This window comes from Pholis gunnellus, assembly GCF_910591455.1.
Source record: "Pholis gunnellus genome assembly, chromosome: 13".
Taxonomy (NCBI): Eukaryota; Metazoa; Chordata; class Actinopteri; order Perciformes; family Pholidae; genus Pholis; species Pholis gunnellus.
In genome coordinates, this window is record NC_136540.1 from 16,363,047 (window position 1) to 16,491,555 (window position 128,509).

At 40.9% G+C, this 128,509-nt stretch overlaps 1 protein-coding gene across 1 annotated transcript; it reads left to right on the forward strand.

Annotated features, from left to right (window-relative positions):
• Window positions 1–47,652: 47,652 nt before the first annotated feature.
• Window positions 47,653–121,457, forward strand: LOC306705230 (roundabout homolog 2-like; the record flags this gene model as incomplete). The annotated part of the gene is made up of 27 exons (XM_079171935.1): window positions 47,653–47,756; window positions 51,462–51,788; window positions 89,341–89,498; window positions 89,656–89,776; window positions 89,929–90,067; window positions 92,781–92,917; window positions 94,741–94,752; window positions 95,266–95,390; window positions 96,729–96,900; window positions 100,585–100,790; window positions 102,312–102,393; window positions 102,525–102,690; window positions 103,204–103,370; window positions 103,460–103,581; window positions 105,083–105,314; window positions 109,733–109,857; window positions 109,961–110,132; window positions 111,200–111,376; window positions 112,456–112,482; window positions 112,617–112,656; window positions 114,220–114,347; window positions 114,988–115,260; window positions 116,099–116,261; window positions 117,499–117,756; window positions 118,574–118,782; window positions 120,912–121,073; window positions 121,201–121,457. The coding sequence occupies exons 1-27, from the start codon at window positions 47,702–47,704 to the stop codon at window positions 121,455–121,457; spliced, it is 4,212 nt and encodes a 1,403-aa protein (XP_079028061.1). The 5' UTR covers window positions 47,653–47,701.
• Window positions 121,458–128,509: the final 7,052 nt, after the last annotated feature.

A 128,509-nucleotide genomic window follows, 5' to 3' on the forward strand; every position in this document is an offset into this window, starting at 1 on the left:
CCATTAGGATATTATTTTGGCTACCAAGTCCAAGGGAAGAAATCTCAGTAATTAAACAGAGGGTTGGAGTCAAGACTTTAAAATATGACAAGAAACAAAGGCTCGGGTGCAAAAAGAAAAACTGCAACATAATGACAACTTTTGATACGTGCACTAATTCCTTGATCCCGGCGATCTTGTTGACTTGAGAATGAATTGAAGGAGACAAAAAGAGAAACTATACAATACATATAAATCATCTGACAGACCTATAGGACACTCTGAAGCTCCACATCTAACGGCTACAGCGCTCTTTAGTGAACTCATCTAGTCTGTTTAACTTTATTTACAATTCATCTGTGTATTTCAGTAACCGAGCTCGACTTCCTCACGAACCAGTCGGCAGTATAGTTTCTGGTTATAATAGCGTGCTGTTGCTCCAGCAATAAACAGATTATGGCCTGATTTTTTTGATTTTGTCCCTGTTGTTTCTATTCAGGGGCACCCTGCGATCCTTGCAGCAGATCTATAATAGGTCTAAGAGTCATTTGGTAAGATCAAGGGTGAGATCAGCCAGTGATCATTGGTTTGCTTTAACGCTTCACCAACGCAGTCTGATTGCCACTTAAATGCTGAGAGCCCATGGGTCCTCCTCTTTATTCTGGTACAGATGCAACAAAAAAAAAAAATATATATATCTACTGACTTTTTCATCTCATATAAAGCGACCATATTTATCAACGCATGATGAGCTGCTGATGCACTTGAATTCATTCCCTATTTGCTGGGTGAATTGGCATGTGGTTCCCATTGTGGCTAGCATTGCAGGAGTCTATACTGTGCACTACAATGCAGTGCATTGTGTTTTGCAGACTTCCATGTCTGATGCTGTATCCAGACGCTGCCTTCAGATATTGCCGCAGTCTGTGATGGAGCACGTCCATGCATTTTTTTTTTTTTTTTTTCCCACTAAGGGGCAGCTCCCGAGGTGATGAGGTCGGCGAATAGGGTCATCAAGCCACGGCTTAAGTGAGCAACCCCTGTCACCTCAGGATGGAATTAATGTGATGAAAAGTTGACAGCACACAGGTTTGGAGTTGCTAAATGTCAAACCTCGTGCTTACCGATATGATGTCTTTCCTTGAGCCGTATTCCCCAAGTGGTGGCAAACGACAACCCTCGCTCCAAGAAGTTCCATTTATAGATGCATATGCAACGGAGGAACATAATGCCACAATTTCTGCAGAGGAAATGTTTCAATGAACACGTCTGCCAAGTTGCAAACATGTTACTGAACATATTCAAACATATCCAGGAAGTTACGTTCCCCTTATAACAAACAGTATAAGGTAGAACAAATTAGCTCTCTATATATATATACACATATATATATATATATATATATCATTCTAAGATAAGCCTTAATTGATCCCCTAGAGGGGAAATTCAGGTTTTGGGAGAAAGGGTTGCATACAGAGCAGCACATTGAAGTCATTAGAGAAAGGTGCTGATTCAATTGGATTAGCAGGAGAATGAACAAGCTGGATGTATTTCATGTGGTTGAGATCTCCACACAGACATCTCGGACTGTAACATATTGTTTTGTTTTTCTTAATTTTCCTGTTAATTAGCAGCCTTCTTCATAATAATGAATACAATCGATACAATAACAATACAATCCGTCATTTGCGATGAGCCGCAATTATGTTGAAAAGCTCATGCGTAGTTATTGGCCCAATGATTTCAAATAAAACGGGTATGCACGAACAAAGGTTTCATCACCGACGTCGATAGCATATGATCACAATGCTGCGCTTCAGTTACCCAAACCCCACACAATGCAAGGTTTCAAGTGTGCAGTTTCTTTCCTCAACTTCAAACTTTGAAATATCTCAACCATATTAAAATGTAAAGATGTGATAAAAAAATGCCAACTGTGTGTTTTAGTCACTTAGACCTCATGAAATATTTCCCAGAGTGCAATGAAGCGACCAAATGAGGCGAGTGGATGACTTCTTCCAGGCCTGGCCACAGCTCTCACATTAGACAGCCCATCAACAGGCACATTTGCACAGCGGGAAAACACTGAAGGTGTGATTAGGCTGGAGGTGAATCTCAAGGCCTCAGTAGTTTACATCTTGGCATCCAATCACCTTAGAAAATGTACTATAGCATCCGGCTTACTAATACGCTATATTAGTTTTATCATGAACATACCGGCGGCAAGTCGTTATTTAATTAAACAAAGATGTCGGTAATTATATTATCTTCACGCCAACGTTAGAAACTCGTTTGAATATTTGCAACACGTGACGTAAACCTTGAATGTTGAAAGAAGGCCACATGGCAAATCTTTTAATCCTTCCCAATCTGGGCTGCGATGTGAACCAGGGACAAGAGGATGAATAAAGCTGTGTCCGTCCATCTGGGTTCAAAGATCCTGTACAGCTGTACCCTCTAAATCCACAACGTGTGCTTTATAGGATAGTGGAATGAGAGAAGCTCAGGCAAATGATCTTGACTTTCAGTACGAGGTAATATTGTTTTTATTGCAATGATTCAGCTATTCAGCTGGCCCACTCCAGGTCAGATTGGAGAACATTGCCAAGTATGTCCTCATTACCGAGTGAATAACCTGTGTTTCACAGTGAACCATAATGTCCTCAGTTTTTGTCAATTATGGTAGTTTCCAGTTTTATTTAATCCCCAAATACATTTCAAATATCAATGGAATCAGATTTTTTGAAAGGATTACTTTCATTCAAGTATATGTCATTTGCCAAGCAGACGTGCCAAACGTTCATTTGTTCCCGCTTCTCAAATCTGAAGCTCTGCTGCTTCTCTGTTTGGTATCATCGTGATATCTTTAAGTTTTGGACTGTTGGCAAGACAACACAAGCAATTTAAAGACGCCACTCTGGGCTCTGGTAACCTTTGATGGGCTTTCTTCACTTCTTTCTTTTTTCTTTCTCTTATTTACATGTTATGGTCACAATGCTTTAACGCATTTATCTATCACTCAATCCATCAATATAAAATATATATATATATATATATATATATATATATATATATATATATATATAAAATATTATAATTCCCAGCTCTAAAACTCCCATTTAACGTCACCAGATCATTCATCTATATAGACAGATTCTGCATTCATTTGCAAAAACCGGACGCGATTTTGGTATCTGATGCGTTGTTGTTGTTTCCGTTTGTAGTGTTCAAGTTCAAGCTGATTTTTGTTTATTGCAGGTAAAAAGTCCACGTGAAGAGCAAAAAAAGAGGCGGAAATGCAATCACGGTTTAAAATGCGCTCGTAAACATGAAACAATCCGGTCGTATACGTCATCTCTGAACTCCAACTCAAATCTCACATCTCAAGTTGCTAATCGGACCGTAAGCAATGCCGGGACTTCTGCTGAACGCACCAGAAATATGGCCCCGTGCCCCCAGAGGTTTAACCATCGTCAGATTGCCAATGGGTTTTGAGATTGCCAGATTACCAACATTGTCATGCAAAAGTTATCCCAATTTAATATGTCAGTGTTTTCATCTAGGATAACAATAATTTCCCTCGCGTGAGAAAATCATTGCCAATCACCAGACTGGACTGAATTCTATACTGTAGCCTAATTCTACCACCTTTGGGTCACAATTTACATCCGTTATGAAAATTTACTTGCAAAAAAAAGTGCTTGAAGATATAAGTAAACCATTACACAGTAGTGTGTGATCAATTGTTGTGATAAAAGAGAGTTTCAAGATCTGAGGGTATCTTTCTCTCCGAATCCTTGCTGATATGGATCTTTCCCTTTTTATTTTGGAGGCATCATTTCCATGTGCAAAAGGCAGGTAAGTTCCCTATTGTTTGAGAATGCACGGTGCGGTGCAAAAGCTGTCGACAGCACTTTCATACCATAATAGCTGCGAGGAAGAGAAGAAATGGATGTGAGGTGCCACACATGCCTTTGTCCATTGTACTCACTTTTCACTCCCCCACAGGCCCTCAACAGCCTCTGCCATGTGGCACACAGAAGGCTGGCTGCAGACGGAAGCTAACCGAAGGGGAGCACTTTGATGAGGGTCCAGAGATTCCGAGAGAGGGAGCACTTCTTGAATAATATTTTGCAAACATCTCTTTTCACATCAACATGTAATGGATGATGCTGCATATTGGGAGCAAGTTGTGTAAAAACAATGCAGCACTGTCAAAAGTGTCTATCAGTAGAAAAGAAGCTATTTTTCCAGCCATGCGTGGCGCAGCAGTGGGCAGTGTAAAGGAACAAGCTTGTGCTAAAGAAATAAAGAAATGGTGCTGCTTCAGCAGCAGCAAATCTGGTCGGGACACTGATGGAGAAGTGATCTCTCCTTTATCATCCACCATAGCTGAAATGCCCCTGAGCGGGGCATTAAACAAGGCATGGAGAAACCGCAGTAGTAGATCGGCTCTGAGGCCAACAAGACAAGGCTGTGGTGTTTGTACTTGTTAGCTCCCAGCTGTGTGTGGGTACACATAGCCTATAACTTCCCCCATAGCTATTGCTGTAAATAGGGATGTATTTTTAGCAAACATGCCTTGTCAAATCAGGAATAGGAATTCTAGTTCATTGAACACTGGCTCTGCAGTGACAGCAGAGTCAGTAAAGGACTAAAGTATGTTAAAAGGTGGATACCTCTGTGCTCTCCAGGCAGTATATATAATGGGTTTTTTTCTGTGTATGTAAGGCAGAAGCAAAAGGTTTAGTCAGCAGTCTTGTACATTTTGGCATAATAGAGAGTGTCGCCATCCCAACATCTTGTGCTCAGCAGGATGTAAGTTGGCTCCCTGGTGCTGGTCTTGTTTAGTTTCTATGTCGGCGTGCAATATAATGAATGATATGCTTGTAGTTTTTCCTCATGAGTTGGAATAAATGGCAAGCATATATTTGTGCAGCGAAATACTTCTACTGAGACCGTGTGGGAGGAAGAGACAGAGAGAGGAAGGGGAGAAGGGGTAATTGTTTGAGAGCTTGTTATATCATCACTGAGTAATAATTGCTGTAATTAGTGAGGATGTACATCCATCTCCTTCAGATCGGCTCATGGAAAGCAAAAAAAAAAAGAGATACATTTGACAATAGGGCAAACAGATTGTTTTGTTGCACAGATTAGTTGGAGTTTAAAATCATATCAGATGTGGAGCAAATCTCCTCTGTATTCAAGCAGTCAGTGATAAGAGCCTCTGGCGATCCGTAATGTTTGTCTGCAGTAATTAACTCGAGGTGAAGATTATGGGAGATTTCTTCTCTAGTGTGTACACGTCATGCAGAAATTCATATTCTGACCTCAGCCCAGAACAATGAGCCATCGTTTATAGCTTTGGCTCCAGCTGATAGAGGATGGGTTTTGACAGCGATCAAAACTGCACACTAATCTACCCGGCTGGCATTTGTCACTGATACGTATTTGTGGCAACCGCGCCATGCATTTTAATGTATTTCTACATTATAAGCAACAGAACAAGAGGATGTGCAAGAAACGGGTTGAAAGAAGGACTCCCCTTATATTTACTGCCTGTATTCAGGTAATCATACTGTGTCAAAGTGTCATAGCTGTCACTTTATCACACAGAAAATTGTCTGTATGTTGGCTCGCCTATAGAATCGTCTTTGCTTTGTCTTTGAAAGGTTTTACTGACTTATATTAGTAAAAAAAAAAAAGGTGAAATACACCTATACATTTCAACACAATACACAGCATTTGAGCAACAAACCAAACCCAATGAAAAGCCATCTAAAAGGCACATTTATTTATTTATTATTTATTTTACATGGCATTATAGTATAATTCAGAAAATACGCTTACTGGAGCTATGTTTTAGTAAATCGTGGAGTTCCCTGTGGTGTATTTCTACATGTGCTCAATTGGATCAAACCAGAATGAGTTAGTGTCTGCACTAGCTCAGGCTGTTCTCACACACGGTTTGTAGCCATACAAAGGTAATGCACTGTAATTTGTATCCCACAGAATTATTTTCTATGTAATCCATGTAATTATGAACCAGGAGGTATAATGAGCTTCAAACACCAGGTAGGGAGGAGGTCGGGGTGGATGAATGGGTCTAAAAGCTCTCACCTAGGAGACTGCTGTTTGTGTCCCGCGTGAAACCAGAATTCGACGTTGATTTATTCGTCATGTAACTTCCGTACTTCAGTAACGCTCACGTTAGCAGTTATATTAACCCATACTGCAAGTTTTCCCGAAAACCTAACCAGGTCTTTCCTGTGAAGACCGAAGTTGCTGGACATTTGTAGGAGAATGCACGAAAAGAGAGAAATAACTTTTCCTAAGATATATGAACCACTGTATGAAGATTTATAGAGACACAATGTTGTAGGAGGGGTCCCATCTTTGTCGGGGTTGAAAAAATGACATGAGGGCCAAAGGTCACAGCCATTTACAGAGCAGTTAATCTACGACTTCACGAGGACAATGAAGGTTAAACCTGATAATCTTGATTGTTTTTAGCTCTGTCTGCATTGATCTCAAATCCCATAAACAAGATATTATCAGTCACATTGCGAAATATCTTAGCCTGACTCTGAATCATGTTTTATTTCATTTGATTTGTTTTTTTAAGTGAATACATTTAGTTTCGCATCAGGCAATATTGCATATATTACGTATTCACACATTGTATTTTTATCCATTTTCCTGTCATAAATGAAACACGTGCGACGGGGTGATGAGAAAGATTAAAACACAGTTTGATCCTGTTTGAAACTCGCTTAAGCCTTCAAGATAACCGTCGGGAATCAATGCCATCATGCTGTCAGGGTGAAGAAACATCAATAGGGGGTATTGAAAGGGTTAACCATAGCGCTGATTGTATCCTCAGCCATCTGGGGAAGGGAATTTCTTTTAACACTTTGTGCTCATGAATGCAGGGTTCTGGGGAGATGTCCCTGTTTTCTGAAAGAGCACCGGCGTGTCGGGTAACTGTTGCTGATGATGGCTTATTAAACCTGTTGATACATTGTGTGTGATATACAAATAATCTTGACTCGTCAAAAAAGCGTCTGATGTTCATGGGGCTGGGCTGGGAGATATGCACTCAGTGCAGAAATGCACGGCGGCGTTTCCCCTCGCATGAATGGCACTCGGATTTAAATATGGAGCGCCAATTCCTTTTATGATTACACATTAGCGGCTTCAAGAACAATTGTAAACTGTATGTGCCACTTTCCAGTTAATCCATTATACATCCATCACCCGTCTAACAGAAGCCACCTCTCTTTTTTTTTGTTTCCTCTCTGAGCGTTGCCCAAGTCAGGGGAAAGGGTTAGTCTGTAGAAGCTCCTGCTATTAACAGAATTAACTCCAGCTAGGAGCACAGCACCGGGAGAACACACCAATTCCATTATCTCAGCTGGACGGCGGCCATTCTCTCCCTGCCAGTCTGCAGCCAAAGTGCTCCAAGCATGGAGCCCACCAAACCCATTGTACAGTGACACAACTCTCAAATGCACTCTATCAAAGCATTTCTGCTTGAAATATTCATCTAGCTGGAAGACCGCATGTGAATCTTTTGAAAAAAAATAAAAAGGTACAAATATTTAATTCGTTTTTTCCTTTTACTGAGGGAGTTAAGTGAACTACAGTGAACCCCGGGATATTTGGTACATATACATTTACATAAATACCCTTTCCGAGGACATTCTAACAAAAATATTATTTCTCGGCTGGCCTTACTGTTACCTAAGTATAAAGAGCAGCATAAAAAGACAGTAGTTTCAAGAATTATTATATAAAAGAGGAAATATTGAGGTAAATAATTAATGGCACTTAACATTATTGGTCATTAATAATGCAATACTTTGGGGATAAAATGTTAATTACAGGTTATATGATGAAACTAATAACAATGAGAATATTTATTTTGTAATAATGGGGAAGAGCATCAGGTAGATATTATTTATTATATAGTTATAATATAATGAGATAATAGTAATTACATATTAGTCATGTTTTAGCAATATATGCAAAGGGTAAAATATCAGATGACATACCTGGCACACATTGGTGGCTCTGCCTCTCCATTGTGTTTCGTACTTCGCCCAGTGAGTATAGCTCACACTGCTGATCATTTGTTTCCTGTGATCCTCAAGTCAAACTAGAACGCGTACACCGACAGATGATAAAACCAACGAGTGAAGTTCCTAGATGTGTTTTCTTTCAGCGTTATTCAGCCATGTATAAATATTACAGTAGAAAAACACCGCACTGAAAAGCAACTTGAACCCGAGGACGGGGGGGCAGGGTTTTCTCATGTTTCACAGTCAATTTGTCACTTACACAGTCACGATACAGACGATGACACAGGCACTGAAGAGTATAATTATTTTGATTACTACTTGAGACAAATTGAGCAGTTCATAGCATACAGTAATTCCCAAATGAAGACGTTCATCGTTGTCTGTGTTCATTGTCCTCCAGGTAGGTTTATGGAGGTGGTTCAATTTAATTGTACGAAGAAATTCTACGTGAGACCGAGGAACTGTTTTAACGCTGAAAGTTGACTGACTGACCTGACTGGGGTCGAGGAAGAAGCTGCTAACTCAAGCTGCCTGCACAGTCATTTTGTTGCAGTGAAAATATCTGGTCAGCTGTTTATGGAGGCAGTGGTAAGTGGCTCCTCCCGTTTAGAAACAAGAATTAATAGAATTATTGGATTTTGCCTTCACGCTGCATGTCGATCTAAAGGGACGTTACACCTTCCCACATTCGTCATGCTTGTGAGAGAGGACTCTGCGGGCCTGCACACTTGCACAGTTACATGTTGCGTTAGAAGTCACGAAACAACAACATCATTATTTGTGTGGTTCAATATGTGCTGATGCCACCCGGGTCAATAAACCAATCATTCTAGACTGTATATACTATTGCCTATACTGATAGGCTCATTGCAGGCGGCACAGCCGCTCTCCGCCGACTGCAAGGCATGATGGGAAACGAAGAGCTGATTTGCTCTTAGTTTTGATAACAAACACCACATTTTGCAGAAAATCCCAAATGTTCTGCGTAACTGTCCTGTTTTACACTCGATTGTAGATGATATGTCTCACGTTGTTTAATATGTTAACAACAAGCATACGTGTGGTTGACATTGTTATTATCTCCGCTAGCAGAATCAGGCGATCGAATGTGCGTTTGTGCGTCCTTGGGTGCGTGAGTGTACATCTCTGCGTCTGTCCACTGCTAATCTTGCATTCTGCTGCATGCGTGCATGTTTGTTGAGATTTACGAAAGGCTGTCTATGCACTTATCTTTTGTGGGGGATTTTTTGCCATCTGATCATAAAAGGTTATGAGGCTACGTATCTGGATGTTATCTGTAAACATGAGAATATTTGTTACATGCCTCTTGCTGGATTTATGGAGCGTGATTTATCATTTCTTTCTCATTTTGTATCCTGCACTTTATGAATATCCTTGAATGGGAATGTCACATTTAAAAGCAAAGTAAACTTGTCTTGTTGAGAGCAGATAATAAGAAAGTTTATGGACACTGCTGCAGTTACTCCTCTACAGTATGTTTGTAGTTGCTAATGGAACCCACCACCCGCCCACCTTTAAAGGTAAGCAATTTATCAGTCGAAGAGCTTACTTTTGCACTATAAATAAGCAGCCCATTGTGTCCTTGTGGGCACACAACCCACTATTAGCATAATTTAATAAGTGCTATTTCTATTCAATTTTAATGTTGAATTTATCACAAAGACGTGTTTGCTTTTCCTCCTGGCTGTTGGTAAAACCGTGTTAGAAAGAATGAGAGAGCCCGCGGGCAAGGAAGGAAGGGAGGAAGGAGAGAAGACCAAGTGAGGGATACGAGTCTGAGCTATATATATATATATATATAATATTACAGAGAGCATGTCATTAGTATTTGGGGATTGTTTTACACAAACTTGCCTCCTGGCTGTACAGGCTGTGTGATATTTTGTAGTTCTTTTTCCCAACATGGCCTCCTTCAACCATTAACCGTGTGCAAGAAGAAAAATCCTCTTGGTGTACAGAGGTAAAGCAGCAGAGACATTGGAATCAGCCCGACGTTGCTGTTGCACTGTGATTTGTTTACAATATTCAGCAATAAGACATACATTTATTACCATTTGTTTGACACATTCTGTAGCAACTGTTGTTCTTCTCAACACGGAGGGGAAAATAAGCATTCTGCGAGAGCCCCCCCCCCCCCCCCCACACACACACACACACAATTCCTTCTAAGCACAAAAACAGAACAAATTTATGTCTTAGCTTTTTTGCAATACAGGCATCAAAGAGAGAAGCAGACACAGCGAGAGGAAAGAACAGCAAAGACTGCACGCTTTGAACTGCATTGTTATTTCATACAGCACACTCCCGTGACATTTTCAGCAACATACATGGGTAACTCATAGCAAGCGCGAGATCAAAACAATAAAACACATTTGTCGGAGAATCCTATTGTGGGAGTCAATGCAGGCATCCCAGGGGAGGCAGAGAGAGAGAGAGCTTTACAGAGAAGGTAGGTGACCAGGTAGCTCATATTATCAAATAGAGCATGTCATTGGTGTTTAAACGTTATTCTCTGCAACTTCATCCCCCGGGCAATCTACTCTTGAGTGACAGAAAATGTTGTTAGTGATGCATACTAATGACAAAATGTATCACTTCCAAAGAAAACTAAAGTGTATTTAATAAGGCATACCTCTTAGGGATCCTCAGAGTCCAACAGTCTGCACATCGCAACTCTCCCTTCAAATCAGTAAAACGGCACGGTAGTCGTTCACTTAGGTTATGATGTAAACCTGCTTTTTCACGGTCCACTGATTTTAAAAAGTCCAAGGTTGAGAATTTAAACTGTAAAGAGTTACTTTTGAAACTTTGTCTGCCTGCAGCACTGAGCATGATTTATAGATCTAAGGAGAAAACACATAGATTTAAGGAGCTTGTATAGCTCACTGGCCAAGTGTGGAAATGAGATAATCAGTGTACTTTCGCTTTAATTTAACAATGTACGTCTGAAGAAATTGGACACAAGTCTACTGAATACACCCTCTTTGTGTATTGATTGATGATGACGATGAATGTTGCTTTCTTTTTGAAACCCTGGTGACTGGAATTAGAGTGGGAAGATGATTCTTTTAATTCTTGCAAGCTGTCCAACTTCAGTGAATACACTCAGGACCGGTTCATTTGATTCATGATTAATTCCTGTGAATGTGGCTGATCAACCACATTTCGTGGGGAGCAGCCAGCCATAATTGAAGTCATTCCCAATGGTAGGCAGAAAATAATTGTGTTTGTCCTGAACACTCGGTTTGTGTTCGCAACCTTGTCTGCACACTTAAAGTCTGTATAGGGTAGGCTAGAGTACAACCACCGGACATTGATCTATTTGCACTTACAGCTGAGTTGAGCTGAGCCATCCAATTTCATATATTATTCAATGACTCAGTGATGTCGGTGCTTGGAGTTGGAATATAATGTCATTCTTAAGTGACATGGACACCTAATACTGCCATACAGCAATCAAGGGGAATATAAGCTAAAAAAAGAAAGTACATGAATACAGCTCAAGATGTAAAGTATGTAGACATTGTTAAATGTAATATCTTTAAAAAGGGCAATGTGATTCAAAACGTAAACTCAATCACTCAGACACTGCTCTTGTGATTTTGATTAAAGCAGAAGGGATGATCATTTTTTGGCACGGAGTTCTGGCAACACCGTACACTTCTGTGCCTGGTGGGAACACAGCACTTCAAGGTCAAAATTTAAAACCTTGCGAATATTAGAACTGAAGTTTTACTGGTTTTGACTTTAACAAAAATAGGAAAGTTGGGGCAGTGAGCTATTGATGTTTCATTATTTTTTTTTCTATAGTTATACACTCTAGTTCTTCACACATTCTTGCACACGGTGACTCATTTTTTGGGCTGGCCCAAGAGTTTCTACAGGTATACCGGTGGCTCAATTCATCATGTTAAGGGATAATTTCAGCCTTTTATGTGTAAAATGTTGATTTCATTTTGCATTTTTTCCCCTGAAGCCTGTTGGAATCTTTATTTTAGAGGGAGAACAATTTAAAATAGTCCAATATAAATTAACCTTCAATTTATCAACACGCAGGTACAATCTTCAAAAAAGCCACAATCCCAATCTTGCAAATACTTTGAAAACGTAAGATGTCTTAAACTTGCATCAGAAAAAGATAAAACGGTTTCCGAACCAAACAAGAATAAAAAGGAAAATTTAGATGCCTTTGAAGCCTTTGCGTCACAGTCAAATCAAACATTAAGTATTAATGGTTTTTATTTGCTCAAACAACCAAAATAAATATTGGTAAATTGTGTGTGGATCAACACCATCTTTAAGTAGTAAGTAAGTAACCAATAATACAGGAAGGAGTGCATTAACAGGCAAAACATGTACACCAATCAATTAAACCTGACATTTACTAATAGTGCCTTGTAGTAGTTGGACACACTGCTTTCAAAAGCCATTCAGACAAAATACTAATGCTCGAGCTAACATTTGCAGAAAAAGTAGTTCGGCAATAATTACTAGATTTTCTACCTACTTCTTCTGACTGTACCTGCACACGCCCTTAATTAACATACACTACGGAGGTGTTATTACTCCTGACATAATCCTATTCTTTCACTGTTGAGCACATCACTTATTTCATTTCAATTGGTTTAAAATCATTCTTCGTGTCACACATTGAGATTGGGGGCATCTTGGTGGAAGAGAGGTTGGGGCGGATACTCTGTAGCTGCAATATCCCCAGTTCTCTCTACCCTCATTTCCTGTATACTATAAAACTGTCCAATAAAAAGGCAGAAAGCAAGACTGACTAGTTCAGGTTATAATATGAAATAAATATTAAGACCGATAACTGGAGCCCTTTTATATATTGCCACGCATATCATAAATGGAAAATGACCTCAATATATAGAGACTTGAGCGTTCAAAACACTGCGTCGGGGGTTGTTCGGTCTCTGATAGTCTGGTGCGCTATATCAAGAGAGCATTTCATCAAACTCATTAAAAACCTACTAATTAAATATGCCTTATATGCCATCCAAGCAAGTCATATGTGGTATCATGATGCACTCCAGCAACTACACGTTTAAACGGTGCTAATAAGTGTTACCCTGCTTTTCATAATTGTTACAGATTGCCTCTTCTTCGTGTTCAGTGTTTAAGTGAAATTCCCTCTCCACAGATGCATAAGGACACATCCCTGTTCTCTTAATCTCTACCAGAGTTTGGAAGCGGCTGTGCACAGTTTTTCGGTTGTATCTTCAGTGTATACAAGCTTTATAAATGAGCCCTCGGAGATCCGCGTCTATGATCTGTGATGTCACATTGATGTACAGCCTGAAGCTGTTCTTCTACTTCAATGGTTGGGAAACTGACTGGGTGGATTTTTTAACCATCATTTATCCAGGGAAACCTGGATAAGCACACATGCTACTGTTCGGCGTGATTGTACTCAATTCCCTCGGCTGTCTAGTACAACCACTGTGTGATGCTATTGATCAGTCAACCTCTGCACTTAGCCACTTTAGTGTTTTGACGGGACAATTTGTGATTCAGATGATAGCAAAAGGATTGACCCTCTGCTGAAAGTCAAAACCTCAGAACCTGATACTGCTGTTAGATTGATTGGCAGGTGTTTTTTTTTTTTTTATACCAACGCCAGACTGCATCTAAATTATTAATGCTTTATGGCAGGTAGTGATAGTGTTAGATGATTGTTTACATCAGTAATATTGTAAACACTGCACTTCATATTGCTGTATTAATGCAGTATAAGTCAAACACCTCAGTCATAATCAGCATATGAAAAATACACTTAGAAACAGCGGATTCTGCCCTTTAGTGCCTTGTTGTGTTATCTTGTTTGTTATGTAACATTGAACGCAGCCATCTGTATCATTTCCTCAAACATGTCAATCCACCAAGTACCATTTTACAGTGTGGATGACGGCATTATAACGCGAGAAATCATCCTTCTCATGCTTCTTTCAGCCAGGTTTTGGGATTCAAACCAGCAATGTTTACAGTCACTTGTATGCTTTTCCAACTGTTGCTTTTCTCAACCTCTTAAGACCGAGCCCTGAAAAAAACACCCCAAAATAACATCCCCCCCCAAATGCATCAGGGACTGCTCGGCTTAGTAAACCTATTTATATTACCATTCCAGAGTAAATGGAGGTGCAATAAATATTTGTATCTACATTTTAAAGGCAATATCACCGTTCCAACACAGATGCCATGGATAATGATGCAACTCGATGTCTTCTCCCACTCTTTGCTACAACTGTGACTGTAAATTTAATGAAAAACACTAAAATACAACATTTATGATACAATTTTTCTAGATGTACTCAGGTGGTCTCTGTGTTTTTCCCATGTTTACTGTATACATATTGACTCTTGTTACTTAATTAAAAACTATTTATTATCATATAGCCATGTTATAAATCTGATAAATCTCCTTCAAAACATTCACATAGTAATAAGCGCAATAAATATTGATCAATACTCATAAATGCATGAAGAGCTCCACGCCTAAATGCAGATGCATGCAGATAAATGGAGAATGCTCCTGAGTAATCCAAATGTGGTGCAAGCTGAATATAATGTCGTTGGTGTGAGTGCGTCCATACAGCCGTGCTCCCACCGTGGCTCTATAAAGAGAATAGTACAAGTCAGTCAAACTTGATTTTGATGACTGCTGACTCCCCCCTAAGGCCCACTCCTTCCTGTTGGCCCAAGCTTTACTGAAGAACCGCAACTGAAATCTGCATTTCTTTTTCTTTTGCAAAGATAGCCCAGAACTTAGATTTAAGCCAGTGTGACTGTAAAATGCAACGTTTGAATGCTTCCTCTCCCCGTTAACAGTGGACACTGTGTTTTGTTGTTTGAGTAAAGGTTTGTTTTGGTACATTGTGAAGCTCAGAATATCTAATTCCCAGCGATATCAAACGTTTTATTATAGACTGACGAGAAAATGATCCCGGATCTTATTTGTAAGAAGGATGTATTTGTACGACTTTATTGTTAGAATACATATTTAAATATGTGCAACATACAGTTGGTTTCGGAATTCTGTAAGCTGAAGACCCCATGTCATGAAAACCTGCATTTAATATGCATATATTCTATAAATGACCATCTTCCATCACATCCTCTTTGTAAATGTGCCACGGTGGACCCGTTGTGAACGCCAGTCTCAGGTCCAGGGCTCAAGGAGATTTAAGGCAGAATTTTAATGCTATTCTTACAAGCTACAACTTCCTTTCAGTATTATCTTTGTGTACCCTTCAACATCAAACTCTGTTCTGCTTATGTCACCGCTTCCTTTTCTGTCCTTTTCCAAATCAATTATGCATCAGTGTGGCATCACAGATTTGGGGCTGGAGCAAACTCTGTTCTGTCTTTTTATTATTATTTTATCTACACAGGAGGAGACAGTGGTGAGTGTTCACTAATGTTGAATAAACTGGGCAAAGGGACGGGGTCTAAAAAATTCACGGGTGCTCCCATGGAACATCGACAATTCGTTAAAGTTAGCCAGCATGGAGCTAGATTAAGAATGTTTAGTAGGCTGCTGGAATCCAACAGATAGTGCTGATTATACCAAACAAACTTGCAATTAAATATCTGGAAAGAAAAAGAGGAATATGAAAGTTAAATGTCACAGAACGATTCCTGCTCTTATGTAGACCAAAAGGTTAAAGGCTTTCCATCCATGAGGAAAAATGCTCTCCCCATGCATTTATTTATACTCCGGCTGTTATGGCTTTTTCAAGTGTCCCTACAGGGCTGTCTGCACTTCCAGCACCTCTCCACTCTTACGCAGTTTCCCTGGTGGGGCTTGACTGCACTAGCGAGCATGTAAAGCTCGTCTCAGAGCACTCTTCCCTCTGCCTGGGGAACGACACCCTCAGAAAACACCTACATGAAAATGCAATTAAAAGCTTCTTTCTCTGAATAGTACAGCCTGTTTTAGGGGACAGCGGCAGGAAATGTAGTGTGAGAGCAACATGGTGCCGAATGGACTGAGGATGAGGGGACTGAGGTGGTATGCCATCTGCATTCTCCGTCCCAGCCACTCATCTAACATCCGTCATTTCAGCACTTAACCGTTTTTTATCTGATGAAACACACTGACATCGTACACACCCTGCCTATTTATACCAGTGCTAAACACAGCCAATATTCTACCACGTCCACCAATCTAACATGTAGCAGGCCCTTTTTTTTATTTCAGTACGTGGGGATGAGGACATTTCTAACTAATTTCAAACAAAAAGCCTGACCAGTACAGTGCATGGTTTAACAACATATATCTTGTGAAGTAGATTACAAGTTGCAGTTTCTAATCCTTAGATTTGAGTCAGTATTTTAAGCCATCTGAAAGGTGTAGGTGCTCTGAGAATGTTCAGTGAGTGCAAAGTGGCAAGGGAAAGCAGAGTATGTGAGCCAAATGTTTAATTGGACAAATGTTTCTGGTAAGGATTAGTCTGCCTCTTATGAATTCTTGGAAGGACGTTTCAAGCATGTGTGTTACAACCTGTGCTGTGGTTATGGATTTCAAGCAGTGTCTTAACTCTTTCCCCAGAGCTCTTGGCTATATGATATAGAGTGCATCTCCATTAATCCTGATTTTAAGAAGCTGACCAATCAAAAGACCTCATAGCTATTACCCTGTAGCCCTTATAAGTAAAGGCAATGATTAAGTTCCCACCGTTATGTCCACTGTGGCTGTCTCTCATGTGTTTACATGTGATTGTGTGGATCTCTGCATAAAGAGCATAATCTGCCAAAAAAAAAAAAAAGGCTTATTTAGCGAAAAGGGACCAAGCTGAACATCCCTCTCCTTGCATTTATGGCTCCTTGTAATTGGATGTGGAGATGTGAAATACCTTTGTGGCATATGGAACTCCCCCAGATACAGTATAGCATTTGGTGGCGAAATGCTGTCATCTCTTCAGGAGAGGCTTGGCAGAGAGTGGTCCTAGTCCTTTATGCAAGCCACTCCAGGAGGAATCCTTTAATTGGCATTAAATAGGGCACATAGAGAAAACATACCCTTGCCAGCGGAAGTGTCTTTGGGCCAGTGATGCCTCAGTTACCCTTCCTCCTACAAAATAGCGTTCCCAAACAACTAAACTGCATTCTCGATAACATTTCAAGGGAAATGCATTTCCTCCCAGATTAAGGTTGCGTTCATTGAAAATTGAAAATTGAAACAAAACCAATTAAAATTACTTGGATACGTTTCGTAAAACATCACGGATGGGCTTCAAATATGTATGTTTGCTACATGATTTAAGTTATGTTAACTTTTGGTTTTACACAGGACACTAACAGCCGTCTCCTGGGTGAAAGTCATGTGTTTGTTTGACTCCCCCATCCACCCTGACCACCCCGACCATCCTTCCTACGCAGACTTGAAAATATGTTTCCTCTCACAATGTATTTCACAATGCCGTTTAGATGTATGGGAATGTAATTTTTAGTAGACGAGGCTAGATTCAGTTGCATGTTTTCTATCAATTGTCTGCAACAGATGTTAAAAAGGAATTAAAGATCTTAGCGTGCCTTCGATCTGGCCTTAAAGCGTTGGATTCAAACATTGATGCAGTGCTGTAAAGTTAGGCCCAAGACACGTGTCAGGAACTGTACCGGCATTTTAACGAGTGTTCTGATGCTGGATAAGAAAACGCAGCGTTGTTGTAGCATCTGCCTGGTAATTTATCAAGTGTTATCTGCTCTGTTGAAGAAAAGAACTGGGATTCACACGTACCTATCGTGGTTTTGTGAAATTTGTTTCTGTCATGTTGCTTGTTGAATCAAAATCAAAAACAAAGAAATCCATTTAGTTATTACATATCTTCAGTTGGGGTATTTGTGCTCCATTGGAAGGCTGTCAAAAAAGTAAATATCGTGAGACAACTGGAAATGTAGTTGTTTTTAAATTGCAGTGTGGGAAGCTATGAAGAAGGTTCTAATTATTTAGAGATTATCATTACTGAAATCTATCCCTCTTATGATTTTTTTTGTTTTTTCATTCAATGTCGCTGTATGACGCAGCTATTTGTTGCAGATGTGGATAACCATTATACATAACTAAATAAGCCTTCTTTGTTTTTTCTTTGCACTGTCCTGCTGAACCTTCCAACATAAAAGAAAATCTGCAACAGGATGATCTTTTGAGTTATTTAAGTGTGTTTAAGTGGGCGCTGCTTTTGTTGTGTTGTTTTCTCATCTTCTGCATGATTTTAAGAGCAAATCACATTCAGTACACCGAGTTTAATATTGTCTTATTTGCTGGGTGTGATTTGAGGGAAGGCAAAGTATACACTCTAAAACCCCATTATGCTTTGAAAACAATGTCAAAACAAATGACAATGAGCACAAAAAATTGCGGAATGATTAATACAACATTGTTGTCACACCACTATATGCCATTTGCTTCACCTCGCATATTTGGCTTTGAGGACACACACAGAGGAGAAGCATAAATAATATTTTTCAGTCACTCTCTTCTTCAGCACAAATGAGATTGCTGTGTGTTTGGCTGCATGCTTGCTCTTTTTCTATGCAAGAATTCCACTGCACAGTGTGCTCTAACCCTAGGTTCAAATTGCCTGCACTGAAAATGACCATGGGCTTTTTCTCTACTCTAATTGCACAAGATGCTAATTGGACTTTGGAAATGGCCTCCCGAGTTTCATTGGGGATTTCCACGATGTGAATTCAAAAGTAAGTGGAGAAGCAAAAAGGTTTTTCAATTGCCACAAGACATCTGGGTGGCCTTGCCCTGAAAGCATATTCATAATTAATACACAAAGTGTGGTGGAAGGTGGCTTTTTTGACCATATGAAAAGAAGATGTACACTTGGCATGTAAGAAAATGACATTTGAATTAGAGCATGCAGCATTCATTAAATTTAAAGCATGGAGGCCAGATGTAATTTCTCTGTGCACAGCCTTTCGCACTAAATGTAAAGGACTGCAAGTCCTTTAAGTGATCATAAAATCTCATTGCAGTTTTTCTTAGTGTCTGTGACCATACAGCTCACTCCACAAATGTCTCTAAACGCTGTTTAATCTATTACTTAAAATATATATAATCTAGGTTGGCCAACACATACCCATCTTTTCTGATGCCTTAATATTAAGTGCACTGGATTATCATACTGCTCTTAATTCTTAAATCAAGGCCAAGATTTGTTTTCCCTTGAAGTCAATGTCGCTTTGTAAATTTTCGATTTGTAAAGAATGAGGAGAGAAGGAAGGAATTGATCAGTGGTGTTGCCTTTCATACGTGGCGAGCGGTGTAGCGTCAGTCGTAAAGGTCACAGTGTTGTGCTGACATCATTACTGTAGGTTTTTTTTTTTTTTAAAACGTGGCAATCTGAAAGCCATGGCTGCCTTGAATGACTGTGTTACAGAAAGGCTGGTGGCAACTAATGGAGACAAGCTCTTTCCATTACAACGCCATCTGTTCCACTGAACAGTACTGCTGGCAGCTGCACACATGTTGGAGCGAGACCTAGAAACCAGACAGGAAAGGTCCGAGTCCCCGTGCTCTGAGAAGACCTGACAGAGCCAGTTATTTTATAACAAAGATCTAATTAGCTAAACTGATCAGTGGAAGTCTTTTGAATCCTCCGCTTGATGTGTTTTTCTGATGCACAAAGCGTGTTGATGTTGGCATTGAGCTGAATAAGGTGAGGTATCAAAGAAAAGCATTAATCATGTTGGGGCACTGACATTTGTTCTACTGCAAGGATGTGATTAATCAAACTAAATGGATGATTTGATTTAAATACATAATAAAGATGTGGTTTTTTTTTTTATGTGTTTATAATATGTGCTCAAGTGTGTTCCATGTAGTGTAATTGTGTCACTGCTAAAACACATGAAAGCAAAGAAATGTGGGTGTTGATTTGGTCCGAGGGATTCACCGTGAAGCCATCCTTCTACATGAAACATTTATTCCTCCTAATTCTCCTTGCAGAACCTTTGAGTGGTAATAACATGTTTCTTTCCGCTTGGCCGTGCCAGCCGAGCGACAGGAAGACTGTAGGCCATAATTATCCTGTTTGTTCAGAGGCTCAGTGCTTTTTATTATTTAAATCTCCTAGGGCTGTGAAAGTGCTGAGAGGCAATTCTTTCTCCCGTTTCTTTTCTCGCCATGCTGTGTTAGTCAGTGTTAATGCCACTCTGTAATTTTGTGATGTTCTGTTTGCTCAGTGTTCATCAAGAAAGTGAAAGATGCCTTAACCAAGGAAAAGAAGTGGCATGACAGTGTAAACAAATAACTTGAACAAATTGCTTTATACAGACATAAGTGCTGATGATAAAAGACATCAAATAGCTGTATTATTATGAGGCGTCAACTTTTGCACTGGATGCACAATGGAATGATTCCCTTCAACAGTGCAAACACTAGAGGCTTATAGAGGTGGGCGGCATGGTTCTGTTATCCAGACAGTCACCAATCTATGTGCCTGCGCAATATTCACTAATTCTGATGACTGTTGCAAATAGCTAAGCATCAATTGATCAAAATGTATTTGTATGGCACATTTTAAAATACAACAAAGGCTGCCCAAAGTGCTGCACATACAGTAGATAAGCAGTCATACAATCAAAGACTGGATTAATAACAGTAAGTGACATCAAAATCGACACAAACTGACACAAATCACACAAACGTGACAACCTAATATGAAGGGGAAGGTTGTTCCAGAGCTTAGGGGCAGCAACAGAGAAGGACCGGTCATTAATAAGCATGTAACAATATACACATTTCACATTTTGGCATCATGTCATAAAAATGAGAGCCAAACTTCTCATTATATATTTTTTTCCTTTCTTATTAAAGCAAGCAATTCAAACATTTTGAAGGACTCATTTCACCGTGTGGGCTGCCACACTGTCAACAATTTCAACACCTTTTTACTTTCTGTCCGTACAAGCACCGTAACGTATACTAAGAGCCAGCTTGTCTTACCCTGTAGAGAAAACTTGTTTCGATTAGCTGCCATTTCTTCACAGACTGCCATGATAGCAGGTTTCTTTCTGGCACCAAATTAAAGGCCCAACTGTTCCTCCGAGTTAAATAAGAGAATATGCTGTTCGTCCGTGCTCTCGGGACACATTGAAGCCTTTTCTGATCTGTCGCCTCTATCGGCCCACAGGACCACAGCAAAACAAATGAAAGGAGGGATTCTGCTGTTCTTGGGACAATCTCTAAAGGCAGATTGAGTGCAACCAAAGGGAATGGGATTAGTTGTCACTTGTCTTGTACATTTTTTTCGCAATAATGACGAATATTAGAATAAACCATTGTTATTGTTTTAAATCACAGTACATGATGTAGTCATAGTGTTTGCCTTTCTATGTCTCTCTCTGTGTTTCTGTCATTTAGCATGGGTAGTCTCAGAAAAGTAACTTCAGCCCTGCAGCAATGGTGGAGAGTAACTGAGTACATTTACTCGAGTAGCCTTCTGCTCTTAAGTGCAGATTTTAGGTTCTTAAAGCCTACTTGCCATTCCATGCTACTTTATAGCACCTACTTTTACTCCACCCCATTTCAGAGGGAAAGGTACTGGTGGAAGTAACACACTTACATTTACTCTGGTTACTGTAACAAAGTGGAACAAGTTTTTTGTGGACGTTTATTTTTTTTGTATCTGTCGGCTAATTTGACTTTTACGTATTGCTGCTTATCAAAACCATTGTACTCGCTAGATTTCAAGTTGCATCCGTTACAGAGTAAAATCAAAAGTCGCATGACATTTCCTGACAAACTGTGTGAAAATGAAACGGATGAACAGGAGATAAACCAGCGGTGATGAAGAAGCTGCAGGTGTGTCTGAGGCTGCAGGAGCTCTAGAGAGAAGACACTGCACTCCGGTTGTGATGTGTCAGTAATGTCTGCCTCTTCAAGCACAATCAAATTAAGGATTGCATATTGGGTGCGGTTAAAATTTGCATTATTGTTCATGCACAGTTTAAAAAGTACTACACAAGTATTAATGAGTAAAATGTATTTTCATGAACAGTACTTTCAGGTGCGTACAATATTCTAGTAATCTCCTCAACTCTGTTTGTTTCTACTCCGCTATATTCATTTGACAGCTGTAATTACTTGTCAGATTAAGATTTGACATTTAAGAAAGACATACGAGCATGTAAAATACAAAACATTGGTAACGATTAAACCAGTGGTTTCCAATCTTTTTGATACATGAAAGCTGTGTCTAACTGGGATCTCATGCCACAGGTTTAGGATGTCTATGGGTTGTTAGCAGGTCCACCAAGCACTTCCCCAAACCTTTCAGATGGATTCATTCAAACAGCCTGAACGTTCGAGGCCCAAACAGGTAAAATCATCCAATACATTACGAAAAAGATTGGGTGTAGCAGCACTTTGTTTTTTGTCCTTCTGCCCTCTCCCTTTAAACATCTCACAACCCTTCACACTGTATCTCGTGACCCGTTGAAGCGGCCCAACCCCTAGGCTGGGAACCCCTTGAATAAACCATACACCTGGATATACAGCTGTTTATAACCAGCTCCACCTGTACCAGCTACGGCTGCAAAGTCGCTGCATTAATATTGACAATCTGCCTGTGTGCATGAACACACGCTATACTGACACAGTGATATTACTGTGAGTCACTCTTGCTTTTTTGCATTTCCAATCGCATTATGAAAAATGTTTAATACAACCCCATTACAATATGTCCTTTCTAGGTGTAACCCTGCCCCCCCCCCCCCCCCCCCCCCCCCCAACTGACTTTCTATGATAATTACTTCAGAGCTGATAGTGGGAGTTGCTCTCAGTCAGCACATGAGCTCATACAACACATTTGTACGCAAGACAATAGGAAGAGAAAGAATCCGGAGCCTGGGAGAGCAGAGATATTTGAGCAAGCCTGAAGAACCCTTTGTTTTGCTTAACGCTGCTTGGAATGAGACCCCAGCAGGGCGGTACTGTATCCTCTGTTAACTCAAGTGTGTATCCGACAGTAAAGGAGTGGGCCATAAAATTCGGTGCTTTGGTTAATCTTTCTCCGTCATTTGAAGTCATGTGTGACTTCCTATCAGTCGGAGTGTAGTTTTAGTCTCCTCCAGATGACACTTTGCTTACGTTTTTCAACAAACTGATTTCAGGACTCGTTTGACCGTGAAAGGAATTTATGCTGTGTTGCCCCTCATTAAGGGCTACTCTACTGTCTCCCGCTATGTTTTGTATCAGGCTCTGACCAGTAATGGGCTTTTATTACACATCAATTATTTAGTGTTGCAGAGGCTCCACAAATAATAAAGGATCTCACTATAAAGCAAGGAATTTCTGTCTGTCTCTGTCTGTGGGTATTTATATCTCAAGATCTACGTGCACACATGGATGGGTTTTTATTGGGGGACCCAAGGACGTGCAGTGTCGAAGTTGGTGCAATTTAAAACATGCAAACTTTTAATAAACAAGGCGACTCATTGACATGTGGTTCATTTCTTTTTCTGCCGGATGTTGTGATGTACATTACAAGTACAACGAGACTCTTCTTCACTTCTCTGGAGTCAATGAGCGATGATGCAAGCAGCACTACTACCGGGGGGCCAAGCGGCATCCGGCCGGCTCCAAATGGGCACTCGCTCCAAGCAGCCTCGCGCGCCGAAAGCAGCAGCTTAGTTTCATTCTAACTGCACGAGGCAAAAGAAAGTCCTGCCAACACTACCACAGTAGAAGTGGCCATAAGTAATATAGTGGTGTGGGTTGGGTGCGGTATCCCGCTTTTGTCTTCAGCGTGATTAGATATTAATGGAATATTTTTCAGTCTAGACTTCAGGGTCGAGAACATGAGCTCAATTACTAAAGCAAACCAAAACCGAGAATCTGAACCTAATGACTGGACTGGCTTGGAAATCCTCATTTCATCACAGGCTGCCTTCCTGTCTTCTTGACCCCTTCTTCCCCCGCGCTATGAAGCTGTCTCCAAAATGATACCAGCCTGATATTTACGACCCTTAAAAGCCATTTGACAGCCCCACCGTAAATTAATGGCATGTTTACCAGCAGTACCAGGCCACACTCGCGATTTTAAAGAAACAATCCTCAGTAGATGCAGTGATCTTTCTCATAGCAGAGACTGCGCTTTGATAATTATCATTTCATGGGTTTAAATATGAATACAAAAAAAAAACCAATGACAATAGGGTGAACGATTCTTCCTTCTTGACACTGTGACATCCATGTATGGTAAAAATATGGTAAAATACAATTAAGCAAATTGTGGCATTGAACATTTCAAACAATGAAAGCATCATGACACAAAAGACAAAAATCTTGGTATCGTTCTGTTACCAGGATAACAGCAGGAGCATTTTTCTCTACTCCTGAGACACTAACTTACAGTATGACATTAAAGTATAGGACCTAAGGGTAGCACTGTCCTTTGGTAAATGCTGAGGCGGCACAATAGCATCTCTTCCCCTCTAATTCTGCCTGTTTACAGAAGGCTGGGTAGCAGAGTTTGGGATTTATAGGCAGTTGTGATATGAACGAGCACAAAGACATGAAAATGTCACAGTTTGTCAAATGGCTCGTGACCTGGAAAAAAAAAGAAAAAGAAAAAAGAGCACTCTTTGCAAAGCAGTGTGAGGCTGCACAGTGTACTGTGTGCCACAACATGTCTGACCACAACGTGTGATCACCCCGGCACTTGAGCGTGCTCAAACACATCTTGAACGCTCACATGAACAAAGTAAATGTTGGTCGATGTTGTTCATATTCTCTGACGTTGGTATCATTAAGAACGGGGGGAAAAATTGCTTGGCGGTTGATGATAAAATAATCACTACCCAGCCGCCCATCAGCCTCTCTTTCCAGCTTCTATGACCTAATTGTGGCTAAATATACGGCATAACTCTGCATTAAAACAGGAACACCATTGAATAAACCGCATTGGCCATGTGAACAGCCACTCGCATGTGCTCATTCACATGTAAATCACACCCTCTGTGCAAAGTACCATGATTGGATGTGTGTCATACATGCATTGAACTGTTTGCAGCATCTACATAAAAACACAATAAGGTTAAAGTTGGGCTGAGCAAGCCAATTGCCTGTGAGATAAGTAGTGTTTTATTCTGTTCTCTTTTGCTAAAGGCGTATCATGAGAGAGTTTAGCCTCTCAAACCCGATTAACAGGGAATGTAAAGAAGGCTGCTCATGGGTTCTGAAGTTTTTATATAAATGGAAGGCAATTGTGGATCTATAGGAAGGCTCTTTTCAACATGATTCACAGAAACCTAAAGCTGCCTGCTTAATACGTCATTGCATATAGGTGCATGGGGAATTACTTATTGTAAGAGGCAGTGTTCAGAGTCCTTACTGCAGATGGAAAGAAACTGCTTCTGAAGCAGGCTGCTTTTGTGCACAAAGAGACATTGAATACAATGAATTCCGCATTAAACCCGAGAGTTTACAAGCCATCTTTTTTTCCTCTCAACGCTGCTCACAACAAATACAAAAAAAAAAGAGAAGAGAAGATTGTAATACTAATGTGTCATGATTACTATCTTAATTTCAACACTGTGGCTGTAAAAACCCGTCATCAAGCAAACTTTCATTTAACTGATAACTTCACGTTTGGTGCCATCAATGTTTCTGCACATTTTTTAATTTGCTGCTTGTGATCCAATATGGTAAATGAATCTCGCTGAGTGGGACTTAATGGGAGCCAGCTGTGCATATCTTCAGTTTTAATAGCTGATTGTTCAGATGATGGTTTGCTTACTTTGATGCATGTTGTTATTATAATTATTATTGTTATAATAACAACAATAACAACAACAATAATAATAATGATTATTATTATTAGGTAATGTGAATACCTAGATTAACTATATCTTTAATTGTTTCAAAGTAATTGAGGATAATGAATTGTTGCACATGAAATCATGAAATAATGACACAGGGTCCAATTGGACCTCAATTATAGAGTAACAATTATTAGCACTATTAGGATAAATGCAAACTGGAAACATTATTCAACTGTAAAAGAGAACAGCCAAAGAGCCTTTTGATTTGCATGTTACAACAAAAAGACCTCCAAAAAAAGGACCACACCATCGATGGCCAACTGCAGGAGTGCTTTCCCACCTGTGGTGCTTTCCTGAAGTATTTACGTGATTTTGCCGAACTCTGTATAATAGTTGTCTAACATTTTTAATAGGGCGGAATTATTAGCTGTCAGTTCCAATTGCTTCCTTCCCCGATCCCCACGTCCTTACATCCAATTAGCTTCTGCGTCCCACATGGGTTTTAAGGCAATTAAACACCAGAAAATGTACACAAAATAAAAAACAACAACAATCAACCTCCTAGTTATGAATTCTGCCCTGATGTGAACTCCCCCCGGGCATTTTCTTCCCCCTGGAATCGTTCTTGCTCGTCAACAGCCTTTACCAAACTTGTCTCAGCAAACTTGACACAGCATTAAACGATATGAAAAGATCCGAGGCAAAAAGGTCAAGGCTGCATGACTGGGTCTAATGAGAATACAAATCCAAAGTCCCAATCACGCGCTGAAGATGCTGCAATATTCATAACACCCCCACAATACAAAAGATTTGGATGGAGGTTTTTGATGATTTTTTTTTTCTTTTTTTTTCCTTCCTAAACTGTCTAGAAATGATAAAAGGGTGCAAACATGCTGGCAGATGGCTTGGGCACAGAGTCGGTATCAACACTCATATTTAATTTATCTGCAGTGTATTGTTACATGTACAGTGTGCTCAAGATGAAGAATATGCACTAATATAGGGCTTATGCGTCTCTCGAAACTCACACACTCTCTTCATGTGTGAGAGCCTCTTGGTGAGCTTTAATCTCACTGGACACGCTTTGCAAGGTCAGTGCACAGCTAGAAGGGTTAAAGTTCAAACCATTTGAATTCTGTGGGCAGCAGACGTGTAAAATCAAAGATGTGTGCCAAGCTCAATGTAGCAATGCTGCACGGTTTGGCGTCATGGCGCTCCTCAGAGTTAGGCAAAGGCTCAAGCTACTGCACATCGATTCTGCTGCTGACTTAGACCGCCTGAGAGCGTTACTGTTGAAAATATGAGGTTGGAAGACGTGGTGTTGGTTGGTGGTGGGGATGAGATAGGGGGACATCTTATTCTGGATTTGGACATTCAAGTGCTGCTAATGAACAGGTGACGAAGCGTAGGTGTTCAGTAAAGGTTGTTTGTGCTTTCACAATGCAACCATTACCTTCGCTTAACACTAGACATGAGGCCAGACACTAGCTGGTGTTTCTATAGTAACTCGTTACAGCTCCTTGAGCATTGCACTATCGAAGACAATTGTGAGACGGGAGGGGAAACAAAAAGATTTTCAAAAAGACAGTAGAGAGAAGTAGAGTGTGAATTTGGACGGTTTGGTACAATTTAACAGCTTATATTTCGTATATGTTAAAGCTAAGTGAATTGTATTAAATGTGGAAATGAAGTTGCATGTACTGTATTGGCACCTTGTTACCAGAAGATGGCAGCAGAACTTAGTTTCAGTGACAAAATCATTTCCCCTCCATTTCTCAGACCGGTGTGGGTGTGTGATGGCAGATCAGTCTCGCCATTGCTTATCTATTCACTTTGTGATTTAAATCAAATGTCACAAGTCAGAGTTAAAGGCATTACACACACACGCAACATGTTGGATTACAGTAATATTATATAAATATCAATATATTTCCATATTCATTTTTAATTAAGTAAATTCAGAATGCCCCAGCTTTCATTCCTCAAAATTTGACCCAGGCCCCCCCTCCACTTTATTTCACTATATGCACGTATTTATGTGTTCATGAATTATCTCTTACTATCAAATACACTCGATAAAGACACAAATGAAGTACTATTCAAGCAAATCTCCTAAATACTTTTTTCTCCTCCTGTCCTGGTGGAATATTTCTACAGTTTTCGTAAACCCTCGAAGCAGGTTCAAGTTAAAGGCCTGGAATTATTCATCAGCTGTGTCTACTGGAAGAATAATAAGCTGGGGGGAAAAAACAAGACATGTTGTGAATCACATTTAGTGATTCTCATCCTAAACACCAGATTACTGCTTTTCCACCACTTGATGGCAGTGTAACTGTGGATATTTGCATTTGCCTAAAATGATAAAAGGAAACCTGTGTTGCTGTGGAAAATACCACCCATGGTACCTGATGGCAACCAGTTATTTATTTGGCAAAACATGTGAATAGGGACACACACGCACTACAGATGAGATAACGCCACAAAACTCATGAGAAAGGTAGAACAACAGAGAAACCCAATGGTAGTCGGGGGGTGGGCGGGTTCATAGGATCAGAAAAAGAGGAAAACACAACATTTCTATCTGTATGTTTGCCACCGAATGTGCATATGTGCCAAGTATTCATAGCTTATTTCAAGGCAAAACAAAAAGAGAAGCTAAATCATGTATATTCCTTGCTTTTCGAGCGCTCAGGGCACTGTAGCATATTCAGTTTGAGTGTCTTCCTTATCCAGTAGAGCAAGAGAAGTCCAGCAGACAGCCCTGTTTGAAATGGTAAACAGCAGTTTGTGAGACAGTCAACATCAGTGTCATGAAGACTCGAGGCAGCCTGCTGGCCAAGTTTCAATGTTAAACAGAGCACTGTGTACTGTGCTAAGATGAATATTTCATTATGAATGTCATCAGCATGCAGCGAGATGACCCGGGCACTGTATGAAATGACCAGCGTCCTGCTAGTATTTGTGCAGCGCTTTGGCAGGGATAATTGGATGAATCTCTGCCCTGAAGATGTCAGGCTGTTCTGGGTTCAGTGGGGTGTCCGGTCTGGTGCAAGATGAGTGTAATATAATGTAATTATGTACCTAGTTTACTAGCCAGGGAATGCTTTTTGCTGTTGATATCTCTAAGTGGGCAACCCGTGGGCATTTTAAGGCCACCAACTTTTGTCCTCGTGGCTAAATTGAGCTTCTCTGAGCTGTGGGCCCCGCGCTGTGCCAGAATACATGCCATTTCAGCCGGGGTTTTGTTCGCGAACAATTTGTTGAGCAACAAAAATAACAATAAGAAGACTAGGCATGAACGATCCTCCCCAAATGGTTATTTGAGACTTTCATAAATCAAAATATCCCATCGTTTTATACTCCAGTGATTCCTCGAGATCCCTGATTTTAGTTTTGTCAAAGTTCTCTGCAAATGAACTTTTCTCAAGCCCCGTGTGTCAGCCCACGTTAGGCCCTGTGGCAGTCATTCAGCGGGGGAACGTGGTGAAGTTGTACAAGGTGTGTCGGCGAGATACAGCAGAGTCAAAAGCCCGCGGCACAGTGTGTATTAAGGTTAATTCGAACTGATTAGATTAAGCAGTGGGGCTGTTGCTGTGGGGAGCAGGAGCATTGTGTCGTGTCCTGCCGTGAAGGGTGCGTGTTGTGCTTCATCTCCCGCTTCTACGTGCAATTGTAAGGGTGCTACTTCATCCTTAGGGGTAGCAGGTCACATGAGTTCAATTCTTTGATAGCATACATCCAGCAGCTTGTCACGCTTGATGGGAGAGTCAAATTGGCTGGGTCTGGAACAAGGGACGCACTCTGAAGGAGGTTGATGAATGCTGCTTTATATTAATGCTACATTCCTCCTGACCCTTTTCCGACTGCTTAATGTTCATCATATTGAGTTTTCTCTGTGTGGTGTCTCGATATTATGTGGTCTGTCCCCGGAGAGCTGAAGTCATTTCCCCTGTTATCCTTCCTTTTTTTTTTAATTCTATGTCCCTGTAATGCTGCCTGAGACGGAGCGCTATACGCTTTTGCCTATCTGCATGCACATTATATTACAGCCGCCTGGGTTTGTCTTTTCCTTTGTGTGATTTCTGCTCATCCAAAGTAAGGTTCTTTGTTGTTGCCTTTCCTTCAGTATTTGCACTTTTAAGAAGACTGTGTGCTAAAGCCTCACCTGAGCTATCACAATGCGAAAGATTATTTTTTTTATTATTATTTACCTTTATTCAACTAGATAAGTCAATTTAGAACCCGTTCTTATTTTCAGTGACGACCTGGCCAAAAAGGTAGCAACAGGAAGCAATTCTATACGAGCCAAAATAAAACAACAAAAACGACAACATCACAACATGTACAATTTATAAAACAGCTGTGCTCCCAGAGAAGCAAATTCAGAAGCAGGTGCAGTGATCAGAGACTGTCGTTTGTACTGAGTTCTTAAAGGAGGTTTACGGAACGAGGGTTTGGACTTTAGCTTCTTTTGGAACTCCAGTCGCTTTGAGCAGTAAACTAACGAGAAACGGCCGAAGGCGGTGCAGACTTTTGGAATGACCACGTGGTTGAGATATACAAAATGAAATGTGTTCATTCACACTAAGATAATACCGCTACACAAGAAAGCTCTATGAGGCTGCACTTACGCACTGTGATGCTTTTGAGCTCACACTGTGACAGTGTTCATTAATTGTTGACTCCTTCACTACTTTACATATTTTTATACATTTTCTGTGTGTGTGTAGCGTGGAAAGAGCTACAACGACATGTCGTTGTGCAATCCTGTTTTGTGCAACATGATGTCATAATAAATCCTTGAATCCATGTTCACAATCTTGGTTTAGCGCGTTAGCATGCTAGCATTCGCTTATCACACTACCGTAGTGAGGCTGAGGCGGATGGCGATGTCATTAGTTTTGCAGGTATTTGGTCATAAATCGAGATATTGAACAAAATAGAAATGTAGACCAATTAAAAGTCAGAGATCACCTAAGAATTACTGTTTACCCTGTGAAGAAACATTAATGTACGTATGCTCCCAATGTCATGGTAATCCATCCAACATTTGTCAAGACGTTTCACTTAAAAACCCGAAAGTCAACCTCGTGGTGGTGTTCGGTGGAAGTATGCTGCAAGCCTGGCTAAACATGTTCACTATTCCAAGATGAATGCAGTAAAACCAAGTGAAGAATTTCAATTTCCAGCTTAAAAATGAAAAATACATTTCATATATTCCAGCCATGCATCAGTGAACTAGTAAGTTTTGCATCCAGAGTGTTACCGCAGAATTGTCTGTTGGCAAAATACAGGTAAGACGGAGTGAAACAATGCAACACCTCTGATGAGCATCACCCATGAGTGCTTTTCATAAGATGTGCATGCTGGGACTTAACTCATTAAGAGATGAAAAATTGAAATCCTCATGTGCACAGTTATTACATCCAGACGCAAACTAGATACAAAATATAATAATAATACATAAGGAAATAGAAAATTAAAAATATATATATATATTGCAGAATTATATATATATATATTTAAAAAAAAAAAGAGGATTGGAGAGAGACACCTGGTTTACTCAGAGAAAACTAAGAGAACATTATGAGCAGCTTGGTTAAGCTGACAGGTCTTAAATCTGTCTGTGTTGTTGTTTAGATATGCAGATTCACTGGCTGTGAGGAAGTGACAAAATGCTGCAACCCAAGCTGATAAGAGAGATGTAAACAGCTGGTATTAGATAAAAGAGTGCCAATTAAGACACAGCCAGAAGTGATGAAATATAAGAAACATCAGACACAACCTACACGCAATTATCACATTTCAGCCCACTATTAATTTTGACAACATAACTAGAAATACTACTTTTTTTTTTTTGCTTTGGGTTCGAATGAGAAGATTAAGAATGTGCCCATTTGCTTTTTGCATTGCACAGTTTGTTTATATGGCATCATGCCATTACAGGCTTAAGTTGAATATGCATGGCCCACTTTTTAAAAAACATCTGGCTGAGAATGTTTTTAGATGCTGAAATGTATGCGACACGATGACTAGCAGCAGTGTGACTACCGAATCAACCAGTGATTTCAAGGTGATGAAAGCAACGTCACCGAGGTGCCCCGCACAGGACAGAATACGCCATTGATAGAGAACACTGTGTGAGAACAGCACATAAGTTCACACCCTCAATTCATTTCCTGTCACTTTGATTGGATTTCTATGCAAGTAGATTGCTCATCTGCAGATCTGTACTGAAGTGTGTGTTACTCAGAGCCAGCTTCCATCTGAATTCAAATATATTTCACCTGGAGAAAAATAAATCTCACAGACACGTCTGGATATGGATGGTACACTTGCATTAATGTTAACAATGTTTAAACACACACCGGCAAGGAATGAACGTGTCTACATCTCCTTTCCAATTAAGCTCCCGTTACTACATATTAAGTGCTCAACTTAAGCTGCGGGCAGCCGAGGATGCATTTCAACAGAGCTGGATATCCTTTCATTCTGTCTTGACACACAGTGTATGTGAAGAAATTACCAAGCCACAAGATTTAAAAAAAAAAAAAAAAAAAAGAACAAAATTACTGCAGCCAAATTGAGACTCTCTTCATCTGTAAGCTGCTTTAAGACTCACTAACGGCTTAGCTTTCCCTTATTAGTATTGGCTGCTGTGTAGATTCAGCACACTACCCCCGTTCCCTCTATTTGCCACCCATCTATTTACCTTTGATGCTGCCATGTGCATTGATCACTTCAAGCAGACCCCTCCCATCTTCTAGTTGCATGTTAACACCATAGCGTGGTGGTTTTTATGCAAATAGATCGTATTGATTGTCCAGCGTGTATTCTCTTCAAACACAGTTTTCATTCTCAAAGTCCACCCGGAGGTAACATTGAAACGGAATGTGTTTTATCCAAATGAAAACTATTTGAGCCGCCTACTCACGTAAGAATAATTGCAGATTTTGTCCATAGAATATTTTACCTTTAAAGGTTCAAGCAGCAGGTGAGAGTACCTCTTGTTCCCGAAGACATCACAACATTTTAGCTATGTGAGAGGCACATCATCTACTGAATAATCTATGAATAGGCTGATTTTCCAGCTAGATGTGCAGTGAGTATCTCCTGGGAATTAATGCAAATGCGTTGGATATATTCCTTTGTATCTTTGCAGTCTTGAGAGTGCCATCTATTGTATATTATGTATCAGCTTTTCTCCTGTCTGTTTGACACCCAAAACAACAGCACGGACTGAAAATGCGTCTAGAGGTTGCTGGAGGACTGCTTCTGTCATTCTTACTTTTGTACACTATTTGTAGTAGAATGGATGCTTTTTATGGAAATGGAAGAAGAAACGTCTGAAATCTTGCATATTTAAAAAACTGCAAACAAAGTCTACAAACTATTTTGTACAATTTAGTGAACATTGAGGTGGTAGGGGCAGCAGATGTGTTGCTTTTGAGAAACGGATGGCTTTCTCACCAACTGTATTCACAAAAAAGACTGTCATATTTCCCCAATATGGTTTGTTTACCGCAGCCCAGAAGTAGGGGGCAGCAGTGCAGTACAGACAGTTAGCTGCTGTTGTTAATTGCTGCATTGAAAAGATAATAAAAACAGCAGTGGCAGACGGGGCAGATGCTGGTGGCGGAGTTTGGATAAACAGTATGTGCTGTTCTGTGCGTCAGAAATGTGCAGCTACTGTACACTAACTGACTTACCGTCACATACAGAGGAAAATGTTTTGAGTTTGATTGTAAATATACGCCACTTTTGGAAATCTTGACGCAGATTGGTAGGAAATATGATTTGCTCTGAAGCTGAACACAAATATTTCAAATAAGTACTTCAACAGCTGCTCAGCCCCACAGCTGTGGCCCATTCTCTTTGATTACCTCCTAAAATCCTCTGTGCTTCACACAAACGTGCTTGCAGTGCTATAAACATACAGTAGGGCTTAGTTATGTCTTCACATATGCTGTCAGACAGACTGAGAGGAAATTCAGCTCTGTTCAAATGCATCTTCTGCTGCCCGGAGCTTAAGTTGAGCACTTAATATGTAGTAAAAGGAGCTTAATTGGAAAGAACATGTAGACACTTTCCATACCTACTGCATCCCCCAGTAGGTGTGATTGTAAGTAGGTACAAACCAACACATCGTCATACATAAACGACAGAGTAGGTCAGTTGCCAGTGACTCAAAAAACAATATATATGACTGCAATGTGGTGATGACGGCATGGTATAAACACACAGAAACACATTCTAACTTTCACCTACTGCAGCGTAAATTCAGCTGCTTTACATCAATGATGCAGAACAGCAAGCTGACCACGTGCTGACCGTTGACGGACCATGACGTGACCCATTGGTAAAGCTGAGTACAGCCGAACGCTGATGAGGACATTTTTAGGTGACCAAAATGTTACAATTAACTGAAAAAACAGTGATGAAAAATGAACACAGACTGGAAAGCAACGTGGTAGCCACCTGTCAATCACCAGGGAGCCACGCCTTACAGTACTCTAAATAGGACCATCATTTAGTAAATGAACATCGTGCTGTATTGAAGAAGACTTGAAGCTAGCGATTGAGACCATGAAGTCATGGTTACAATCTGTATTGCGATAATAATAATAGAAGTAGGGTCACTTTCTCATAGATTTCTATACAATTTGACTTATTTTTGCAACCACAGGAGAAAAATAATAATCTAGAATCTGAGCACAAGGGAACATCCAGTTTCTTGTAATCAAGCTATTGAGTTCTAAAACTGGAGAGTATAAAAAGTTGACACATGATTTTGTAGCGAAATACAACAATACAGTAAGTTTCTCCACTGTGGTGGCGTTGTTCAACACAAGGTCTGATACCTTGAACCTGCATGTTGTCGCTGAAGAATGGAAGCTTTTTTGCCAACAATGTTGACGATGGTGAAGGTGGAAGCTGAAGGAAACCTATACTAATCTCCTACCTGGGCTCAGGACGATGGCATCTGGCACTCTGTTGTTATATCTGCCAGAAGGTTCATGCGATCAGTTGCGTGTGTGCATCTGTGAGCGAGTGTGCACCTGTGTGTCTGTCCACAGTTCATCTCGCATTCCACTGCAGCAAACTGCATAATATTTTGCGTTTCCAATTATGGCTGCATGCTCAAGGACCCCTCGTGGTTGCGGTGATTCACAAGACACCTTTTATTACCTCTTTTTTACTACCATGGACTGCCTACTGTCTCCTCACTTCCTTCTTTTAACCTGCCCCTGGTTTGGGAGGGGTTAGTGATAAGATAACACAGCTGAGTGCGCTCACTTTTGGAGTTTTGGACAGTGTGGTTGGCTATCAACTAACAGCTAACGGAACTACCAGCACACGCTGAGTACATTGTTGCCACTCAGCCGTTGCTAAGCGGGACGACAAGTTGGTGAAGATGGTCTACAGACACACCTGACGGCGATCTGCACTCGACTGGGTGCATCTTTTTAGTTTTTTCTTCATCTCTATTTAACATTGAGTGTCCACCTACAGTAATAAGTGGATATTTTAAACACCCACTGGAAGGATGCACGGAGTATTAACAGTCAAGAGGCAGCCTCAACATACATACCCAACAGAGCCAATCCTTGATTAGCATTTTCAAGTCGTAATTATTTTTAGTAGCAAAAAGATTTGCTGGATCTAGGCTGCAGGTGGAAAAAGAGAGGACTTACTCAGACCCCAAATCATTGTCTGTACATGCACAATGAATACATTTCTTGCATTGTTTATATTGGAGGTCTCCAGCACAGGCTGATACACCACATGAGGTTGTCAAATGAAGCTTGACATTTGGGGTGTTTACTTTGCCCCTTTTTTCTTCAAAGAACTTGGAAATTGCTAACTTCCACCTTGGACTTGCCAGGGTCCACATGGGATCCTGTGGGTAACTCGTGTGGTCAGATGCCAAATGGACACAATTCAGACTCCACACATGAATCCATCTCCAAAGAGTTTGTGATATCTGTGGATCTTTCTGCTCCAGAGTAATGGTCCTGAAGCACATCCATGAAATGTGAGGCATCACACGTGCATCTTCCAAGTCTTCGGGGTTTCATGATGCCACAGTTTACACAGGGATTGTGACAAGGCAGGTAACGGGCAAGCAGAGCATTTACAGTCTAATACAGTAGGTTGTTGTAGTAAGCGGGATTAATTAATGTGTCTTTTATTTATTTGTCTTAACTGCAGAGAACAGGGTTTAGGGACACAAGAGATCTTGGGTACCATATGAGCTTTACAATCATATTTAAGGGGTATCAGTCAGTTGAAGTCCCTCTCCATTCAATACTGTGTTTTTGTTGTTCTTGTTCATTGACTTTGATGTTTGAGCTTTGGAGTGCAGGGTGGTGCATGTGCAGAGCTCGACACTTGAGGGCTTTTTAAATCCATTCTGAAGGAGGAAAGTTAATCTGTCACCTGAAGGTGCTCTGTTTAAGTTTTCATTAATTGTTATTCACCAAAACACAATATGTGTATCTCTGACTTCTGGCAAATCTATTGAAACCATTTCTTTCCTCATTAAACATTTGCAAAGCTGATTTAGTATTACAAATCCAGCATTGTTTACACCCATGTTACCTTGCTAGTGTTTTCCCTTCCTGTGGAATACTGTAGCCTGGTGAAACCATTGGCAGGACTGTGTAGTTCATGTATATACAATCTCATGCACACTGAAACAAATATGATTATTCAGAGCAGAGTATTGTTATGTAGCATAAAACACGCCGAGAGGGGAACTTTAAATGCGGCAAAACAATGAGCAAGGATTAACTAATGTACAAACAGTCACTTATTGACGCGTCTATTGGTACAGTAGACAATTGTAATAAAGCAGTTCATTTAAATACAGTTTAGTTTACAAAAACTCAACCCGCACAATTAGACTGAAGTTTAAAACGCCCATGAGGGTGCTTAGAAAGAAAAATAACATTTGCAGTTGACAACGGTTACTCTCTCTACTACTCATCAGACAGTGTTTGAGGGTCAACATCAGCACTGGCAATTCATTAGGGGTTCAATTCAAGTCTGAATATAAGATATATCCTTGACCACCTCCAAAGACAAGTGGGGGACATTTGGATTGGATATGTGGATGATTTATGGTTTGGCTTTTGAAAAAAAAGAATTACGGCTTCCAACAACACTATACATTTAAGCATTGAAGGCAGGAGTGTAAAGGTTTCATTGTGGGTCACAGAACAATTTTCCAAACAATAAATAGAAAGATGGCTCAGTAACACAAATCTCTGTACAGTAATGATAAACCTGCATAGAGGGACACATTTGCAGCTAATAGCCACAATCTTGTCAAGAAACCACACTTTCAGCGGCGTTTTAAAAAAATGACTTAGAAGTAGAATAAAAATACCTTTAACTGGTTACTTTTTAACCATGTTTCAAACTGAGGACTAAGGAATATAAAGTGTAATATGTTTTACATTGTCTGCTTTCTGTGCATATCTCTTGTGCTGCCATGTGTGTGTCATCAATCCCTGATTTCAAATGTAATTAAAATAGTAAGAGCATTCATCATGTTTAAAAGGAGTTTGACAATGTCATTTATACCACGCACTGAGATCACTCTGCTTTTCAAGTAGCTTATAACAGCAAAACAAAATGAGGCCTAATGACAGCAGCAGGAATAATCCATCCGCCTGTTCATATTATCGTCATCTCTCACAAACATAGCCTCCAAAAATATCACTCATCATACAAATCAACAGTCCTATGTTGGTGATAGGCTCTCAAAGGACTTCACTCAGCCAATATTTAATCGTGTCCACAGTGTTAGGGATGGCATGTTACATTAACAATACTTGACAACGTTCTCTATCACTAAGGCCAGCCGTAGAGGCTGCCTCTGCCATTCACTTCATGCTGCTTCTGACGTCTGTGGATAGTTGAGGAACTAATAGTTTGACTGATTTACTGCAGTGACACCTGGGGGCATCACTGTAGCCAAGTCTACTACTGGGGATGACAAATGAAGTTAGAACATTCACTAAGTTCAGGAACAAAGATACACATCACGGATACAGTTTCCCATGCCGTGTTTAAATGTCTCACGTCTATGGGCCTAACAACAAGTGCCTTGCCTTCTAAGCCTAATCGCTCACCTGTCAATATAAGTTTAATTCCCCATTTTGCCACAAATAATGTGCTTCTTTTTTGGACACTGATCTCTTTAATAAAGATCTGACAATACCTGTTTATTTCTTTTCAACTGTCCACCACCCTCAAGGCGTATCACAGCCTTCACTGTTGAGCTCCGTTTGTATACATTCACCCACACGGGAAAGAATCCCAGAGAAAGGAACAGGAGACCAATATAAAGCCCACTGTATGACTGTGTGCAGTTCACAACAATCGGACAAAATTAGTTGAAAACCATAACCATTTAATGGTTATTGTCCTTTGATAGCCACTCAAATTTCTGCTTTCTGCTGTTTCCCAAGTGGTGTAATTTAGTTTCATGAACATCTTGTCCAGCAAAATGAATCGGATGTTAATTACAGGCATTGAGCAAGTATAAACAATAAGGACTGATTGGGGATCCTGTAAGAAAGACATTCTGCAGTGTGGTCACTCACAGCATGATGTACTTCAGTCCATCAGCATTTCATATTAAGTGAACTGCTCTGCTTCCTCCTGTGGGTATACTTGTGCAAAACTTCAGGGAAGAAAAAAAAACCCTGACTTCTGATTCTGTGTTGGTGTTCAGGGTGACATAGTGATATTTATCGCAATGCTGCGTTCCAGACTACTCGGAGGTTGGAATTTTCCCAGTTGAAATTTCTAACCGACCTCCAAGTGTTCCAGATGACCATTAAACGTTCAGCAGGGCAGCCTCCACATTTTTTATGTTGAATTGAGTTTGTTGTTGAGTTTTTCCTGATTAACTTTTGTGCAGAGAAGATGACTTTCAGAGACCGTCACCAGCTACCGGATAACATGGCGACATATTCTGACACAAGTGTTACTCAACGACAGTGTGTATTATTTTAAATTAATACAGGGAAATATGAGTTGCCTTTTAGTTCATGGTTTACCATTTTACATTGTGTGATTCCATTGTTGTGTGATGTCAGAGAACTGCTTTTTTGTGAAATCGGGTTAAATGGATTTTCCCCGAGTTCTCAAGTAGGAACTCCGGCTTTTGAATGGTGTTCCATTCTACTTTCTACTTTCTTCTAGTAGGGAGTTGAAATGTATGGAGTTCTGAGTTGTCTGGAATGCAGCACAAGTGCTTAGCCCATTGACAGTTGAGATCCAAACATTAAACAAATAGTGTAAAGGTGAATCTTCCTCCCTGTATCCTCTCCTTGGATAATGTGAACATCTTTAAGTGACGTTTGCAACTGGTTTCTAGATTACTTCATTAATGGCAAAAGTATTCCTTCTGCAAACACTTTTGATTTCAATACTTGCTTTCGAGCAGACAAAAGAGTGCTGTCGTGTTGTACTTTCTGTTCCAAACGCTCATATCTGCTTCTTGGATTAATTCAGATTTCAATATCCACAGCAGCTGAATTGTGCTACTGGGCCTTTTTTTTTCATGGCACATGAATCCTTTTGTGTATGAAACAATGTCACAACTATGTGATCGCGAGTCATATATCACCCCCAATTCTGTTGGAACCCCATCAATCATTGTTGTCAAGACTGATGGGGGGGGATCAGAAATGACTGGGTTCAATGTTGTGTTGATGCAAGTGTCTGAGTAATGTTAGGGCAGCAGATGTAGAAGGCTTCACGTGAGTATAGGTCTGCTGCCATTTGTCTCACCGACAGCAACACTGTACAACACAGTGTCCTTGGCCGTGTCGTACATAATGTTTTTTCCAAGGTTGAGAGTCAGGAGTATTGGATTTTTTTTTCCACACATAGTGTGAGTCACCTGTTAGCTAAGCTCTATCTCATCTCCTATGTCCCTGTCATCACTGGGGATAAGATCGACTCTAATAATGTTAAGCTTCAACAACAGTTATGTCAGGTCTTACTGTCGCAACAATATGCTATCTCAAAGGCCAGTATGAACTCGAGATGTAAAACAAAACATTTGCTGAAAGGTCATTGGAGTTGAATAGGCTTAAGCCAAAGCCATCAATTACATATGGTGCCTTGTAAGCCTGTGTGTGGTGTAAGTGTGTATAATGAAAGACCATAACTTTAGCAATCATCCACATCTATCATGTAAATCCTATTAAGGATCCTCCGTGCCACTGATTTTCTCTAATACATCATATTTTGACACATTGTGCAAATCAGGTGAGGGTGACGACCAGTTATCCTTTTCTTCCTGCCACTGGATAATTGTCTCTGTGCTGTTCAGTTGAATTGGTCGAAAAATGATCATGGTTTGTTTTATCATTTATTTTTCCGTTATCAAATGCTCCCTCAAACCAATGACAATAAACGTGCATCAGAGTGTATAAATACACAATTAGTTCAAATCAGATTGATCTTTGATTATTAAACGAAAGGTTTGGAAGTGATTTCATTTTTCGTTTTATTATGGAGTGAAATGCTGCTGTATTCTGCGACGCCCCAGGGTTCACCCTGAACTACCTTAGCAGTTCCTGCCGACGTGAAGGAGCAGCAACGGCACTGAGGTCCTTTTGGATCACTAAGTCCCTCACCCTGTCACGCAGAGTGCCGGCCATGAACCCACGGTCACTTGTATCCGCAATCTCATTCTTTCGGTCACCGCCCACAACCTCATGACCATAGGTGAGGGACACACGGAAGACTGACCAGAAAACATAGAGTTGGTAGTGATGCGCAAAATCCAGCGGGCAAACTCACTGTCCCTCTTACTCCCGCTCCCTGACTCACCTGAACTCTTCTGCTTGGATCATTGGACCCCGCTAATGGAGCAGCCCAGCATTTATTCAGGAGAGAACCATGTCCTCATGAAAGGAGTTGCTGCCTGAGCCTGACTGTAGTCAAAAATTAATGTATTTTTCCTCACAGAAATGCAAATTTATGCGGCAAAGAGCCTTCCAAAATCTAATCAGATCATCGACTGTAGAGGAGCGCGTGACAGTTTTCCAGGAGAAACCTGTGGTGTACGTATTCAGTTTCTGGCATGTATTGTTCTTGAGTTATTATGTTCTCAATAGTGTGCCTACAAAGACAGATGCCATATAACGTCCCACACCACTCTAAAATGAGACACGTCTTTCATTACATTGTGCTCTGTTCTTCTTATGAATTGAACTCACCGAGCTGTATTTTTTTTATACAACTTTTACAGTTTCAGAACCACGCCGTTAGGATTTAATGAAAAACACTAACTTGAATTGGCTCACTGTACTAAAAAGAATCTGCACATTATAAATGCCATCGCTCACTTTAACTCTCATCAGATCATTTAGTTTTGTCTAAATGTGGAAAATAGATGATGGATAATATTGTTTATTGAAATCCAATAAAACCATACTTATTATCTTCACTTTTCTATCAACATGAAACAATTGAATAACATAAAACTTGATGATCGAAATATTATACTCCCTTAGCCTCAGTTGAACGATGTAGGTTTGGTTGATGTGCATTAAAACATATCTGATACCTGTATAAAAATGTCTGAAATGGCCAAATACTGAATTATCTATTTATACTGTTCATACCAAAGCAGGACAAGCCTCTTCTCAACATACTGTATATCCTGGGTCACATTCATAACGTTACACAACTATAACATTAGGTTTATTTGATTTTATGAATCCTACAAAGAAGAGTTAAATATTACTATTAATCAACTACTTCGAAACAAGGGAAGGTATTTTCTTAAGAGAATGAGAGGACAGATTTCTACATTTGCAACGATAAAGTTTGGCTCCCCATTTGTTAGAATCCTGTACAATTTAAATGTTGGGTTTAAATAATGAATATGTATAAGCTTAAGGTCAAACTTTTTATGACTTCATACTGTAAGGGACTTAGACACATTTCTAAAATGGAACACTAGCAAATATATTGAAATAAAATGAAGTAATTTAAAACAAGGCCTGTAGCCTGCTGTCGGATCAATCTTATTGATTAAAGTACAATACTGTGTGAAGCAGTATTCAAACTGCCAACACTGACACATGCTCTCCGTCTTACTGCATGTTTTTCTGTTTCCTTTTTTTTTAGCTAGAGTCCCACTGCTGCTTTAGAAACATCTAACAAGATTAAGAGGTGAGTGCTACATGACTCTCTCACCCATGAATACCTGTTTGAGGCACAGAAAGAGGCTATTTCTATGGAAATGCAATGTTTACACGCATGGGAGAAGACTATTATCTGCCATTTTGAAAATGTTAAGAGTACAGTGCTTTGGGTTTCTCCCTCATACTGCTCTCAGCGTTTCCCTTGATTTTCTATTTTTGTTTCCTGTGCTCATCCAGAGAAAAAACAAATGGCGTAAATGTCCTCGCGCCTGATTAAGCTGAAGCCCTTTCTTTCTCCTACATGTCTAAATCCACGAGAGAGTTACCTCACCTAGTGTCCCCCAAAGTACCGCTTCCACTTCCAGAAGCTGAATGGGGCCTTTTTCACCTTGAAAGCATTTAAATGGAGATGGTGGCATTGGGCCCTTCTCTTTCCACTCTGGCAAGGTATGTCAGGAGTTCAACGGTGTTTCGTGGAGCGTGAAGGTATACAGAGGAAGCACTGTGTCCAGTGCAAGAGAATAAAGTGATAGTAATGCATTGACAACACCACTCACCTCCAAGAAAGCAAACTGCATCTCCTGAGAAGAGACATCTTGTGACGCCTAGCTCTGATTTCAAGACTCCTCCGCACATTACTTCAAAAGTCCCCCGAGAGGCATGGTACAGTTTAACAGCCTAGATCCAGAACGGGAAAAATAAACAAACAGTTCGACAGCAAAAAGAAACATGCAGACAATTGTATTCTAGAATTCTATTATATGCTATGTAAATATTCTAGAATGCAGCGTTCTCTTAATATTCTTTTGCAAACTTAAACAACTTTCTCCGGTGTGAGGGAGCTATGTAACATCCGGTTTTCAATTGCATCGCGGAGGACGGCAACACGATACAATGTTTTACCTTTGGATGTCTACTGTGACACCCTCACCTAATTCTACCGTCCTGCTCTCATCCACTAACATGATGTCCGGTTTTGCCGTCTTCAGTCTGCCTGATTCCATGTGAATGCAGCATTAGTAGCATTAGTGCATGTGGCGCCGGTGCCAGTGGTCTCTTCCCAATTCTCTTTAAGCAGATCCTCCTTGAGAAACCTCTGACTCTAAACATAGTGTCAAATACATCCCTTTGTTTTAGCATTAATCAGGCCAATGGCCATTGATGCGTAATGCTAAAAACTCTTTCAGTTATTTATTAACTCACCATTTAACCTGTAAAGTTTGTGTTTGCTGGCTGCAGCAGCAGACAACCTAGAGGCATCTGCCATCTATTGTGAGAAAACTGGTCCATTCTTTGACTCAGCAACTTCTCTTGCACCAGTTGACAAGGCATTGGAGACAACTTGTGTTTATTTCACTCTATAAGGCGTTGCAGTACTACATACAGTGACACTGTCCAAGTACAACAGTCTGTAGTGTGACCATCAATTTTCATGGCTTGTTTCAGAGTTCACTGAGGGGTGCTGTGTCGGGACTGTTCGGGGACGTTCCCTATCGGGGATGAACAGTCAGCTACACCTTCCACTCTCTTCCAATCTTCAGCCCCCGACCACCTCACGTTGCAGTTTCCCTGACAGCCGTTAAACCAATTCCACATTATCTTCATTACTTGTGGAACTCAGCCAATCTGAACAATAGGGGGAGATGCTCAAAACAGAAATGAACCACAGGCACAAAAGGCCCAAGTCACTGCAACTGATGGATTGTAAACATAACAACATAATTGATCTCATATGGAGCCATTTCCAGTTCAATACAATACAACTTTATTCATCATGTTGAGAGACTCAGTGATCTGCAATCCAATAGGATTGGTAGCGCTACTGTATAAATGCCTTTGATCAACTGTTTTTAATGTGTATGTGTAAGTATTGGTCTTTGGAAGTTATTGACCACAGTGGAACAATGTAGATAGTTATTTCTTTGTCTTGTATTTGATGTCTTTTTTCCAATAAAACAAGAAATTGGAGCACAATAAAGGCAGGGGGAGCAGTTATATTAAAAAAGGTAGAGAAATGCACCTTCTCTTGACGGAAAGGGAAAAGGCCAGGGTACTTCACAGATTGATGGATTTATTGGATGTAACGCAATTGAAAATGCTGGGTAATAAAGTGTGAACGACAAAAAAAAAACAGTTTACTGTGGCTTTCTACATTTGTCAGTTTTACATAATATGAAAATACTCAAATAATTGGTGTATATTTCAAGATACTGTTTAAGGCATCCACTGGACTCAACACCCTAAGCTGTAAGACAGAGCTTTGTCACAGGTTTGGACTTTGTGGTCAGGACACATGTCTACTCCGTCTACTCTCACGAAGGCTGAGCTTGCCTTGTGTTGAACACACTGTCACACACACACACACACACACACACACACACACACACACACACACACACACACACACACCATCTGTTACCTTCAACACTCCTGGCTTGGACAAACATGGTTATGAGTAGGTAATGGTGCGGACAAAACTTGTGACCTTGACACTGTCTCCTATGTGTGATCAACAGAGAGAGAGAGAGGGAGAGAGAGAGAGAGAGAGAGAGAGAGAGAGAGAGAGGTAGATTGATGAGAGTCAGAAGCCCTTTTGAGTTTGTGTGAGAAAGGCAGCAGAGTCCCACGTTGCCTGGAAACATGACTGTCTGTGTGTGATGAGAGATGGAGTCTTTCTCTGCCTCTCTTATCTTATTCAACTTCAAAGATAAACATCAAATCAACTCCCTCAATACACGTACATTCTCTTTTTTTGACCTCATAGAAGGCATAAAATGCCATTACGCAGTTACTTATGCCACATGCCATTTTGTCCTGTATTTCTCCATTTTAATGGTATTTTCACACACGCACACACACACACACACACACACACACACACACATATATGTTCATAGCTTCTCAAAGTAGTTTCTGTAATATATAGTATTTATAAGAATATATGATGGACAAAAAAAAAGTAAAGCATGATAATATGTATCTTAGGTATTTACTTATTATAGCAGTTATCTTAATGAGAAATACTCTGGGCTTTCTCAGAAAGATAACAAGAACAAAGTCACCGACACGAGATTAGCACTATTGTGATTGCCTCTCAACGACTCTCAACGTGATGGCTGAGCCGGTGGCTCGCAGCGAACGGTGCTCACAGCGCTAACAGTGAAAACAGCAGCGAAGGTGCTGACAGCGCTAACGTTGTTTACCTGACAGGGAACCAGATGTCGGGTGCTGCACTTCCACGATGCCGCTGCTTGCAGCTGTATGTACGGTATAGAGCAGCGGCTGTGAGCTAGCCAGTAGAGCACACCAACTTGCATGAACATGCACTAAACGCACACGCAGCCGGCCCAGCTATGTCAACAGAGCAAGGACAAGCTGTCTGTTTTGCATACAGTACTAACGGTAACTACCAAAACACATGTCAGTGGTTTCATCTGATGTACACCCGACAGAGAAGTGTTCATATTGTCTCAAACTTCATGATAACTCCTAACTTTGTCCCGGGATGATGTTCATTAATCGTCACATTTACCAGCGTCTAGACAGAATATTTTAATATCTCTCTTGCATTTAAACACTGGCATTACCATTTTGGCTTCCATTATGTCTGTTACTTGCGCACCCAATTCTCTGTGGGAAGAGATATGAGATTGATAGCAACATTTTTTTCAACAGTAAGTGCTCATGATGAATAACAGCATCACTGTGTATTAAGTCATTTGGTGTAATTAGCACTAACGTGTTCTTGAAGTTTCCTTCTCAGATCATTAAAGTTCACCTTGATGGATTTTGTGAGGTTATTAATTTCTTCAAAAGCCTATTTATTATCTCCTTGCACTTCTGAAAGACAGGACGTGATTGTGCAATGTGTTAAGGTCACCCTCTGCATTGAATCTGAAAACAGTCTCTGACAAGTTATTAATGTTCTACACAGCATTGTGGATTTCCTTGAACCAAATAACTACTTTTTTTTTCTTCCAAAAATGGCACTTAAATATTGCAGCCCTCAGTTTTCTTGCAGGATTGAATCGAAAATACAAAGCGATTGAGGCAAGTCCTCACAACACCATAAACTGAGCTGCTATAAGAACAATCTGACAGGAAACCTTTGTTGACGACATTGTTCTCTGATGGATGAGATCTGTCCAATTCAAATGAATGTTGTCACTTTACACCCCCTTCATGCGGCCTTGATTTAGCCATCGTCCACAATAACTATTCAATATACTGCTGAGGACACAATACTAAAAATGGTTTAATTTCCCCCTCTGGATCAATAACACCTGATTCAGCCCGACTCATTCTCCTCTCACAGCGAGCCACTGCATTTATAATGCTATTGACGATATTGAGCAAAATAGGCACCTCTGGCTGTGGGCGTGAATGAAGTGACATTTCTTTACAGATATATACATCTTTTTTTGTGAAAGCTTTTTCAACCATGAACATGGAAATAAAATGGCACCTGGTAAAACTGGGGGGGGGGGGGGGGGGGTTAGATTATTTGACTTGACACATTGTGTTTGACAGGATGGTGGTGCACAACGGGTTATTGGTTAAAAGGAGAAAAGTACACAACAATTAAGCATAGATTATGTACGATGTTTGTTTGTTGGACAAACAAAAAGGCTCCAGTGACAAAACTGTGTTAAGGTACAGTTGCAATCTTACCAGAGCATTAGCTTGGGGATGATCCTGATTTAAGTGTGTAAAAGTAAACCTGGTAGACTGTCCTATGTGTGTGCACAGAACATGTGTCCTGATGCTGCATGATCATATGCAAGGAGCAGATTCAAAGAAACAAAACACTGAACCAATTTAGTATAAGTAAAGGACATTTAATTAGTTCTTTGGAGAGCAAGAAAATTAAATACGATAAAATAATTATTGCAATAAATCCGCCAATCTGTCCAACATCTAATCTGTCAAGAATAAAACAAAATGGCCAGAGTAGCATACTTTCATTTGAATACATATTGTTCATGCTGCATGTGAGAATCTCTGAGCTGTTTTATTGCCTCCCAGAAAAAAAAAAAGGGTGGTGGGGGTGGGACACACTAATGAGCATCATTATCAACATCTAATTGTCCAGAATGCAAAGTACAGCTGAGTTTTTTTGGTGTTCAGATCTATTGTGTGTGTTATATTTTGCCGGTTAGTTTCTCCCAGGGCAGCGGAGTGGAGAGGAGGGGCTGCTGCTGCTGTGCTGCACCGTGCAGCCACTCACCTCTGACTGAAAGCCCGTCTCCACCTTTCATCCCTCAACTTGTCCCGCGTGGGGATGGATGCGTTTCGCCGCGGTCGGACCCGGTAAAAAAAAGTGACAGAAGAATGCGGTCGGACTGGGGAACCGTCGGTCCCCGTAGTGTCTTTGGGCGTCGGTGATGATTGCGATTGGCGACTGCAGAAATTTCCAACGTGTCGGCGAGTCCACAGACCCCCGCTCACTGGCGCGCTCTCCGAGAGGGAGGAATGGTTTCTTTTCAGCGGCTGAAATAACCGATTTGGTTCTTTGAGTTCACGAACTTTAAACAGTTACTCGGCTCAACGTCGCACGAGTGGAAACGGCGTTGATTGATTCATTGACTTGTTTATTTTGCTTGAGGAGGAATTCATGCGCCGATAGCTTTACGGGGCCAATATGCCAGGATGGGTCCTCTACAGTATTTATTTCTCTGTGGACTTCTGTACACCCAAACCGACGGTAAGTTTATGTTTACGTCTATTATGATGTCTTCTCTCAACGTTTACCTCCAGGAAGACACTCTGTGACCTGAAGCGTATTATTCGATCCATGTTCTTGTCGGTGCAAGTGCGTGAAGAAGATAGTAGGCTATCCCACATGTTCTACAGTGAATGTTCTACAGTGAATGTGTTGTTCCTGTTAAATCCGTGTTTCAAATCATAAACGCGCCATGCCAATGCGCCATATCATATTTGGTTCCTTCAGTGTTGATTAAGGTGTTGTGCCGGGCCAACTGTTTAAATGTCTCACGCAGACGAAAGTTGCTCATTTATTCATAAGGACTGCCCTAATTGAACACATGTGTTACTCGTTGGCAGCTTTAAGAATGTCGTGTATTATCGTAAGTATTGTGATTTGAAAATGTGTGCTGGCATAATTATTTTTTTTTTAAACCCAAAGCTCATTCAACTTTGTATATTGTCGAAGAAAAAGGACCTTAATTCATTTTGTTTGAATCAATTTAATCTCCCTGGATCTCATCTGCGGCTTGCCTTGTATACTCCTTCAAAAGTGTTGCAAACGCATCGTTTATCAGACTGTGCTCACAGTTTGCTGTGGTGGGCTTACCGTGGGTCATATTCAGTGTGACCTACAATGCGAAAGGTTGCTCAGGCAGATGATGGAGCTGACTGTATGTCCTATAGCTGAAATGGCTAATGTGCCATAGAGAAGATGCTTACTCACACTGTATATTGTTGAAATTCACCCCCATGACTGTTTGTGTCTACACTACATGGACTGACTGTACATGTCCCGCTACAGCTCCACCTAATAGACACATCTAAGCATCTTGACAGGAAGTGTTTTCACAAAGTGTTTTGTAGCCTAGTTTGTGGTCCCCTGTTGCCCATATAACGTAAATCTGTGTCAGTGGAGTAAATGAATTGCAGGTGTGGATTTGGGTGGTTCCAGGACGCTGGAATTGCTATGTTGCCAGTTTATTTAAAACAGCCCATCTGTGCATTGTAAAGCCAAAGCACTGCAATGGCTCTGCAGTTCTTCCTACTACTTTGTGTAGCTGATCAGTTGTTGTGCTGTTGATAACATTTTAGGGACGTGTTGATTGTACTCTTTCGGTTTGGAGGCTTTGATTTGTATTATATCTGACAGGAGTTCAATAATAATACCCCGGTTTACATACATTTAAATAACTGACACAGTCTTAACAAAAACATTACAAGCTTCTCCGGAAAAGGATTAATTGCAGGGCTACTACAGCTTGTAATGTAATCTGCATATATATGCAATAAACAGGTAGGTGTACATTTCAGCCTTTCCGATGTAGTAGTTAAAATTCAACCATCTGTGAGAAGGAAGCACAAATACTCCCAATTGTTGGTGTCTGACTGACTATGCCTGTGGCAATATGTAATCTGTGATCTATTGGAGAGGATAATGCTGAGAGTGTACAGTCTGTGCACAATACAATTTATATTGCACAGATGTGTGTGCCCATTTTGACTATCTATCTATCTATCTATCTATATAAGGCTTTTATAAGATTTGCTGATTTTGACTTTGCTGAGCTTGGACTGACTTTTTTTGTTTGTGACATGTCAAACTCAATTTTCAATTGATAAAGAACCCGAAAGACATGTGCTCTGCACTCGACAATCAAATTAATCTTTTGGTTATATACTGGTGGACAGATGTCACCTCAAAGGGACTTTTATTAGAGTCGTCCCTGCTTACAAGCCCTTACATGTCCCTGACAAGCTTTTTCTGCCAGACCTTGGGTTTCAGCTTCAGCACCATGGACAGATCCCCATAAACAGACCCACTGGCAGAGAAAAAAAAAAAGACCTGGGTGTACACGGAGCTTGAGGCTTAACAGCTTTAGCCTGTCCTAGGCTAAAAGATAAGCCACATTTTGGACATTTTCTGACTGTAACCATACCAAGAAACTTAACTTTAAGACATGATTGAATTAAAAACCTGAAACGCAATGAATACAAGACTATTCAGCTATTAAAACTCCATTTATTTCAAGGAGTAACATAGAAAAAAATATCCATCTATTCATTTTCTGTCCCTATACTTATTTATATTCAGGGTCATGGGGTGCTGGAGCATGCGTTCTGCAGAAAGCAGGCAAACCCCCTGGTTGGGTTGCCAGTCCATCACAGGGCAAACAGTCTGACAGGACCTCGCAGGACCTTGTTGCTGTTAGATGACAGTACCAACCACTGAGCCACCGAGAGACCCACAATTTAAATGATCTCATTTCTATTCTGTTGTCTGACAGCACAAGTCAAACCGTACATTAGCCAAAGTGAAGACGGGGTAATGGGACAACCAATTAGAAGAAGTCAGTATCCCACGGACTGTGTGTTTGTGCGTCCTTGCGGATCCACACAAACGTTACTTACCCGGAGAGACATACATATACATAGGTTTTTAAAAGGCATGTTAAAAACATAATGTATCAACACGGTTTGTGTGTTGGCGACAGCTAATGGAATGCTTTCTGTCAACAAACCACTTAACATTATAGACCGTCACATCAATTTTATTCATATTTGCAGCTTTATTTCTGTGGCTGTGTAGCAGCCAATCATCACGGTTGCTCTTGCAATTTGTTTGATTTGTCACCATCAAAGGCAAAAAGACAAGAGAGCATGTAACGTAATTTTAATTTATTTATACCTGATTTATTTCTTTGCCTCATGGCCGTCCAAAAAGTCTGTTTTAGCGACTCGAAAAGCACTTGCCACGTTTGTTTGCATGCACACAACGGGGAAAAAAAGCAAGACCTTTTAACACGGATATTATAATGTGCTCATACACCATGAAACAGATGAGAGTCGTGGCGCTGTCGTGTCTGTAAACAAACACAGTGCGACTACATTTTAGTCATTCCTCTGACATTTCGAGGTAGAATTTAAGAACAGCTCTCAAGGTGTTCACATGGCCAAATAAATGGAAGGAATGTTGCAGTGTAAGGGTTGTTAACTGGGTCACTGTTACACAAATTACCATGTTATTCTTATCAGCATAGTCGGGATCATTCTCATGACATTTGCTGAAGATTGACTATCAAACACGTAATATTATTCACGTTAATATAATAATGTAACCTTTCAGGGGGAATTGTAAACTTTGCGTATCCACAGTATTTCATCACAAAGTGATAAAAATCCAATGTAGCAGTCGCCGTTCTACACCCACGGAGACAACATGTTTGATGATGTCAGTGTTTGATTGAAAGTGTTAATGAAAAAGCTAATGAGATGTAATGACTCCTCAGCTCCTGTCTGTGAAGGCAAATATGGGAGCCTGCGTGTAGTAGCACTGCAAGTAGCGCAGCCAATATCAACCCAACACGAATCAACTTTCCTTTCACAGACTGTCATGAAACCATTCTTAGTTTTAGTTTACCAACCACATTTACAAATGTTTGTACATCTATTGTTTCAAAAGCAGGGAAAATATAATCGTTATTTGCAGACATTATTGTGTTTTCTCTTAATATAAATCAGCAATCAACGCCCTCTCATGTGCTGTTTTTGTTCTGGTAATACATTTTGGCTGCCGTGTTATCGCACTGCACTTTGCCCTCTGTTTTGACACGCTTACTAGATAGTTAACTTCATTTTTCTCCAAATATACTGCTGTATCTATGCTGTTTCTTTAATGGGACTTTTGCTGTCGTTCCCTCTCAAGGGTCTCGTCTTCGCCAGGAAGACTTCCTTCCCCGCATAGTGGAGCACCCCTCTGACCTCATTGTGTCTAAAGGGGAACCGGCCACTCTCAACTGTAAGGCCGAGGGCCGTCCGACCCCGACGGTGGAGTGGTACAAAGACGGGGAGCGCGTCGAGACGGACCGCGACAACCCCCGCTCCCACCGCATGCTGCTGCCCAGCGGGTCCCTCTTCTTCCTACGTATCATCCACGGACGACGAAGCAAGCCCGACGATGGCAGCTACGTGTGTCTGGCCCGAAACTATCTGGGGGAGGCCGTAAGCCGGAACGCATCTCTAGAAGTAGCATGTAAGTCTTGAGTTTTCATCCTATCCCTCTGGGCACGAAGGTACTGCCCTGGTCAAAGCAATCTCAGTGTTGCATGACAAACACAGTGTAAAAAAAAAAGATGTTTAGCAGTATGTATTGAGGTTTGTAACCTTTCTTGTTGAGTATGTGAACATGAGAAAAGTGTTAATGTTGAATCTGAAAAAGGGTCGAGTTTCTGTTAAATTAAGCGTAACATTTTGGGGCTGCTGTGCTGAGAGATCCATATATAAGATGCCATCTGTCATAATATGAGCAACGTCACCTTTCCACCTACGAGCATGAGTGTGTGTGTGTGTGTCTGTGTTTGCTTACCCGTGTGCATAACGTGTGTGCGCATATCCGTGCGATTATGTTTTCCGACTGCTAGTGAGACCTGTTTGGATGACCTGTTTGAGTAATGTATGGGCAGAGCTGTGAATCGCTCCAGGGACGGAGAGGGAAGGGGGCAGGATTTTAACCTAGCTAACTCTCTCTCACTGTTTGGATTTGGAAAGATGCAGCCAGCTCCCAGCCAGCTCTCTCCCTGTGTGGGAGAGACGCGCTCTGGGCTATTCACATTTCCATTATGTGCTAAACTGAGCTGATTTCTTGCCATGAACAAGATGCACACACGCTCGGACACACAAACAGATATACACATACACATATACACCCACACTGTCTCTCCTGCTCTCTGTTTCTCACGCTCATAGAGAGGTGTAGTACACACGCAGGAAATAGGGAATTCCAGGCAAGCAGTATATTGCAGTTTGATTTTTAATTTACAGAACATTTCGCCACCAATGTTGGCTGTATAGATGCCCGTTTTTAAATATGGGAGTTGCTGCACTTGAGATTTGCAAGGGACTCTCCGCAGCAGAATGATGGTCTTTGCGGTGCTATTGTGGCTCCTGCGGATTTGTCTCCCACTCCGGATTCCGTATTTGGCTTTATGGGGAAATCATGAAATAGGAAGGCGGAAAAAAAAAAAAGAAGCAAAGACTGAGATAAGAGCCCTGAACCTAATAGCGATTCAGTCGAGACATTATCTGGGATCTTTGTGTCGTTTTGTGCACCACATCCTCCCTTTGTCTTATTGCCTTTTCCACATTAGACACTTATATTTCTATTGTCTTCTTTTACCGGTACTGTTTCCTCTCTTTCTCTCAAATCAATAGTGGTGAACTGTCCTGGAAATACTAATGCTCAAGGAGATCCTGGGTAAATGGGAATGAGTGTGTGTGTGTGTCAGGATAGAGCATTGGCTTTTACGTATAAAATGAGACATTGTGTTGTTTGATATTTAGTTGAATACTATCTCGTGCCAAAGCTGCTACAGCAGTATCCCTGTCTCACTATAATCAGTGTCTACACACTGCACTATATGTCACATTTGCATTGCACATCTTAAACAGCACAGTTGTATTCTAAGATGGGGACTAACTCTGCCTCATAAAGAAACCAGAGACCCAAAACTGTCGTTATAGTGTCAAGAGACAAATGTTATAGCCGCTCCACTGATTCCCTTGACTGAATAGAGGCCGGCTTTGGGAACACAATGACTGTGTCAGAGTGATTTTGTGAGGATTTTGTGGTTCTCCTTAAACACAATAAAGCTCATTTGTATTTTACAGCTCAAACAGGCATTCTGAATTTGTTTTCTGAGTTAATTGTCACATTCATTGTAAGTGTAGGAGCGGCAATTCTTATTGACAAATCGTTTTTTTTTTCTCCCTATTGTTGGAGTTGGAAGAGAGGTACACTACTTATTTATCAGCAACACATATGGAGGGTAAAATAACAAACTAGGTATTTTGTCGCAAATATCAAGTACTTAACATACAGAAGCTACATCTAAATTTCAGGAAAATGGAGTCGGCTTGAATTTTTGTTCCAGAGCTGCTGTCATAGGAGTCTTGAATGATGTCTTGCAGACAATTGAATTGTTCTTCAAGCCTTTTCTAGATATCCTCATGAATGTGTTTGAATTTTTCTCTCTCTCTCTCTCTCTCTCTCTCTCTCTCTCTCTCTCTCTCTCTCTCTCTCTCTCCATATATATATATATGGGGACAGTACCATCTTGGGGAATGGGGGGTATGAGGGATTAGTGTTTGCACAGTGGGGTGCACCTCATACTTCAGTAAGACTCTGTATTCCCTAGCTGCTACACCATGTAGACCAACCACAGACCTAAGTACTCTATTTCCAATCTACATTCAGTATCAAGTACCTGCTGTTTAACTGCTGCGAGATTTTCAATTACCTGATTGGGATGTCTCCTTTAAAGCGGGATGGCAACATAATGACTGTGTAGGCTTCGCAATTTAGTGGTCAAATTTAAATACCACTTGTAAAGTTGTCTTTTCTAACGCCATATATTTAGGTGTTCGCTTCCTAGACGTAGAAGCTACATCCTGATATCTTGCTCACAACTTTACCCCTAACCTAATTTGTCCTATGTTATCTCCTCTTGTGCAGAATAGGCAGTCAATAGGTTGTTTTTTTTCTGGAGCTTCAGTTACATAAAATAACCAGTATGTCCAGGGCAGCCTCTAGTCTTCTTTGTGTAATTCAGAGCAACAAGGCTACGGGGATGCATATTTGTATGGCTCCTTCAGGGGCTGCAGGATACTGCCAGTATTGCTGCAGCCAAAGTTGTCATGCAATGCTGCGGGTGGAAGCAAGCGGGTGGATGAAAGTGCTGTGGTGTTGCTCTGACAGTGAGCCTAGCTCAAAATGGTCGGTTTCCTTAGAGTCCACACACATCCTCAAATTTTCTAATGGGCTGTAGCATTGTATTTTAACCAGTGGCTTAGAAAATGTAGCAAACTTGAGGGGTGCTGCTCCCCCTGGGTGCATTTGTGCTGTTCAAGCTCAATTTTGGTGGTTCGTCATGCATTTTATGAGCTTCAGTCTGACTGAAATTTGAAGGGGCATTATTCATCCCATGTGATGCAAAACACTTCAGCTGTTTAAGATGGTAGCAAAGCTTGAAATATGTAAATGATGTAGAAAAGCCAGAAATCTACATCTGGCACCCTTTCCAAAACAAATAATACACCTCGTAGACAGCTGTTTGTCTTTTTAAATGAACTAAGCCTTACTAAAACAACACTTATTTCTACTCAGTTGCTTTTCCGTACACGTTGCACAGTAGAGCTCATGACAAATCAATCAGTAGACAGTAACCAAAATCATATTGTATGTCTCGTGTTGTATTGATCCTCTGAACTGACTGTGGCTAAGATGGAAAAAACAGCAGGATATGTAATGAAACTGTCAGAATTCCATAATTTGGAAGAAATTGTTTATGTTTTCCAAAACATGCAATTCCCCATATCATTTGCTGCATTATACATGTTTTAAGTTTCTTTCCTACAGTTAAGCTTGTTCTTTCTGTGCCTAATCATTCGACTTCAGGCTCACTACAGTGGAACTGTGGTGTCTATTAAGACAGTATGGACGCACTTTAATGCCATCTGCATGGTTATTACAGTATGTGTCATACTGTAGCAATTTTACAGAATTGTGGATTTACAAGAAAAGTGCTTTGTACATTGAACTTGTATCTTGCTTTCGTTGACAATGACTGAACCAACCCAATATAAGAATTGTCAGCTATGTTTTTCTCAGGCTGGAAATAAGAAAGCCAAAAATAAGACCTAGCAGATTAGCAAATTTAATCCAAGGCCAGCAAGGGAACATGCACTGCATCAGCTGATAGACCATCGCGGGGCACAAATGTGGAGTTTTCTTACTCTCGTTGAAATTCTATTTCCTGCAAATTTGACACAAATGATAACATCAGCCATTTCTCTGTGAAATGAGTTCATGTCTGTTTATTATTAGACGGTCTTGTATTTTTTTGCTTGATAAACAAGGCTCATTGTGTTTTCTGGTACTGTTGCAGCATGTCACTCGTTTCTCACATCCGAGTAAGTCATTTTAATATTCAACCGTCACCTGCCGTCAATGTGTACAATCACACATGGCCAACCACCGAGCCAGCTTTTCACATCCTCCGTCTGCTTTGTTCAGACGCTGCAGCTGAGCACTACTTCAGAGCAACGCCAACAAACAACTGTGCGACCTCCAGGCCACCAGTGGACTGGCACTAATCATCAGAGCGAGTGGCTGTTGATGGAATTAGAACAGCTCCCGCAAACTATTAAGAAAAGGACAGAAAGACATAAACAGTGATGTGTTGAAGGGAGGTGTGGGTGGAAGGGCAGCGGATGCAAGGGTGTTCATTAGTACAGAACTCAAGAGCAAGATGAGTCCCCCTCTGTTTGACTGTGCTAAGTGAATTAGAATAGTCACTCAGCCAGACAATCATCAATTAAATCCCCCCCAGTTCCAGGCAGCCAGCAAACTGAACAGCACACAGTGCTAGATAAATCTACTGTCTGCATTGTGTTTTTTAGTGCACGGTTGTAATTATTTTAATGAGAGAGAACGCATTGGACATTTATTTGAAATGTTAATAGATTGAGTGGAATTAATGCGAGAGATTCATAGGTTAAGGTACAGTTGTGGAGGAGCATGTAATAATAAAAAAAAAAAAGCATGAGAGTTGTTTCAAAAATTGTTGTCAAGCTACTAGTGCTTGCCAGACAAAAGGGAGGTAACACAATTTTGAGTTGGAGTTGGAGTTGACGCTCCTATTAAGGGAATCCTCCAGTTGGTGCTTATGGTGGAAAAAAACCCTGATGTCCAAAAAACACATAGTAGCCGTAATAGATGATGCAAAGCAAAGGACCGATGCTAGTCTAAAATACAAAAGGCGGTTAGAGTTGTGATATGTTGTCAAGATATTGTTGTCATAGAGACAAAGCTCACGCGCAGCGGGAGCGCTGGGATGGAACGCTCCCCAGGGCCTTGTGGGTGCTTTTCTGCCAGAGAAAAACGCTACACGGATGGACACGCGCGCCCTAACAGGGGTCCTGACTGCTGATATTGACATGATGCAATCAGCTCGCAGAGCCGACTCACCACTCTGTTGATCTTTGTGAACTGCAAAAAACACACGCCATTCTAAAATTGCAGACGTTTTTGTTGTTGTTGTTGTCGTTTTTTCTCCAAACAAACGTTGATTTTGACATTTTTAATAACAAAATGAATGTTATTGAGCTACAAATGTCGGCATAATTTCTCTCTTCAATTTTCTGAAATTGAAGCCTGCTACCCGTTCCTGTTTGCTAATAAAGAAGAACGAGGAGAAATACGACATTTAGAATTAGTATGCTAATTACATTTGTTAGTAAGACCAGAGACCAAAATATGCAACATTCAAGCTGTGATTGGCAACATCAAATTGTTTCCTCTCCCTCATTTTCCCGTTTCACTCATCAAAACAAAAATGCCACCCATACATTAGCATGTAAGAGTCCTGTAGCACTCACAAATGTATCTAATTTGCGAGACTGTGCTCTTTGAGAAGCAGTGCTCTCAAACGCCCTTTTGTGAACCGGTCTTGGAAAACCAATATGAGCATCTTAGAGTCACCAATCCATGTTTGGTTTTTTTTATATCTGAGAAAAAACTTTCGCACTTTAGGATGTTCTGTGTTTACAAACTGTGTATTGAAAAGGATGAGAACGTCACTGTCTCTTGTCTATCTCGTCTTAACTAACTTTAGGAAAAAGCCAAGATAAGCCAAGATACATGTATTTTGTACACTGTAAAAAAAAAAAAGGTTAATACTTCCAAAAATATCCATGTAAAGAACTATCATTTTAATTTAGAGTGCATTTATCAACATTATTCAATTTATCTAACTTGACCTCCGCTTGTGTTGCGTCTCCTCCCTGTTGAGAAGTCATCTGTGTCCTTATTCCCTGCTTCCTTGTCACTGTGTTCTCTTTAGTGATGGGCATTCCTTTGAGCCATTCACTGCTGTAGCCTACGCAGTAAACAACATTAGCCTAATTGGGATAATTTGACAGTCAAAGCCGTGGGTTTCTCCAGGCATTAAATAGTGTTCTCTCCCAAAGTGCATCACATGGAAGGAATTATTTCCCACCTCCATATTTGTGCTTTAAAACTGGCATACACCATGTGTATGTATAGTGGATTATAAAGTATTTGTGTTTGGTCAGGCCTGGGTTCTGGTTGGGGTTTTTGACGTGGTACCAGAAATAAAGCTGCGGTGAGCCATTGTTATTATCAAGCACATAGTTAGCGCTGTAGCGATTCTGAAAATGTAGCACACCACTTACAGTAAGGTTCAATAGGGTTTCTATTAGACGGGAACTCTCTGGTGTTTTGGAAAGTGGCAAGTTGCCATCAATCATGCATTTCACTCTTACCCATTGACAGCATCCAAAGTTAGTGCCTGCCAGCCCTGTGTGTTCCCAGGCAGATTGTCAATGTTTTCTGTGGGTAGATAGGTTGGCCACATTTCACCATCTGTTGCCAGTCCAACAGCCCTCCTGTGTACTTATCCCCTGTTTGCCTTCCTCTGCCTTGCTCTTGTTAAGCCGCTACACAGCATGGAGTTTTGTGAACCCAGCTGATCAGAACTGATCTTTCTCGGCTGTTGATGTGTTGAGGATAAGTTTGTTTTCTCATTATTTTCCTTCTGCCTTCACCAGAAGTCGTTCTCTTTATATTACATTATAAAGTCAATAGGTGTGCAGTATACATTTCACATTTGTAAATTAAAAATGATTGACTTAAAACTAAAACTAAGTATGTTGAGAAACTAGCAAGAGTATGCTAGATTAAAAAAAAATATACCGCAAAAGTATCATTATGAAAGTAAACATATCACAATGAATGTAAATAATGAACATGGTTATTGTTAATAATCACAGCTCAATGAGAACATGGGCAGAGAGTGTCCAGGCAGGTAGGTAGATAGGCAGGTAGCCTGTCCGATCATTTCATTTGGCCTAAAATGAAAAATGAATGGATACCTTATTACAGTCCTGCGACAGCCACAGATACCTTTTAATTATGATTTATTTTATTTTGTCAGAGCATTTGATTTAGTGATTAATGTCAGGATTTCAACAAATAAAACAAAAAGGTTTCGAAGAAAATTACCGACCCTAAATTTAGGTTGAATAACCTAATTGCTTCATCATTTTGACATTATGACACAACAGAAAAACAATTATGTGTTGTCTATGGCGTTATGCTCTGGTCAGTAAGTTCTGATAAACCAAATACACGAGGGAGAAAAAAATCACTCTGCCGTTTCACTAAAAGCTGAATAATTGTGATAATGGTGCAATAACATTTGTCTTTTCATTATGATTCAGTGAGTGGTATCTGATAAGGTGTATGTGAACTTTCCGTGCACATTGTAGGAGCTTTATCCTTCATGATTAGGTCAATTATACGAATGGGGAAGAGTTGTGAGATTAACATTATCATTTGCTATGCTGTGAATGATGGGTATCTAGTTGGATGTATGGGTAAAAAGCACCACCATTCAAACACAGACTCAACTTAGATGTGCAAAGCTGTCAATATACCTTGAAGAGTATTGTTCTTTAAAAGCCTTCGGTGGCAATTGCACTGGAATAAAATCCCTTTTCCACCCAAAATCTCTGATTACAATAACACTGAGGCATATCTTTTTGCAGTGGTGGTATCTTGCTGTTGCTGGGCAGCACATAATCCGCTATCAGTGCTGTGTGTGCCAGCGAGCTACACATAACTATGTACAGCAGCTATGTTAAGGCAATCAAAAACACAGCAGTAACTGAAACACAAATCTAAAAGTTTACCCGAAGGTTCGAGTGCCCCACTAATGTTCCTCTTAGCTTGATGTGTGTTGTGCATGTCATGGCAAGTTTTGTCCGTTTAATCAGATGCTGTAGCTCCGGGTGGTCAGTAATAAGCACTACTCGCCTTTTTCTCCATTTCTGTTGTTGACAGTGCAGTAGAAAAGGACACCCCCTGAGCTCTTACGATTAGGCGGCAGAGGAAAAGCTCCAGAGCATTTATCTGTTCCGAGTGGAACTTTTTCCAACTCAGGGCACTTAGAGCCCTCCTTCAGAGTCTCACAAAACACATGAGATACGCACAGAATGCTTTAAACCCTTTACAATTAATTAGAAAAAATGACGAATTAAAAGGTGTTCGTTGCCTGCGTCTTCAATCTTGAGTGATTCATGTTCAACTGCCAGGATGAAGAAAATGTTACGAAGGTTAGAGTTGAAGTCTGTACAATAGGACAATAGGTTGTTGTTGTGTATTGTAAGTCTCTTTGGATAAAAGCATCTGCTAAATGACTGTAATGTAATGTACTGTAAGGTTACACAGGAAGTCAAATAATGATAATGTACAGTTGATTACCATCTGTTTTCTCATTCCAGTTAGAGTACAGTAGTAGAATCCCAATGGACTATATGCATGTTGTTCATACTTGCTGTAATTGCTGTTTAGTTGCAGTCGCGGATTATAATAGCATATTTGCCCTTAATAAGACTGATGAAATTACCATACAACCTTTTGAATAGCTCAACATGTCTCATCATCTGTTTTTTTTGTTGTCTTTGTGTCAGCGTAAGACAATAATAAAACAATACCACTATATAGGATTTTAAGGTGGTCGCATGCTTATAACAGTGCAAATATAGAAGTGGCCAGAGCAGGCAAGTGGAACTAATTTATGCATATTTTTTGGCTGAAGACAGTGAGATAAGGGGCTAGCATCTGGTGCTAACTGGACCATGCTCACTCCTTGGAGGTCTGTGCATTACGAGGTTCGGTAAGTTAGCTAAGGGCTAGCATCTGGTGTGAATTGGGCCATGCAAACACCTTTAAGAGCTCTGGTGCACTTTCTTACAGTTGGTTGGAAGAAACATATGCCTGGTGTGAAGAGGCATACTAAATGGATTTACTGTGTTGCAGCTTGTCGTAGCTCTCTAATTCTCTCAAGAAGCAGCCGCATGTATGTGTTAATTCAAGATACAATTCAACATGTTACATTTTAAAGTGAATTAATGTCATTTCAATGAAGTTTAAGGTGTTTTTCAAAGTAGGTTTTATACATTCAGGGGCCACTATATTAGGTACATCTGTACAGTCTTATGAAAGCCAAACGGTTTTGCCATGAAGTCTATTTTCGTGAGGCCTATAATGTTCTGTTTTTATTGATACTGTCATAAATTCATTAAATTATGTGTTTAGGCACTTAGGTCATAGCTAGTGATTCTGTTGGACTGCATTATAATGAGTTTCTTCCTCCCTTATGTATGTAAATAGAATTGACAAAACAGTTAAAAGCCTCTCAGTATGATGTAGCTCAGTACAACACCACCTTTAGCTATGACCTCATAACAAATCTATAATTGCATTTACACATTTCTGACAATGTAAGCAAAAACAGAAATGTATGAGCTTTGTAAAAACAGGTGTTGTATTGGATTAGATTGACAGGTGTACCAAATAAAGTGGCCACTATTACACCCTGTGAATGATTTTGCGTGGTCGTGTCACTATGTTGAATCTTATTACTTATTAAATTAAATTGTGTGGCTATGCTTTGGCCATAGGCAGGGTGACTTTAATCTGAAGTTGGCTTTAATTTAAATCTATATTTCTCCATAATATTCCTACTTCATCAACGTCCCCCCTTTCAGTACTGTATTGAATTTTCATTTCAATTTCAATAATGCACCAACTCAGCATTATATCTCTCCCCCCATCAGGAAGCAATGATAAGTTTGTCAAGGGAAATTCTAACAAAAGATATTAGTTAATCAGCAATTTTCCATGAAAAAACCTAAAGTGCTGATTAAAGAGAAAATAGTCCATTGAAGCAAAAAGTATGATTAAATCGTATTGAATGGCTCAATGTTGTCCTTAGTTGATTTGATTTTTTCATGCGCTCTCATAAATGATTCCACCTTCCTGGATGTGCTGTTCTATTAAATGCATCATTAAGTGTAGTGGTATTGTTTGAATTCATTGTGTGAAAAGACACAACTAAAGCTGTAGTGTCTTGGCGCCTGATAGAAGGTATTGTAAAAGTATTCAGGAAATAGTGCCGCAATTCAAGGATGATGTGCTGAAACTAGGCTGCGCTCGCTGTAAAAGTCCAGTCTAATGACAGCAGCAGTCAATGCCATCCATTAGTATAACAGTGATTGTGTTCAGGAAGTCACTGGCAAAACTAAAAGGTCATAATGGGTCAAGCTGCTCCCATGCACCTGTCACAGCCTGTGACTGAGGCTCCCCGTTATGAATAAACCAAATATTCCTGTCTGCCTGAGATGTCCAGCCCACAGATTGAAAATCCTCCAGCAAAACAGTGTGAAAGGGTTCAGCTGCCAGCCACTCCGTCCCTATCTGACAGACAGCGATTCTCATTTAGTGAGAAAAAAAACATGTTTGCTGTCAGAGAAGCCTTGAGTTTCAATGCTTATTAACTTGCACGAGTCAAAGGAAAGACATGTGGTAAAAATGCAACCGGATATTTTTAAATACGGCCAATCAAATAGTTTCAACTACCACCTCTGTCAGAAGCATACCTGATAGATTTACATTCAACCATGCTGTACATAGAGAAACTTTTGATCCTTGTATTTTGTGTCTGTACACGTTTGGGTTGGGACTTGGCAAAGACGGACCATAACACACACAATCCATTTTCGATATGGCGGATCACAAAATGATTCATTACACGCCGCTACCTTTCGAGGTAGTATATTGTGATGCCACACACAGTAATACATTATAGGCTATAATTTAATGCAGTCGTGTTTCAACATTTGAGTTTGAAATATGTCTATACATCTCCTTTTAGATGAGTTGGCGCTGGCTTAAGCTTCTCCATTAGCAGACCTTGAATGAGGCCTTCACACTACTAGGGATACAGCTGTAACTTACTGCAGCTGTCATCTATGGACACTGCAGCTGGGTGTCGCCTTTCTGTTTTCTGAAAGCTACATCCAGTCATGTTTTATAACCATTATATCGGGTATCAATATTAGGATGAACAGAAGGGATTATGGCCAGGGGAAAAAGAAAAAGTAAAAATCCCATTTGTAATATTCAAAGTGACCCCGAGCATGCCCATGTGCTCATACTACATGCATGTGTGTGTGTGTGTGTGTGTGTGTTATGAGTGCCTTTTACTCGAGTGTGATACTGTGTGGGCATGTGAGTGTGACAAAGCTAAGTCATGTGTCTCTCAGCAAGATGTTAATGGTTCATTATTGTTGCTGTGCAGTGATTGATGTACAATCTCTGCGTAAAGACTTGACTTGGGTAAGAGGGCATCTTCAGGCAGATTTGCTTCTTATGAAAAAAGAACACACACAAGGACATTGGCACATTCACAAGCAGTAGAATTATAATGTAGTATCTTCGTTCTTTCTGGTATATAAATCTGGACTGGAAGCTAGTCATTGAGTTGAAATATCTTGTCTTTTCATGGTGTTCTTCTTCAGTGGTCTCCAGTCTGGCAGGGGGTGATGGGAGTGAAGAAAATCACCAGCCAGCAAGAGGGACCCGGTAGTTGGTTCATTATTCATGTGGCACACCCAACATTCCACCAATCTAGGCCAAACCGCTGTTATATCTGCTAAGTGTCACCTTCCAGACTTCCGTTTGCCCATTCATTCACCCCCATCACATCAGTTTGCCCACAAATCGTCAACAACGGCATCTCCTCGTATCCTCCGATTCACAAGAAGTGGTGAGTGCCAGCAACAAAAAAGACGACATCAGACTTCCCCATTGTACACCTCAGTGAGTAAAAAGGAAAGGGAAGATCCGGAAGCTTGATTAATTCATGAAATCCACCGAATGTAGTGTCTTCCTTATATCCAAGAGCACGCACTCAAGCATGTGTTTCTGCATGCGTTCTACCTGGGTGAGGTTATTTCATAAATAAGTGCTCTATACAAGACAGAGTGAGCACCGTTCAATGGCCTGTCGCTGCCATTTATACCAACAAGTGCTGCACCTCAATGTGTGTCAATTCATTCTCCACTGTTGTACGGGATGTAATTGCAACAAGATGGCAAATGAGATTCCATCTGCACCTGACATGTGTTTGTGTGAAGCAAGCAATAGTTACTGTCGGTTTTGCGAGTGGTGGTCTGGATGGCGGATTCAGAGCCAGTGTACTAGGGGTCACTATCTGAGCTGCTGCAACGCATGCCTTTATTTTCTGTCCTTAACACCAAGTTATCGGTTTCGATCTCTCATTCACATACATAATCCTGCCTTTACATTCTTCCCAATAAACACACTGCATACTCCCTCATCACTCCCCTCCTTAGACTTGGTGATCTGTGACCCCCTTGGCTTAGATATTTACTCGGTATTTGTGGAATTTACAAAAGCCATATATTTTGTAGGTTGCTTGTATGAAGCCGGTGCCTTCCACCTCATGGAAACGTGTGCACTGCTTCTATGCTCCATTTACTGTCTGCTGTGAGGACTCTTAAGTCCTTAGCTGCAGCTGTAAAAATCCCTTATCTGAATTAAAAGTGATAGGAAGCACATGTCGTGAGCTGCAGGGCCTATACTGGCTTAACTTCATACTTAAAGACACTTTACACTAGTCCACAATGAAGGATGGCATGCCGTGTAATTGCATTTTTAGTAGAAGTGAGACATATTTTTTGCCAAAAGCTCAAAGGCTCTTTCATTCACAACCAGTGTTTTTTTTTTTTTTGTCTTGCAAGAGACTGGCGCAGTTGCTATACACGTCAGGAAAAGGTTTTTTGTTTGCTGAATTCAGTGTAAATGTCAAGCAGACACAACAAGGCTAAGTGGATGTTGCACAATATTAGCATGTGGTAGATTATAGGGGCCACAACACTTGGCCATTGTCCTCGTTTTACCTTTTCCTCGCAGCAACCCTTTATAGACCCAGCCGAGTACCCACATTCATATGCAGGACAGCAGCAAGAGCTAAACACTGCACTGGCTATCGTACATATTTGACTGTACATAAATGATTATCACAGCAGTATTGAGAAAGTAAAAATAGGCATTTTAGTTTAAAGAATACAGGTAACATCCATTCGATTATACAGAGGGCAACACTGTGGAAAGCAGTTTTATAAAGCACTTGTGTTTCTGTGTAAATGATGGTGCTCTCATTGTTACCGGGTTAGCTTGGTCTCATGCTCCAGTAGTTAATGTGCACTAGTCCATTGCTGCAGATGTTGTCCGCATGGGGACTGGAACTGAGGAGTGACCAACAGAGCTCAGCATGGGGAGGGATGGACAGTGTGTTCCAGAACAGATGTTTCCAGCCTTTGTGCGTTTGTCATTTGGGCTTTAATCTGGTCAGTGAAGGGCATTAGAGAATATAGAAGGCGAAGGGGAGGGACGGTGCATGCACGGGGACCCCAGCTGTCTGCACCCTTCAGAGGACACCCACCTCAAATCCACATTCAAGCTCATCCCAGTCAAATCCATACCCATGTACTGTACACGTACAAGGCAACCAAATGGCACACACTTTGTGATTGGCTCAGAATTAGGGCACATGGGGTATTGTTGAACCTGTGGAGATTATGCATTATGCTTGAATCTGTGGAGATTATGCAGCGCTGGGATATTATGCCTCCATTTTCTCTGATTGCCTCTGTGTTATTTCCCTGCTTGTGCCACGGTGAATATCCCGATCATTTCATCCTACTTTTCCTCCCTAATATTGAACCTCATTTTCTTTTCCCTTTCCTCTCAATTCCTTTCTGTTGTTCTGCACCCTTTATTCCTCTCCTTCTACTCTTCTCTTTCACCCCCCCCCCCACCCCCTTCCTCTCCACTTCTCCTCCTTAGGGCCTCTGGCTGTCTCCCCACAAGTGATGTTCTCCTGGCCAGATGATGCATGCATATCTCTTGTGTCTTCTTGATGCTAACTCACGTCGACATTTGCACGGCATTGTGGGATTATGCTCTCGGTCATATTTCATGTAATGATGAGAATGATGATGGTGATGAGGATTCAGGGAGGGAGGGGGTGTGGGGGGTGGGGGGGTGTTTTCTATTTTCTACCCTTGTCTTTTCTTCAATATCAATCAGTGCAGTGAGATAAGATGGAAGATAATGGCTGTTCACAGAAAGTGGAGAAGGAATAAAAAGTTTTGGTTTTCACTTTCCATGTCTCTTGAGCAACACCAGTCTGCTACCTAAAGAAGCAACTTCCATTGTTCTCCGTGTTGCGTCAGTTTTTAATTTTGAACAGCACCACTTTCGAAGCTGCTAATCCCTTGGTTGTCTGTTTGCCTCTCGCAATGGATGTTTTTGTTGTTGTTGTTGTTGTTGTTTTTTTTATTCACCTCATGGTCAACCGTGTTTACATGAACGCCATGTTCCGCCGGAAGAGACGGAGTGAAAATCATCCCTAATAGAATGGAATTTTCCTTGCATGTGCGCTAACAAGGGAAAATGTGTTCTCAGCAAAAACAGAGTTAGAGGGAAACAGGGGGGGGATAACCACATTCAGGGAAAGAGGGAGTATGATTATTGGACTAACCCTGGAGGGAGGAAGGATGAGTGGGGGCCATGGCAGACTTTTTGCCCTCCAACAGTGTCTCCTGTGTGTGTGTGTGTGTGTGTGTGTGTGTGCGTGTGTGTGTGTGTGTGTGCACGCAGTGTAGTTGTGTGTGTCTATGAGAAAGTTAGAGCGAGATGCGGGGGGTAGTGTGCACATTTCAGGGACTTGTCGGTATGCAAAGCTGTGTCAGTGGATATAGCATCTATGGAAGAGAGATTTCTTCACAGTCTTTGCTACACCCTAATTAATCTGCTTAAACCTGCTAGGCCTGTCTCCAGCACTCTTACACATCAGAAAAGCCAGGCAGCTCTGAATCCAACCAGGATTTTCTCCATGGATGCCAGTGGAAAATCACTCTAGCCCCACAGCTGACAGCTTTCTGTCAGAGTGTGCAGAAATGCATATAAAGTAGAGACAAACATAGACCTCATCATTTCCCATGATGGATGTTTTGTGGGGAAGCAGTTGTCACAAGGGGTCATGAAGCCTATGAAACAATCAGGTTGTTGGTTTGTATTGCCTTCCCGCATCCTCTGCCTGTTGGGTGGCACACACTTCCGTGCTGTAAGTAACAGATAAAGCAATTCATGGTGGGCAGTGTTCTTTTGGCCTTGCCGTATGATGTAGTTGTGATCGACATCTTACACAAATACCAATGACAAAAGGGTGACGGTCATTTTGTCTTTTTAAATGTCTTTCACTCACTGTTACTGCTAGAGCTAATGCAAACAATTCTCCTGGAAATATCTAATGGACTACATTCAGGCCATATAGTCAACTGTTTGTGAAAGCTGTTGTGAAGAACTGTCCAAACTTAAATCCATCACACTCACCTACCTTGCTACGTTGAGTCTGCTCAGCAATATGCAGCATTTTTACAGCTTTTGCCTGCCACGATGGATTACCCATTCCCGCGGCGAGTGTCAAATAATTGCAGTTGCTCTTTGCAGCAATATTTCACGACTGATTTGACCAATTAATCCTGATAATGGATGGTGTTGCTAATCTAAATATGGTTTGATCTGGAGGGCTACTTCTTTGGTTGACATGTAACAAAGCGTCTCAATATACAAGCTTAGTGTGAGTGAAATCTTGTAGTTTGTGTGAATCAAGACTTGACTGATTGTGATTTAGTTAGGATGAATGTATGTATATGTGTGTGTATGTATGTATATGTATCATTTGAACTAATAGATATCACCGTGAAACTTCCCTAGTGGATTACTGACATTAAGGCAATTATTTAGTCTAAGTTTAAATTTGCAAATATGTGATCATTTGCATACATTTCCAGAACATAGATCTGAACATTGGATGAAGTCAGGTTCAAAATTATGATTTCATTTTGTTTACATTTTAGAGTCCAAAGTTTTTAATCGAGGGAATTTGGGTTATCTCTTTGTATGACTTAACTGTTAACAGCCTTGAAAAGTCCATTTTGGCCATGTTTTTAGGAATGAAATATCAATCCAGCTATGAATGATGTTCGATTAAACCTCTATTAAAAACCTTCAGAATATAGATAGGACTGACATTGGAAGGTTTGGTGTAAGTGCCACTGAAGTGGAGATTTCTAGCTCAGAGTTTGAGAAAAACCTAATTTTAAAGATATGTATTGTAAAAATTCCATATATTTTGCCAGTGAATAGGGTTAAAAAGGTAACTAATCACCTTAAACATTTTGCTTAAATGTACATTTGAAACATTATCTAATGCTAACTTTTGGTGAATAAGGAGAAATTTGTCGACACAAAACAGCCCAAAATTTCAAAATTGATCAGTGCATGAAAATCGATGACTTTGCTTCTGGTGTCTTGTCAGCACGGTCCGATTCCTTGATGAAACGATTTACAACAACACACAGGAGGCTGTTGCCTTCAACCCGCTGTCGGACCCCCGTCGGGGGGAGCAGCGCTTTGTGGTCCGCCGGTCCCCACTGGGAGCCGACACCATGCTGGTGGAAAGGGAGGCACTGAAGAACCAGAACCAGAACTGTCAGTAGTAGCAAGTTTAAGTGCTGCTTCTTTTTAGTATTTTTTGAAAGGAAGAATCTAATTTACCATCCATGTGTAGATGACGTTCTTGCACATCTATGACATGGAAAGAACACAGGTACACACATTTTGGGGGATTTTAATTAATCTGTATTTTAAGGTGTGCTACTTGTTTAGTGGAAAATGGATGAGAAGATTAACAAAATAACTCCATTCATGTAATTTGCTAAGCCAAAAAGCACTGTTTGTGTGGATTTATGTTCGGTCAGTTGTAAATGGGGCAACACAGACCCACATATATAGTGTATTTAGGGTAATTGGGTAAATCCTCTGCCAGCCAAAATGACATTATATACAAATCTTAAGTTTAGATACAGCAGACATGCTATGTTTTGTACCTTTTATTAATGTAAAAAAGAAAAACAGTAAGTTTCAATCATACTGCTGATGTAATTTGATAAGTGGGGACACATTTTTATCCATAGAATGTAATTGTCACCCTCTCTACTTAATTCAGACTTTTCTTTCAAGAAACTGAAAGTACCGATTTAACTGCATAATACTGCCCACATCCAGCTCGATTCTTCACTTAGTCTCCTCTTCGGTTCCAAACAAAGATGACGTAACAGATGATCATGACGCACGGATCCCCATTACCAACATTAACATACCATAATTATAGCCCGCTGATGAATTGACATGATTAATATAAAAAGCTCAGCATGTCCAAAGAAATGATGGCTTAAGTGATACAGACTGTATTAATTTCATATAATTTGCAATTCAGGGTGCATGTTTGTGTGAGAGCTTGCTTCAGATGGCCTCAGATAACAAAAATCCATTCCTGTGCAGTCATCCACAAAGGAAGTTTTTCACCATCAAATATGGACATTCGTCTTGTCTGCTTTGCATATTTTATGGAATTAATTCATGTTTTCATTAAGTATTTACAATATTAGTTTTTTTTTATTACCAGACTGAATTTAGTTGAGAGCCACAAAAAGAGAAAAGGTTTGTAAATATTTAGTTCTGTTCTTAAAATGGATTCATTTATAATCTTGCCCAAGCTCAGTACAAGGGAATATTATAAATAACCAAAATAATTCTTATCGCTTGACAAATTTACTTTAACTTATGAAGTAGGCGTCTTTGAATTCATTAACTTTCATGCAGAAGAGTGGATTAATAAGATAATTTATGTCATCGCTCATCTTGTGGTTAAGTGTCTGACCTGCTTTTATTAATAGTTTTAAAGGCTTTTTTTCAGATTTGAACAGCTTATTAAAGCAGTCTCATATCGTATCTCAGGTCTCTTGTCCATTCTAATGTCAGGGTTAAAGATCAGAGGTGATGAGGTCTTTGCCATCAGTATCCTTTAGGGATGCCTTGCCTCAGGACACTTAGATGCCCGTGTTAATTATCCTTACTTTATCCCACTCAAATATATTTTCTTTTTATCATTGTTTTGCATATGTTGTAGATCATTTTACATAAACATAAAATGAACATAGAAAACACTACTATATTCACTGCAAACATGACCTTATTAAAATGACTGTTTCCTTAGAACGGTAGAAAGATGGTAGAGATTTAGGGCATTTATGCAAACATCAGACACACAAACATTTAAACATGCGTATGCTGACAAATGCACACACAGTTATAGTGAACAGACCGGCAATCAATGAAATGATGTTTTAATTGGACTTAGGGCGAATGCTAAAGCAGAACAGTTCCAAAACCGCCCTTCTCGTCCTGTGTCAGCTCAATTAATCCCTGATTGGAGCTAATTGCTTGTGGAAGGTCTCTCTGAAACAACAGTGGATATGAAGTAGGCTGAACGTGCTTGGCTGTGTACCCGTCACTGTTTAATGCAGTCTTCCTGCCAAACAAATCAAATATTTGATGACAGTGAGTGTCTAATTGCCTTCTATCTCTCTCACTTACTCTCTCGCTGCCTTTGATTACCAAGCACGGACAGGTGCACACTATATCGATGTGCGTGGTGTCGGGATATACATCCTCACACCATGGTTTGTACATTAACGCCGCAATAGACACTGTCAATCACTAATTCACCGTCCACCATGCCAACAGCAGTGCTTGCGGTTCACAGAACACTGTGGTCTTGCTTCACTCAGGCTATTAGCAGCTGTTAAGCTGGCTGAATAAATTGTGAGCTAATGATTAGAATGCATCTAAATTCTGAACTCTATAGCACCACATTTAGCAACACTTAATTAATCTTAATGGATTCTGAAAAACGCCAGCCAAAAAAAAATAAATAAATAAAAAAATCGTATCCATAAATTACTTTTCTCTGTTCTGTACCACACATTGCTACAAAGAACTCCCCAGGGACGCTTTAACTCTCGCACATTAATGTATATGTGTGTGTGGTGTATGTGCGCAAAGCACTTACTGTACAGTAGGCACCACCTAACTAACGCACACGTCCTTTTCCTCCTGAAAATAAGTGTTTATACCAAAAATATTAGCCCCTTGAATCAACCCCTCTCCCACTTTCCCCTTTCTCATCGCCTTCATCCCACTCTGTGATTTTTCTTTTCTTACACCATAATTCTCTGTCTTTTTATGATGCGAGCGAACGGGGAGAGCTAGGCACTGCACCAGTGCAAGCTCAGTCATTTGAAGGGATGCCATTTAAATTTAGTGTTGAAGTTGAATGAATGATTTCAGCAAGTTGTATTTGCAGGAGTATTATTATTTGCACGCACGCATGTGTGTGTGTGTGTGTGTGTGTGTGTGTGTGTGTGTGTGTGCGTGTGTGTGGTGCCTGCCATAGCGTTCTTATCACCTCCTCACACACCTGCTTCCCTCGAAGGCTGAGCCTCCCCTCTTCTCATGCCTCCTCATCAAAGCCAGATCCAGCCACAGTTGTCGCTTCCCTTTCCCAGCATGCATTCCCCTCCCCCTGTCTAGCTGGTCTGGCTCGCGTTCAACCGCCACCACTCCCATTGTATCGCTGTGTTGTCCAGGCAGTAAGACCTTGCAGGTATCATACCATCCCTCGGTGGAAAATTCATGCGGCTTGGCGGATGTAGGTGCAGGCGCTGTGTCTCTTGGAAGCACTTTTAAGGATTAGAAAGGACTACAAAGTGAAGCGCAAATCCTAAAGTTAGCTAGCACTGGAGGGAAGGACATTTTCCTGCAAACTACAGGTGCAAATCACATGTTTTAGCTGACAAAGCCACAGTTATCTGATTTGCAATACCCCCTACATACACTGACTGAAGTAATAGCACATAAGCTTAGATGGATATTCATTTTACCCCCTTTCAGTGGCTTGGGGTTTCAGTGAGTTCTATCCAAACCCAGCCATCTTTTGATTGTGATTGTGATTATGTGAACACCGTTGTGCAGATTACAGTACATTCCTGAAATGTGTTTTTCCCTAAACAACAACAAACTCACCACCATTATCCGTCCTATCTAATTAAAAGGCATCTGTGTAGGTGGCCACAATTTAAATTAGTTTCGAGTCAGCCTTTGTCCTCCATTGTAAACAGATTCCCTCATAAACTGCAATGCAGTTAAGAGGAACTTTAATTAAAGCCACAAATCTAAATGGGAACAATAAAGAGAAGAAACTCATCTCAACGAAATGGCCAAAATACATCTAAAGATATTTTAAGTGTGTTTCTTTAAATATTCAATGCAGAGGTTTACAATTGTAAAATGTACAAAGATAGTGTAAAATGTCCATCACTATGTTTTAAAGCAGTTGACGTCTTCAAATTGCCGACCAACAATCCACAACCCAAAGATCCAGAAAATCTTCAGCGTTTATGATGAATCGATTATCAAAATAAAGGGCTCTATTTAAACAATCTATAGTGCATGGTCTAAAGTGCTTTAAGGGCGTGCCCAACTCCCCTTTTTCAGGTTAACACCGCATAATCTGACATAATCTGACATAATCTGTCCCCCTATAATATGGTTTTGGGCATAACATGAAAGCGTGAGAGCAAACCAGCTGAGGTAGCAGCGGACCGTCTGCCTCCACCTTCCTCCCACTCTTCTGTCACATCAACAATTTCATTTTACTGCATATGAGCAAATGCACCAATAAGCTATTCACTGAAGAGAAGGAACGCTGCTGCGCATCGCTGTGGGTGTAACAAGCAGAGTGTCAATCCGCCTATGTAGGTGCGTCTTACTATATGAATGACGTGGCCTTTAAATAAGAGGAAAACTGCGACGTTGACTTCAAACCAGCTTTTTGTTGGTCACTGGTGCAATGCGCCAGCAATCGGCCTGACCACACTTCATTTTAAGACCAACGTGCCCATGGATACACAGATGGGGGCAAGTACTTTTGCTACTCACATAATGTGGACGCTTGGCATGAAAATGAAAACGGTCTTAGCTTTGCGGCAGTTATAAAATAAGGTCAATGATGTCACCGTCAAACTAGTTACGATTTTAGACTCTCTGCAACAATTTCACCAGTCTACGCAAACACTGACCGGATGTTTTCACGCTTTCAAGCTACTTATATTTTCCGTCTGCACCTGTTCTGTTTTTCGGACACACTTCTCATCTCATATACCTGGAAACAATTCATCTCAGTTCGGTACCATGGCAACATACACGAATGTTGCATGTCTTCACAACTCTGTTTTCTTCACAGAACTAACAAGACCTTCAATCAGCCAACCACTTAGCATCTTCTACTTGCCTTTCTGTCCGCCATTAATGTGCATACAACATGAACTCTCCATTCATTTTCCCTCTCTTTCCCTCTCCTCTTAGTCTCTGTGTTTCTTTCTACGTACCTCTTCATAGCAGTGGTGAAGTGTGCACATTTTTAATTAACTTTGTCAAAAGAATGAATGTCGTCGGATTTCTAATTAACAGGGGCTGAGGTTTAAGTGTACTGGAAAAGTAAAATGAGAATCTCCATTTCTTTGTCTCCCCTGAGGCAAGGATTTTAGGAGCAATTCTGTTATGTCTCATCGAGCATCTAGTGCAGGGTTATCGTATCAACTCGCCACTTTCCTGATTGGTTTGATGATAATGTGTCTGTTAAAGGATTGCATTTTGCCGTGTGCTTTGTGTATCTTTTTTTTTCCTAGTGCATGTGCATTCCCTACCTTACAGGAGCGGCATTTTTTCTGGTCATGGAAACAATGCAAACCTCCTCCATGCATGTAATGTAAACAATCCTACCTCCAGTCACAGAGATTCTGTGCCAGCATCTGTATGTGTGGCGTGCGTCCCTCCCTGACTGCTCTGCCCTCCCAAGAGAGCTGCAGCATTAATAACTGTAAGTGGATAATGCCTGAGCTCGAATTCCGATCAAGGTTTAATAAGAGCATGATTCAGTTGGCCACTGGCGGCAGAAGGCACTTTGTGTGTGTGTGTGTTTGCTGGCATGTGTGTACAGGGGCCTTTAACGCACAATATAAGTGCATTGCTTCTGGTGGTGCATTCAAGGATTTCTCATCTTTTGCCTCACCACGACAGAAATGTGAGACCTAAATGTGTGTCACGTCTCTCTACCAGTGTCAGGGTCAAACTGTGGTCAGTAGAAATTAACAAGAGGATATCATGAGTCATTAATAATGTAATCAGGAGGGCAGAGGTAGTTTTCTGCGCATGCACCTGTGAGGCCCCTCTCTTTTCATTTTGTGCCATAGTGCGTCAATAGTTGAAAAGGAGGGTTTTGTCATGGCTTGCTCTTGCGTCTACACATTGGCTTCGTGCTTTCTGCTGTAGATGGAGAATCTCTGCGACAATGTCGAACACCATGCACAATCAGCCGCTGCACATAGTTACAGTTTCCAGTGAAGTATAAACGCAGCTCAACAGAGTTAATTGGAGCGTTGCACGGATTCTATATGAGCATGCCTTCAACAGCCAGTCTTCTAATACAAACCGACTGGTAGGCATTGCAACACTGAATAACATAATACATTACAGCAATGAGAACAGGGACGTTCGAATGTACAGCCACGTCACATTGAAACACCTAACAATTATTAATGTTTCTATGTATTATGTAATATTAAGTTCCCCGTGGAAGCCAAAGGACACAATACAGAGGGAGCATTATTCATGTTGAGACGACGTGTGTTTTGCTGAGAGCCATTAAACATGCTATCTGTTCATTGCCATTAGCTCCAAAAGCCCAGAGTGCAAACCTGACTTTGACATCTAATCCTCTTACTCGGAAGAGGACTAATGCACGCAGAGTATACAGCACATCCGACAAACATCCTTTTTTTTTTTTTCCTGTGAAAGCGTTGAATGGCACAGTATCGATGAGAGTCCTATCTTTGCTGTCTCCCCAATCTCTTTTGACTTCCCGTCTCTGTTCCTGTCTCCCCCTTCCTCCATCCAACCAGATGGCCTCCCTCTAGCAGAGCAATGACACCAGATGTGCAGTTCCAGTGTCGACTCAGGGACCAGCTGGGCTGAGTGTGCCAGTGGTTCTGTTAATGAAAATGGCTCTGCTGTGTGTGTGTGTGTGTGTGTGTGTGTGTGTGTGTGTGTGTGTGTGTGTGTGTGTGTGTGTGTGTGTGTGTGTGTGTGTGTGTGTGTGTGTAGGTGTGTGTGTGTGTGTGTGTGTGTTGTTTACTGTGGTTCAGTGGCATGTGACAGTTGGGGAACTCTCTGTGGGTGAGGGTTTGGAGAGTGAGCCACAGCCAGTTGCACTGCAGCTCAACTCAGCCATGCAGTGCTCAACAGCACACCCACCAAGGATGAAACTATACAGCTACCCATCCAGAATAAACATTCTCTCTCTCTCTACATTGTATCCCACTCAACATCTTGCTATCTGGCATTCTGTTTTTCCATCTCTAGAGCTGTCTCTCACATCCCCCATCTTCCCTCATACGGGACATAATTATGTATTCTTTCCTCTAACCTATTTAGTAGCAAGGGGATCACTGGTCCTATTACTAATTCATACATACTGCTCAAACAAAGAAGTAGGAGTAAAAACAGTCTAGGGTAGAATTTACTCAGCTGTATTTGCTTAAAAAAAGGGATGTGTTGATTTTTATGAAATATTGCTCTAATTTTTGTATTCCTATCGCAGATCGGAACTTGAAGCTAACACTATAATGAACGTTTCATTCTGATAAAAACCTCAAGCCGCAGCTAATGAAGTTGTTACTACATGCTGCGCTCTGTAATTTAGAAATTTGCTCGGAAACAATTAATTATTACAGATGGTTCTGCTGATCAATTAAATGATAAGGAAACAAAGAAATCCTGTTTGCTTGGCAATGAGTCCGACAGTCTCCATAGGATGACGACAAATAAGCTCAGTGACAATGTTAAAGTGAAAAAAAACGTTCCTCTTTAAAAAAATATATAACTCCAAAAAGATGGATATTGCAGCATACACCTCTGTGATAGCCTAGTTATCTGAGCTGATTATGTTTTTTTTCCCATATCTCCCAGCATAGAGATTATGATGGGGGGGGTTAATACCTACACCAAATGGCTGACGAGGTGGATGAGATTCCGCAAGCTCTTAAGCATGCTCTGAAAGAAAATTCTCGCTCTTACAGGATAAATCATAGCCTTTTGAAACTTTTGAAGGGAATGTGGAGTCCACTCACCTTTATAGTGTAATATTTTTCAGCATTTATTGAGCCAGAAGTGGTGCAGCAGAGTGACACAGAAGTGAAGGCTCCCATAGGATTCAGTCCATTAAGCCAATGAGGGCAGAGTTGTGATTCCAGATATTGGAGACTTTTAAGCTCTACTCTAATCCATCTAGCAGGGCCGCAGCATACCCATGAATAGTTTGCACCTGAATTTCACTGATAAAATGTCCTTAATTTCCTGAAGGAGGATTCATACATCGTGACTGATAGAAATAGAATAGGAGTAGAACAGATATTGAACTCTTTGCCGTGTTCATTTGACTATAGGTCAAACAAATGCTGATTGTTTGTTTTCATGGTGACAACACACGTCGGTGTGGGGCTGTACAGTGTGTCAAACTCACTAGTTTGAGAACTGAAAAAATGAAATAGTTTGGGAACTCCGTTTTGGCCTACTATTCACATTAAGCTACCGTTTTCCTTTTGTCTGTCTCTTGTTGATGCTCATCATGGGACAATCCCCAATTCCTGTCTTGCAGCAAGGTAACGGAGATAGTGACAAAAGTCCCTCCTAATGCTCCGTATCACTCCGCGGGCTCGTTCATGGCAAAGACTCACCTCAGGGAGTCCGCGAGTCTGTTTATACCGAAGTTAGCACATCAAACATGGCCGCAGCTCGGACCATCCTGCTGTGTTGATTTGAATGGGAATGTTCTATTCTATTTCTATCCTGACACCCATAATAGCATGGCGTGTCAACAGCTGAAGATGCATTCCAGGACCAGTTGCGTTTTGACAAACAAGCATGACACAATTGAAATTAGTACAAACTGACAGGATATGTGTATTTTAAACACATCATGTACTCTATGAAGCTGTATTTGGGACTGAGATAAATGCTAACATCAGCAATCTACTATGCTCACAATGACAATATTACCATGCAGATGTTGACAAGCATGTGTACTACATTCACAATCTTACTTGAGCTTGTTTGCATGCTAAGAGTTGGTAATTAGAGTAGGTGCAGGCGAGGCTGAATTTCAATGATGTTTCTTGCAAATAATAGGTCATGAACCAAACTTTCACACAACCACATTCACACCTACTGGCGATTTATGGTTTCCAGTTCAACCTGCATGACTTTGGACTGGGAGAAACCCAGATCAGCCAGAGGAGACCTACACTGATACAGGAGGAACTTCCATTTAGTGTTTGTGCTGCCCCAATAAGACTTCGCTTTCACTCTAATATAAACTCCAATAAACATACAATCCACACAGAAATTGTTTATTTCCACTTGGATTCAGAGAATTTGGGCGAAATAAGCATTAATGACATGTGGGGGCATAAGACTCAGTGTGTCAGCCTGAAGGATGATTCCTCTGCTGCTGTGTGGATTAGGCTGTCTACTAAAACCACTTTGAATGCATCTGTGTTTACACACATGACTGCTGCCAGGAGAAGTCAAAATGCTGAAATGCACAGACATTTTTTTTTTACATGTAAATCTTCAACTCGTAAATGTTTAATTAATACTCTTACAGTGAAGTTAAGGACAATTTGATGTTCTTATACAATAGGAGAACAACGTTTTGTTTTTTTACTGAAGTAGATTTTTTAAATTGACTGTACTGTATTTATTTGACATCGCTGATTCTCAGTGTACTATAGTCAGGCACCAAATATCATGGAAACAGAGACCAGGTACTGTTGACTCCACACGTACTGTAAGCCAAGTAATAATTTGCCGTGGGACTGGATGCTCCAGTGGGTGTGTTGTTCTACAGTGTCTCATCAATTACATTCCCTGAGAGAAAACACCCGGCTGTTTTCTGTTTCTTCGGATGCCGAGGTTAATGGTGCTTTTCTCAAACGCCTCTGCCAGCCAGTAATTGGAGCAACTTAACAATCATAAGTGCAGTCTTTGTAGTGTAGGGAGCACGGGCTGAATACAGCTTTGTTATCTATGAAAAAGCCAACTTTTATTGATTGACCCCTCATTCATTCCTCCAAGTTTTTCCTCTTTTCACAACTTCTCCGTCTTTGTACTTCACACTGAAAAACACCACCGACCACCTTAGAAGGACGTTATGAGTAGAAAATATCCTCACATGCTCGTCCCTTTTTAGCATCTGAAACTATCTGAGTGCTTAAATAGAATATTAGAAGATATAATAATTAGCAGGGAGAGGAAAACGACCTGTTAATTTGTTTTGCCGTTTGTAGAACTTTATGTCTTTTGAAAAGCCATATAAATAGACGGTCTGAATCATTTCGGCATTTTGTTGCCTGCACATACCGAGTATATTTGTTGAAGGCCAGCAATGGGTTAGTCGATGTCCTCCCATTTCAAAATTGCTGAATTACTTGTATAATCCCTGCTCAATGACAGGATTCAAGGTGTACAATCTTAATTAATGGGAGGAATTTATTTAATTTTTTCCATTTTTTTTTTCTCCAATAGTCTCAATATAATGAGTAATCTTTGAATTTCAATAGTGAGTTGAGGACAGGCTGTGAAAGGCAAACGGGAAGACTTTGTTTGCACTGTCTGTTTGTCTGCGGGAGTGTTGATATTCCTTATCCAGAAGATTAAAACTGGATCGTCACTCTCCTAATGCCTTGCACCTAGAGAATATGTGTTGGCATCCATGTATGTGCTTGCGTCTGTCACTCCTTTTTTTTTTACATGTCTTACACTTCTGACCTTTCTTCTCTCGGATACGCTACGCAGATGTTTCCTCTCTCGTTCACCTGACCACAGACTGGGAATGGGTTTGGCACATGGCGTCGTATATGCAGATCAGACAGTAAAGTCAGTGCAGACTGGCTCCAGTGTGTCAGCAAGAGAGAAGTGCAGCACTTCATACTGCAGAGTCAGCCTCTCACAGCAGTCATTTATACAATGATTTAAAGGGTTATTACATTGCCTCCAGGAAAGAAAAAAAAAACACATCCCTGTGTTGTGCACTGTATTTCATCAGGGGGAGCTGTCTGTGTTGAGGGATAGCATGCCAGTTAGAACTCTGATTGACAGGTTGTGAAAGCATCAACAAATATGATTTGATTCTGATAAAATCAGATAAAGCATGGGGTTAGAAAATCAAATGAGCCAGAGTCCTCTTTATATAGAGAACATCTGAGCAAACGGTGTTGATACACATCATATGTGTGTCTTGCTTGAGATGCTGTGCACAGTTTCTGTCTGTCTTCAAATAAAGCGATCCAAATATTAAGAAAGAAAGAAGGAGACAGAAAAGCAGGCGATCAATCACAGCATTAGTTTACGATACGACTTGATTCAAGACATATAGCGAAATTTCATCCAAATATTGCCTGTTCAATGAATGAAATTGTCTCCTCTGTTTATAAGAGTGCTCAGTGCTTTTGTCAGCCGCCCCTATTTTTTCTCTATTTCCGAGCTTCTTTTGGTGTGAGATTGCAGCAGTGTGATGCAACAAAAAGACTGTGCTGTTTGGAGCTGCTCTTCAGGACCCACAGATTCACAGCTTATCATGTCTAAAAGTGAGCGTCGGGCCAGTCTGCTGCCTTTAGCCCACTTGGCAGCCTGGTGGCTGTTGCTCATCTGTCCCCAAGCCAGTGTGAGCACATCACCGATCTGGACCAGGATTAAAGGACCTAATACTAACAGCTGTGCTGAGATTAGCCATGTCAGTATTTACAGTTATTTTGTTAACCACTGTACCGCACGCTCTACTCAAATAAGGAACTGCTATATTTGAATTCCTGTTTTTATTCACTCTGAAATGCATTGCAAATATTTTCGTCTTTGGGTAGAGATGGGTGGAGAGATGCAGGGTAGATTATTATTGAGCCGAATGGTGGTTGGGACTAGTATGTGGATAAACAGAGTGGGAAGAAGCCCCCTCCTTTGTTTCTCAAAATGAACTATAAAAGTGATGTGTGGGGACAGGGGATGAAGAAATAGAGATTATTAACTTAAAACGTGAATGTCTGCAGCATTGAGATGTTGATGGATTGAGCAGTTTTATCTCCTGTGTGTGTGTGTGTGTGTGTGTGACAGAGAAAAAAAGGTATGTTGTGCGTGACTGTGTGTCCCTCTGTGTGTGTCAGTGCTTACAAGTGCATGAATATGCAAGTGTGTGTTCACACGGTGAAAGACCCGCTCTCTCAGCAGAGACTGATCACCCCATGATGGGCCATCACTGGAAGATTGGGCAGATTTTCCATACCTATCAGTCTATGGAAATGCCATAAATACAAAAAAAATGTATGCCGTTTTCTGAAGTGGCACCGCAGGCTTCCGTCTGATAGATAGAGTATTTTAATCTGCGTGGACACTTTATGTGATGGAAGAGGTAGAAAGAGATCCTGGGACGGCGTTGGAGAGCAGCAGGTCAGCGGCAGCTGCTCCGTATGTACGAACAGGATCTGTGCTGGGTGGCCTTGGGTTTACCAGGGGGTGTGCATAGATGTGATTAACAGAGATTTGGGGTGAATAATCTTCTAAGCCGCTCAGTGGAGCACTGGTGATGGGGGCTGGGGAGGAGATGGGAGAAGCTTAGAGCTACTGAGACGTATACCTAGACCCCCGTCCTGCCTGGTGGAAGGCGACTTGTGCCTTTTGAATGTTTGACTAGGACCCCACCGATACATCAGCGTCATGGATAACCGAACCTCGGCTCCCAGATTTATGTCGACCAATAAGAAAAAAGAATTTGCAGTGCAGAAATTCAAACTTTTTATCGCAGAGTTTGTCCAACAGAGAACCCCAGAAGTTTATCTTTCAACTGTAAAAGGACGTTACTTGGTCAAAACTAAATTGTAGGGATCTAAAGAAGAATATTGCCCGATATATCATTATCAGATGTTTTATACTCTCCAATATTAACATCAGTGTCCTTAAAAAAATCCAGTATTTCAGATTTGATATTGATGCTTCCTGATACCAGTCTCCTGGTCCTGCGTGTAACATGGTGAATGGGTCTGGGGGGGTTTAGGGATTATTATGTATTATGTGTGTATGAATGCCCTCACCTCCAGAACGCCGTGAACCTTGTGTACTACACTCATATTTGAACATTTCAGTCCATTTTCTCATTTAGAGATCAAAGGTCAAATCAGTGCAAACAAAGCGTACCATACATTATCAGTTGATGTGGTAGCATGACATTACCATATTAATTAGTTTTCTTTTGTGCCGAATGTCAGGGGTAGTGGGGGTGCAGCGCCCTGCTTTCATGGCTCCAAGCATTTATTCAAATGCGTTCACACATATCTATATACTATCCAAACATGCACATATTGTGGCCCATCTGTATGTACCCATGCAAAGAAGGATATAACCAGGATGCTGTGGTAAACACAGCTTAGTACCACCATCTCTGGTGGCCATCATGAGATGTGTTTGATCATGCAGGATGGTGCAGACGCACAGATTTTTTTTGCTTTCTCAACATCACTTTCTTCCATTAGATCCCCACAAAAAGCCAAGGCAGTGGGGAAATATGATATAGCCTATAGAGATTTATCGGAAAGGCGTAAAAATAAATAACAAATTGAGCCTTTTTAACCTTTAAAGGTCTGAGCGAGAATGCCTTTAGCTTTTCTTTTTCCTTTTTTCTTTATCCAGTTCATTCCATTGTGATGATGACGATGATGACTGTGAAACACAGCAGCGGCGTGCATCATTTTAGAAGACGAGTGCATGTAAGAAAGCTCCCTCTCTCTGGGTGACCGCTGCTTTAGTGAAACAAGGCGGATAAAAGGATAGATTCTGATCCCTGACTCATTTTCCAGCTCATGTTGTACCACTCCGCAATATTGCTGTAAGGGTCTATGATATCCATGGTCTTTGTGGAGAACTAATGTGATCGTCTTTTTCTTTATTTTGCTTGCTTCCATTTTTCTCACTCCTTGCTCTGATATATATATATATTCATCCAGCAAGAGCCAGAGCAATGTCCAGGTTTATGAACACGGGTCATATGTGCCTCCCAGCCCAATCCCATTTGGGAAAGGTTCCATTAACTACACAAAAAGATAGTAAGACAGAACATTACAACTAATGAGGAATTCAGCATCCTTAAATGCAAAATAATGAACTAAGGTCATGTGCAAATGTTTCCATAATGCCATTAAACACAAATGTGCATCCAGATTCACAGTTGTAAGTATTTGCAAGATAGTAGCGGGAGCAGGCAGATTTACAAAGGTTAGTCTGAGAGATAGAGGAATGTGTTTTAGTGAAGAAATGCACAGAGACAGGAGTAATTAATTATAGATGTGGAAATGTGGTCTCAGGGAATGCTGTTTCTGTAACTAGAGGCATGGCTAGGGAGAGATGGGGGAATGGAGATGGTCCAAGTGGAAGTTGGGGGAGGGACCCTCCTCCTATACCATCCACAACTTCAATTTACATTACATGACAGGAGAATGGATGTTAATTAAACATGACAATGGTAGGGCATTTATTGTTAACCCTTCATGGTGGTTGACTGACTCTTAACTCAAAGGCCAAAGAATGCATAAAAAATATGTTCCAGTTTACGGCCAAAGTGTAAATTCCCATAAATGTATCTCATGAAAGGAGTTATGAATGAATATATGCGTAAAATGGCCCCTATTGTTGTGTGTGGTACACATTTGGATTAGAAGGATAACAAATAAAAGCCATATCCCTGTTTAAGACCAAAAATAAAGAGAATCATTTGAAAGGAAACAGCGAGGGTTTATAGCAACTAAATTGCATCTAAAACTCTGCTAAATTTTGTGTTGCCAGAGGCGTGCCCACTTTTCAACGTGCATCTATTTCTAACCTTCATATTGACGCTAATTGGACTCGACACTAATGATGCCAAAAAAGCAAAGTCAAGCGGTGCTATGTTTTCTAGCTGCCTGTTTATAATTTTGGACACTGCTGACTTCGGTTACCATGGAACTCCTCTCGCTGCCTTGGAGAGAACACTTTAAGTTGGGTTTCAAAGATGGAAATGAACTCTGGTCATATTTGTACCAAATCGTTTATAAATAGTTTTAATAGAATAAGAAAATAATTTACCCATATTTACACTTTAGCAGTGCCCAGTAATGCAAATTGGAGTTAGAAATGATGTCCTACATCTAGTAAGTTATTATAACAAAATTCAATTCATGCAATCCTATCCAATATTGATTTACCATTTGCGCCCTTTGTGTTTTTCTCCACCTTTTCTCACACCCTAAACAGATGCCAACAACAGAAATGTAGTCTACATGCTGGCTACCATATTCTGTCTGTGAAAACGGGCCTCGCTTTACTCACGTTGTGTCCTGCTGATCGTAATACAGGATTATATTAGGTAATGTACATCTGTGCCGGACTCGTAGCCTCGGGAGACATTGTGTAAACGCTGCCCATCTCCCCGCTGACCACAGTCCTGACTGATTGCTGATGACTTTTTCAGGGCACAGACATGTTAAGTTGTTTATTTATTCAAAAAAATCCCCAATGTAGAGAGCTCTCTTGACTCTATATTTATCCTCCCCTCCCCGGATGTGTGTCGGCATATCTGTCTTGCATTCCGTGTCTGTCTTTTGAGCAGCGATGATATGTTGTGGTCATCAGCAAAGTCTGTGGTACAAGAACAGGGCAGCTGTTTTTTGTTTTTTTGTTTATGCATGCGTGTGTGTGTGAGTGTGTGTGTGTATATGCGTCAGTGTGGGTTTTATGCATGTGACAGATATGGGACATCCTTGACTGCCGTTGAGAAAGTGACACACCCCTACAGGCTATCGTGTTCAAAAAGAATCTTCAGCAAACTCCAAAACACAATTTAGCAGACCACTGTCATGAGAAATCACTTAGCTGTTGTTTTGCATTTTGGACACTGGATCACTGACTGTATAAAGCTTTAATATGGTTTTATGATTAGTTTAGCGTCACAATATCTGACATTAGACTAAATAGAAGTATTAATATAAATGTATACAAAAAAATACCACGTGATTGCTGTTTAAACCTGCTATGTGGCGAGCTTTGTCCACATTCAGCACATAAATTCATTGCATCTGCGATTCCCGAATGGAAATACAGCCATCTGTTACACACAACAACTCGCAAGGTGTTAGTGTCTTCATCTTTCCTCATATGCAATTCTGTTTCTTTCTGCCTCTGCAGTGTTGCCCTACAGTGCTACACCACAACAATTTTCTTTTGGGTGGGGTTTTATATTCCCCTGCTGGAACACCAGCCTGCTTGCACACACACGCACACACACACACACACAAACACACACACACACACCTACACACACACAAACACGGACACACGTACACAAGCATGCAGAAGCAAACAAGCAGATAGCTTCAAAGTAAACAAAATGCTGCATGAGTTAATTGGGTTGTAGGTTTGTCACCCAGCATCATCTGTCACACCTTGTTTATTTACCAGATTGTATTATGAAGTGAAAGTGTAATAATTGATGCTCGCAACTGACTCAGTTAGGGCTAAATTAATACATCAAAAATGATTAGAAAATGCAACTCCTTAATCACATCTCATTATCTCATTATATCCTGTTTCTTTCACAAATGCATGAACATTGATGGATACACTAAGGGAAACGACCAATTTGGTATTTTGGTTACACTACGTTTTAGATTATTGTCCTGACACATTTATGTTCTGAAGGTGAAATTGACTGTTTAGGCCTTCTGGGCCAAATTGTATTGACTTTTCATTCTACAGTTTCAATATCAATACATTGACGCAATACCAATGGATTTGAATGGCCTTCCTGTGAGGCTGTCATGTACATTATACACCACACAACAAATTGTAGGAATAAATTATAGTCGGGATAGTAAGAAACCTGGTTGTTGTTAAACTTCACCTCGATGTCGGTGAACGCCAAACGGTCACACTTGAGCTGCTTGCTAGTTTAAAATAATTCAGTTAAAACAAGGCGTGGAGTCTACAACCTGTAAGGCTGCACTAAGGCACAGTGATGCTTTGAGCCAGATGCTAACACATCTTAGTTTATCAATTCAACATGCTAGCATGTGCTAAATGGCAGAAAACACAGAATGCAGTTGAGGATGATGGAATTGTAGTTTTTGGTAATAAACCAAAGTATTGGACAAATTAAAATTGCCCAGATGACGGCATCAAAGGAAGAACTGTGTGGATCACCACAGATTATTACAAGTCATCCTGAGGAGGAGGAGGATTGGAATATGTGTACCAAATGTAATGACAATAACCCATCCATCCAGTAGTTGTCAAGACATGTCACCAAAACCAGACAACAACATAAAAATCAACCTAGAGGAAAAGCCAGGGGATCACCAAAGTCAGTAGGATTCCCCCTCTAGGGGCAATAGTTGAACAGTTGTTGAGATAGTCTGTCTGGACTAAAGAGGTGGACTGACCGACCGACAGGCTGACATTGACACCCCTAGAGCGATGCCACTAGCTTGGCTCAAAACAAATATATCGTGGGTGACAGTGATGGAGGGAGAGGTAGAGGTCATGACCGTCAATGTCTGAACCGGATTTCATGGCACTTCATTACACTCTGGGCCAAAGTGGTGGAACCACAGGCCAACATTGTCATCCCTCAGCCATGGCAAAAAAACATGCCCAACAGAACAAAGCATTGTTACTAACTTTTTCCTGTAGTGGCTGTGTGATAGTCATAACTCTCAGCAACTCTGACTTGCATCCTTGAAAAGAGACACTGCAGTGAATGAGTGCAAGTTTAATGGATAGTGTACCAGACAATACAATAAATGCGTTGTCTGATAAATGTACTGCAATGTTTCCACGCCCTGTGTAGGAATAATCAGGCTGCTCCAAATCCATGTATTTGTTCCCAAATGGAGTTGATATTCTACATTTGAATGACGTGGGGAGCTTTTGCTCTGATCAACATTCATCAAGATCTCAAGTGGGATCTTCATGAACCTGATGGTGAAAAATGGTGCAATGAAAATCTGTTATGGAGTGTTAGCTGAAGAGGGCCTCAAGAAATCAGGATGCTAAGATGAATTTATGACAACCACACAACCCCCCCCCCCCCCCCCCCCCCGTTTCTTATTAATCATATAATGAGTCCCTGTATTGTTATTTGTATTCAGATACTTCCACCTTGTCACATTATTTTACCGCCCATTGTGCCATGAAATGAAGCCCATTTACAAATCATTCTCCTTCTGATTTGATAAATGAATCTGGTGAGTGAGTGAGCCCGCTGAATGGCTTGTTTGAATAATTGAGCAGTACTCAATCAGACAACATCAGGCAGCGGTGGCGTCCCCGCCATCTGAAATAATTACCACCCGACGACAGACTGCACATGGGTGCTGCCTCCACAGGGACTCCACGTTTGAGACCAGTAGATTAGAACAACACCCCCCCCCCCCCCCCCACCCACCCACCGCACGTCTCACATGCCTTGACGAACACCACCTACAGAATCCTGCAGAGGCCTCTCAGTGAGAACGGGGAAGGAAAGGGGACACCCACAGCAGTGTTCAGGGTGAGGGATAGCTGCCACTGCAGTGGGGTAATGCTTACTGTCGGGATTGAATAAATCACAGCAACAGCACCGACAGTATTTATGTATTCGGACAAAGACCCCCCCCCCCCCCCCCCCCCCCCCAACCCTTTCAAATTGGTTGTAGCTATTACCAAGAGATTGTATATAATTAGTTTGTCACTTCCAATTTATTTAGACATGATTTATTATGTACACCATCAATCATAAAACAAATGAAAACCCTATTTTAGTAATCTTGGGGTGAAATTGGAAATATCCCTGAAATTGAAACAATAAGTGAAACGTACAGGAGAAATAAAGAATTTGGGGATTTTTAAATGAGATACAATTGAAATGACTGTCCCATTAAACACTAGTACCTCCTCAGATAACATACTAGTATTTGTCTCTTTTGTTAGCGTAGTGTTTTTAGATATATGTCACACTTACTGTACACACACTCTATTGTTCATTTAAACTATCTGCACAATTTAATATGACAGAGAATGTGCATCCTCTGCCTTACTTTTGTATAATTGGGCTTCCACTTGTCTTGAATCATCCAATTTTTCCCCTCTGTGTGTCTGGGTTCCACAGTCTCTTGAGACAAGCTTTGCTACAGAAACAGCTTTAATGTGACAACACAGGAACAGGACGGTAGTTGTGTGACTGGATGAATGTTTTCTGCATGGAGTGGGTCACTAAGCGTATCGTGCATATGTCTGTGCCAAGGTAGTGTCTGCAACTGAGCCTCATTTACTCCCGCACAGACTGGACGTGATTGACAGCTGGGCCGAAGGGCCTTTGGCTCCTTCCTGATTTTCTTTTCCACTAGAGGTGTCCTCTGGGACTTGGAATCCATGCTACAGTATATCAGCAGAACAGCTTATGGCTGTAATGAGGAAACTGAACACCAAGCCAGTGTTTCCATTCTGTGCTGCGTTGAGTTATGCAAACTATCATTTTGTTTTAGTCATGCACCATGTTTTTTATGATTTACATTAGACATTTTGGGGAAAAACAGTCGAGACACTGGCTTATACTACCATGTTAATAGCTGGTGTCCATAAATGAGATCATCAAAACTGTAAAATTGCCTAAATATCAACTGTTATCCAGCTAGTGTGAATTATAATTAGGTTTTTTTATTAGTCACTCCTTATATCTAAAATCCAAAATGACACTTAGAAGCTAATGTTTATTCACAAGATTTTCTTTGACACAAAATCTTTTTATTCTTTACAACCACGTTCTTTTATTGTTCACAGTGTATTTTAACTGTTGTCACACACGGCACTTTTTTATTCAACATTGGCCAACAGTAAGGCTTTTCACAAAAACAACATGTCATAAGGTATTAATGCAAAGCGGCACAACTCATTGCAGGATCCAAATCGCAATCTCTATTTTTAAACCTAATTCCAGTGATGGCTTACAGTACACTCACTCCTGTAGCTACTTAAAGCAGAAGCTTTTGAATTGATATTTGGGATAACAGTTGTGACAGAATTAGGGAATATTGAAGCTGTAACCTTTTAACTTAGCAGCAGATAGCTCATATGCACGAGTGTGGCATTGCTTGACAATTCTTGATGTTCTCGCTCCTTTGAACACTCAAACTCAAGTACAGACATCCCTGACATTGATAAATTGAAACGGTTGTCCAACAGTGGAACAATGCAGAAAGAAAATGCTCATAAATGGAATTCTAATGAGCTAAAGGTGTGTACCTTCAAGATATGAAAAAAAGCTATTTTGGCATACTTCACCAACTGTATTTAAAGTAGCTGTCATAAATTCAGGCTTTTTTTTAGTATTATAGGATTGCTGCCCCTCTTCTAGCTACGATATTGATTCCTCTACAGAAAAGTATGGTGGACTTTGAGTACATGTTTTCAAAAGAAACAGTAACAATTGCTGCTGTTGGTGAGATATTTTGAAACCATTTACCCCTGGACCTAAATGAGACATTCAATTGCTTCAGTCAATATCCCCGGTCACTGGTGCTTCCAATTTGTACATGAGGTGGTACAGCCTCCTCACAAATAACCAAGGTCTGACCTTGTGTCTGCTACAGTGACAGACCCATCTCCAAAGTATTTCATTCAAGGTTTCAGAAAGAAAAAAATGTCTCAGCCAAACTCGTATATTTTATAAGTCCAAATAATAACTACGAAAATTGGATTTTTTTTTTAGAGCACAAAGTGCAGCCATTGATACATAGAATGTATTGATTATTTGATTGCATTCATAATATTCTCTGAAGCTATTCCAGGTTCCCAGAGGATGGATGTTAATTATTTTTTTGACCCTCTGACTTTTCCTTCTTGCACAATCATCAGGCCACCAAAGCTATTCAACGTACCACAGATATTGTACTCGTACACACATTATGTCCTGCCTGCCTTCCCCAGCGTGTCCATTGCTGTCACCACTTGTGGGTTTACAAAAAACAACAGCAATAAGCACTTGTGATTAATTGTGTTTTATGATCAGTAACAGTTGTTCTATCCTTCCCCACGTGGGCTGTAAGGAGATTTGTGTTAGGAAGCTGCTATAGGGCTGTAGAAATTCAGTGTTGACTTATAGACCTCCCGTTTTGGGTTACTTCTAAAGTCGTACTCTCCTTTAATGTGTCTTGCTCTTCTGCTAGATATCTTTCCCGTATTGTTCTGTTAATCCTACCTGGCTTTTCACTCTATTACATTAGCAACTGAGATCAAAGAAGAGCCTGTGCTTATATCCTCAAGGGGACAGCTGTATTATTAAATACAGAAATTGCTGAGGGTCCTGTGAGGCAGTCTACTCCATTGAATTCTTTTTTGACTCTCACATTAGAGAAAGGTGGCAAAGGTCGGGAAGCGCAAGACAGTCTTGGAGCCAAATTTCTGATTCACATAATAGAATCTGAATGAACTTCAAGCTAATAAACTGTATGAGCCATTGCTACAGTTGGAGTAACCGCTCCTGCTCCCTCTTGTCCCGTAGTGTTACGGGACGACTTCAGGCAGAACCCACAGGATGTGGTGGTGGCGGTCGGGGAGACTGCGAGCCTCGAGTGCCAGTCTCCACGTGGGCATCCTGAACCCACCACCTTCTGGAGGAAGGACAAAGCTCGCCTTGACCTCAAAGACGACAGGATCACGGTGGGTAACTCATCAGTGAGCGTCTTTTACAAGACTCTTATACTCTGACTCACATGCTCAATGATTCACCTGTTTAGATTTACGTGGAGCTGTTACCATGGAAAGCACTTATCATTGAACGGGTTCACTGTAATTACATGCCTTTTGTTTTCATCAGGTTCGTGGAGGAAAGCTAACCATCTCAAATACCAAGAAGAGTGATGTGGGGATATATGTGTGTGTGGCGGCCAACATGGTGGGGGAGAGAGAGAGCGAAAAAGCTCAGCTCTCAGTGTTTGGTAAGAAGACTCATATACACTCTTTCCATGGCTCAAAAAGCAATAAAGCATGACTTTCTCTACGGTATTTACTGAACACCAGCATATACAGTATTTACCACTCTATCAAAGGTATATTTAGCATCCATGTTATGTGTACTGCCCACATCCAGAGAGACCAGTGTTTGTGCAACGGCCTGTGAACCAGGTGGTGCTAGTTGACGAGACTGTAGAGTTCAGGTGTCAGGTTCATGGTGACCCGCCTCCTACACTGCGCTGGAAAAAGGAGGACGTGGACATTCCCCGCGGCAGGTGAGGGATGCGTGCGAATGTGTGTTGCGCAAATGTCTGTGGGTGCGTTGCATGTCCGTGCGTATATATTCACGAAATAAAAGTCATGATAGATAACCGTGAAGCACGGCTAATGAGTCCCACTTGAGAAAAAGAAAAGATTCAACATGTTACACATGGAAGACTTTCATCAGTGTGGCAAAAATAATTGATTAGACTCAGACAATCTCATTATTTGCTGTTTGAACTACCAGATGAAAGCATGTGCGTCGGTTGCTTTCGCCTAATGCTCGCTTTCAAGTACCCCTGCACTTTATGTGTGTGGACATGAGACACAATAAAACATGCAGAAATTGACACGAGAGCATATGTATAATAGAAAACAATCCAACAATAAATAGTACCTCTGTGAAGTCTGTAATGTCCAGTCAGTCAGAAAGGTGTTGATTCTTTTCTGTGGTCATTTCTTTGGTAGTTTGTGATGCCGTTGTAATGGATTGCATCATTTTCAAAGGTGTTCCTGTGGTTTGGTTCACCCTTGTGTACCCACATCATAAGCACATATTAATTGCCCTGCAATCCCATTAGAGCACTTATTTTTTAAGTCATTATCAGCCTGTCATGTGGGTTTTAATAGTTACTGCTCAGCGCGTTATACTTTTAATTACATTATGTCTCATTATGCAATCTGGCCATCGCATCAAAACCTTTTAATTCCTTTGCTAGGTCTGAGTAAAAGTTTAAGACCCTTTTTCTTTCCTTTTGATAATATGAAACGATTAACGTGACATTCAAAACATGCTGGCATTAGTTGAGGCTGTAAAATGGGACGACAAAATGAGATTCAGCTGGACTTTAAATGTTTTCACAACCAAATTGACTTGAGCAATGCATCCAATTGATGTAACAAATAACAAAGCAAACTGTAACAAACACTTACATTGGATCATAAAACACAGACAAGTGGCTATTCCCAGGGCAATTTCAGACACATCAACAGAAATCATAAAAACAAACAAATGTAATTCACTGGGTATCTTATGTAAAGTGTGTATTCTGTAACGTTTACAATAACCTGGGTAAACCTGGATAAACCTTGTCTAATTATGAGAAACCTGATTAATATGCATTAATAATTGCATATTAAATCAGACAAAGTACAATAATTGGCACTATACCTTTGCAGTGCATTTATATGTAATCTGTTTGGCTGGTTTATACATTAGCTGTTATCTTCCTTTTGATTGATGGAAAATGTCTCAACTAAAACTAATTTTGTATATATAATTAACTATGTAATAATGTAATATGAACTAATATGTTATTGAATCAAATCAGTACTAGAATTGCTATCAAGCATCAATTAAATCAAATACAAGTAAACATAAAACATGAGTAGACATGGAACCTACAACCTGTAATGCTCAACCTAGTGAGTCAACGATGTTAAATTGATGATTTAACAACATTTTTAAGGACTACAAAAAAAAAAGGTCACCCCCTTATGAAAAGAGGAACATTTACTTCTGCAACAAGTTTAACGACACTTGTTACAAGCCATTACTGCTGTCGGGATACCTTGTGCGGTAGAACATCTGCCTGTCTCTCTGTCTGGCAGTCTGTCTGCCCACCTGTGTTGTGCCCTCTACCTCAGCACCCCTTGACTTTAGAAACATGTCCTACTTTCAGTACCTGCCTCGCCTCACTTCCCTCCTTCCACTGCTTTCATTCTTTTCGTAAACCCGTCAGCCTCCTGGGAAGGCAGTATCTGGGTCAGAGATGTGCTGTGGATGGAGTCCTCAGCAGACTCTGGACAGACCCCACAACCTCCCATCGATATTCTGCCCCACACCCTTTACAACATCTATTTCAAATGTGACTTTTTCTCACCCCTTGTGCCATTTCTCTGCCTGACTTGTCTCCCATCTCTGAATCAGTATGGCTGGCTAGACAATTTCACAGGATCTCTAACGCCAAAAGGCCCCCCAGAGATGGAGAGCCAAACTCCTTGCTCTTCTACTCTCTCTGTCTGTAGCCCCTCTGAGGCGCTTATCTAAACTCTGGTAGCTGAGATGTTTCTCCCACTCTAACTGCACTACTGCTGCCTTGCAGTGTGCTGCACTGGTGGATGCACACTGATGCATGGAACACATCTATGAATTAGTCATTTCTTACCGCTCGGCTCATTCATCAAATTCAGTTTGTCAGACTGTGCCACTCCCTTACTCCCAGACTGTTTGTCTATCTCTCCTTCTGTCTCTGTCTCCCTCTCGCTTTTGCTTGCTCTCTCCCACACAGATGCACTCCCACACACACACACACACACACAGTATAGCATACTGCACAGCCCACACCGCAGTGGGTGGCTCGTCTTTATAAATATTGAAATAGTGGAACAGTCAGGGTTCCAGCTGAAAGCACCTTTCATTTTGCCATGCCTTCATCTCAGCATAATTGCTCCCCTTTTTACTGCTTCAGTGGCAGAGTGTGGGCAGCAGGGAGTCTTTAATTGTCTTACAAAGTCTTTATTCTATCAAAAATGACTCAACCTAAATATAAGCTTCCATCTAACATCACACAAGTTTACGCAACCTCTTGATTCCATTTTAGTGTCTGTTGATTGTGTTTATTGTATTCATGTGAACATTTTGATATGCATGATTGCTATTGCTATTCCTGTTTTATGAAATTGACCTGTTGGTCCCTTCACTTGACTTGATGTCACCGTCTCCAGGTATGACATCAGATATGAGAAAGAGGACTTCCTTCTGAGGATAAAGAAAGCATCAGTCAGCGATCAGGGAACCTTCACCTGTGTCGCAGAGAACCGTGTGGGTAAACTGGAGGCCTCTGCCTACCTGACTATCAGAGGTGGGTAACTGCTTGTGGACTCACTTGAAGCAAAGCTCATAACCCATCCCTGATATTTTTTTGTGTCTCCCAAAGCAGGCCACAGGACAATCAGTCCTTTATTGCCCACTTTACGAGTGTTATTGCCCCCCTGCTGAAAGGCTGGGCCTGGCCTCAGCTTTTCTTTCATATAGCAGGGCTGATGTAGTTGATTGCTCCAGATCTCCAGCCAGGCTCCAGATATGAACAATCTAACCAGCTTTAAGTGAACTGCTATAACTTCTCCTGGGGGGTCCATTCTCCATGCTGCCCACTCACGCCATACTCGCATCATATCAGTGTGGGGAAGCTATTTTATAGTAAAGGTTGATATTGCAACAATTAAAAATATTATATTTTCATTTGGCAAATCAGGCCGCCTCTGCTTTCTGCTCTTTCCATTAGCACTATACGATCCTGAAAACATTGTTGATACAATTAAAGATAGAGGAGAGATAGATAGAAGTAACACTTGACTTGTAACCAACCCATAACATACTGGTACCACGTGGATTAGTACTTCATACATCATAATACACACTGTACATTACAGATCTCATAACATTAACTTTTCATTCCTTCTGTATTACTTTATGCTTTTTTTATATTGGATTATTGTTGTTCTCATAACTCAGACATGACTTGTATACTCTAAAGAGATGTCCCGACCCAATGTTAAGATGTTGGAAACAACACCGACCACGAATACAAAAGCTGCAATAAGCAGTAAATACTGGTCTGAATATTTTCAGAAAGACCCCAAGAAAGAAGATATTATTAATGATAAGTAATTCAATGAAACGTTCTTTAATTGAATGTTTCACCTTAAGTGGTCATGTGCATATATTTGCACTCGTTTGGGAAATGTTTTGGATTATTTTTACTAATTAAAGTTCATATTGGGCTGATGGTGCAACACAAGTAAAACATGACAGTCAGCCAGATGGCAATGATTTTCATTTTATGAAAAAATATATTTTGCTATTCAGTCACCTAAATTGAATCTGTTCTAAGCCTGTCCTTGTCAAAGGTCTGTTTCACATACATGCGACACTTGATATACAAAAAGATCTGTTAACTGTGTGAATGTGCTCTTCAGGTGACATGGGTTGCAGATAAAATGTTCCGCCCATGTTTTTTTGGTTACCCTGCTCTCTATCATTGCCAAGGTGCCATTTCCTTGAAACCCATACCATCACCTGCTTTTGGTGACTGAGCTCCACCCTCCTCCCCACCCAATCTTCATGGATGGATATGAAGGTTACGATATTGTAACCCTAGTTCTATAAGCACAAGTGAAGCCCTCTACTGGTCCCTATGGGTAATACAGTCCTCCAATCACAAGCATGTATTCACCCACTGGAAATGTGCATAAGCCTAGCAGGCCAATCAAGATGTGCCCACCCAAATACGTACTGATGAGGTTCTTGAAGCATTGATTCCATCCATGGAGATGAGCTGTCAATGGGCAAATCTCCATTCGCTGAAGAGATAAAGGATGGCAGACAGACGGCTGTGTGTGCTGCCTTTTGTACTGTCTGGTCGGCGTGTGTTCAGGTAGGCACGTCCAGATCGGCCGGCTATGCTTCTGCAAACTGTCAGTGGCCAAATGCATGCTTGTGATTGGAGGAGAGTATTACCCATGGAATTTAGTAGAGGGCGGAGCCTGTGTAAGTTAGAACCAAACTCCATCTCATTCATTTCTGATTTTCATTCTTTTTTTTCTGTCCCTCTGTTCTACTCTTCTGCTTTCCTTCTCTCTCTGTTGTGTGTTAATGTCACTCACACCATTGTTGTGTCACCAGCTCGCCCTGTTGGTAAGTAAGAGCTGGACCCATTATGCATGCGTTGCTCTTCTTCGTTGTTTCTGTTTTTGATCACACACGTATGCATGGATTGATGTAGCATTCCACAAACATTCATCAAACTAATATTGGACATGCATATCCACATTGTTGCTATCAACCCTTGACTTTTCCGGGCAGTTTGGATTTACCACCTCACTTTTCCAGGGGGTCCTGATACAGTACGATTCATATGCCCTAATTCAAAAACTTGAATTGAAAAGGACGTTTTGGGACCCTGCTAATTAGTTGATATCATTCATTCGGATGTTCTGGCAGCTGGATGAATGACTTGTATGATTGGCATAGTCAAGAAATAGTTCTTAAAGAAATAATAAAGACCTACTGCATGAACCTTTTTAGATTGTAGCTGGACCTTCAGTCCAAGGATTTTTCTTTAATACAAGTCCTTCTATCATACGCACTTTGAAAGTCTTTGCAAATTTGTTGCTATTGTGTTATGGTTTATTTTACCTTTAACCTCAGAGGCGCCCCAGTTTGTGGTGCGACCCCGTGACCAGATTGTGGCACAAGGACGAACAGCTACCTTTCCTTGTGAGACCAGAGGCAAACCTCAGCCCACTGTCTTCTGGCAGCGAGAGGGTAGCCAGGTGAGAGTACTGATTTTGACAGAATGTGTTGTTGTTTTTTTAAACGTAGCTGTATATATGTGTGCATGATGGGGAATTAATGATATCTCTTATAGGCCCACCTTGCTATACAGAGTTAGATTAAAACAATTATAAATTCTGTAGCAGCATCCATAGATAAGTATCTAAAATGTAAAAAAATGGCCAAGGGTGTAACTAAAAGGATCAAACCAGGTGACAGCACACCGTAGGTCTGTTCCATAAACAGATAACAAAGTGGTCATTTATCACCAATCTACCCAAGTTCGACTGGCCAATTCACTTAGCAAGAAACAATGTCATGTGCAGCATCAGAGTCATTAGACATAATGAAAGCAGGCTAATGTCCTTTCCTGCCCATCAGCTTGTCTGCTCGGGGTGCAGAAACAAAGCTGATGCCTCAATTTTATGACGATGTCTGCAGGTTATTACAGCAGGATTATCACTCTCAGGGGTGAACTGCCATTCAGACCGAGTAGGAAAGAGACATTGACCCACTTTTCTAACTGAATCGTACATAACTGTTGGAATATGGAAGCAAACTGAAGACATGTCTTGATACAGCAGTGACTGCTTTGAAGTCAGTTGGTTGACCAAATATGGTATTTTTATCCATCTAAGTGACTAGTGGGGATCACACTTTTTGAAATTTGTCCAGTATTGAGTGAGAGCGTTGCAGCCGGAAACCACTAAATAGATTGTAATGTATTTGCTTGGGGAAAATTCTCACCGTCAATTTACATCCACTGCTTGTATTTTCTAGTGACAAGCTCAGATTGTGGAAATGTCCGTACAAAGAAGTAATTTTTTTTAATTTCCCTTGATCAAGTGTCTCTTTCCCCGTTGGAAAAATGTTAAGACAACCAACTCTTAATTTGGGAAAGTTAAGTCACTATCAGTGACTGGAAGATCAGTGCCATACATAGGCATCATCTGCATAAAATGAAAATATTTATATGCGCCATCTCAAAATTGACCCTTAGAAAGATATGATTTAAAATACTCCAGAGTAAGCAAGCAATTGTAGTTCTTGAGTTTTGCCAGGAGAGCTACTGATAATGTGAAGTATATTTGCAATAATAGTCCTAATAATCTATTTCAAGCTGTATAATTTTGCGTGGCAAGCAATATCTACTTCATGAGCTACTTATTAATGAATTTTTACAGAATATGTTTTACATTCACATAGATTGTATGCTTGTCATTAAGAAAGGACTGAAAAAAACTTCCTTTTTAAGGGATTTTTTTTTACCTTTGGTCTACCATGAAAGTATGTCATCCTGTCTTATTTACACTGCTTCCCTCTTTCACTCCCTGTAGGATCTTCTGTTCCCCAACCAACCAAAACAGGGAGATAGCCGTGTTTCTGTGTCAGTGAATGGAGAGTTGACCATTACCTCTGTGCAACGCTCTGATGCAGGGTATTATATCTGCCAGGCCCTCACTGTGGCAGGCAGCATCCTGGCCAAGGCCCAGCTTGAGGTAGCAGACGGTAAGGCTGGACACACACATAGTAACTATGAGAGCTACTTATATTATCTGATATAACAGCACCAACATGCACTAATAGCAAATTGTTTTCATTGTCTTTTAACCAACATTCTATTGTTACGCCTTGTTAAGATAACAACTCTATGCATCAGAGAAGCACATGCGTGTTATTGTGAATACAAAAAACTATTGCATGACTGCAATGCTCAATATATAGGTAATTTCACCAGAATGGAGCATTACTTTTCCCTATATGGTATAATCTGGAGGGCTTACTCCTAATAGCTGGTAGGTGACAGAAACACCACTGCTTCATATAGACCACAGTTTGTAAACAATGATGACATATGAGTGTTCACATGCTGTTTGGCAATGGAAGTACAGCGGAGTGCTTGTCAAGCTATGCAAGGGCATTAATCACTAAAGATCGCAAATGCAACCTAAACAAATTGACTCTATGGATCCATGTGCTATAAGTGAGTCGATCCAATACATAAACCAGTGGGCCAATATTAAGTGGCCAGATAAATGCATGTATTTGGTGGAGAAACCTAGCCTGCAGCTGTTGAAAACATGACCAGAACTTGTAGGTGTCCTTGTAAAAGCCTCAATGAATTAAAGACACATAACACGACATTAGTCAACAGTTAACGCGTCACTTGTTACACTGACACACCTGTCGCAATCCTGACTGAATTCTGTAGAACTTGAGTCCGCTGTTAGAATATCGATTCTGACAACTGAACATGCAACAACGACATTTTGATGCTGTTGACAGACAAATTCAAGGTTCAAAGCTTGCTAACTCGTCTCGATGGCTGGGGAAAAAAGACTACTTCCATTGCCAACATGCACGTGCATATTTGTTATGACATTGTCTATTTAAGGGTCAATAATGATTTCTAAGAATTATGGACACATTTTAAACACATCACAAATGCTCTCAAAAGTCATTGTCTTCTTCATGTTCCTATCATGACATTATTCAAACTTTTCGGCTGTGGAACCATTAAATATATTTTACCCTGCTGTCCTGAAGTCACAGCAATGTTGTTGGTGTAGGGTACTAACAACACACTTTACAATTTAATGGCATTGTCAATTTTATTCTGCTTTTGTATGTGATGCATTTTCGTTTTGATGCATACTGGGCTTTTATCAACAACAAAAAACACATATAATTGCAACATTATCCAGACCTAATAAAACAGCCGGAATACACAGCACTTGTCTGCCCACTCTCAGATCAGAAAAGATGCATCTTACAGTATGTTCTAAAAGCCAGTCACCCACACAATCATCTGTTTCATTATCACCTCACTGTTTGCAAATGTGAATGGTCTGAAAAGACTAAAACTGTGTAAAATAAAACTGCCTCCTTGATGGAGAGACACTTTAACTTTTTTTTTCCCTTTGACAAAGCTTTAATGTCAACATTAAGTGCTGTGCCGCTGCCAGCTGGGAGCTGTTTATGCCCTTCTCTCCATTTGTTTCTTGGCTTTTTCTCCCACACATTATTAAATTGACATCTGTTGAAGGGTTTTTCAGAGGAAATGACTCCTGTTCCGTCACTCAGAAGAGATGGATCAATATCAAAATGTTTGGTTTAGAGCATGAGGCAAGGGAAAAATGCGGTTGATTGATGGCTGTACACGGAGAGTTGCCGTGACACCAAGTGTAGTTGACGTGACGTTTCTAGCATTACTCAAAATTAAGAGTGTCCAAGAGGGTCCTGAACTGGTTGTACATTTTCTGTAGGTCCATATATGGACTAGGTGCTCCACCCTGGGCGTTAAGTCAGATATATGACTGACAGGTTTATTAAATATCCAGTCAGACTTGTGAGAATGATACGTGCTTTCGGGATTTTTGTGCAGAATAGGTGAGTACAGGGCACTTCACCTGACCACTGTAAGAACAGCAGCCGTGCACTCTAATGCACAACCCCACTGCATACGCTAGTTTGCTAGCCAAAGGTTGTGTGTGCGGATTGAAACAGAGTCATTGTATTTAGCCATTTTTCAGACTGGGTCTAATGTAACTACTGGGTACCCAAGCTGAACACGGCCGCTACCCTCACCATCGGAGCGAGCAACACTCTTTTCAAAGTCATATTTCCAGCCTACAGGGGTTGGATACTTGACATTAGAAGATGTTTGTGTGTGGTATCGCTTCAACCTGTCTGACTGACTCCTACGGACAGTGAGGATGCCTGGAGGCTTACGTGGCTATTTGTGTGATGCTTGAACAAAAAGTACAAAACAAGGACCTCGGGAGTCACCTTTCAACTCGAGTCTTGAGCAATGGTGTCGTGGTATTTGTAGAAATCGATGCTTGGATTAGATGCACTCATCTTATCAATGTTTTTAATAACCAAGATTCACTCAGTAGCAGGCATACAACCAGTTGTTGAGTCTGCCACTTTATCTGCAAACCTACTGTAAAACAATTTAGTTCTGCAGCTGTGGTTAACAATCTCAGAAATCAACATTTTATTATTACCTTTGTCACTAAAGCCTGGACTGTATGATTGCATTTCTTACAGGACTACAGCTAAATGAGGAACAGCAATATGATGTTGTCGTTGGCTCTCTAATCGCTTGTTGGGGGGGGGGGGTAATAGTAGCTTGATATACAGCAGTATAATGTTTTCATTAAAATGAAATGCTAGACTGTCCTTCTGTAGCCAATATAACAACTAATGCTCAACTGAAGTTCCCCATGAAAGGCTCACTATTGAAGCTTTTATTTCTGTGACAATCCTAATAAACGCTTTTCAGCGACACTATGTAGATAATGCTTATATTGCCGCATAAATGCAAACAATTCAGCCTCTGTACAGTAACCATAGGCATATCACATGTGGTGCTGCTTACTGTACCTTCACCCAGTTGCTTGAGGTGCCGTGTTCCTCATTGTGCTGAAAGGAGGTGTGATGAAAGATTAGGTTTGGGGAAGCTGCTGTAAACACTTGTACAACTGCAGACAGACCTGATAACAGTGGAGAGCAGCAGTGAGGAAATTGGAAGCAGAGGGTAGTTACAAGGCCTAGAGAGCTTCAACACTTCAGATATTACTGTTGCAGAGTGCAGAGCCTGTTTTCTGGATGATATAACATGCTTTGAAAAGCTTTAAAAGAGATGTATTGTTGTTCTGCTCTGCATGTTAATGCAGAGTTTAGTTTTCTGTGTGTGTGTGTGTGTGTGTGTGTGGCAGGGGGGGAGATGCCGAAAGGGTGGAGGTGCAGCCATGAGTCAGAGAGTAGGAAGAGAGAGGACGGGCATGAATGTGTTGAGAGGTGTTATAAAGAAGGTATGGTAATTAGCACCACGGGTGAAGCATCGTTAATCCTCACCTGGTAATTAAAGCTCAAAGGTGTGATGCAGTGCCATGAGCACACTGCCTTGCTGTAGAAAAAGGCTCGCAAAGCAGTCACTTCCTCTCACAACAAATCCATCAGATTGAACCCTAACATCTTGGGCCTGCAGTCACTAATGCAATTACTGCAATCACAAATTAACACCTTGTGATAAGGTCACTTTTTTTTTTCTTCCCACAAATCAGACGAAATCTAACGAGTAAGAGTAGAGAGTCATTGCTACATGCCAAGACCGTGACATCAAAATTACAGTGTTACGGTGCCTTGAAAAAAAAATAATGCCTGTTCCTTGATTATTATCCTTAGCCCTGAAGGACCGCCCTCCACCCATCATCCGACAAGGCCCATCCAACCAAACGCAGGCGTTGGGAGGCGTGTCCCTCTTTATGTGTGAGGCATCAGGGGACCCAGAGCCCACGGTCACCTGGCGAAAGAATGGCGGCAATCTGCTCGGAAAGGATCCGCGATTTTCCCTGCTGGAGCATGGCAGCCTTCAGATCCAGAGTACCAGGGTGGGTTATAGTGGATTACAGAGAGATGGATGTACGTAGGATTTAGCATGCGGCATCGTACATGTAGCATTTACATGACACAATGGCCTACTACTTTTATATACTGTAGAGAATTGCAGGATAATTCCATGGTTGCATATGATAACCACCAAAAATGGTGGTGAGAACTGGAAACACGGTGACGTTGCCACAACTGAAGCTTACGGTTTTATTTCCTCCTTTTTAGCTGCACCTGAAGTGGTCAAAGCCATCATGTTTCACCGGCAGTGTTTCTATCAGTACCTGATTATTTACTCTTTGAGAAAATGATTCCCCCCGAAGTTAAGTCGTTTTGTGCCATATCAGTTGAACTTTTGTAGATGTGTGCAGGCAAATATTCACTCAGTGCACACAATCACCTACCTGCAAGTTGTACATTTCTCTACTTCCATTGGATGGGGTTTAGGTTAATTGTGTTTCATTATTTTTGATGATCTACCTTTCACTGCACTGTCAATAGAAACGGCTATAAAAGAGGGAAATAGTTATACTGTACATACATAGATACACATACAAACATAAATTCAAACACACACACACACACACATAAGTTTTATTTGTGTGCTCTTCTATTGCATGTGAAAGACGAAAGAAAAATGTCCTCATCTGCCAGCTGATGTCAGCTGAATGTAATTCAAATGGACAAGCGCAGTCTGGTTGCTTTTAAAAGATGAATAGCGAGTATTGATTTTTACAAGTTGTTAAATGCTGCTATTTAGTCCGAATCTCTGAGGCAGCAGTTAGACTCAAGGACTCAAGGACAGGGACCAGTGAGTGGTCTAAAAGGGCTAATAGAATGGAGGAAGTGCAATATACAGTGTCCTGTCACAGTGTCAAAGTGCTCCTCCTGTGTCACTCTCTCCTCGCCTCTCTCTTGAGAGATAGCATAGTTGTGAGTGGTACCTAAGGCACTGCCAATAGAGGATAGATTGTCATATCTCTTATTCTCCGTGTCAGCACTGATGATGATAATGTTGATGGTTCTGGGAATAGAGGGTGACTATTATTGGAGGGAATCAATTAAGAAAATGAATGTAAGCTCTTACTGGGCTCTTTTTTTTTTTTTTTTCATTGGCCGCTGTTAAAGTTTCCTCATCCACTCTCCGGCTTTTCTCGAGCCAAATGCAGGCCAGTGGAGGTTAATGCATTTTTACTGTACTACGAGCTGTGAACCTCCTTCAAAAGCCCAGAGTGACGTAAGAGCTTGTAGAAACCTGGCATCAGCCTTACAAAGACTATTGGACTCAGTTGAACACAGCAACCGAGCGCAGCCTGAAAACTACATAATGTGTCGAACCGTTTTATCTGTATTACAGAGGAAATCTGTCTGGGTCAAGTTCATAGAGGTTGCTTCCCCTTTTTCTTTGGTTTTCGTTTTTGAATGTGGTTTCTGTTACAACTGTTATAGTTGTGATGATGCAGGTGCAAATGGTGGCTTGTTTTTTTAGCCTTAATGATAATATAATAATCTGTCTTCCTCAGCTGTCTGATCTGGGGCTGTACACCTGTGTTGCCACCAGCTCCAGTGGAGAAACATCATGGAGTGCCTACTTGGATGTCAGAGGTCTGCTTCAGGAGAAATAATTCATATGAAAAATGAACACAGTTGTATGCATGTCAAGCATGACATTGCTTGATATTCGTTGCTATTGCAGGTATTCATTATGTCTCTCTCTACGTTTCCATCTTTGTCAGACTCCACTGACCTCTTAGACTTCATGCCTCACAACGCGACGGCTCTCTCGGGGCCGCCCTCCAAGCCAGCGGTCACTGATGTGACCAAGAGCAGTATCTCGTTGTCATGGGAACCGGGGCCAGAGGCGGGCTCCCCGGTGTCCTCCTATGTCATCGAGGCCTTCGGGTATGTCTGTGACCCATGGCCTCCAGCTACATTTAGTGACCCCAAACTTTGTGTGGCAGCTGTGGGTGTTTCTGTGGGCATTCAATCGAGCCAGGGCAGTTTCAAGCAGAATGTTCTGAATGGCTTGCGATTCTTTTTAAAAGAAAAACAAAAGTATTTGAATTTAAATGCTAATTAGTCTGCAAATAAAGTTCAAGCAGAACATGATTGGCATGTGAGAAATAGCTTTTGTTCTCTCCTTACCAAATAGTTGACTGAAAGAAAGGACTTCAAAGGCTTAGCGTGTGTCATGATTGTCACCCTGATTACTCTTTTTGAAGATGACAGGACGTTTTTCTAAAGATTTCACGGGTGATTATGGCATGTCATCACTGTGTGACATGTGATTTTTGCCTCCAGTCTCTAGGAACATGGCCTACCAGTGTCGCCCCAAATAAGCTGCCTAGATTACTTCTATAGTATAACGATAAGATTCTTCCTAATTAATTCAATTTAATCATGCTCTTTCTACAGTCAGTCAGTGAGTAACAGCTGGCAGACAGTGGCAGACCATGTGAAGACCACTGAGTTCACAGTCAAGGACCTACGACCCAATACTGTCTACCTGTTCATCATCAGGGCAGTTAATGCTCAAGGGCTTGGGGACCCCAGCCCCATGTCTGAGCCAGTGCGGACTCAAGGTACAAAAATAAGAGTGTGTTGCAATGAATTCTTATATATAGGCCTCGATATTCCACTCTACAATTCTGCATTTCTTTCTGTCTCCCAGACATAAGTCCCACAGCGCAGGGAGTGGACCATCGTCGCGTGCAGAAGGAGTTGGGAGACGTGGTCGTTAGCATGCATAACCCCGGTGTCCTTAGCTCCACTTCAGTGCAGGTCACATGGACTGTGAGTACTTGTATAACTTTTCTTTTTTTTTTTTTTAATTATGGTAGTTTTACCTTCAGAGCAGCAAAACAGATCTTGCCAAGGCTTTTGGGAACATTTTACTTGGCATGTCACTATGTTTGGATTAGTTTGCACAGGCACAGAGTAAATTGTTTGAGGGATGGCTACAAATTCATAGTCTGAGCAGCTGGTGCTCCATCAATTTAAAATGGTTTGAGGTGATGCTGGTATCAAGACTAATGTTTCTGTTCAGGACAAATACATCACCATTAGGTGCTACATGTGTCACTTCTGGAGGCAGTTTAAAGTCGGCCCTTTATCTGGGAAATGTTATTTCCGTCTGTTAGCAAGGTGTCCCTAGTAACTGCTGCTGTAGGTTAATGACACACCTAGGATGGGCTTACACTAGTCTGCTATTTCGTGCTTGTCCGCGCGGCAACCTTGTATGCTGCTTGCAGACTGACACAGTGACAGGAAAAACCTGCCTTTGTGGTCCTTACGAAATAAGTCCGCGGATGCTGTTTCGACCGGGCTCCACTTTCGAGAAACACACTAATTTGTTACCGAATGTCAAGTAAAAGTGTCTTTATTAAAGTGGTTTCTGTGCACTGTTGGATATGTTCTGAAGTCGTTGTTGCCCTGTGCATGTCCTGTGGGAACAGTTGCACAAATGTGCTTTTCCCATTTCAGATTTCAGTGAACTTTAATTGGACAATCTGCAACTCAACTATATGTCAGGTGACAAAACAAAGATGCTCAACTGAATGTCACTAGTTGTACCCATAACCCTTATTCTAGACCACATCTTGATTGATTCTGGGGCTATCTTCTAAGACTAGAGGAAAGTGAACACAGAGGAGAGTCATTTATTTCGATTTATGGACTTCACCGAATCAATTTTTTTTTTTCCAGTAACACAGATGGACAAACACACAAGTGGCACTACTTCTTATGTTTATAAGGCTTTTAGATTCCCAAATAGTTGTGTCAATGACATGCTTGCTGAGGCTACAGAGAGAAAGAGACAAGAGAGTAGAAAAGAGATCCATCCTAATATGTTTTGACTGGTCTGATGATAAACAGCTGCTTTATATCACTTGTAAAAGCCTTTTCTTGCTTCTGCCCTTGTTAACAAGCCATTACTCTGAGTTGTATGTTACATATTTTACTTCTCTGCTGAAATGGACCAGCAAAAGAAGAAGAGAAATAAAAAGTCTGTTTTGATAAGGTATTTTGAGTCCAAATTGTGCTGAAGGTCTGACTCAGGGGTACTGTTCAGCTTTGGCAAATAGACTACAACTCTCTTCATGTGGTTTCTGGCTCCTCTGCTGCTAATTAAACTGTATGATTAACTAAGCGGGCATTGTTACTGACAGAGGATACTAACTGAATGCCGATCCACAGCTCCAAAGCAGTTTACACACAGATGTCCGCCACCTCCCACATCATTACCGTACAGCATGTCTTCATTCCGCTCTCTCTCCTTCTCCTCTCCTCTCAGGTTGAGAATCCATCCCAGTTTATCCAAGGCTACCGTGTTCTGTACCGGCAGACGTCAGGGCTGCCCTCCCCAGGGCCATGGCAGATGCAGGACTTGAAGGTTGCCTCAGAGAGGGACATAACTCTCTCCGGTTTGAAGAAAGGCATCGTCTATGAGATTAAAGTGCGGCCGTACTTCAATGAGTTCCAGGGTGCAGACAGTGAATCCATGACAGCACGCACCATGGAAGAAGGTAAGCGTCAAATTAATTCACATTTCTGACAGAAATCAATTTCTCTGCTGACTTTATGCTGCAAAGAAATATATACGATTGAGTTACTTATGCGTGAGCAGTTGCTCTTGTGTAAATGGTTCTACCTACTTTTATATTTAGTTGCTGCTAGTAATGGCTTCATGGCTAGATAGTAATGGATAATGGCATTTCAAGTACACCCGCCCACACACGCACACTACAGCAGCAGTATGTCCCCTGTGTGTGAAAACAGGTCTACCAGACAGCGCAGTGGGGGTCTGTGACAAGCCTGAGCCTCTGTGGGTTGGTGGGCAGAAGGGGAGGGCACAGACTGTCTCCTTTGACATAAGCTCAACTCTCTCTCTGCTCCTCAGTGGACCCCTGCTGCCTCGTCTCCGTCACACACCAACTAGAGCTGCATGACATGATCCCCCCTTTATCAACCCAAGCACACACACAGTTTCAATATCGATAACAGTTCTTGGTGTTCTCATCAGGTCAAATGATCCTCTACTGGTTCTTCTCAGGCGAACTGTTTGTTCCACAAATGACTTTAACATAAAATCATTGGTTGCGTACTTTATTTGTAAAATGGACAACTTGTAGTATAATTTGATTCATAATTGTAGCCTAATCCCTTGTCACACAGTGACGTAGCTGGCGTCACTGTGTGACAAGGGGACCTCAATCAAATCTAAACACATGACATGATCCACTACGCATTCTTTTTATTTCAATTGGACTTACCCTTTTCATTTTCTGAGACATCATTCACATAAAGAGAGAAAAAGGGTCCTCTCAATAGCTTTGTCTAAGTCCTAGTGGTGCTATCGGATGATATTATAGCACCAAGAGAACAAACTCCATCCACTGATGAGGACCATGTCATAAGGTTGAAAACTCAGGAAAAAGCTGCCCCCTTGGGATTCCAAAACGACCTTTTTCAAGAATGAACATGCTTTCTGTACTTCATAAACGCTTTGTTCTGCCTGCGAGCTGGGCATGGGGACCTGCTCGTGAAGTTTATTGCATTCATGTGCCCCACAAGCTGGACTGTATGGAACATGGCTTCTACTGAACTGAGAGCAAGTTATTATAAGGCCATTAATTCATCTTCCTCGCAGGAGGATGAGTATGGCTGTGAACAGGGGCTGCAAAGGGAATTTCACCTCACTGTAGCCCAATTAAAATGGCCACACAGGATCACTAGAGGTCTTTGTGGACTGGGGCACATGCTCTTGTTACTTGGGATCCTGGAAGCAAGGCGTCGTGGTACAGAAAATTGGCTTGATCCGCTGGTACTCTCGAGACCGGAAATGTGCTGCTCTGCAGAATTGTCAGCGTAACACTCTATCCATCAAAGGCAGATTGGGAATGTGCCACTGTCTTTGTGAGATACTAGCAGAGGGCGTCTTAGGGGTCTCGGAGGTCAAAAAAGCTGATGTCTCCCACTGCAAACAGGGGGAAAACATGTGCATTGAGATTAATGATACTCAACATCCCTTCGATACGTTGTTGGTGGGAGAAATTAGTCAGTTGGCTCTGTGACGTCACTGTCATAACTATCATCCATTGCATCTTCAGGGGTTCCACCATTGCCGATAGCAAATCAAAGGGGAATGCTATGGTGTGCTTAAGACCGAGGCAGATACTGTTAAAATGAGGATGTACTGACATTATGAGACCACGGCAAGAGGGTCAGTGAGGGGAAAAGACAACACCACCCTGTGTGGAGTAGAACTCCCTGGTCCTATACTAGATGGAGTTTATTTTACATTACACACGTGTAATCTGGGGACAGTTATGTTGACATATAAATGTTTGCTAATTCATGAATCAATTTGCTTAATTGATGCACTCATTTGCATAGCAGGTTATGTTTACCACTATATGCCCCGTATAGCAGGACATTAAGCAGCTTAAGTGTCTTTTGTTTAATTGTGTAGCTGTGAGTAAAAACTGAAATGTTCCCTAACACATTGGAATCATTAATTGCTTTAAATAACTCTCTAGATACTGTGTTCATCAGTCTTATTAATATAAGTATTGGTCACATTATTAAGAGCATACTCTTTGACTTTTTCTGCTGTTCTGGCCATTTATTGTAATGTTATCCTGAGTCATCACTGGTATTGTAGCCATTATTCATCCTCGGAGAGTGTGTTTGTACATACGGACATTGCAGAACTACACTTAATGCTTCCTGTCTTTTCCTAATGTAAACCTCTGACGGACTGGGCAAGATCCATCGGTTAACGGGAACAGCACCACATAAGTGATATTTGGAAAACAGGAGCTTACTTGCTTGATGGTGCTCTCACATTTGCTAACCAAAATATGTATAGTAAAAGTTCTCCTCTAAAAAATCTCCTCTTTAGCATGATTGTAGTTTCAACTATGTGAAACTGAATGCATATCTCTAAAGCAAAAGTCCGACTGCTTTGTATCCAATTATTTTGGAAAATCCAATCAAAATGACAAATGATAAACTTCCTGGCTGAAGTTTTGTAAATTCAAAAATGCTCCCAGACTGGTGGCAGTTTGTGCTCTATTGGATGATTTTGTTTTTGTTGCGTTTCCCTCAATAAGATTTATGATTGTGTTTTGATTTTGTGAAATTTGGCCTACAAAGATGACGTATTGCCTAAGAAATGTTGAGCCAGAGAGTCCCACAGAATGTCTTGTTTTTTCAGAATGTTAGTAAAGGCAATCCAAATAATTTGTAAAGGTTGACTTACTTCCACTACAGTCCACCTGCATCCTGTTTGTTTTAAGCACAGATTATTTTTGCCCATGCCTGATGATATCGCAGCATAAATATATATTACAAGTATACGGATTTTACATTTGGCTGTCAATAAATGAGTCAGTTTTCTTTCTGAACAGTAGAATCATCACTATAGTGTGTCAGTACATCCGCATGAGTTGGTTTAACAGCAATTGCCTCATAAAGTCAATACAGTCCAAATGGCTGAATATAGATATCCTCAAACTGGGTTGAGTCAATTTGTTGAATGTAATAGAAATAAAGTGCCTCTCATATGGCGGATTTAAATCTTTTGTACTGCCAAGCTGTCAAATATTTTTGCCGACACGCCATATCTGTTTAGAGCCTTTCTTTTAAGCATTCAGGAGGGTTTGTTTCATCTTTTCAACTAAAAACACATCCATTGTTTTGCCATCATTTAATATATGACTTTACTGAGCCAGATGTTTAGAACTTCCCGGATGTCAGAAGACTGGCAGAGACACTTTTTTTCTTATTACTCCTAATACGGCCTGGCTTTATTTCTCTGATCTACCAATGCAATCGCTGCTTGTTTTCTCACTGAGGCAATGTGCACATGTTCATTGCATTTTTCTCCAACCATTTCCAGAACTAATTCCATCTGGAGAAGTCATGTTGCTCTCTGGCCAGGTGGCAAACAAGACAATCCCGCCATGGCCCACCTGCTTTGGCTTTTCTGCTCTGCCGTGGCACTCTGCGCCTTACTTACATGAACCCACTGCAGATAGCATTCTGTTTTTTTTTTAACAGTTCCTTAATTAGGTTCAGAGTCGTTATTTCACTCACTCAGTCAGAACATAATGATAGTTTTAATGGGGATCATAAGAAACTATGTACTCAGAGTGGTTGTGTAGTCCGTTGAGTGAGAGATGATGATTTGCTCAGTCGCATAGACATGGTGTTTGCCTCCTGCTGCCTGCATTCTCTTCAAATCAAATTGCCAATCTGTGCATGCAGGTTATCAGGCCAGTTTGGTACATTTGGAGAAAAAAAAAAAATGACCCATTAAAGAGAGAGAGTTTGAATTTGGCACCATGAGGCATAACGCCACATTTCTGTTGACAAGCCATCTCAGAGTCCTCATTAGTGGACATGGAGACTGACCATTTTCATTAAGACAAGATATGCAAAATTGAATACAGCTACTTTGAATGCATTTACATGAGGTCATTATGGTTCTAGTCCATTATGGGAATAATGTTAGCTGCTGGGCTCAGCCATTTTTCTTTTGCTGAAAAAAATGTGTTGTATGTGCAATTAGTCGAGTGCAATTTGGACCTCAAATACTAGGTGTGTATGATTTATGATGCCAGTAGGATTATAGAATCTTAAACTCGGTGTAATTGAAGAACTGTGCATTGTTTTAGGTTCCAGTGCAGTCATTAAGATAGGAAATTAAGATGAAGTGCTCTGGTAGCCATCTGCTACACTGGTTTAGGAAATACTTTGTTGTATGGCTTGCTGTATATGAGTTGAGGTAGTGGGTGAGACAAATCCTTCTTTTAAGATGATTAAAAAAAACAGGAGACATTCACATTTCTGAAAAAGAAAACCTATATGCTAAATAATTTCCCTCTTTTATGTATTTCCTTTATTTATTTAATATTTTGACCCCCCCTTGACCCATCAGCACCTGGTGCGCCTCCGCAGCAAGTGACAGTGTTGACAGTAGGCAGCCATAACAGCACGTCCATCAGCGTGTCATGGGACCCTCCTCCCTCCGACCAACAGAACGGCATCATCCAGGAGTACAAGGTGGGATCAAACTCTGCACCTGATAAGCTGTACCAAATTGAATATTTTAGTGATGTACTGTACCTTTACAATGAACTCTGTCTGGCGTGTCTGTCTCTGTCAGATCTGGTGTCTGGCCAACGAAACCCGCTTTCATGTCAATAAGTCTGTGGATGCAACCATCCGTTCAGTGGTTGTTGGGGGGCTGCAGACCGGAGTGCAGTACCATGTGGAGGTGGCTGCAGGCACCAGTGCAGGGGTGGGGGTCAAGAGCAAACCCCAGCTCATCATCTTGGGTAATCCACTCCCACACACACACACACACACACACACACACCAAGTCTGGGGTCAAATGAAATGACTTCATAATGGGGGACCTCGGTCTCCATCACAGACTGGGGGTCTGGAAAAAAGGATTTATCAATTTATTCGACTTGAAGAAAGAAGATTGCGCTTTACAACGCAGACGTCTACCGAGAAATCAATTGCGGTTCATTAATAAGCGTAGTGTCTGGTAACACTGTGCCAAGTACTGTTAGCCATATCAATAATACTCTTCAATATGTGTCCAGCTGGCGCTAACAAAGTCAACAGTGTTTTTGTTGGAGCTTATCAGCCTATCACATCATATCAAATAGCTAAAGGATGCCCAGAGTATATAAGCCCAGAATCAATATCGGAGCCCAGGCCAGATGCTCTTCATCTGTGACTTTTGACTGATATATAATAACACCCTTAACGCACAGAGAAAAGGAAACACAGGCGTGTGGACTGAAGCTTAATGATGGGCGGGGGGGGGGGTGGCGGGAGATCCTGCTGGAGACTGTGAATCTAATTTCACAGCACAGTAGCTGCAACAGAAAATCAAACTCTGTCAGAGCTGCTCCGTCAATCTTGTGTCTTGCCGCTCAAGTTGATAAGTGCACTGCTGAATTGATTTACTCTGCCTACATATTGGATGCACTGATGCCTTTTTTTTTTTGTTGTGTTTTTTTTTTTTTTGTGCTTTTACCACAGTTGCCCCCTGCGTGCTGTATTTCTTTTTTTCCCCTTTTATCCATGGTCTCATCTTTTAGCTGTTCCAGTGGTCCATGTGTCTTTGATATACGCTGTCTTTATTTTATTTTTTAAAGTGAGCAACAATGAATCTTTTGCTTTTATTCAAAACATCTATTTATTTGTTGTCTACTTAGCTAACAAAAAAAAAGGCTTCTTTTGGACCACAGTGGAAATGATATTGATTTCATTTTTTATCCCAAATGATTTTCAAACACAGCAACTATTGAGACATAATAATGTGTTCATTTATATCTTGTGTGTGCTTGTGTGTGTGCTTGTGTTTATTTGTATGCGGTGCCCCCAGGTGCAGAACTGAGGGACGTAATGACGGGATCGGAGGGAAACAATAGCATCTCAGACGTGGTGAAGCAGCCAGCCTTCATCGCTGGTTTGGGAGGGGCCTGCTGGATTGTTCTCATGGGCTTCAGTGCCTGGTTGTACTGGAGGAGGAAAAAGAGGAAGGGACTTAGCAACTATGCAGGTAAAAAAAAAATCAATTGACATGGTTCTGCTGCACCAAGACAGAATCTCAAGGCACACTAGGTCTCTCTCTCTCTCTCTCTCTCCAACAAAAGCTGATGTCATCACTGATGTGACTCCATTTGAGTTGGCTAAAATGCAGAACAAAGGAAATGCATTCAGCACAGATGGAAATAGGCCCTATTTACTTTAATTCACTGTGCACTGAGGTGCATCAACTGTGCTGAGTTCCATCAGCACTGCACCTCAACAGTCTAATACATTCATGCGAAATAAGTAATTTAACATCCCCTTCCATTATCAGACCATGGCTGGTGTTGTTTGCACATTAACACGAGGCGCGTCTAGATTTACGTATGAAATATCATTTTATCCCTCTGTGAGTCAAGCATATAGCTGTGTGCCATTATCGTAATGCGCATTGCAGCTTCCATTGACTTGGGGAGAGAGCGCTGTGATTTCCTAATTCAATCGGGATTTACATGATTGGGAGATGCTCCTCTGGTCCCTTCTCTCAAAACAAATTGAGTTTAACACCAAAACATCACATTTCGAGTTTACTATACATATTGCAATGTTTTCGCAGGAATGATTGATGCTAAACACTTCAACCCAGCAGTAATTACGTTTTGTGTTGTGTTCTGAGGTGTCACATTTGTCAAGTTATGCATCATTTAAGAAAAAACATCTTGTTCTCCTCTCTTTTAAAGAGAGAAGGACAAGAGGTTCCGATTCGTATTCTGGAAAAAAATAATAAATAAAATGATGATGACGCAGATGCCCCAGGTCAAAAGGGGTCAAATGCGTCACCTTCATTTGAACTGTTTCCCTCAGGGCATTCAGCGTAATTCAGGAAATGATGGAAAGCAGTGGTTAGATGCATTAGCGCCCCTATAGTTTCATCAAAACATGCTGGTGCAGACATATTGACAAATGAACAAGCAAAGCAAAGATGAAAGGACTAATTTCATAGTTCCACACCTGTTTTCATGAATTTCTTTTGAGCATGAGAATATATTTATATATTTATACGTATCATCACACTTTATCCACTTTCTTCTTCTTTTTTTTTAATTGCAGTTCAATCCTTCACCTTTACGCGTGCAGGTATGTCTTTACATTATGCATTATTTATTCAAATATCCCAGTTAAGCTGCCTATATTCAAATTGATGGTGGTGCTGTACATTTTTAGACAAAATAATCGCAATTATTTTTCCCTGTCCTCCTTTTCTCAACAAGTTACATTCCAAAGAGACAGAGGCCTGATCAGAAATGGAAGGTAAGAATCTAAATGAACTTAAATAAAACCAAGAAACCCTTCAGCTCGAGCCTTCCCACTGACATTTTTGTGCTTTCGCAGCATATTTAGTGACAAGAGTCTATTGTAATACCTGTAATGAAGAATTATTTCATGATGAACGGAACTTGCATACATGTTCCAATATTTCAGTGTATGATTTGCACAGATGTGCACTTGATGAAATCATTCATCACTCCTTTTGAAGTGAGTGCTACCAATTAATGCAGGTGAGGGCTTTATTCACTGGCTCTCTCATTTCAACTGAGGTTGTTGGCGGAGCCAGAGGTCGTGGTAGGAGGCGAGAGGTGATTAATGTGCTGTTTAAAAAAAAAAAAACACTTGCCGTACAGTACACTCTGAAGGGTTGCATGTGTGGATGGAACAACAAAAGGACTGGACCTTGAGACTCCACTCAGCAGCTGTGAGAATTTCCTGACGGCTCAAAATGCACAAAGCGAAGTTCACCTTTTTATCCGCCGAACATCAAAGTGTAGAAGCGAGAAGGAAGCGGATTTGCTTGGCCGAAAGTAAAAGAATGAACGTCCTTGTGTTCTTCACTCTTCCTTTTTTCCCTCTTTCCGTTTTGTCACACCTAAGCAGGCAGAGAAGCCCAGAGCAAATGGACTAAAAATAAACAATTCCTTGCCGTTTGGTGTGTTTGAGTGCGCTTCACCACATTGCAGACTCATGTATGTGTTATTGTGTCAGTGTTTGGCACGTGTTTCTGAGCAAATGTATGTAAATCTATGTATGTGCTTGTGTATTCTAAAATGGAAATTATTGATGTAATTGTTTGAACACCTTTGAGCCATCACCAAGTCAGCTGTGAACAATTCCCTTGGCACTTGGCGAATCAGCGACAGTGGAAAATGTATTGTGTAGCCGCACATTAAGCAAACATATGTGAACAGGATGCACGGGGCATGTCAATGTTTTGCCATTTTTTTACAGCTGCAGATGCGAAGTGGTTGTAAAAATTGTCTTCTTTTTTTTTTTTTGTCCCTGAATTGCTGCCCACAACTTTCCTACCTTGAAGTCAAAGCCTGTATTCATGACCGTTGTATTTCACTAAGACAAAATGACACGGTAGCTTCCCTAAACCACCTAATGGGCTTCTGCTGTCTCTGTTGCTATGGAGACGGTGCACCAGTGTAGCCGATCTGCCAGAGGCTGTCCATGATTCTCAATTTAAAATGTAAATTTCTGTTGTGCTAAGGCTCTAAAGTGGATTTAGTGTGTATTTAGGCCTGCCTTGCTTCTCCGGGGAGAATTAAGGGTGGTGGAGGGGAGAAAGAAAGCTGATTTATAGACTTGCCATTCTATGTCTCTTTGTTGTTTATTGTCGCCTGTGTGCGGGGCTGCTCCACAGGCGAGAATATGCTGAATGAGTTTCCGCATTCAATTTGTTGTTGATGCAGCAGGAGGAAAATGAGCAATGCTGTTCCGCTGCAGCCTGGATATTTAACGATGTCAACGGTTCTCTGTCTTGCCCCCCCCCTTCTCCTCTCTTTGTCTATCTCCACAAAACCTCTCCTCTCACAGCCGTCCGGGGCTGTTGAAGGCGGGGGACACAGGCCTCCCCTGGTTGGCTGACTCCTGGCCCTCCACGAGCCTCCCGGCTAACGGCGGCTTAGGGAGTCCGAAGGGCGGCAGCAACTTTGGCCGAGGAGGTAAGAAACATAAACAGGCTTGGCCGGGGTCTTAGGAAATGCAGTTTTAGCAATGCCTGGTCAGACAGTCTTGATGCTCATTCATTGGGAAGCGCAGTGACAGGACATCACGCGGAAGCATGCATACTCAAACAAACACATACACGCAAATTAAAAGAGCCTTTAAGGGCTATACTTGACTAATTTGATTTGACATGCCTGATATTTGACTTATATTTTTCATTCTTTCTCATGCCGTGCAAATGTTCCTTTTTTCGGGGATGTATGAGATTGATAGTTTGAGTATATGTGTTCATTGTGCATTTGTGTGTTTGCGTGTTCTCCCAGCTTATTGGAACCCTGGTGAGCTGCAGGCTTTTTGTGTGCGAGACAGTAGAGCTGAAGGTTAGCCCTGTTTGAATATCCCTCATGTGAACACTCTACCGGCTCCCACAGCGTGTTGCATGCTAATTGTGGTAGTAGATAATCACTTTCATTTATATCAAGTCCATTCGAGACCTGTATTTAACTAATACAGAGTGCCAGAGCAGCAGGGAGTGTTAATGACCTTAAAGATCGTTAACTTCATGTCAACTTATCTCTCCATGATGCCTTTTTTCCCCTTCCCTCCTTGCTTTGTCACCACCCTCTTTTGTCTCAGATGTTTTACCGTCCGCAGCTGTAGAGAAGACGGGCACCATGCTGTCTGATGGTGCCATCTACAGCAGTATTGACTTCATGGGGAAGGCAGGCTACAGCAGCCCAGCGCGAGGCAGTCAGCCCACCCCCTATGCCACCACTCAGATACTCCAGTCCAACAGTTTCCACGAGCTGGCTGTGGACAGGCCAGATCCCCGCTGGAAGGCTTCTCTCCAAGCCCAGCAGGAAATGGCAAACCTGGGCTACTCGCTAACTGACAGACGCCCTGGCAGTGGTAAGTGCCCCCCTGAAGATAAAGCTCAATTATGTTATTATTTTTCATTTTTGGTGTTGTGATGTTTGCACTCTCGTGTATGAGAGTCTCTATTGGTAGCAGTGTTTAAAATTCCAGAAAAAGCTCCATTTTGCAATGAAATGACAGGACGTTGTTGTTCTTTTTCTATGAAATGACTACAAGGGAGTTGAAAAACTAAACCAGAGGAAGATGAAAAGGAGGGAATTTATTTACATATGAACTGAAAATGGACCCCTAGGATAATGTTCTTAATTACTCTTCTGTCTTCATCACAATTCTTCCCCAGGAGCTCATCTAGCCCAGAAATGTCACCCAATCATGACGCATTTCTTTGGGTTAATTTGATTAGTGATGACGGAAAATCGCCCAGTGTTCTGAGTTATTTATGCAGTGTATATACATTTGCTAAAGTCATGGAGGCATTTCCGTCTGTACTTTGGTAGCTTTGCACAACAGCCTGTGTGCTCAGCTAAATGTCAGGCTTACCAGAGATAGCGGAGCAAGTGGGGAGGCAACATAAAGTGGTTCGCCGCAGGTTTTTGGTGCCTCTTTAAGAAATGTCAACATTTAGAAAAAAAGCCCTAATGCGCTGCCAGCACACAAAAAGAGAAATAATGAACACACTGGGTAGGAGACAGGTTTGAAAAAGTTCAGTTAGCAGAGAAAGATAGAAGATGGCTTTCAAGGTATGTGTTAGTGTGTGTGAATTCAGTGTAGAATAATATTTGTGCGCACAGGGATTAGCATTATGTAGAGAAGACTAAACTTCCTTACCTCTTTACCCCCCCCCCCCCCCCCCCCCCCCCCCCCGCCCCAGGTGCAAAGGTTGGCAAGAAAAAGAAGGTGAAGGGTGGAACGAAGGCCTCTAAATCAAATGGGTCGTGCTGGGCTAACATGCCCCTGCCTCCACCACCCATGCACCCACTCCCTGGCACTGAGGTTGACCTTGACCGCTACCCCCACGAAAACCACGGAGGAGGGTAAGATACATTCATTTCTCATCAGTCTCTGCCTCGGAACGGATGCACACAAACACAAAAACACACGTCGACAGAAGAAACGCATGCAAACACGGGGGTCACAATATGCTGCACCTGTGCCCCGAGTGTGTGTGTCTGTGTGTGTGTGTGTGTGTGTGTGTGTGTGTGTGTGTGTGTGTGTATGTGTTTATCTTCAGAGATCTTGCAGAAGAACTTCACATAGTTGACAAAATAGACCTATAACTGCCTAATTTCCTGATATAGAAATAAAATGCATAGATTGGATTGGATTGAGCTGTTATACACATTAAACTTGCCAATAGAAGAAAAACTGATTATTAACATTCTAGAGTCAGTTCAGTTTTGGAATATCATTTAAGGGAAAATCTGAAGCAGTAAATTCCTCAGTGCTTGCTATATTGACCGAGAAAGGGGAGACCCAGCGCTGTCATTTGACGTGACAGTGGTTGGTTGACAGTTGGATGCAAGGAAGAACTAAAGTGTAGTCCTATTTTAGCTCTGATTTCTCGCCTCCGCCTCTGGGTAGCGAAGGGGGCGTGCTTTAGATGCTGCTCAAAAACAGAACTTCCTTGTTGTCCTCGCGTGCATTGCACACTACCTCAGTTTCCGACAGAGAAAACTGCATCCCGAAATGTGAGTGCAGAGGATGTTATGGACGAGGATACATCTTAGTGTGTTTTAGCTGACGCCGATATTCAGCTGTATTTATTCGAGCCAGAGTATATGGCTGAAGATATACAACTTAGAGAGGACCAAAGCAGTGGCCGGTCAGACTTCGGGGCATCAGAAGCTCACTTGTATTGCATCCTGGTACATGTAGGCAATGCTAGCACAGCTCCGTGAGCAGGAGAATGCTATTTACCATCATTTCCCATCATCATCATCATTTCCCAGTAGACCACCAAATACAAAAAAAAAATCTGTGCAACATCAATACACCGTGCAATACAACAATTATTCTGTCTGTATATATAATATTTTGTATTACTCTTGTTTGCACTATCCACTATGCTGCTGTAATCCTGTACATTTATCCACTGCGGGGCTAATAAAGGATTATCTTATCTTATCAACACTAACTGGACATCCACATAAAATATGGAACATTTTCCCTTGAAATTCTTACATATTTCCTATCTTCTTCAACTATTTGCAATCAGCTATTCAGCAAAGTCAATGTGATCCTAAATATACTAAACATTTGTCCACGTGCCAGATATGACAGCAACAGTTGGGCCCCACCAATGTCTGTCCAGACGTACCGCCACCAGAATTTGGACAATGAGGCAGAGGAGGAGAGAGGTCCCACTCCTCCCCTGAGAGGAAGATCCTCCTCACCGGCAAAGTCTTCCTTCAGCCAGCCCTCATCTTCCTCTCTTAGCTCAGCCCACCATGAGGAAATGCAATCCATTTTGCAGGCCCACCTGGATGAGCTGACCCGAGCTTACCAATACGAGGTGGCAAAGCAGACATGGTAAGGGGATTTTTAAAGCTCCAGTTAACTACATTTTGAGACCACCTTCCTTCTATAATTTGATGTATTTATTTGGCTATAAAAAAAAAAAGACCTGTGTGACTGTTAGATCACTTCAAAGCTTTATACTTGTGCCCATGCATTACAATTTTGTTCAAATATTGTTGCTTTGCACACTAGGAGAGAGATACCTGTAATTTTATTCATTTCATTCTGTTGATAGTTTGGGACTTTGCATAGCAATGGCCAATGTTTGAGCGCCTAATAATACCCGTATTTACTTGTGTCAGCCAAAACCTGCGGACCATGTTTCTTGCGAGCGATAAAGGCAGAGCCCTCAATTGGTTGCACCTTTTTGACGGAGCATTGGGAAACTTGACAAGGCCGAGGCGACACGTGTTGGAGGGTAATGACTAGGTTTAGTCTAACATGCAGTTCTGACATCAGTAAATAGAGTTGGTAATTATGCATGCATCTTCTCGATGGCGGGATGTGAGCCATCATGGAGGACAGCTGTGGGGGAGATAACAGGCATGTTGGTGACAGCCCTGCCCATCCAGATATCCTTTATCCAGCCCAATTACAACTCCATTGTGTTAGCACAACACACACCAGCGCTGAGAAAGCAATCAGTGAAATCACTGCAGGCATTCATAGTCTCTGCACATTGCATCTCTACCTTTCTGAATATGCACTGATTCTACATGATTCCACAACGTTGTTTTGCCGTATTTATGCTCATTATCTGACCTCCATTGCTTTTTTAAAAAAATGTGTTTTGCTCACTAATATACAGTAATTCCCCACAATTAATTAGGCACATGAAGGGCAGTCCAAACGTGTCGACCACCCCCATCCCCCCCGTGGACTTCATGTCCAGTACGCTGGGCTCTGATTTGGGACCGGCTCTCCTTTCTGAAGAAGACGAGGACTTGGAGGAGGAGGAAAGATACGCTGTGGTGTCAAAGAATTTGTGTGGCTTTGAATACACTCCCGGTCACAGCGTAGACAACCTTGAGGGCTCAGGTATGTGTTGAAATAAGTCTGACCGAAGGCAATGCTTTTAAATCAGTAGACCACCAGTGCATTGACAGTAAAACTTGTCTTTTTGTAAGGTAAAATACCATACTGTTTTGAATTAATAGCTGGTATTTTATTTACTGTTGTTAAAGGTGCACCACATTTAGGAACATGGCTGTCTACCCAAATGTCAATATGTCAAATAGCTGTGGATTAATACTGCAGACGGACTGCTTATTCCCCTTCTATATGAAGCTGTTGGGACTGCAGCCCCTTGGCCCTTAGAAATGTCATCAATATGAGACGATTTTTACAGTACACAGTTTAACTCCCATGACAATGTCGTGTTTCGCAGAATTGTCCAATATCAACCTTCTCGTCTGCCAATACAGTTTAGACCACTGAGGTAGCAAACACTGTGCAGTCTGTTGTCTGGCTGAACTATCACCTGCAGACACTCTGCATAGGACAAAGTCAATAGCCCATTTCATCACATCACAAGCCCCAACACACACTTGTCTAGTGGTTGTCTTCTAGAACATTTCATAGTATATCAGGAACATGTTTATGTAGCCAACATGGATAGAGATTGACATTTAAAGGTAATGTAGGAACAATAGTTTTTCAATAGAGCACTAGTGCAGTGCCCGTTTGGCCGATTGCACGGCCTCTGCTATTGCTGCTTGCAGCTTTCTCAAGAACCGGTAACTTCACACTCAACACTGCACTTTTTTTGGGGGTCTTCTGCAAATACACCCACTAAGTGTGAAGTAGATCAGATGACTGGTTGTCAAGAAACTCGGAGGACATACATAGATACAAACTTCCATTTAAGTCTCACGGTAATCATAGGTATCCTTTTTTTTTCTGCAAGTATTCTTTGTCAAAGACATATTCCGACAGTCTGTGAAAAGTAACTTGAAGCCGTTCTAGACATCAAAACCATAACATAGAATGTTTCAAAAACCGTTAGAAGTGCTCTATTGAAAAGCCACATGTCTAACATTTATGATTTGATGCATTTATAAATAGGGTTCCGTCTGAAAGCCTTTCTTTAGAGTGAAACTTGAAGTCTTCTCCCACAGGGACATAACTGAACCATTTTTAGACTCCATTGTTTGACAGGTTAAGAGATTGACTTGTGAATTGAGAATATGTGTTTTCAACACTTTTAATAACCCTTTGCAGGGCAAAATACAGGTCACTGTGACTAAAAATATTTACAAACAATGGCAATGCAAACATTGTATCGTGTTCTGTTTAGCTGTCACATAGTCTTATTGGTTGTATTAGAAGAGCCAACAGGCAGATTGAGAAAATAGATTTAGTCCAGTGAGACTAATCATGAACAAAGCCATTGTGGTGGCAGTATTTCCACAGGGGGTTCCATATTGTAGTTAGATGCTTTAAATGTCATGTTTGTTAATACATCATGTATTAATGTCTGATTCAAACATTTAAACGCTCTTATATTGCTGCAACAAAGAAAAATAGTCCCTGAGGCCTTTTGATTAAACATTCAGTAATACTTATCTCTAAGAATGTTTCCTAAGAAGTAAGCGTGAAGGAGTTATAGATGTATATTTCCACAAATATCCCATGTGATAGAAACAGATTCTAAATCACCTTTTTGTGATCAATTATTTTGTTCTTAATTATGGTTTTCTTAGCAGCAGTTGAAACCGCTAATGTTATTTCTTTCTCCTGAAATGGAAACAATAAATTGGATTGTAATCTAATCAGTTGGGCTTTACAAGTCCAACAATCTCAATGATATATTCCCCAAAAGGTGTGATAGCTGAGCAATACCAGAACATATGTAAATAGTCTCCTCTGACAGAGCCATGACATTTAGTAAATAAGTCACTGTCAATCAGTTTAAATCTAAATCCACGCTAAAAGTAACGTACAATTTGAATAATATTAAAACCTCGTTTAAAAACATCACATGTACACTTGTATGTTTAACACAAGTTTGACACAATATCTAGTAATAAACCTGATTCCTTTAGTTTTTTATGATTATTTAATTTGGACACTGATTACTTTTGTACGTCCACATCACTCTTCGGTGTTAAGCTCGCTCCACTGCGTGTTAGGCCAAATACTTATCGTCATTAACTTCCTCTCTGTAGGTAAAAGCTCCCAGCAGTGTCGCCCAGACAGCTCTGGCTCAGCAGACCATGGTGCACAGGGTACACATAGCCTTGGCCACAAGAGGGCACCACTGACTGGCCTCAAACCACAGACGGGCAAGGTCGGGACTCTGCCCAGACGAAGAGACACCAACACTGACGGTAAGTCTTTTGCACTCTTAGCCAGAGAACCCTCTATTATAGTAAATTCAACAAGGAGTGCCTCTATCGTGATGTCTCATTTGTATCCTTTGCCAAATTCTCTCAACAAAACCATCCAACGCAGCAGCCCACACGCCGGCCATGCACAGCCTGGGTTCCCGCATGCACAGCTCGTGGGCAGCTGCGGCCTCAGACCCCTCTGAGGAGTGCATGGTGACCGTGTCGACGCTGGAGCGGCAGCATATGGCTTCCTGGAGCGGCACAACAACATCCAACAGGGCCACCCTGAGTAGGGGTTCCCACAAGAGACCTGGCACAGAACCCACCCACAACGGGCATCCTTCCACGAGCAGCACAGAGAAAAGGGAGCACTGTAGGTGTTAATCCTCGCGAGGACATATTTGTGTGCACATTAAACATGATGAATGTAATATTAAGCAAGTAAATGTCCCCTAGATAGGCAGAGAGACATAATATGCAGGCTTGACTGAAACTTTCTTGACATTTATATAATCCATTTTATAGTTTTATTTAGCTTTACCCTGATTGACAAAGATTAAGAAAATGCAGTTTAATAATTATAGAGCACATAATAAATTATAAATTGTGGCTGTCACTTCTTTAACAATGTGTAAAGAAGGACAAGACGACTCAGATTTCCCTCTTGTAGTCAGTTGCGGCAGCATCACAATGCAGTTATATATTGCACACCACTCAAAAGAGATTTTAAAGAGTCTCAATTAGGAAGAATTATGCTCCACCATCTTCAATGAGAAGGAACGGTGTAGAATCGTACCAATTTGTATTCCAAAGTGTGACGCATCCTTGGATTGTGAAATGGAGATGCCGATATTAAGAGTGAAGTATTCAATCTCACCCAGATTTTTACATTGTTGTTTTCTGGTGTGTCTGCTCTTCCAGAGTCTTTGTGAAGCATCATTGCCTGCAGTTGCTCCCTGTCCCAGGACACCTTGTTTGTAAGCGCTATGAGATTTCCTCTCTGCGAGTGACACAGAATGATGTTTGGAAGATGGAGAGGAGACAGAATGGAGACGGAAGGAAAGTGCAAGATAAAATGCAGAGTTGTAAATTCCATGTACAGACACAGACACCAGTCTCACAGTGTTACTTTCATCCCCTCTTCAAAAGAGTAAACGGTATGTTATATGTCCGCTTCTTTTTTCTGTCACATGGTGTACTAAAATTCACACAGTGGAGATGAAGAAGAGAAATCACGGCAAAATGACAAACTAATATGAAAAAGGACTTGCATAATTTGTAAATATATTTTTTAATGTTTTTTCCCTTCTTTTGCTTTGCTATGCAAGCCAAACCTAATGTTGTCTCTTTTGTGATTTATTACTGTGAATGATTTTTTTTCATTACTGCTCAAACTGTTAGCTTATTTTGATGAAGCTACTGTATCGTTGTACTTTGCACAGAGCATTTTGGTGAAAATAAGCACAAGCCCATTGTCAGCTGAGCTGAGGCGGAGAATCATAATGGCAAAAAGGGACGTCTATGTTAAACAGAACCTAAACAGAATATATATATACTTGGCTGTGCTATAATTGTTTTTGAGAAACACGAAGATATTGAGAGTTACAAGGAAAAACACAGGTTAAAACCTGGACATAATATGCCAATGTAACCAACTGAGTTTCACACTACTTGCTGGAAATCTTATTATGCATAATACTAACAGTGGTTCAAAGCAAAGGGTTACCAAGACATTGTTTTATGGTAACAAAGCAACACATCAGTTGTGATATCCAAAGCAAAGACATACAGTGACATAGTAGTGCAATATTGAAAGGACAGTATGACAGTAAAGGGAAATGTCCAGTCCTCCATGTCCTGTTGTCACCTGAAGGCAAATGAGATGCGACGAGACTAGATTTGTTCTCATGCGTTACACTTTTGAATGGTCATGGATTTACACTGTCACCTTACAAAGATGTATAGACTCGACCAACTGCCAAATTTGAAGATCTTTTGAAAACCTTTTTCAGTTTCGAAATGCAGCCAATTAGTATTTTCTGCCAATGAGATTCACGATGCATTGTCTTCGCACTTGTTTGGATGGTTTTGCTCTGATCATTGTTCTGGTAATGGCTCGCCCTTTGAAGAATCTTTACCTGCCAGATTGGTTTGCCCTCAGGAATATGCAGCCACATACAGTTGGGCCATTTTTCAATCCTTTGATGCAAAATAAAATGTGTATGTGAAAATGAACCAGATTTCTCCTAACACTGTCTATGAGTCTTTCAGGTCTTTCTGTTTTTACACCCATCAAGTTAGTTTAGATAATTAAATATATCATAGATATGTTTAAGATCGAACAATGCTTTAAATGACAATATTGGTTTCGTTACATCTCATTTCCATTTTTTTGACACTAGACTAAAAGTAAAGTAAATATTTTCATACATTTTAAATTGCAAAGTTACTGTTGGTGAAGTATAAACAATGTGATCCTCACTTAAAGAGTTCTCTTTTATTTAATTCCTCCAGGGATTTTATAAATCTATGATCTGGTTTTAAGACAACATGCTAGCAAGTGGCTCATAGGTGCTACACAGTGAAGTTATGGATTACTTTACTGGGTTGTTGTGACTTTATTTATTTGATGTGGTTCTCTTCGTCAAACACAGCTTCTGTCAAAAGTCTGATCAAGATCCAGATAAAGCAGTGATAGCTCCGAGCTAATTTGATTTAACAAAGAAACATTTTAATCTATGAGAAATATGTTTTAGACTTTAAATAACAATCACAAAGCGAAACAAGATTAAGATATAGAACGCTTCTCCTTTCAGAGTGGGCACGGAATGATTTAAGTGATCCATGTTTTACATTCGTAGAAAATTTGATGTATTTGATTAAATAAGTTATTGTATAAGATGTTTTTCAACACAAAGCCTTTACTGACATATTGTAATATCATTTTTTTATGACTTTTTCGACATAGTATACCTTGGCTTTTTGGTAACTTCTTTCAACATACTATTGTGGAAATGAATGTATTTCCTTGTGAGAAATCAAAAGTATCTTAAGCTCTTTGTCTTTAAGTATTTATTACAGGATAAGATATAGAAAAATTATGAAGAGTGTACAAGTCATCAAACAGAGTCAACTAAGTACAAACAGAGTCAACAAAGTACAAACAGAGTCACAGGATTCTATTCAGCTGAAGAGTAAGGTGCTTCACCCGGTAAGGATCAAGGGAGTCTGACCTCTTTCTCAGTCTTGAGAGGAGCTTTAATACACATCTGAGAGACGCCCTTTGTCCCGTCAGGCTGGAGACAACGGGTACATCAGTTAGCCAGCACACATGGAAAATAGGTTCAAACTATAGAGACGTTACAGACAGTAATTTAACTGACAGATGTCATAAAAAGTCATAGAAACATTATAGAATTTCATAGAAATATGTAAAACTCCAGTAAATCATGAAAAGTAAAAAATAGTCATAGTATAGTATGTCATTAAAACGTCACAGAATAGTATATTTCATAAACATTGTCATAGTATAGTCATAAAAAGGTATAGTACAGTATGTCATACAATTATATAGTATTTTTGTCATAGTTAAGTCATCAAAAAGTTAAAGTACAATAGCAGACCTTTTTGTTGTTGATCTGAAATCTTTTATATTCAAATAATGATTCATGGTCGACCAATGTCCATTTACAGCCGAGCACTCTTTATATGTGAGGATGATACATCGCCTCCATGGATTGACTGTCCGACACAACATACAACGTCCTGGCCACAATGTGTGTCACATAAAGTGTGAGTTGAACAAGTCGAACACAGAGGAGCCAGGAGAGACACAGATAGAGATTCCATTATCTCTGCAATACAGCTCCCCTAGCACAGATCTGGACAGCAGTGGGGAGGATAGCTTCATGCTATGGTGCAATTGGTGCTATGCGCAGTGCGGGAGAGCCCGTTGATATTTGTGTGTGAAGACACATAGGCAGGGATTAGGATTGTCTGCAGATAGTGTGCAGAAAGCGCACCGTGTGCAGTCCACTATTTCAACTTTATATCCAACTGGTTGGGTTTCCTGAGGTGATAAAGGGACAGAAGATTTGGTATTCTGTAATAAATTCTATACTCACTTTGACATTATTTGGCTGCCCTATTACAGGGTTCACCACGCCTCCAACCATGCAATCTCACCACAAAGCCCTCCATAGATTCCTCCTAATTCACCCAGCTTGAAGTACATGTGAAGTACATCGCAGAGCCCGCGGGCCCCAATTACAAAGCTCCACCTTATAAAGATGTAGTTTCATACACTGGTTTTAGGATCGTGTGGTCACTTTAGGGGTGCTGTGGTTTTAATCGGATGAAAAAGCAGTTTATTGCAATTATTATTTATTGTATTTTTTTTTAGCACTCAGGGAAACAATTTAGCCTCAAAATGCTGTAAATTCTGTCGAGATTGCTCCAAAGAAATGTTTGTAGTGGGGGATAAGATAAGAGCACTAGTTTATGAAAATGGCAATGAAGAATAGATGACCATGTAAATTTAATGAGTCATTTTTGGATTATTTAAAAGAACACTATTCACACGGCACATTACGAGCATTCATGTTAGTATTTTAATGACGGTGCGACAGCAATGTCATACAAAACGTTAACAAATGGTTGTATTTCATTTCCTTCATCATTCGTAAGTAATCATCTGGCCAAAGATTAAAGCTGTTGATGTTTCAAGTAAGTTCTTCGTGGTTTTGACGATGACAAAATCACATTATACATCTAAAGAAATTGTGACTATACCCATGTCAAACTCAGTTTGTGCAAGAAAAAGATATTAAAATGAAAGATTTAAACAAAATCAGACAGTGTTCCCTGCAAGAGGGTGCTGTCTCATTGTGGATGCAGAAAAATTAAAAAGAATCCTCTGGGTAAATCACCCTCTTATCTAGGTGAACATAAATAAATAATAATGGCAGGCTGCAGTTTACATTAACAAAATCAGCTTCACAATATTCAGACAGGAGACATGTTTATTCAAGTTCTAACGACATGCAAGAAAGATTAGCACACTTACATACATGATATTCATATCCGTAGTGCCACCATCCCAATGAAGAGCCCATTTTAGACACATGAAATGTCAGAATCATACATTATCAAAGGAAAGTGTGATCCAGGGCTCCACTGTTTCGAAAACACCACCGAAATGATGAGCTGCAGAGAATGGTGTTATATTTCATAGACCTAACTGCATTCTTTATACTGTACACGTTTTGAGCCTTTTAATATCTTAAAAAACGGCCAGAATTTACATTCAGTACACAGTAGGCTCGATGAACTATGTCTTACTCTGCAAATATTCAATTAAATGTGGCTTAAGTGGCATGGAAATAAAAAAACAAAATGCCAAAGCACTACATTAGTCATATTAATATGAATATTAACACAACATTAACATCACATAGTGATCGTTATATAACAATGCACACAGCGTTACGTAACATTTCCACATTCATGTGTGTGTCATCTGTCCCTCAGGTTGTGGTATGTTGATACATATTGGGCAGAAAGTTATGCCTTGTCTCCTTCTCCTAGGAGTATTTTCAATTTTTCAAATAAGTGTGCCTTATTTCATTGAATATTTTACATTAAGAGCTTTTACATTTTAGGAGGATTCATTATTGCTGCTTTAAGGGACCCATTCCCTCTCCTTTCTGTGTTTTGTTCCATCTCAATACTGCATGAGCTGCATAATTTCATGGAATTTCCCCCAAAATGAGGTTGACAACCTTTTCAGTATGATTACATGTAACATTGCCCAGAGAAGCTGATTTCTGACTCATGACATTTGGCTAATTGCAACATTCAAACGGTGTGGAGGTTTACATCCTCCCCATCTAAGACTGCTGTCCTGTTCTGTGGCCCAGCTTCCCTGAGGGTAGTCCAAAGGCCAGCGGGCTCCTTGGCCTTTAGCTCCCTCTGTGACCAATTTCTTTTCATCTTCTTCACACTGATGGTTCATCTACTTCTTTTATGTTGCCAGTTCACATTGTGCCACTGACATGAAGCAGGGAGGCCTCTCCTGGAGGTCTCTGATAGAGGCCATTTATACAGAAGGGGCGTTTGCATGGCTATATGTATGTTTGCCTCTACCCGCTCTCACTGACTCACGGTTTCAGACAGTCTCAACCGAGACTCTCGCTCTACTCTTCAATCATGGATCAAACACCCAGCTCTGGAAGTTGCTGGAAGCTTCCCATTGAGAGTGGAGAGGTTAGCCTTTCAAGTCGGGACAGATTGTCTCCGCACTGTCGGCCAAATAGGTTTCTTCAACAGCCTTGACTTACTGATTTGTCTGCTGATGTTGTCATGAGACTCTCACTGATAGGAAGGGCAAGATCCTTAAAGCTTGATCCGAAAACAATCCTGCGTAAAAAAAAACAGCCAGTACATTTACTATCCAAAAATGTACGAAAAATGTGTCTTTTCAGTGAAGAAAGAAAAATGTTTTGTCCAGTAGTTACAAAGAAACACTCATTCATGTATACTGGATTTTGAAATCAGGGAGGTTTTTAACGGGGTAACTGAACTTTTCTGTGTGAAAAAACAATCTAAATCAGAATTAAAAGAACATATTGTTGACGTCTAAAACATGGCATTTAAACACGGTAAAAAGCACACAGTGGCGGGTTGTTTTGGATGTATTTAATTGAGACAGTAGTCCAACTAATAAAATGTTCCCTTATACCGTCACCTTCGAAATGCATGGGTGCAATGTATGTTTTGCATATCCTAACAAAAGATAATATTTTGTAAATGTCATACTATACTTTGTGAGTGATTTATTTCATGTAGCTACGTACTACAGTCCCCTGTCTCTCATTGTGCTACAGCACTAATATTTAGATTCCTTACTCTCTGTTTGCCTCCTCTCTCCTGCTGCCAGATAGCGCCACGTCACCATCCCCTCTGCCTTGAGTGCAGCTTTTGACAATCAAGCATTCCCTTCTCATCTGCCACAGCAAGTCCTCTCTTGGAGTCGTAGGACTGATCCCGCCCCCCCCCGGTTCACAGTCATCTTTTATAGTGACAAACAGTGATATATTTCCATAAACAAATTTGAATTTACCACTGCTGGATCGAGCTCCACCTCACCACCAGATTCATTATCTCTGACACCTCCTAATTCCTCACCAACTGTCTGCTTTAAGAGAAAGTAATCTTCCTCAAACACAACTGCAATCAATTTGAAATCATAAATTCGCACTTCATTACCCCTGGCCCCCCTTCACTCATAACTTCTCACCCAGCACCAGTGTCACCTCACCCTCAGCCTTTGAAGTACGTCAATGACACAGGAAAACATTTCCTCTCAGTGCTGAGAAATGCAGCCTATCTCTGACACCACCTGCTATGTTTCACTGCCATGAAGCTAATCAATGTCT